At 46.0% G+C, this 125,880-nt stretch overlaps 3 protein-coding genes across 5 annotated transcripts; all 3 read right to left on the minus strand.

Annotated features, from left to right (window-relative positions):
- Window positions 1-500: 500 nt before the first annotated feature.
- On the minus strand, window positions 501-8,754 carry CDKN2D (cyclin dependent kinase inhibitor 2D). Its single transcript, XM_083185122.1, has 3 exons — window positions 8,562-8,754; window positions 4,678-4,846; window positions 501-3,698 (listed from the first exon to the last, which is right to left on the minus strand). The coding sequence occupies exons 2-3, from the start codon at window positions 4,816-4,818 to the stop codon at window positions 3,354-3,356; spliced, it is 486 nt and encodes a 161-aa protein (XP_083041248.1). The 5' UTR covers window positions 4,819-4,846; window positions 8,562-8,754; the 3' UTR covers window positions 501-3,353.
- A 3,050-nt stretch (window positions 8,755-11,804) lies between these two features.
- AP1M2 (adaptor related protein complex 1 subunit mu 2) lies at window positions 11,805-29,585 on the minus strand. Its single transcript, XM_083185124.1, has 12 exons — window positions 29,299-29,585; window positions 26,621-26,777; window positions 23,561-23,628; window positions 22,971-23,101; window positions 22,449-22,596; window positions 21,001-21,127; window positions 20,440-20,582; window positions 19,202-19,273; window positions 16,650-16,808; window positions 15,813-15,938; window positions 13,745-13,820; window positions 11,805-12,755 (listed from the first exon to the last, which is right to left on the minus strand). The coding sequence occupies exons 1-12, from the start codon at window positions 29,338-29,340 to the stop codon at window positions 12,733-12,735; spliced, it is 1,272 nt and encodes a 423-aa protein (XP_083041250.1). The 5' UTR covers window positions 29,341-29,585; the 3' UTR covers window positions 11,805-12,732.
- Window positions 29,586-53,632: 24,047 nt separating this feature from the next.
- SLC44A2 (solute carrier family 44 member 2 (CTL2 blood group)) lies at window positions 53,633-117,125 on the minus strand. 3 transcript variants are annotated; one of them, XM_083185127.1, is made up of 22 exons: window positions 116,844-117,125; window positions 83,947-83,995; window positions 80,073-80,146; window positions 77,633-77,717; window positions 77,142-77,226; window positions 76,056-76,172; window positions 68,330-68,390; window positions 67,900-68,026; window positions 67,722-67,805; window positions 67,522-67,634; window positions 67,285-67,416; window positions 66,928-67,027; window positions 66,420-66,512; window positions 65,194-65,278; window positions 62,265-62,527; window positions 61,596-61,690; window positions 61,030-61,133; window positions 60,274-60,347; window positions 58,800-58,870; window positions 57,165-57,253; window positions 55,486-55,570; window positions 53,633-54,259 (listed from the first exon to the last, which is right to left on the minus strand). In XM_083185127.1, the coding sequence occupies exons 1-22, from the start codon at window positions 116,884-116,886 to the stop codon at window positions 54,153-54,155; spliced, it is 2,136 nt and encodes a 711-aa protein (XP_083041253.1). In that variant the 5' UTR covers window positions 116,887-117,125; the 3' UTR covers window positions 53,633-54,152. The 3 variants fall into 3 exon arrangements, with proteins under 3 accessions (XP_083041253.1, XP_083041251.1, XP_083041252.1); XM_083185125.1 differs by having other exon boundaries at window positions 53,633-54,768; XM_083185126.1 differs by lacking the exon at window positions 116,844-117,125 and adding an exon at window positions 95,722-95,866 and having other exon boundaries at window positions 53,633-54,768.
- Window positions 117,126-125,880: the final 8,755 nt, after the last annotated feature.

The following is a 125,880-nucleotide window of genomic DNA, read 5'->3' on the forward strand; positions in this document are numbered from 1 at the left end:
CTTTTGATGTCTTGATAAAGGGTTTAAACACCCCAAACATTGACTTTACAACACAGTCCACTGGGTGTCATTTCACACACACACACACACACACAACCACCCCCCCCCCCCCCCCCATTACCATACCCTCCAACTGTACCTTTTTGGTCGGTACAATACCGTTTTTTTTATGGCCTGTAGCAACCAAAAAGGGCTTTGTACTGGGTTTCTGGGTCCCCAACGGTGCAGTGAAAGTGACCACGCCCCCCCATTACCCATGACCTCACCCTCTTTCTGAATTTGTATGGAATTCTGCCCTTCAGATGTTGGAGGTTATGCATTACTGGTTTAGACAGGTTAGAATATTTTTTCCACTGTAGTGTAAAATGAATTTGCTGACAGGGTGGTGACCAGCAGGACCACTGTATCAGGAGATAATTAGAAATTGCACCATGTGATGCAGCAGCACACCTGCAGTTGCCTCCCACGCCATGCCAAATCACCAAGCAAAAACAATACAGTTCTCCTGTATTAATTTAATAGTTAAAAACATAACATTACATGGATAACATTTCCTTCAAGTGTTTAATAAATAAAATTAATTTTTCTTTAATAAAAATAAAAAGCATCAAACGTAAAACAACTTTGCAGTGAGATTTATGGGTCAAATTTTTTTTATATTTTAAAAGTTAAAAACAGTTAATTCATTAAATACAGCTCGGATTGTGTGCACCCCCCTGGTGCTTGCGTAAACAGTTACGCCCTGTACAGTATCAAAATAAAAGCTGTCACAGGGAATAATGTAACAAATGAAAATAAATTACCGGTAATACATTTCATATTGTTTGTGGCAGAAGCAGTGAATAATGAAAACAGCTTTCCCAAATGAGCACAAATGTTCAGCAACCAGATTATATATAAATTCCAGGCTGGAAAATGTAATCTAACTTCTGATTGGCTCATGTATGTTACATGACATTTGCATATATTGCACCAACATGTTAAAGACCTAAGGTTTACGTAACACTTCTAAAAAAAATGGAAAGTGAAGGCTCAACTGAATTATAACATGTATGATTTGAGAATCTTATTGTAGGGTTTCCTATAGAACCCAAATCAGATTTTAGCTTTAATGCCTAGACTAGATAAAAGAGTAAGAATTGGAGAGGTTGCTATAGTCAACGCCTCCACTTTTCAAAATTTTAGGGGCGATTAATGAACATTATTTTTACTAAAATAATGTGAAATGGGGGGGGGGGATTTCCAATGCTTATAATGGCTGCCCACAAAAGTGTAAACACATGGCAGTGAGATGTGTGATAATAACGCTATCATCAGATGGCGTAATCACAGGGCTTACCGTGATGCACCTGCCCCTGCACAGCTTTCTCTGCACACTGACAGAGAAAGCAGAGATGAGGGGGGATATAGGGGGTTTATAGGAGGTTTGTGCTTGCATTCACATAGACTGTCTTGCAAGCTATGTCCCCTGCATGCGATAATATCAAGAATCGCGATTCAGATTGGAACAATGTAATCACATCAAATGGGCACTCTCAGATGCCCCTAGGTAAATTTACCTATAAGCGTGCTTTAAAAATATCAAACCAGCATGTATAACTATGTTAGAAATCAGACCGGTAGGGCTTGTACAGCCCTGGGGATGCAGATGTAGGGAACGTGTTCTGTTCATAATGCGATCAATGCACTTTCCACATTTGCATAGAGAGCACAGGCATTGAAGAAGCAATACCACCAAGACAGACTAAATAAAAATGTAGAACTGGAATATATATAGTATCTTGCATGTAATAGTACCCACCCCCTCAAAATAAAAAGTAATGGGAACATTTACATTTTGTCAAGTAATAATAAATAAATCCGCTTATGGAGCAGACCGGAAGCTAAAGAGTGCGCTGGACCTCTTTGCTTTATGCAGTATTTTTCTTAAAGTGCAATGGAATTAAAAGAACATGTAAAAGAGGGTCCCTATGACACCTGTCATTTCATATTGTTTGCTACAAGATTTTACTTAATAGAAAATGTGCTTCCTCTGACACACAAAGAGTTGTTATTTAACCTTCATGTCATCACTCCCTGAATTCTAATTGTCCAAGAACACTGTACAAGCATTCTGGACATATTCCCGCCCTCCCATGCTGGTATATATAGGGAGTTTATCTGTGTAAGCGAATCTCAGAATGGCATTCAGTAGGAGGACTGAGAGGAGAAATTCTTGGTTATCAGGCCCTCCCATCCCAGATTTAAAACCTTTGACCAATTAGAGAATATCAAAAAAAGAGAACCATGAAGTTAGGCCTGCATTAATACCCTATATATACAGTCCTTTTACATGGAGAGAAATATTTAGTGACGTATCGATAACTTCACTTTTAATGCATTTGCATAGGAGATGTAGTAATTGAAATAACGAAAATATAAATGGTTAAAATAGATATTTAGACATTACCTGAGTATTAAAATAAAAAAACACAACACCTACAGATAAATGGCCATACGAACATTATATACAAATATATACAAGGAATTGTACACTTGCACAGTGAGCTTACATTCCGACAAGAATGGATAGCTTTAGAATTGGACCTATTGGAGACTGCCATATTTTGAGATAAACCAGTGTCAACCAATCCGTTCACTACGAACGAGTGACATCACTTGATGCCTCAATGATGTCACAGGATGCCAGTACTGTGATTGGCTGAATTTTCCCCATATAATAGAACCAGCCCACACAATGGTCATGACACGTTTGGGTTCTATTTGCAACTCCCCTGTGTCGCGATCTATCACACAGTGTTACCCAATACATACAACGAATGCTGCAAAACCACTGCGGCACATGAGTGTTGTGACTTAGACATATGCATAGAATAAAAAAAAAAAAAAAAAAAGCACACCGGCCATTTGCAAATATTACACTTGCGTCCACCTTTGAATCAGCCCGAATGACTGATACATGACTATGGGCGGAATGTAATAATCTGCAGGATGTAGGTTTCACTAAGATTTTGCCAGATCTGCCCAAATATTTTAAAAGGGCAATAACTCCAGGTTCAAAGTGGAAATAATTTAAAAGGGAAAACCAGAATTGGACATATTGAAAATAAAATAAATACATTTCGGGCAAACTTGACACAATCTCACTGATGCCTGCATCTCATAGAAGATGACATTTCCTCCTACATAGAGAACAGGTGCAGTTTGTAAAGCTGCTCAGCACATCTATTAGGTTACTGCACTATACAATGAGGCAGAGCCGCTGCACATCTCTGAACATATGTGGGATATGAGGCGCTGCACCAATTGTTCATGTGGCCTTTTCTACACCCTAAAAAAAAGGTGCATATTTTTTACGTATGCAATTCCAAAATGGCTGCCAGTGAAGGGTCTAGTATGGAAGCCAACTGCGCAGGCGTTCGCCCCTCTCGGTCACGATGCTGCAGGTTGGAACGTGAGGCAAGGTAGGCAATGACAGGAATATGACCTTCACGGAGAGCCAGGTGGACAGGGAGAGAGCCAGAGGCATCGGGAACGTTGACATCTGCTCCGTATTGAACCAGGACCTTCAAGGTGTCCAGGAAACCCATGCGCGCAGCATCGTGGGTGGGAGAGATGCCATACGAGTCCTGGATGTTGGGTGAGGCCCCCTGTTTCAGAAGCTCGGATGCCACCAACGTGCTGCCGAACATCATGACCTGTGGAGATAAATGGGGGGGGGGTCTCAAATACAGAAATAATAGTACATGAATTGTGACAGTAATCAGGAGCTGTATGGTTTGTAGTCAAGGCTCTTGACAGATCTATTCATTCTTCCACCCACATCCTGGTCTTTCTGGGATCAATAAATGTGTTAGCCTACATATGGTCCATCTAAATAAACACTTTACACAACCGGTATTCATGACAATGGTCGGGGGTTCCCTTCCTCCCTCGGCTCCATAGCAGATTGAACGACTGAATGACATCTTGTTTGGCTTCATTACACTACACTGGGTTACACATGATATTGTCTGATAACCAACCAGTAGATGTCGCATACAACCGTTGAGAGAGTACCGTCAGGCGTGTAACCCATGGGAACGCACTCAGGCATACATCCGCAGTCAGTGTTTGGTGGCTCTGTCATGTCTGTACAATATAGATCTCAATGGAACACAGGGGAGATGGGACTGTCCTATGGTTAATTACAACTCTGAAAATAACAATGAGTTTTATATTTAATTGGTTACATAAAGCCGGGCCTCCCCAGTGTTTGTCACGCCACTTCTTCCACTTGGGCACGCTGATAGAAGAACTTGGGCTACCAGCTTTTATTTACCCCCCAGGCCAGAAGCTGCCAGCCCTGCCTTGGCAGGTACGCAACATGCATTTAATCTTATTCCAATGCAGACACATCCTCTGCGTGCATGGTGTGACTGCTAATTAGTCACACACCCAGAGAGCGGGGCGTGGTGCCACATCGGGGATAATCACCTGTTCCACTACAATCAACAAAACCAGTCCCCTCAGTCTCTTACACACACGGAACAGCTAGTCACTGTCCCAGTGTCTCTTTATGTGCTGGCCAGTCATACAACATAAAACAGCCACCAAATTGCAATCAGAATCAGCAAAGTGATGCTGTCTGTGCAAGGAAAGAGACAGACAGACAGACAGAGAATATCTCAGCCGCACCTGCAGGGCAGTCTTTCCAAAGCGGTTAAGACAGTCAGGGTGAACCCTCTCTTGGTGGAGCAGTCTCTTCACCTCCTCAAGGTCTCCTTGAGCCGCCGCCCGTGTCAGGAGGTCACCGGCGCTGGTCTCTTGTAGCAACATGGGGTGGTGTAGATGTGAGCAGTCTGTCCTGTGTAATCAGAAGGATATACTTACATACAAAGACATGAGATTCAAGTTCAGTCAATTTAATAATGACTGTGGGGTAGATTTATTAAGCTCGGTGAAGTGATAAAGTGTCTGGTTTTTATCACCGGCCAATCAGCTCCTACATGTGAAGTTACAGGCTTGGTTTGAAAAATGACAGGTAGGATCTGATTGGCCGCTGATAAAAACCAGACACTTTATCACCTCACCAAGCTCAGAGACAACCAGCCCTATTTTCAGACATCGCCCTACGGTTTTGAGGAAGTCACAGATTTTCCAAGAATCGGTGAGCATTGTCCAACGTAACGGATGTAACTCTCAGATACAATGTTTGTGGTAAACATCTAGATTGCTACAAAATTTAAAATGCACAGAAAGAAGCAAATGTTTCTACCACTAGTGAATAAAACTATGAAGTGTGAACAAGCCTCACTATTGTTTTCTGCTATAAATTAATTCATTGTTTGGTACTTATGTAGTATCTGGGCGCCCGATTTAGAAATCGGGTCGGATCGGGCACATCGCATCGCATGCGACCAAATCGGATGCGATGGACCCGATTTTTCCATAGGATTCAATGTTAAAATGGTCTGAGTCCATTTTAACATAGAATTCAATGGGAAAAAGGGGTCCTGTTCCTTGCCCCACTATCCAAGTGGGCATGGAGTTGGATATAAACCTGTGGCGAGCGTAGCGAGCCACCGAGCCCGAAGCATGGCGAGCCCCGCGAGGGGACACAGAATACTTTTTAAAAAATCTGTGTCCCCTTGCGGGGCTCGCTTCGCTCGCCACGCTTCGGGCTCGGTGGCTCGCTACGCTCGCCACAGGTTTATATCCAACTCCATGCCCACTTGGATAGTGGGGCAAGGAACAGGACCCCTTTTTCCCATTGAATTCTATGTTAAAATGGACTCAGACCATTTTAACATTGAATCCTATGGAAAAATCGGGTCCATCGCATCGCATGGTCGCATGCGATGCGATTATCGCGTTGATTGTATGCTTTAAGTTAAGGCATACAATCAAAAAATCGGGCGCCCAGATAGTACATAAGTACCCATTGTTTAAATGTAACCAGGATAGGACATGGTAATTTCTGAAATTAAACACGTCTGATTTCTCTGAAACTACAACAAATATTTATTCCATGCTTTTTAACAATAAAGCATACACCACACAGATTTTAATAACATTTTCAGGAAAGTTTTACTTATTACCTTGACATTATTTAAAGGAATGTATGTGTAACGGATGTAACCAGAAAATCATCACGGATGTAACTATCAAAAAACATTCATCAGGAAATTAAAAAAGGCCCCTTGCATTACTGGTACAATGTTTGCAGATACTATATCTCATCATCTTGTTTTGGCCATAACCACCCACCTCTGGCTGGATGCATCACCCGAACACAGAACTCTCCATTCTCATTTATATCAGTGACAGTCCCACAAAAAAAGTGGACATGAAAAAAAAAAAAAAATATTTGGGGCTATTCAAAATATGAATTTTTCAGTCCATCAGTCATAGGGGGGTATGCAATCGTCCGCCACTATTTCCGACAGGGGAATTAGTGGAGGGGCCCTATTCAATGCTGTCTTTAATGACAGCATTGAAGAGGGTTCATGGCAGAATGAGCCTATTAATATAATAGGCAAAACCAGTGCTGGTGGCTACCAATCATCATCTACATATGTCTAGTGTCCATTTGTGGGTCTCCAAAACACTGCCATTTGTTGGCAGCGATCCAAACGACATCTCTTTCTCTCTCACACATGCACAAACTGCCTCTCAGTAATGAGGACAGAGGCAATCACAGTGTAGCAGACTAGCGTTCAAAGCATTTGCTTCAAGCAGGCTTACAAGGTATAAAATATGTATAAATGGACCTTTTGTTCGTGCCTGGGGTGCCATGAAAACAATTCTGATTCAATAACGGTGCCCTGATTGCAAATGTTTGGAAACCAGTGCCCTGGATGATGGAACACTGGAAATAATGCCACATGGTTGTATTTAACCTACATGACGATACAACTGCAGATTCCTCGCACGCAGCCAGTCCGACACAGCATTTACCGGCTTTCTAACCATACAGCTGCGTACAGGGGAACAGGTCTCCACAGAGAATACACAAAGCCACATGTCATCTGCTGTGGTTTGCACACAGAAAGCAGAGGTCAATACCATGAGCCTCCTGCATTTATAGTATCCTGGTGGCTTACCCAGGAAACAGCAGATAAAAAGAGATTTATGTTGCAGTTTAGACAACATCTGGACATCTTGTGACTATTGTTACAACAGCAAGGTGTCACAGAATGTTCATGTCTATTCGTATTCAGCGATGGACATAGAAGCCTTTCTCTATGGATTGTACAAGGGAAAATGAAAAGAAGTTGTATTTGGATTTCCCGAAGCAGGAGGATGTGCTCGCTACACGGACTGTGCTGTTATTCCCATGCATGATAAATGCATGTGATGAATGCAGGAACAAGACAACATGTAGGATCATGTAAATTGATACTAGGGATGGTTAGCAACCACTGACTGTCGTTTGACACCTGAGATAGTTTTACCATTGATGTCTGTGCACAACTCCTGAACATCGGCTGCAGGTAATCCCCGGCCTCACTGACAGCGGCACGTCCCCGGCCTCACTGACAGACGCAACGTCCCCCGCCTCACTGACAGACGCAACGTCCCCGGCCTCACTGACAGACGCAACGTCCCCGGCCTCACTGACAGACGCAACGTCCCCGGCCTCACTGACAGACGCAACGTCCCCGGCCTCACTGACAGACGCAACGTCCCCGGCCTCACTGACAGACGCAACGTCCCCGGCCTCACTGACAGACGCAACGTCCCCGGCCTCACTGACAGACGCAACGTCCCCGGCCTCACTGACAGACGCAACGTCCCCGGCCTCACTGACAGACGCAACGTCCCCGGCCTCACTGACAGACGCAACGTCCCCGGCCTCACTGACAGACGCAACGTCCCCGGCCTCACTGACAGACGCAACGTCCCCGGCCTCACTGACAGACGCAACGTCCCCGGCCTCACTGACAGACGCAACGTCCCCGGCCTCACTGACAGACGCAACTCACCAGCCTCACTGACAGACGCAACTCACCAGCCTCACTGACAGACGCAACTCACCAGCCTCACTGACAGACGAAACTCACCAGCCTCACTGACAGACGCAACTCACCAGCCTCACTGAGGGAGAGATTTACTAAGCCTTGAAAATTGGTAAAATGGAGAGTGATAAACCTCCAACCAATCAGCTCCTACCTTTCATTTTTCAAACACAGCCTGTGACATGGCAGTTAGCAGCTGATTGGCTGGTGGTTTACCACCCTACATTTTATCACTTTTAAAGCTTAGTACACCTGGCCCTTACAGAGGCGCACCCCCCGGTCTCACACGCATAATTCAACAAAAAAATGTTTCCAGAAATGGCAATGACCGCATAACACAGAAGAGCTGCCATAAGTACCCAACATAAAGGATTGGTACACCGATGATGTCACCAAAGAACATGAACATGACTAGGTTTACCTCTTATCCCATACCTGCCATACCCCAGCAAGCCCACACCCATCCCTCAGTATAGCAGTGATGCTGTGACAGGCTGAGCGCCCAGCAGTGACAGGTGCGCTCTCCATACTGCACTGACTGCCGCACTGCGCCGCGCTCACCTCTTTTTATAGTGCGCCTTCCCGCCTCAGACACCGCTCGCTGGGGCTGACCAACGGCCGCGGCGGCTCTCAGTCCGTTCTCGCAACTCGTCTGCTACTGCGGCTGCCTGCGCGAGCTCCTTCTCCACAACAACCGGTCCAGAATCTGATTCTCCCTCTCTCCTCCTCCCACCCAGGTCTCCCTGACGTCACTGCCCCACGTGGTACGAGTGTTTTTTTTGAAAATGCAACTGTGTATCGTCGTCCAGGGGTAACCATAGGACGCTGTGTGCCCGCCCTTCCTGAGGCCACGCCCAACTATGGCGCGGCGTCGAATGGGGAAACGCCTTGCTGGAGGGCTCGTAGTTGCTACGAGGTAACCTGCGTTTTACAGTTAAAGGTGAGAGTAACTGCTGCGGCAGCGCTCAATGGTCAGCCCGCAGCCAATAGTAGGAGGGAATTGGCGTGGGCGGAGCTTGTTTTTGTTTTTTAAACCGTGGGAGGGACGGGCTCCGACTCTGGTTGCTGCCTGGCTGCTCTCTCCTGAGGTAAAGGGGTCAGGGTGGTGTCAAAGGCGCCTGGTCACCTTTACGTAACCCCAGGCCACGTATAATGCAGCATAAAAATAAAATGTCTGACAACATGCATGGGGATATATATATATATATATATATATATATATATATATATATATATATATATATTCCGGGAGTATCCTCCACACTGTGGGTGGGGGATGTCAGGCACTCGCCTTTAAAACAAAGATATTAGACTTGTTATAAAATCCAATCCGGGTTTATTATTATATCCAGTGAAATTTGGTCAGCATGAATCACAATCTTAACGTTTCCATATGTGCCCCGATGTTTCGGTCCATAGTGGCAGACATTTATCAAGGAGCTTGGTAAATACGTGGTGTCAGCAATCAACGATGTCACAAGGAGAAACCCATGGCAAAAGGAGCAGCTGAAATATCATCTGCACGCCACATGTGCACGCAAACGTCCCTCTTTCCTTCTCCACCAAGTTGTGTGGTATGAGGGTAGGAGCCCTCCTCACAGGGGCTGCTCTTAAATTTGACGCACCTACTACTTACCTTGCAGCTTTGGCTGCTGTTGCATCTGCAACTTTATGCTAATACTGCTGCAATGCTCTTCCCTGGGGGACATCCGCAAATCTAAATATGCAAGGGCTGAGACACCAGCATCCAATTACAGCATTTTAAACCTTCAACAGACCTACATACCTCCCAACTGAGTCTTATGAGAATTGGGGCTTTCCACTCCGGAAGGTGTGTCCGGCCCCAAAAGTGGACTGGGAGAAAGGTGAGGCATCACATGGAGGGGGCATGGCCTAGCCCTCCCTGATCTGTTAGTTCAGGACAGGCCAACCTGTGGCTCTCCAGATGTTGTGAAACTACAAATCCCAACATGCCTTGCCACAGCTTTAACACTCCCTTATAGCAAAACTGTGGCAAGGCATGATGGGATCTGGAGAGCCACAGGTTGGCTAGGCCTGTATTAGTTGCTGTGCACACACAGGATATTGCGACCTGCGGGTGGGATAGCGGGTCAGTGTCTAATTAGTCAGACTCTCCCGCTGACACGTGGGAGGTATGGTCCTATTCTAGGTGCAGATCATCTGTCTGAGTATGAAAAGATATCACCAGAGGGTCCCCGAGCACTAGTTTCTATTGATTCCAACAGTAATCATATACCTCTGAATTTTTCTCAGCAGATACCAAAGAAAAGGAAAAAAAGAATATTCAATGTATGAGTATGGCCTGCAATGTGTGCAATTCAGTGAAAAACATGGTTTAGTATCCATGCAGTATCTATGCAGGGGATTGTTCCAGACCTTAGATATATCATGGAAAAACGCTGAATCCCAAGGTGCTGTTTGCCCCTGTTGCCGCCTTAGCAAGGGGTGCTGGAAAATACACTGGTACCTGTCAACACCTTCACTGAGTACAGCACTTCTCAGTTTCCGGAGGCATTTTACGTCCCTTGCCTCTGCCTTTTGGCTAAGGCTGGGACAATTCTTCACACATGCCTAGGCTTCTTGTGTTTTTCCTGTAAGGCAGAGGGAAGTCCAATGACCATTACTACATTAGAAGCTTTTTGGCTTTGGGGATGGGGTCCGTCTAAGCTTCATCAAGAAGGGACCCACAGACCACTGCGGGCCCTTTTGGCTCTAAGGCAGTGGTTCCCAAACTTTTTGAATCACTGCACCCTAAAGTATCAGAATATTTTTCACGGCACCCCTAGGCCAAAAGTTGGTTACTAATTTCAGGAAAAATGTTAAAAAAGTTGTGATTTAAATGTTCTCCTTTGGTCCACTTATGTGGTGAGAAACATGATTCACTTCTGGTTACCCACATATTCTTAATTGGAATCCACAAGCACTGATTTTGCCTATTTCATTGGCCATAAATAACTTGAATTGATTCTGGACTACCAACCTGAGGCACCCCTGCAAGTGCTCCAAGGCACCCCAGGGAGCCTAGGCACACAGTTTGGGAATCACTGCTCTAAGGGGTTTGGTGAGTAACGGGACCCTTATCCTTTTGGAAATGATCCAAAGTCTTTCACCTCCAGGGTGATTTTGTTCACATTCACTTGGTGATGTAGGCAGTCCCTGATCCACATATTACTGCAGTGACTTTGTACATCTGTGGCTGCCTCCCACTGTGCAACTGGCCCGTCCTGGATCAACACTGTCGCTACACAGGCCCAGTCTGGACCTAGGGGGGGGGGGGAATGGTAGGGATTGAGTTCCACCACCTGTAATGGCAGTTGGAACACCTCCACCATGGCCCTTTACAGTAATTCCAACAGCAAAACACCACCCACATCAATAGATAATACAGCCACATCCCCCTTCCTCAGGTCCTGGGGGCTCCATGGTTCTCCTCTACCTGTGACCCACCGGGTGTGGTATAGCGGTCCGACAATTGGGATACAGACTGTTAGTATCCCGACTGCCGTTGCTCCAACACGAGGGCAGGCGCGATTAATATCCAGCATGCTGGATAAATCTAGTTTATCACAGGTCAGGACCAGTGTTCTCACCGGAGAACACTGGCCCTGACAGATCGGCCAGCACACAGCACTGACACATCGATGTGTTTAGAGCGATCTAGCATAGCTCAGAATGCTCAGCAAATCTTCCCGTGTGTGGGCCCCATTACACAAATAGTAAATTATCTCCTATGTATAAACCCACTTACTTTTATAAGAGGTCACAGTGTAATAAAGACTAATATTATTTATTCAGAAGTACGGTTTATTGTTTGTTAAAATGAAAAAAAAAAAGGGAATGAAAATATTGCATAATGAACATGGAAATATATTTAGGCCAATAGACCTATATATTTGCCTCGCGATGGGAGCTGCCATTTTGAGATTTGATCTGTTTTTGTCAAAGAAAAAAAAAATCCCTTTTAAACCAAAACCAAACAATAATTTACACACAGCCATTCCGCGAACGCTGTTTGTAACAAAATGGCTGCTTCCATGTGTGAACAACGGACATGCCCCAAGAGGAACACAAACATAACGGATGATTCTTGAAAAGCACATACTACATGTTCTATAATTTTTACCTCACATTATTATTAAAAAATAATAATTTTTTTTTCTTTTCAAAATTTTAAAAAAAGTGAGTGAAAATTATTAATTAGATTTATAATAAAATTGGTGTACAAATTTAATAAAATCCGAAGGGATCATTTTGATAAAACACTTTGTAGACTATGAGGTTTGTAATCTAATTTAGCAGCAAGCTTAATTATGCACAGGGATTTCTTTTGAGTCTGTAACCTGCAGAGGGCGCCTTTCAATTTATGAAAGTGATTGGTGTCACCAGAAGAGGAAGACCTGCCGGACTACAAACAGTGGTGGTAAGAGACCTGTGTGGGAATAATTTTAACATTGAACAGGAAGTGCAGAGTCTAACAAAATACCAGATTAAATTGACATCACTTAGAAGTACATTACTGCAGTCTTTCAAAAATCAATAAAATATATTACTTAAAAGGTACGTTTCAACAATGATGTAACAATTCAATGCATCATGTTCCATATTGTACATGCCACAAATATATATCTTTTCTGTATTATGGTACAAATTTAAGGCGACAGGGATATTCCACACACACGCTAAAGACAGATTCATAGGTCCAAGTGTTGCATCAGTTTGTGCGCAGCTGGTAATCTGAGAAACATAAAATTGTTACGCATTAATGTCATTGTCCACAACCATTCAGCTTTAAGTCAGTACACAGCAGGACACAGCCTTGGATGCACGGGTGCTGTTCAACAGGCTGAACAAATGTGTATTCCGGCTGCACGGGATAAAACCTGCCAGGTGTGCATCGCTAAACCACACCAATACCCCTTTCACATCACACTTAATTACTGGGTACAAGCCGGTAATTAGTGCCGGTAGCAACACGGCAATCCGAACCAGGTATAAAGCAGGGTTCTTACCGGTTCGTTGCCATGTTGCTGTGCAGTGTGAACAGGTTAAATCGATCAAGCGACCCGTTTCCCGTTCACACTTTGGAGGAGGCAGCACTTGAAGCAGCGCCAGCTCTAAGCGCTGCCTCCTCCCCCACCCCCCGATGACGCTCCACCACGCCCCCACATGACATCAGTGAACCGACAGTGGCAATCTGAACAGACCGCAAATGCATGGTCGCACCGGGACTGAACCGTTTCAAAGTTCCGATGCGACCCTGCATTTGCGATCTACGGTACAAGTATAGCCATATCCAAGTGCCTAGTCTATATAATCTGCACCCAATCCAATATGCCTGGCACCCTGGCTGTTTAGCAGGTAATAGCATAATCGTCCACAATTTGCACAAGGAAGGTCTTTGTGTCTGCCACTCCCGTTATCTTACTTTGTGTATGCACTGAATTTAGGAGCAATTGTGCAATTAAAATGCTTTGAAGGCATAAGGCTTGTTCTTTATTGTGTCTTGATGCAACTTGACAAGTGATTAGTTGTCCCTGACAGATAAGGTGCACCTTATGTGGCAGTAAAAGAAGAGGAGACATCGGCAATGGACGTCTTTGTAGTTGGGGATCTTACAGCAGTTGTAACTTATTTTTATTTTTTTGATAATTTTTATTCTGTTACTACTAAGTCTATAGCTTCGGCTCTTTGTAATTGTGTATCCTTCCATTTGTATCACTTACCTCCACTCTGAGTGATATATCTAACCCATGGAAGTGCCTGATAACCGCTCTTCTCAATAATTTTCATGTATCGAACCTGGAGTAGAGAAGGAGAAAAGAGAACATAAACAAAGAATGAGAAAACCTTAGGCAGGGGTGCCGAGAGAGGGGGGGAGCAGGTACAATTTACCCAGGCCCGGGCCTGTCAGGGGGGCCCTGGTCTGGACATACAGGTTTTTTTTTATTTGGTGGCAAGTACCCCCAACATGACCCATTCCATTAGGTACAAAATACTCTGTTCCTGGACTTCCCTGCCAGTGGTAGTTACAGAGGTTGGACTCCAGCAAAGTCCAAAAAGAGGGGCAGTCACATCAACTGCCAGTGAGTCCAGGACAGTGATGCTTGGGGTGGCAGTATATACTGTATGACCCCCCCTTTTTGAATATTGGACTGTGCTTCAGGCTCACATCTGTAACTGCCACTGGCAGGGAAGTCCAGGAACAGAGCATTTTGTAACTAATGGAATGGGCCATGTTGGAGGGTATGTGTAAATCCTTTTTGCAAAGAGCATGTAACCCCTGGCAGAGCATGTTAACCCCTGGCAGAGCATGTAAATCAGGGCAGACAGGTTAATCCCTGGCAGAGAATGTTAACCCCTGGCAGAGCATGTTAACCCCTTAATATGCAATGAGCATTACGGTGTGTGGCATAGCGTGTAATGAGCATTATGGCATGTGGTATAATATGTAATGGGTGTGTGACGTGTAATAGGCATTACAGTGTAAATTTTTGTACGTGTATCCACCTTGGAAGCAGTGGCATAACAACAGGTCCGCAGAGTGTGCGGGAGCTCCGTCTGTGGGGGCCCCAGGAAGTTGTTGTACCGGGGCCCAGGATTTCTCTTGGCGGCCCTGACCTTAGGTATGTATCACAAAAAAACTTCCAATCATCAAGTCACCTTGCTTTTAAGAAACCCTTAAACCTATTCTAAAAGGAATAATGCAACCCAAGACTTTATTGCACATTTTTAAATTCTTCTAAAGAGGCCAAGTGAAGACATTTCTCATAGCAACACATGCCCTAGACCTCTGTAGAAAGTTTGATACATCTCCCGCCATAATGTACCCCCTGCTAAAAACAAGTATTTTCCAGGACTAGGTAAAAATCACAAGTTGTATGTCTGAACCTTGTTTCATACAGAAAAGGATTAGTGGCAAATTATTTAGCTGAGCTGTGGAGGACCCTGCTCCTCCTACTATGTAACTGAGGGGTGGATTTACTAAGCTCGGTGAAGTGATAAAGTGTCTAGTCTTTATCACCGGCCAATCAGCTCCTACCTGACATTTTTTCAAACCAAGCTTGTAACTTCATAGTTAGGAGCTGATTGGCTAGTGATAAAATACCAGCCACATTATCACTTCACCGAGCTTAATAAATCTACCCCTCAGTTCACTACTCTGTGCAGTTAGGGTTCCTGCACTTTCTACTACATAGCTCTCAAGCTGTGGTGTCCTGCTGCCTCTATTCCCCTCCTCAGAACATTTCTCCGTGCTGTTGGGGACCCTGCTCCTTCTATTATATAACTCAGTCTGTGGCTTCCTGCTGCCTCTATTCTAGGTCACTTGTTCTCACATAATAGACATCCATACACTCACATACTCTGTACTGGGTTTAGGTGGGGATCACCGCACAGGTCTATATTTTAGGTAACACAATATTGAATAAGTTCTGGGTAATAATACGATAATTAAATTAGTAAGCGAGTCATCCTGCACCCTAAATTCACTATCCTTGAGATGCAGAGAGTAATGACAGTGGTGCTCCCCAGAGTCAATCCAAGTAAACTGTATGTGGCAAGAGGAAATAAGTGAACTCTATATGGGAGCACAATTACCAGTAAGTGTGTTTCCACATAGAGTTAACTTTCTTCTTTCCATACACAATCTAAAGACCCAAATTTAAGTTGGGTATAAAACTGCTCTGACTCTTCGATATTGTCATCATATTTCAAATGATAACAGAGGTCATCTGGAATATCCACAGTGTAAATACCCTGTGTGATGTACAGATATTAGCCACTATCACTTACTTGAATTCCTGAAACTGTGAAGTAAGGGATCTCGAACTTGACACTAATTGGAGGTTTTCCTTCCAACTCTTCTGTCTCCACACTGGGCAATCCGAAGTGAGCTCTCATTAGATACTCCTTGCCCCCCTACACAAACAAAGCCAAATGTTTATACACAGGACAGTATTCTTTCAAATCTATGAGCACCAGCTGAACCTTCCTTTCATTAGCATAAATGCATGGTTTACAAACGAAAAAAGTGACTGTGACAGGCCACCCACCGAGCTACAGACCACTTCATTATTTTAATCCTAATTAGGGGGAAGATGTATTAAGCCTGGTGAAGAGACAAAGTGGAGAAAAAGAGAACATGAAGCGGAAGGAGATAACACACCAGCCAATCAACTCCCAACTGTCATTTTTCAAACACAGTTGATTGGCTGGTGACGCCCTCCTTTCAAAAAGGTACGAGCCGCCACTGACTATAATTTATAACCAATAACAATAGTTCATATTCTCAAGATTATTCTTAATTTAAGTGACTAAATTGCAAAAAACTTGACGACAACCGTGAAGAAAGCAGTGAGTGTGGCAGATGAAAAGAAAAAGGAGAACAGCGCTTGTGTTATATTGATTCTTTCTTTTTCCCTGTTCACCTTTTTCTTTTTAATATTCGTTGGGGACTAACACACTCCATTTGAACAGCTGCTGTTTGATTGCACCATGGTCCAGTTTCTCCTTTTCTAGTATGGCAGATGAACCTGTGAGAGGATCAGTGTCCACCCCGAGTGGTTTAGCCCCCCAAAACATTAATACATGATAATAACCCGTAGCCTGATGAGGACAGTCAGCGCTCACCGGAAAGGATTTGATCGTCCAGATGACCACGTTCTTCTCCGGGACGTATTTTGCACTACCCACACTGGTTTTAAACTTAGGAGAATCGGCGTCACTTGGAACGGGAACGGAAATCTCTACATTATTTGCAACAGATTGTTTCTTAAACTGACCCTTTGCCTAGAATGAGAAACCAGTTCTAGATATGATATAACTCCAAGGAATACAGTGGTTAGTTAGCATGATATTATAGTAACTGTAATGTGTAAAAATATGTAAAAGATTAATACATAAACTGAACCGGTCCCGCTTAGATCTGTCTGTAACAGGAGAACGTAAAAAGAGAGTTACTACAGGAGGCAAGCAACAAGCATGACGTTCCTGCCCAGATAACCAACAGGGTGGTATTCAATGTTTAATAAAGAAAAGGTACAATATCACATAAATAAAAATAATAATAAATAATTAAATATGAGTATAATTCATGAATTACTGAATAAAAAATGGTTAAAAAGCACTCAGTTGAACCTGTCAAATGAGTTGTGAATCTGCTCCGGACGATAGCTGCCCAAGTCCAATTTGTATCCAAGTTGGTGGAACCGAATTTGAAAGGTGATTCCAGTGGACCTGTCACTACACTCACCTTATTCATCTGCTCAATAATTCTGGACTTCCATTTCAATCCAATCCTTCCAATTTCCAAGCACAGCGCACTTTATTGAGAGGACCCCCACGCAAAAGTAGTCCATACGGACTGGGACACCTCCAGCGGTTACAAGGAACCCTCCATCATATTGCACCAAGCAATTTGCATCCAGAGAGGATCCCCACGATTCATCTAATCCCTAAGGGACAGGGACACCTCCAGCAATCACCTTAGTTTCCAAATTCGGTTCCACCAACTTGGATACAAATTGGACTTGGACAGCTATCGTCCAGAGCAGATTCACAACTCATTTGACAGGTTCCACCGAGTGTTTTTTAACCATTTTTTATTCAGTAATTGATGAATTATACTCATATTTAATTATTTATTATTATTTTTATTTATGTGATATTGTACATTTTCTTTATTAAATAATGTTATTTTGTATAGGATTCACTCTTCATTGAAATACGAGCGCTGCACAACCAACCTTTTTTCTTTCTATAACCTTGTGGGATCTGACTAATCCCCTGTGCAGCAGCTCTTTGAAGTTAAACAGCCCTGGCAAGCGCTCTTTACAGTTTTTACTGGTTTGTTTCTTCTGGTATTCAATGTTGTCTGCAATTTCCGACAGGAGAAATAGTGCCGTCCACCTATTCAATGCTGCAGTTTCCAACAGCATTGAAATCGGATTTAGACAAAACAGATCCGACTTTAAAACAAGTCGGATCTATTTTGACGGAAATGGTCGTGGATTGTCGAATTCACTTGCATTTCTCAACAATCCACGTCTGTTTTCCACAACACGCCCACTTTTCGCCACGTGGAACATTGAATTCCATCTGTCAAGCAGAGGGAAAAACAGGACGGAATCCCAGATTGAATACCGCCCCAAGTTCATGAAGGTTCAACGGTTCTGCCCCATAGCTCCCTCCTGACTAGGGTGGCCAATGTGATTGGCGGGATTATGGGATTTGTCCCTAATCCTGGAATTTCGGAATCAGACTGCGCATACAGGGACATTTTTTTTTTTTATTGGGGAGGACAACCCTAGGAATCCCAGGATTGAAAAAAATGCCCCAGGATTGGTATCCATACTCCTGTGAGTCAATCTGTGGTGGGAGGGACATATTTTGATTCACATAGTCCCCTCCTATCTGTGACACCCTGTGGTGGGAGGGACATATTCTGTGTCACCCTGTGGTTGAAGGTTCAACTTAAATTTTCGGTACTTATGAGTTATCTGGGCGCCCGATTTTTTGATTGTATGCCTTAAGTTAAGGCATACAATCAGATGCGATGCGATATCGCATCGCATCGCATGCGACCATCGGATGCGATGACCCGATTTTTCCATAGGAATCAATGTTAAAATGGACAGAGTCCATTTTAACATGGAATTCAATGGGAAAAAGGGGTCCTCTTCATACCCCTACTATCCAAGTGGGCATGGAGTTGGATATAAACCTGTGGCGAGCGTAGCGAGCCACCGAGCCCGAAGCGTGGCGAGCGAAGCGAGCCCCGCGAGGGGACGGTATTCTATGTCCCCTCGCGGGGCTCGCTACGCTCGCCACGCTTCGGGCTCGGTGGCTCGCTACGCTCGCCACAGGTTTATATCCAACTCCATGCCCACTTGGATAGTAGGGGTATGAAAAGGACCCCTTTTTCCCATTGAATTCCATGTTAAAATGGACTCTGTCCATTTTAACATTGATTCCTATGGAAAAATCGGGTCATCGCATCGCATCCGATGGTCGCATGCGATGCGATGCGATGTGCCCGATCCGACCCGATTTAGAAATCGGGCGCCCGGATAACTCATAAGTACCAAATTTTCACCCGATGATGGCTGGGTCCACTCCATGTTACATAGATCCCATTATCCAATGGCTCTACAAGTCACATAACTTTGTAGGATGCTTGTTACCTTCACCATGATCTCCAGTCGACTATGGCTGAATTTCTCAATCACTGATTCAATCCAGATTAAAGGTTTCACCTGCATTGAGAAGAACAAAAATAAAATAGGGGGAGATTTATGAAAGGTTAAGTGATAAAGAACCAACAAATCAGCTACTCTGCCTTACCTTTTTCAAACAGCCTGCAACATCACAGTTGTAAGTGGATTGGTTATTGTGTATCTAATATATATATATATATATATATATATATATATATATATATATATATATATATATATATATATCTATCTGTCCATGATTTGATAAATCTCCCCCTTTAAATGTATTAATACAGAGAAACAGATCAGTGTCCCTGCAAAAATGTCTTTAATGTTTTGACATCTTTTAGCACACAAAGGAGTAATTTGGTCCGTTAAGTGGCCTCTAGTGGTCACTGGCAGTACTTCATCTCAGAGGTAAGGAGTACTTTGTTATATTGTGTGTGTTTGAGAAGATCTGCAGCTATTTTGATGCAAGTGATGTACCTTATAAAAGGCAAAAGCCAGTATTTTAGGTTGTAAAACATAAAACATATTAAACACAAATAAATAAATAAATAAAACATATCTGGTGGGTGTTTTTTTTTTTTTCTTTCATTCCTGGGCGCTGCTATACTTGCTAACATCAGCAGCTCTGTAGCCTAGAGAATTGCTACTGCAGTTACATTTGTGAACAAACGTGAAATAGCCCCAACGTTCTGTGCTGTGGTAAATTACCTCATCTTTCCAAGTAGGGGCATGATTCAGAATATTGTCAGAAAATGCTAAATATCACAAACACTTGGCCGACAGGAAGTTTGGGGGGTGGTAACCTTCCATTTTCTGGGAGTGTCTAAAAAAACACAGGGAGGGTCTGTGACATCAGTGATCATCACTTCCAGCCCATCTCAGTTGCAGATTATCACCTACTCACAGGTAGATGGCAAAAACTGTTCTAGGGTTTGGGAATGGTGTATGGATTTGCTAGTGGATAGCGATTTATTTGCAAGTCTCTCACATTTTAGCAAGGGGCGTTTTTTTCCTTTCTGACTGGGCGGTGGCTCTCTCCTGTCAGGCCACTGCAATGTCTCACATTAGTGGCCAAGTCTTAATTATCCCCCCGGATTATACATTTATTTATTTTCAGTTTCTTATATAGCGCAGCAGATTCCGTTGCGCTTTACAATAAATGCAGAGTCTGCTGACGCTTTGTAATTTAGGGTTACCTGCGTATTCAGCCGGTAAGACATCAGCTCAAAGTCCCCGTCCGGAGGTATGAAGGAGATGGTGCGGTCATTCTCAAAGCGGGAGAGACGGACGCACTGGTGAAATTTAACGTCTTCGAGTTCCACTGTCTTATTCTTGGTTCCTGTACGTTAAACCAGAGTATTGCCATTACATGAACGTGTACAATGCCTCGATGTATTGAAGGTGATTATATTACTATTAATGTACGGTCTAGCACCACCACTTAAATGTTCTGGGGACATGGGTTCTATTCCGACCAGGTGTGCTTGTGTGGAGTTTGTGCGTTTCCACCCCCTCTAAGGCAAAATTATGGGATAATGTTGGCATGTGTGTGTGTGTGCGCGCACTGTGGAAGCCGTACGCTTTAATGTGGCAGAGACTGATGCGAAGAACAAAATATTGTTGGTAATGAAGGCGATGGCACTATATAAATAAAAGTTTAATAACCACCACCCCCTTCGTCACAGATCACATGATCCCTTGGCTTTCACTGTCATCCATTCTGTGCACCCCACTCACTTTCCACTGACCAGACTTACGTCCTGTTAGTTCGAATAAGACTCTGTCATTAAGACCAAGGCGTAACTCCGGCATCCCGGAGAGGAAGACCTTCAGCTTCACACTTCCCACTATCTCGCTTAGCAGGACGCTGCCATTAATGTTCACCTGAAATGCACAATAGCATAAAAGGGCATTTGATACCTCACAACTACAGATCATTCAGAAATATCTATCCCCTAGAACGTCTACGACAGGGGTGGCCAAACCTGTCCTCAAGATCTACTAACAGTTTGTGTTTTTCAGGCAACGTGTGAATCTATAGTAGGAATGATGCAGCGGGTTTGAAATTGTGACAGTTAGTAATGACTACAGCTGTGCAGCAGCTAGGTGATCTGGGTCATGTGACAGTTAGTAATGACTACAACTGTGCACCAGCTAGGGGATATTCAGAACATGGACCTTTGGGCCTTATTTTGGTTCACTCTTAGAGGCAAAATCCTTCTTAGATGGGTAAAACCATGTGCACTGCAGGTGGGGCAGATATAACATGTGCAGATAGAATTAGATGGATGTGGTTCGTTTTATCGAATGACATTAGGTCGAATGTCATTTGGTCGACCCCACTAGGTCGAATGTGTAAAAAGGTCGACATGGGTTTATGTCGAACTTCCGACTATGTCGACTGCCATTAGGTCGACTGGGGTTAGGTCGAATTGCTCTTTTTGGGTTTTTTTTGGCCGAAATGTCAACAGTGTCGACATGGACACTGTTGACATAGTGAATCGGACGCTCGCTTAGCTCGCTATGCTTCGGGCACGGTGGCTCGCTTCGCTCGCCACAGCTTTAATAACCTCCTCCACGCCCTAGTGGATGGTAGGGCATGAACCACCGCCTGTCGGCACATGTCGGCACCAAAAAAACCCCAAAAAGAGCAATTCGACCTAACCCCAGTCGACCTAATGGCAGTCGACATAGTCGGAAGTTCGACATAAACCCATGTCGACCTTTTTACACATTCGACCTAGTGGGGTCGACCAAATGACATTCGACCTAATGTCATTCGATAAAACGACCGTATCCCAATTAGATTTGGGTGGGGTTTTTCTTCAAAGTGAGATCTATATTGCAGTGTAGAAATAAAGCATCCAGTATTTTCCCTGCACAGAAACAAAATACTCACCCAAATCTAATTCTCTCTGCACATGTATCATTTGCCCACCTGCAGTGCACATGGTTTTACCCATCTAAGAAGGAATTTGCCTCTAAGAGTGAACCAAAATAAGGCCCTTGGTATAGTAGATCTCGAGGACCGGTTTGGCTATCTCTGTTCTATGCTATACAGACAGGAACTAAGCAACTTTTGCAGAGAGACACAGCAGACTTCAACTGCAGTCGCGCTTTTAACTACTCACATTTGGTCTTTAAAAAATAAATTAAATTAATTTTAGCAAAAAAAAAAAAAAAAAAGAGGAGCAGTTGTACTTACCAGCAGGTTAACAGACTCTATGACATCTATGAAGACCTCATTCTTCTTGTATTTTAGCCCCTCGGAGCGCCAGGACACCGCATTTGTCACTGTGGTGGGGACACGGGACTTGGCAGTCTCCAGCTTGTTACTTTGCTGTGTGATGTACCTACGTCAGGCAAGAGGCAAGTTAGGAATAAATATGGCCGACTCCATGGACAACTCATGGAGGCAACTGATAAGTCAAGTGAAAGTTCTGACCAGGACATAGAGTTCATTGGTTGTTGGTAGGACACCAACAACTGTTTTTTTACAATTATAAGAGAAAATGGGAATTTGTTAATACAACTAATAGTATAGGCTTACAGTATTGGTGTGATTAAATGTTAACAATTGACTGCTGATTTAACTCAGCATCTTCAAGCCCTTAGAGCTGGTGACAAAAGCTGACCATAGGACGACAACAGGGCTGGCTGGTTGCCCACCCCCCCACCCCCCCACCCCACCGGCAGAGAGTACTGACTGGGACTGCCAAAAACTTACTCCTGCAAAATCTTGCTTTCAGTAGTCTGGGGGAACCCGAAATCCATAACCTCGTCCAGCAGCTCGTACACAATGACAAAGTTGTCCCGGATGCTCTCTTCTTCCAGCTCCTTGAAGTACTCAGTGAACACCTGGGTATGGGAAGAACAGACATTTACAAGGTAGACAGCCCATTCTGTCCATCTTCGCAGCAAAATAAAGGCAGCCTCCACAAGCCACATGTCACAGCAAAGGGCCGAGTAAGAGAACCCACCCAACAGCCTCCATTGTCCCCAGTGCAGTCTACAGAGCAATTATCTGACCTGTTCCGCCCTGGATTTGGCACAGTGACCATAAGGGCAATCGTGTCCATTATTAACTACTGTGTGTGGCACGGCATTTGGCAGTGCGGGGTTTCGGCGCTCGGCAGGAGCCGGAGCGTGTGAAATAGCCCTATGGCCGTTCTACTTCAAACCTTTTCAGCTTCACCGAGAAAAAATGGCCTGAAATTTATGTAAAGTTTTACCCAGGTTCAAGATAATTAAAGGACGATCCGCACATCTTTCTTTGCAGAGACCCCTTTTTGTGTCACACATGGAGCAAACACTTACCTCCACCACTTTGTACAGGAAGGAGTACACCAGTGCGGCATTGGCATTCTTATTGGTTAAGGCCACCACTGATGCAGCACAGCGTTAAGGGCAAATACCAAACATCCTGAAACAGTTCTACAACACCTAAAAACTCATTGATGTTTTCAGCAGCATCCTACCATATTCTAAGATCATAACTACTATAAAAATCAATGGAAGAGCCAAGCATCCAATGACAGAAGAGAGTCCAGGGGGGATGCTGGCAGTAATAGTTCTGACATCAGCATCCCAACTTAAGGTGGCCATACATCTACAGATCGATTGTCAAATTGGGCTGGTTGGAACAAAATCCTGGTAATGGATGAGAGTAAATGACAGTTGACCATTTGCTTTGAAATGCTGAAAAACTGCCAAAAACTGTTATTCAGATATTACCATTTGTTCCAACCAGCCAGATCGGACAATCAATCTGTAGATGTAAGGCCACCTTAACGCCAGAGAACCGGCACGCCGACATCACTGAGTATGCCGTCGTCAGTATCCTGGCTGCCAGCCTCCCGAATGTTAGGCAAATAGAAGGGAGAGGTTAGGCTGCGGAGCAGGGGGTGTTAGGTTTAGGCGGCAGGTTTAGGCGGCAGAATACAAGAGTTAGGAAATGGTGGGGAGTGAGCATTGGGGGCAGGAAAGTATACTTACTGACCCCTCTATGGATTGCCTCATTCGGGATTCCAGTGTCCGTATTCTGACTGCCAACACCCCCACTGCTGGTCATCCATTTGCAGTCTGTCTAAGGAGCTATGTACAAATTTACTGCCATTCCAAAGATACAGGCTTTCAAGAATAGTCGATGGTTGAATGGTTAGGTTCTTTCACAGTTTGATTAGCGACATATTGCGGTACTTGTTTCCTAGTACGGCGCCCATCGTGGGTAGACCGACGCAATTTTTTGGATATTTTTAGCCTTTCCCGACAATTAAAAAATTGCGCCTATCGCATGCCATTATAATGGCGACCGACGCGATTTAACATTGAATGCATTGTATTCAATGTTAAATTCCTATGTAAAATCGAGTCCATTGTATGCCATTATAATGGCATACAATGCGACCAATGCGATGGACCCGATTTTACATAGGGAACAATGTTAAATGGGCCAATGGACCCGATTTTTTATTGTATACTCACCCTGATGGGAAATTGGTATGTGAAATGGCCCCCCATTGTTAACGCCACCCCTCGATGTACGCCAACCCGAAGCGTGGCGAGCGCAGCGAGGTACGCGTCCTCCGACCGTTTCATACCCCCACTATCCACGTCGGTGTGGAGTTGATTTTATATAGTGTGGCGAGCCCCGCGAGGGGACGTGTATTACCTGTGAAGTAATGTGCGTCCCCTCGCGGGGCTCGCTGCATTCGCTACGCTTCGGGCTCCGTGGCTCGCAACACTATATAGAATCAACTCCACGCCGACGTGGATAGTGGGGGTATGAAAAGGTCGGAGGACGCGTACCGCCACCGCTCGCCACGCTTCGGGTTGGCGTTCATCGTGGGGTGTCGTTAACAATGGGGGGCCATTTGACCCATCAGGGTGGGTATACAATGAAAATTGGGGTCTGTGGGACATTTAACATTGGGCCCAATGTAAAATTGGGTCTCAGGGACCATTTTACATTGGTTCCAATGTAAAAATTGCGTCGATCGCATCGCATGCGATTTAGTTGCATGCGATGGACGCAATTTTTTAGAACCCGATGCCTACAATTAAAATCGCTGGCGCCGTGCTAGGAAACAAGTACCCATATTGCTTGGGCTGAATTAAAAGCCCCATAATGAAATAATTGATATTTAAGATCTGAACATGTTATTGTAACCAATGTAGTGCAATTTTATGCATGTTTTCTTTCTTTCTTTCAATAAAAAAATAGTTTGCAAAAAAGCCTAGGTCTATTAAATGACTACTAAGTTCCTAGTCCAGTGGTTCCCAAACTGTGTGCCTAGGCACCCTGGGGTGCCTCTGGACACTTGCAGGGGTGCCTTGGGTTGGTGGACCAAGATCAATTCATATTATTTATGGTCAATGTACCAGGCAAAACCAGTGCTTTTGGCTGCCAATCATAGTATATGTGGACAAACAGAAGCAAATCCTGTCCCTCACCAGATAACTGTGACATATAAACACAATGCACTTAATTTAATCTTTTTTTTCTGAATTTCTCGATAAGAAGCATTTGGCCTAGGGGTGCCTTGAAAATATTTTGGTGCCGTGATTCAAAAAAGTTTGGGAACCACTGGCCTAGTCTGATAAGCAGAGGGGCGTGGCTAGTGCTGTGTGGGAGTGGCCAGTGCCCTGAGGGTGTATACACCTCCTACACAGTCAGTCCCAATGTCTCACTAAATATAGAAAAATTGCTTTGTTAAGAAATTAGAAATACAATATTAATACTTGAACAAATAATTATTTATTATGGCTGGTCATTCTCACGCTGTCAGGATGACGGGACTATTTAAATATGGAGGCCTGGAGCTGTAGTCCCATCCACTGCATTGGCAATCTGGCTCTGCAGTTGTGGTTCCGTAATGTGAAGTCAATGAAAAATGCCAGGATGTCCACTACTGATAGAGGGCCAGATGCACTAAGCTTCAAAAGTGATAAAATGGAGAGTGATAAACAGCCAGCCAATCAGCTCCTACTGCCATGTCACAGACTGTGTTTGACAAATGTCAGACAGAAGCTGATTGATAAACCACCAACCAATCAGCTTCTGTCTGACATTTTTCAAACACAGTCTGTGACGTGGCAGGTAGGAGCTGATTGGCTGACTGTTTATCACTCTCCATTTTATCACCTTTGAAGCTCAGTGCATTTGGCCCAGAGTAACTAGCAATGTTTACCTATGTTACAGTAATATGTACATTGGATATGGAGCACGGTGTAGTCAGGGCTGCCGACAGGGGGGTGCCGTGGGTACAGCTCTGGGGGAAGGGGGGGGGGGGGGGGTTGGGGCAAGACTGGAAATTGGTCCCAGGCCCCAAAATTCCTAGTGGCAGCCCTGGCTGTAGTGTTGTGATGGTAGGATACAGTAGAGATTGCTGTGTTTGATCCATAAGAAATGGACTTTGCCATGAGTGAGAAGTGGCGTCAGGTTCCCCTCCTCCTCTCTCTGGACCAACAGTGGCATAAAGTGGTCGATCTCCATCATATTAAGGTCTCCTTTGTAATTCCGGGAGATGAGGGGCTGTGGAATAGAGAAGAGCCTTTTAGTCCTACATTACCAACATCGACCTGATAATAGAATGGAATTTATGCCGTAGGTTACGGTTTACAATAAATATATTTGAATAACGATTTTAAGCCGTCCGAGAACCGTGATCGCATTTTCCGTATTTAAAATAAAACAAATAAAAATTACCCAAGTACATTATGATTTAGGCAGGGGCGGAACTAGAGCTTTGTGGGCCCCATAGCGAAGTCTTGAAAGTCCCCTGCACTACGCAAAGCCGTCCGCACCCCCGCTGACAGCGCCGGGCAGGGGGGGGGGAGCCTCAGCCGCAGTCGCAATACAGACGCCTGAATTTAAATTTGAAGACTTAAGGCCCCCACACACTAGAACGGTTTTGTGGCCGATCGTCCGATATACCGGACGATCGGTCGGAAATCGGACAAAAAAATCGTTCTAGTCTGTGGGGGCCTTGAAAATTGGGAGTGGAATCAAGCCATTGCAAAGACCAAAAGGAAATCAAATATTGTGTTGGCACCGGAAAGGATTTAGTAATCCTTAAAATACTGATGTTATTTTGGTGGAACCCGGCCCCTTCTAGGATCTCTGCATAGTGGAAATTATACAAGACTTGATTTTTGTTTGATATTCCCCTATTTGAAGAAGATGCTTTCTGTCCTATGGCCGGATATACCCTGGCAACACCAATCCAGTAGCAGGTTGTTATACTGCTGTAGTGCAGAGACACATTGTCGACAGAGAGCAGCATCCAAACGCTGACGGAGCATTGCACGGTATCCTGAGGATAGGTCAAGAGTGTCTACGTCGACACCAATAGATCAACACTGGCAAGAGGTCGGCACAAGCAAAATGTTGAAACATGAAAAGTTGACATGAGTTTTTTGCTTAACAATCCACATGGACTCAGATTGGGAACAGTACAGTGCGCCGAGTGCAGCGAAGCATTGCACCAGGCCTGAAGCATGGCACGTAAAGCAAGCCGTGTGGGGGTACGCGCTACACAATTTGCGGTCCGTGTGTTGACATGGAAACAAAAAAAAGTGAAAAACTCATGTCAACCTAATGCTTGTGTTGACCTAGACACTATTGACTCTATAATTCACACTCTTAACGCACATAAAAGGGCCCATTTAATAATAAATATTTGGGGCTAATTACCCAAATGTTATCCGTAAACATTAAGTATCACCCGCATGCATCATGGAGGGACCGCAGCAGAAATCTTTGATCCCTGTCACACTTCCTCCTTCCGCGCCACCAACCGCATTCCCTATAAGTTTTTTAATGGGGGATGCGATGCTGCCCGATGTACCAATATCAGGCAGCAGCGCAGTGGGTACCTAAGAGACCGCTATTCAGAGATGGCAATAGCACATTGTAGCTTATGGGCCACAGACCGCACTGCTATTGTGGCAGTATGCACTGGGCGAAGCATACTGCAGGGTAGGGCTCCTTTCTGCAGGGACATACATTCCACCGATCAGCTTGCATATCACAATGTGATCATTGCATATGCGATCCTATATCATACCTCCCAACATTGAAGAGGAAGAAAGAGGGACAATCCGCACGGCCAAAATTTTGGGGTGTCTGGCCTATCGACAAGGTGCTTGGCCGCAACGCTCACGCAAGGCCACGCCCCTATTTCCGCAGCTGCTGGCGCCTGGCGTAAGCGTTGCGGCCAAGCACACACACACACAGCGGGACACTGCCGGCCCTGGGCGGAATGTGGGAACATCCCCAAAAAACGGGACATTCCCGCAAAAAGCGGGACAGTTGGGAGGTATGTGTGTATATATATATATATATATATATATATATATATACATACATACATATATATACACACACACACACACACACACACATATACATACACACACCTCATACAGAGAAAGGAATTCTCCGCATTCGCTGGGAAGCGACACATTGCCAGCTGCACAGTGCCTCCTAATGGACACATTTGGGCCAGATGCATTAAGCTTCAAAAGTGATAAAATGGAGAGTGATAAACAACCAGCCAATCAGCTGCCATCTGTCATTTTTCAAACCCAGCCCATAACATGGCAGGTAGGAGCTGATTGGCTGGCTGTTTGTCACTAATAATAATAATAATAATAATAATAATAGAGAACACACACTAAAATGTTTATTTGAAAACTGTTATAAATGTCTGCAAAGTGCAAATACGCCTAAATAGCAGAGGTCCCTGCTGTGCACTGTGCACACACTGTAACTACCTGCATGCTATATCAGTAGGAAGCAGTTCTCCAGCAAACTGCCCCAGATGCACACTAAAAAAATGACTACAGTATATCTCACAATACAATGTCATGCCTTCAGCCTTTTGCCACGTCTGCTCTAGAACTACATCTCACAGCATTCCCAACCTAGCACCCGCGTACAGGGGGATGATGGGAAATGTAGTTCCACAGCAGCCAGCGTAGCATAGTGTCTCCCCACCGCCCAGCCTGTAATGTTATTAGTGCGCACTGTGTGAGTATGAGTGTGCACTCACCTTTCCCTTCAAGTCCAGGAAGAAGACAGCAGAGGCAGACATGGTGCTGGCTGCGGAGTTACACAGAGGGAGATGGGGGTATTATAGGGCAGGAGTAGGTGTAATAGTTATTATGTCCACCCTGGCAGGTCATGTATGGCTGCTGCTGGGCTCTTCCTCCTTCCTGTCGGTCTGCACCTGTATGACGTCAGCAGAACAGGTACAGCCAGGTGTTAGCCTCTCTTAAAGACACACAGCCCCCTGAGGGGGTGCAGCATACCATAGGGATCTCTCTCACAGTGACTGGCCCTTTAAATGTTGGAGTCAGTTGTAGAAGAGTCACAGCAGGTACTTCTGGTTCCTCAGCTCAGTAATGCTTCCTGCAGTGCACACCAGGTACTGGAGAGAAGGTGCTAGGATAGTATCTATCACATGAAATCTATCTGATAGAGAAAAGTCATGAAGATGGTTAAATATAAAGTAACAAACTACAAGACAAACATTAAATAAGAAGCAGGCACATAAATATGAGACAGCTATTACCCTCATATACAGGAGCCAACTCAGAAGTGTGTGGAGGTGATGCAACTGTATCTCTCTCCTGCTGTTTTGACACAATTTCAACACTAGACTGGGGGGGAAGGAGAATGAAACACTTCAACACCAGAGACGGCTATACGCATGTACGCAGAATTGTTATTCATGTGCTATGTAAATGGGGTTAAACTTAAAGCTATTGTCCTCTGTTATCAGAAGTTTTAGGATCAGACAGGCTCCCTGCACTGTACTGCAGTTGATTTATGGTAAGTTTTAAGGTCACACCTGGAAGATGGTACAGTATAAAAAGGAGAATCTTAAGTGGGTGGGCTAAGAAGGATGGTGTCCGCATGGGTGTGGATCATTAGGTCACCAGCAAATAAATAAATCCCCGAATGTTGATACAGTCGACATGGTACCTGAAACGTAGCACTGCGTCCCCTCGAATGGCTCACTGCGTTCGCCATGCTTCAGGCACGGTGCCTCGCTAAGCCCGGCACACTATTTTATTTTCCCGCCACGCCCTAGTGTGTGGTAGTGCATGAAATACCGCCTGTCGGCACATGTAGGCAATTTTTTTTAACCCCATGTCGACATTTTGACTGTCGATCTAATGACCCTGTCGACCTAATGACCCTGTCGACCTAATGACCCTTTTGTAGTGAGGGAAAGGGGGAACTTGGGAAATGGACCAGTGCACAGGTAAAGGGTAAGTATAAATTCACAACAGTCTATTCAATCCACAATATCTTAGATATATGAGAGGGAAAAGAACCCACACTCTTTGAACATTAAGGGTAGTGGAGGTGCGCCCTAGAGAGTAAATAGGAGTAAAGGAAGCGAAAGAACAAGACTCTCTTTTTCTTGGGGCACTCTTAGACCTAATGACCCTGTCGACCTAATGACCCGGTTGACCTAATCCATGTCAAACTCGACTCATGTTGACCTTCCTGCATGTCAACCTAAATGCATGTCAACCTAATGGTGTCGACCTAATGACTGTTGACTAACATGCTGGTGGCCCAATGACCGTATCCTGTCCGCATTTACTCCGCAGATGGACACGTTTTACGTAAAACAAAAGGTACAGGTGTATAACGTATCTGAGAAATAACGTAGAAGTGCAGAAATTGCCAGAGTGCGTATGCACGAGCCCTGAACTGTGATCACAGGTGACCGCAGTTCCAAGGCCAGCGGGGGCATCGACTACGTGCTGGGGGCAGCGAATGACTGTTTTGTAGGAGCGGTCCGGACAATGCAGGCGTGCCTGGACCACTCAGGTGTGACGGGACACGCAGCCGATGTAACCTGAAACATGGCCGTCCGGCACCTGGCTTCACAGCTAGGTACTATGACTTATAGCATTGGCTGCGTGTGTGTCCCAGGGGCCCTATGTCCCCTGTATCACTTTAAGCGTCCATTTGGCGGCTCCCTACACCACGCAGAGCTTGTGTCCTGAAGCATGTGGCGGTCCCCCCGACCAATCACTTCCCCATTGTTTGAGTGGGTCCCCTAAAGTGTCCACGTGCAGGTCGACAGTACCATGGATCGACCACTAGTGGTCGACGGTGTCAAGTTTGACGTCTATACTTGGCCGTCCACGTTTACATAGACAGTGATGCTAGATCGATAGGAAGAAAGTCGGGAACCTGGTCGACAGTATCAAGGTCGTTGCGGGTTTTTCGGTGTAATTAGACTCCGTTGACCACTAGTGGTATTTTCCACCTAAACCCAATTGATTTGGGTACCGTGCAGGATTCTGTGATGTGCAGCGATGTCTCTGGCAACGCTTTCACCCTCCCATCACGGTACCAAAATGGTCAACTCCGGTCAGAGAGTACATCCGGTCCCCGTTTCCCTACAGCCCAGGATAGCTGTGTGTGCTCTTCTTTGAGGAACTACCCAGTACCCTAAACCAGGTTACAGGGCTTAGAGAAGTCTGCCTGTGTGGAACCTGAACCCATAAATAAAGGAATGACTAATGCTATGACTAAGGTATAACCTTAAAGCCGTGTACACACGGCTGCGATACGGACTGATATCGCTGGCAATATGGTCGCTGGCGACCATATTGCCAGTGATGGGAGTGTGCCCCGGCGATAAATTGTTGTGTGCGCGCTCCCGTTTTCAGCCTCGTTCTAATAATTTTCGGTGTGTAGGCACAATATATCATTTAAAAAAAAAACTGTAGCTGTTGGAAAAAGATCCAAATTGTATCAATTCCATCATATTGGTGGCCGAGGAAAATAAACTGCATCCCATTCAAATGTCAACAAGAGAGTGGGTAATATCCTACCTCCCTACATCTTCCAGTACCGGTGTAACCACCTAGCTCAAAGGACTGAATCTACTACTGGGATGTGTATGGGAGTAATGGGATGTGTATGGGAGTAATTTCTCATAGGCCCGGACTACTGTACATGCTTGTTGGGGTGACCATGTAGCTAGGGTGTGTATGCTAAAACCAGAAGGATGCTAGTGCCTGGAACGGGTTGTACTTTGTAGCATTGGAGAGGACGTGAATCCGTAGTTATGTTGGCTGGATTCCTACCACAGAGAACCAGTGGGTGCCAACCATCTCTCACATTGCTGAGAGTACTGCCTATGGACTTTCTGGATGAGGAGAACACAGTCTGAGCCACCTAGTGGGGGATAACTTCAGTAAACATTACTGGCCAGTAACCTTTTCCCAGTGTTTGTGTATTGAGTGGTTTGATCCAATGGGCTACATTATATCCAAAAACCCATTATTGCTCCAGTAATTGTGCTGGGCCATTATGTGCTCTCTCAGCTATACATCGGTCCCAAATTCCACACAGTGGCCTAGTTAACAAGGTAAGCACCCAGACTTGGTGAATGGATGCGGTTATACATGGTCGGGTATTGCAAACCACTTTTACTTGGTCACCCATAAAGGTTTCCTTTGTGTGCAGGTATAGTAAATCCTTGATCATTTTTATTTGTTGGAAAATATACTTGCTAAGCTTTTAGGATTCTCAGGTTGTGCGGCCCTTCTCCGCTATAACCCCGCCTCCCTCCTTAGCTCCTCAGTTTATTGTTGGTGCCAGCCGGAAGCTGGTGCACCATTTATTCTAACATTGTGAGCCTGCAGATTTTGCAGTGGCTAAGGATGGACAAAGCACAGAAATATGGCATGGTGCACTGCAGAACTTTTGATTTTTTTCATTAAGCAGAACTGTTCTGAGTTCAAGCGGAGGCCATACTTATCACAAATAATAGACTAACCGCAGGGTTAGGAAGTTTGCCAACTTCCAGTCATGTTTGTGTAGACCACGTAACAGTCTTTCATGAGAAATCAGACAGCCGTGACGTCAGACAGGAAGATGAGGTTGAACAACAGGCTGATGAGTCGGCAGATCGCGTGTATTACTGGCACAGGATGCACTATACGCATGCCACAGGCTCGCATTTATATGTGGCACCCCTGTGACATTGTTGCTATTTATTTTCTCACTAATAGATCTTAAATTTTAGCTGTGTTTGTAGATGAAGATGACGACTACAACAGCAGGTCTGACTGCATACAATTTCCTGCATGACTGTGTGGACCTGTGTGATGCTGCCCACATCAACCAATCAGATTATATTATCTTCTAGACGGTGCTAAATACATAAAAGCAGAATCTGATTGGTGGCAACAGGCAATCTCCCATCTTCAGTAGAACTCCCATCTCAGTAAATTTACCCCATGGAATGTTAATAGCAGCACAGAGAACTTCAGCAATCTCCTGCATGGCCAGGTGGCAGTACATCTAAAGTGGTAGGGACTAGGCTAGGCATGGCCAAACTATGGCACTCCATCTGTTGTGAAACAAGTCCCATCATGCCTTGCCACAGTTTTGAAATTAGGGAATGCTAAAACTATGGCAAGGTTGGGATGTGTAGTTTCACAACAGCTGGAGGGCCAGTTTGGCCATGCATGGGCTAGGCCAGGGATGAGGAACCTTCCGCCCTCCAGCTGTTGTTGAACTACCCATCCCAGCATGCCCTGCACCAGTTTTGCTATTTGGCCATGGTAAATCTGTTGCAGGGCATGCTGGGATGTGTAGTTGAACAACAGCTGGAGGGCCAAAGGTTCCTCATCCCTGGGCTAGGTCAACACGTAGGCAATCCAAATACCTGAATTGTAATTGCCACGTACAGAGGAAGAGAAAGTTAGAGCAGAAAAGGGAAAGGGGGGACATGATAGAAACTTTCAAATATATCAAGGATTCAAGAAGGAGAGAGAAGAAATGTCCTTTATGGGTGCACCAAAAAGATATTAAAACTTAACCTTTATTAAATGATTATTCTAAGAACTGCGAGATAAAAATTACAGACATATAACAACAGACAAAGGTGAGGTTCACACAATTTTAAAAACTAGGTGGTGGGCAGATGTGGCAGAAACTTTATTCAAGTATCAGTGTGTTTTAGACAGTCTGTGATCCTGGTCTGTACAGATAGAAATAATTCTTCTGTCAATTCAGGATACTTATGCGAAAGCGGGTTCCAATGAAAACCTCTTTTATAATTATGCTTTCTAAGACGCTTGGCTCATACAGTGAGTAAGTGAGGTCTGGTCAGCTTATAGAATAAGGTGTGGGCGTAATCACAGGATCAGCACACACTGTGATAATTGGATAGTGTGTGTGTGTCTGTGCACTAATAACTCCAATGAAGGAGGATCCCTAAACGCCGTAGCCCCCTTGGGGTATGCGTATTAGACCGGAGCTGCTTCTCCACAGTTGTATAGGGCCAATTGCCTAATATACAGGGGTGCACTATCAGGCGTGGAAACGCTCTTAGATTAGATAGTGTCAAACCCCACCAGTGGAGACTCCCACGGACGTGCCACAGTTGTTAGAAGTGGTTTTATCGGTAATACAGTGGAACACTATCGAGCGTGGGGACGCTCCGTGGTGAGATAGTGTATATTCCTCACTAGTGGGGAGTAGCGTGGCTACACAGCTGAAATGGTCTGTGCCGCACGTCCAATGGAGCCGCCTCCGATTGGACTGTTAGACTCAAACGTGAGCGCCTTGAAAAAGGCTCCAGCGTCAGATCACTGTCTAAATACAGAATCAAAATGCATCAGTATGAAAAATAATAAAGACTGCCTACATCTGCCCACGCACCGCTAGCCGGCACGCGCTTCGCAGATACAGCTTCCTGGCCCTAAGGAAGCTGTATCTGCGAAGCGCGTGCCGGCTAGCGGTGCGTGGGCAGATGTAGGCAGTCTTTATTATTTTTCATACTGATGCATTTTGATTCTGTATTTAGACAGTGATCTGACGCTGGAGCCTTTTTCAAGGCGCTCACGTTTGAGTCTAACAGCCCAATCGGAGGCGGCTCCATTGGACGTGCGGCACAGACCATTTCAGCTGTGTAGCCACGCTACTCCCCACTAGTGAGGAATATACACTATCTCACCACGGAGCGTCCCCACGCTCGATAGTGTTCCACTGTATTACGGATAAAACCACTTCTAACAACTGTGGCACGTCCGTGGGAGTCTCCACTGGTGGGGTTTGACACTATCTAATCTAAGAGCGTTTCCACGCCTGATAGTGCACCCCTGTATATTAGGCAATTGGCCCTATACAACTGTGGAGAAGCAGCTCCGGTCTAATACGCATACCCCAAGGGGGCTACGGCGTTTAGGGATCCTCCTTCATTGGAGTTATTAGTGCACAGACACACACACACTATCCAATTATCACAGTGTGTGCTGATCCTGTGATTACGCCCACACCTTATTCTATAAGCTGACCAGACCTCACTTACTCACTGTATGAGCCAAGCGTCTTAGAAAGCATAATTATAAAAGAGGTTTTCATTGGAACCCGCTTTCGCATAAGTATCCTGAATTGACAGAAGAATTATTTCTATCTGTACAGACCAGGATCACAGACTAAAAACACACTGATACTTGAATAAAGTTTCTGCCACATCTGCCCACCACCTAGTTTTTAAAATTGTGTGAACCCCACCTTTGTCTGTTGTTATATGTCTGTAATTTTTATCTCGCAGTTCTTAGAATAATCATTTAATAAAGGTTAAGTTTTAATATCTTTTTGGTGCACCCATAAAGGACATTTCTTCTCTCTCCTTCTTGAATTCTTAATCACCCATATGTCCGTTGGTAGCACACTCCCTATTAGGTGATACACTATATTGTGACGTACAAATCACTTTAGGGGGTCCACCATATTTTTGTCTTGTGCGACCAACAAAAACACCTCTCTTTTCTCCCAAATATATCAAGGGCTTTAACAAGGCAACAGAACATGAGGACATGCACTGAAACTAGGGAGGGGATTCAGGGGAAATAGGAGGAAAAATTACTTCACAGAAAGGGTAGTAGATGAGTGGAATAGCCTCCTATCAGAGGTGGTAGAGGCAAATACAGTAAAGCAATTTAAACATGCTTTGGTTTGAGGTAACATGTTTAAAAAAAAAGGGGCAGACTAGATGGGCCAAGTGGTTCTTATCTGCCGTCAAATTGTATGTTTCTATGTAACCCAATGTGGTCGCTAGAATTTGTGATGCTATTGATGTATAAAATAATTTACTTATTAATTATACTGTATTAACCCCTTCCCGACATTTGACGTACATTTACGTCATGGTCGGGAAGTACTTCCCGACACATGGCGTAAATGTACGTCATGGCTTGTAACTGTCACCGCGTCTATAGACGCGGTGACAGTTTCAACATGTCTGCTGTCCCTGACAGCAGACATGTCCCTGCATGCCCAGGGGGGGCTGCGATGCCGCCCCCCCGTCGGCGATCGCTGTGATTGGCTGTTCAGTGTGAACAGCCAATTACAGCGTTTTCTGTGTCACCGGCGAATAACGTTCGCCGGTGACACGCGATCGGAGGTGATTGGTGCTGTAAAGTACAGCACCAATCACCGCGGGGTGTAAGGGTCACACTGGTGTCACCCCACCTCACCCCGCCCGCCCCCAAAGGCCGTGATTGGTTCGTCGGACCGACGGACCAATCACAGCCAAGGAGGGGGATTTAAACTAACGGTGACTGCACTGCAGACGCCATTCCGGTCTGGAATTGCGTGCAGTGCGGTCACCGTGCCTAAATGCCGCAGTATACTGACCTGAACCGAGCAAAATACTTACCTGATCACTGCTTCATTACTGCTTGTAGTGTGCTGGATGCTTCCTGGATCCTGTTACTACTTGTGACTTCCTGTGTTGTGAACTTGTGCTGCTGCAGTGTAATAGCGTTAGATAGAGAGAGATAGATAGAGAGATAGAGAGAGATAGTGTCAGAGAGTGCTATATTTTGTGCTGCTGCAGTGTGATATAGTTATAGATAGAGAGATAGAGAGAGAGAGATAGAGAGATAGTGACAGATTGTGCTATATATTTTTTATATAACTGACTGCTGCCCCCCCTTTTGTGCTGATCAGTATAAATTAACTGATCAGCAACTTTTTGGGGGCGCAGGTTTTTTTTTATATATATATACCTGTCAGTGCTGCTGCTGCAGTGTTATAGAGTGATAGATAGTGAGAGATAGAGAGATAGAGAGATAGAGAGAGATAGTGACAGAGAGTGATAGAGACTGCTATATTTTGTGTCTGCTGCCCCCATTTTGTGCACCCCCAGAAACTTTTTGGGGGTGCAGGGGTTATTTTTCATATATATAACTGTCAGTGCTGCTGCTGCAGTGTCATAGAGTGATAGATAGTGAGAGATAGAGAGAGAGAGAGATAGTGACAGAGAGTGATAGAGAGTGCTAAATTTTGTGTCTGCTGCCCCCGCCTTTTGTGCTGATCACTATATCTGAGGTAATCAGCAACTTTTTGGGGGTGCAGAGGTTTTTTTTTTTTATATATACCTGCCAGTTGCTGCCAGTTGCACTGTCAGTTGCACCAAAGGTTGTGCACCTGCTGCCCCTCACTGGTAATCAGTGTCGCATCACTGATCACCTTTTTTTTTTTTGAGGCTGCTGTGGGGTCTTTTTTTAATTTTTTTTTTACACACACTGTGATTTTGTGGGTGTCCTGTGGCCACTGTGCGCTGATCAGTGACGTACATCACTGATCAGCTTTTTCGGCACAGGGTTGATCTTTTTTTTTTTTTTTATCAAATTCCTGTTGCCTTTGAGCGCTGTTCAGTGACGGACGTAACTGACCAACATCTGTGCTCAATTTTTGGCGCAGGACCTTTTTTTTTTTTTTTTTTTAACCCCTTCAATTTTTTTTTTTTAACCCCTTCAATTTTTTTTTTTTTTGTATAAAGTATTTTTTTTTTCTGCACTACATACACACTACACACTACATACCCCCCGGGTTGAAATAAAGTTTGTACCCCCCCCCTACACTATACACGTGTTGAAACATTTCACTACCAGTAACACAAAAATAAAAATGGCATCCCAAATGTCATCCCAAATGTCATCCCAGTCATCCAGAAGAATGTATTCAGCGGAGGAGGCATATGCCATGCTTGCCTCTGACTCTGACACAGCCAGTGATGCAAGCGGGGAATTTGAAGGCTTCGTCTTAAGCTCCTCTTCCTCCTCTAGTGATGAGGGACCCCCTCAAAGACGCCCCCGTAGAGCAGCTGAGACCCCCCCCAATAATTGATCTCGTATGGACACCACCACCAGACAATTTTGAGCCCCAGGTTCCTGAGTTTTTGGCCATGCCAGGAATCCAATTTGATTCCACAGGTCTCAGAGAAATTGACTTTTTCAAATTATTTTTCTCTGATGATTTTATAAATTTAATTGTGGACCAAACTAATTTATATGCCCAGCAGTTTATTGCTCAAAACCCCACGTCATCATTTGCTAGGTGGACCCCTGTAGATGCAGTAGAGATGATGACGTTTTGGGGTCTGGTGTTTCATATGGGCATAGTAAAAAAGCCAGAAATTAGGCAATATTGGAGTACAGATGTTCTGTACAGCACCCCATTTTACCGTATGGCCATGCCCCGGGCTCGATTTGAGACGATCCTTAAATTTTTGCATTACAACGATAATGCACAGTGCCCACCCAGAGATGATCCCACCTTTGACCGGCTATTCAAAGTCAGGCCGGTCATTGATCATTTCAGTGCCAAATTTGAAGAGATGTACATCCCAGATAAATTCATTTGCATAGACGAGTCCCTTATACATTTTAAAGGAAGGGTTAAATTCCGCCAGTACCTTCCCAGTAAGAGGGCAAGGTATGGCATAAAAATGTATAAGCTGTGTGAAAGCACCTCAGGGTACACCCACAGGTTTAGGGTATATGAAGGGAAGGATTCAAGAATTGAACCGCCAGAATGCCCCCCCTCCCTCGTAGGTGTTAGTGGAAAAATTGTCTGGGATTTAGTGCACCCCTTCCTGGATAAAGGTTATCACCTCTATGTGGATAACTTTTACACCAGCATCCCCCTGTTTAAGGCCCTTGGTTCAAGAGGTACAGCAGCTTGCGGTACTGTGCGCAAGAACCAAAGAGGCCTCCCAAAAACGCACATTGCCCAAGTAATGAGAAGGGGTGAAAGCAGGGGAATATGCACCGAAAATATGTTGTTGGTCAAATATAAGGACAAGAGGGATGTCCTTATACTGATAACAATTCACGGAGACAGTACCACCTCCGTCCCTGTACGAGGTACCAGTACCCACACCTCCAAACCTAATTGTATCCTGGATTACAATAGGTACATCCAGGATCTTTCGGGCGGAGTGGATCTTTCAGATCAGGTACTGAAGCCGTACAGTGCCCTGCGGAAAACAAAAATCTGGTACAAGAAGCTGGCCGTGTATATCATCCAGATGGCACTGTATAACGCTTACGTGCTATTCCGTTCTACCGGCCAGAGGGGGACATTTATGCACTTTCAAGAGGAAGTCATAAAGGGCCTAGTATTTGGGAACCAGCAGGCAGAGGGCCCCAGTACTTCTAGTACTGGCCCCCGTATTGTACCAGGGCAGCATTTTCCTGATGAAATCCCCTCCACTGGAAAAAAGGGCAGGACACAAAAAAGGTGCAAAGTTTGCTATAAAAAGGGAATAAGAAAGCAAACTATTTTCCAGTGTGACACTTGCCCCGACAAACCCGGCCTATGTATAAAGGAGTGTTTTAAAATATACCACACATCTATGGATTTTTAGGTTCATCATTTCACCGTGCTTCGGGGGTCTTGCTAATGCCACATAGCACCCACCATTCATTCCACCAGAATCTGAGCCGCAAAATCCAAAAATCACTCCTTCCCTTCTGAGTCCTGCCATGCACCCAACTGGTATTTTTTGGTCACATGTGAGCCATTGCCGTACTCGGGAGAAATTGGGGCACAGATTTTGGGGTGCTTTTTCTCCTTCATACCTTGTGAAAATGAAAAATTTTGAGCCAGAACTGCATTTTTGTGTAAAAAAATGTAATTTTTCATTTTCACTGCCCAGTTGTATCAAAATTGGTGAAACCCCTGGGGGTTTGAAATGTACACTATACCCCTAGATGAATTCCCTGAGGGGTGTAGTTTGCAAAATGGGGTCACTTGTGGGGGGGTTCCACTGTATTGGTGCTTTGGGGGTCTTGCTAATGCGACATAGCACCCACCAACATTCCACCAGAATTTGTGCTGCAAAATCCAAATATCACTCCTTCCCTTCTGAGTCCTGCCACTTTTTGGTCACACATGAGGCATTGCCGTACTCGGGAGAAATTGGGGCACAGATTTTGGGGTGCTTTTTCTCCTTCATACCTTCTGAAAATGAAAAATTTTGAGCCAGAACTGCATTTTTGTGTAAAAAAATGTAATTTTTCATTTTCACTGCCCAGTTGTATCAAAATTGGTGAAACCCCTGGGGGTTTGAAATGTACACTATACCCCTAGATGAATTCCCTGAGGGGTGTAGTTTGCAAAATGGGGTCACTTGTGGGGGGGTTCCACTGTATTGGTGCTTTGGGGGTCTTGCTAATGCGACATAGCACCCACCAACATTCCACCAGAATTTGTGCTGCAAAATCCAAATATCACTCCTTCCCTTCTGAGTCCTGCCACTTTTTGGTCACACATGAGGCATTGCCGTACTCGGGAGAAATTGGGGCACAGATTTTGGGGTGCTTTTTCTCCTTCATACCTTCTGAAAATGAAAAATTTTGAGCCAGAACTGCATTTTTGTGTAAAAAAATGTAATTTTTCATTTTCACTGCCCAGTTGTATCAAAATTGGTGAAACCCCTGGGGGTTTAAAAATGTACACTATACCCCTAGATGAATTCCCTGAGGGGTGTAGTTTGCAAAATGGGGTCACTTGTGGGGGGGTTCCACTGTATTGGTGCTTGGGGGGTCTTGCTAATGCAACATAGCACCCACCAACATTCCACCAGAATCTGAGCTGCAAAATCCAAAAATCACTCCTTCCTTTCTGAGTCCTGCCATGCACCCAAATGGTATTTTATGGTCACATGTGAGGCATTGCCGTACTCGGGAGAAATTGGGGCACAGATTTTGGGGTGCTTTGTCTCCTTCATTCCTTGTGAAAATGAAAAATTTTGAGCCAGAACTGCATTTTTGTGTAAAAAATGTAATTTTGCATTTGCACAGCCCAGTTGTATCAAAATTGGTGAAACCCCTGGGGGTTTGAAATGTACACTATACCCCTAGATGAATTCCCTGAGGGGTGTAGTTTGCAAAATGGGGTCACTTGTGGGGGGGTTCCACTGTATTGGTGCTTGGGGGGTCTTGCTAATGCGACATAGCACCCACCAAAATTCCACCAGAATCTGAGCTGCAAAATCCAAAAATCACTCCTTCCCTTCTGAGTCCTGCCATGCGCCCAAATGGTATTTTTTGGTCACATGTGAGGCATTGCCGTACTCGGGAGAAATTGGGGCACAGATTTTGGGGTGCTTTTTCTCCTTCATACCTTCTGAAAATGAAAAATTTTGAGCCAGAACTGCATTTTTGTGTAAAAAAATGTAATTTTTCATTTTCACTGCCCAGTTGTATCAAAATTGGTGAAACCCCTGGGGGTTTGAAATGTACACTATACCCCTAGATGAATTCCCTGAGGGGTGTAGTTTGCAAAATGGGGTCACTTGTGGGGGGGTTCCACTGTATTGGTGCTTTGGGGGTCTTGCTAATGCGACATAGCACCCACCAACATTCCACCACCAAAAATCACTCCTTCCCTTCTGAGTCCTGCCATGCACCCAACTGGTATTTTTTGGTCACATATGAGGCATTGCCATACTCGGGAGAAATTGGGGCACAGATTTTGGGGTGCTTTGTCTCCTTCATTCCTTGTGAAAATGAAAAATTTTGAGCCAGAACTGCATTTTTGTGTAAAAAAATGTAATTTTTCATTTTCACTGCCCAGTTGTATCAAAATTGGTGAAACCCCTGGGGGTTTGAAATGTACACTATACCCCTAGATGAATTCCCTGAGGGGTGTAGTTTGCAAAATGGGGTCACTTGTGGGGGGGTTCCTAAATTTTAGCATCTTATGGTGCCTAGAAACCTACATGGTGCCTAAAAAATAATCTCATAAAAAGGAGGCTCCAAAATCAAGTAGGTGCTCCTTCTATTATTAAGCCTGTGGTTTGGTCAACGTGCACACTAGGGCCACATATAGGATATTTATGAAAACAAAAGAATTGGGGGAATCAATTTTTAGTCACATTTCTCTAGTAAAATGTACTGTGTTCCTTAGAAAAATGTATTAAAATTGCAAATCTGCAAAAAAAATGAAATTTTGAAATTTCACCTACACTTTGTTTTAATTCCTGTGAAACACCTAAAGGGTTAACAAACTTCCAAAATGCTGTTTTGAATACTGTGAGGGGTGCAGTTTTTGAAATGGTATCATTTATGGGGGTGTCTCACATACAAGTCCCTCAAAGTCACATCAGAACTGAACTGGTCCCTAAAAAAATCAGTGTTTGAAATTTTCTTGAAAATTTGAGAATTTGCTATTCATATTGTAAGCCTCCTAGTGTCCAAAAAAATTAAAAGGAAGTTGAAATAATGATGGAAACATAAAGTAGACATATGGTCTATGTTAGTTATTAACTATTTTGAGTGGTATGATTATTTGTCTCACAAGCAGAAAATTTAACATTTTGCAAATTGCAAAATTTTCCATTTTTTCACGACATTTTGGTATTTTTCACAAAAAAACACAGACTGTATCGACCCAAATTTACCACTAATTTGAAGTACAATGTGTCACGAAAAAACAATCTCAAAATCACTGGGATAAGTAAAAGCAAAAAAAAAGTAGGTACTTATGAGTTATCCGGGCGCCCGATTTCTAAATCGGGTCGGATCGGGCACATCGCATCGCATCGCATGCGACCATCGGATGCGATGCGATGCGATGACCCGATTTTTCCATAGGAATCAATGTTAAAATGGACAGAGTCCATTTTAACATGGAATTCAATGGGAAAAAGGGGTCCTTTTCATACCCCTACTATCCAAGTGGGCATGGAGTTGGATATAAACCTGTGGCGAGCGTAGCGAGCCACCGAGCCCGAAGCGTGGCGAGCGTAGCGAGCCCCGCGAGGGGACATAGAATACCGTCCCCTCGCGGGGCTCGCTTCGCTCGCCACGCTTCGGGCTCGGTGGCTCGCTACGCTCGCCACAGGTTTATATCCAACTTCATGCCCACTTGGATAGTAGGGGTATGAAGAGGACCCCTTTTTCCCATTGAATTCCATGTTAAAATGGACTCTGTCCATTTTAACATTGATTCCTATGGAAAAATCGGGTCATCGCATCCGATGGTCGCATGCGATGCGATGCGATGCGATGCGATATCGCATCGCATCTGATTGTATGCCTTAACTTAAGGCATACAATCAAAAAATAGGGCGCCCAGATAACTCATAAGTACCAAAAAGTTATCCCGGGGGGGCGTGGCTTGGCAGCCATACGAGCACGCAGCACTTGTGGCGAGCTCCCGTGCCAAAAGAATATTATTAACCGCCTGGGACCCTGCTCTCCGGGTCTCCTCTGCTCCCCCCCGTACCTGTTGCCGGAGGTCGCGGAGTCGGGAAGCCGTTCTGACGGCTTCTGCGGATTGCGGCCTTGGGTGACTGGCTAAGCCGGGGCCTGGATTTTGGAGCCTCCCCGACCGCTGAGCTCCGTGGCGCCGGAAATCTGCGTTTTCCACCGGAGACACCCGAAGAGGACCCCCATCATTGCCCGGTCTCTGGAGCCCTGTGGTGAGTGCCCCTGAAGCATTACACACGAGGCGGGCCCGCTGGGGGAGATAGTGCGCCAGCCGCTGCTGGACATATAGTGCGGCGGCTGACGGGATCTCGGCGCTCGGCTGCCTGGACTTGAGGGATCCTGGGTTCAGGGAGTAGCCGGAGGGACATATAGCCTCCTGCGCTGCTCTGGCCGCCTGTTCCCCTCTTATTGGCGGGTGGCAGATGCCGGACATCTGCTCTCCTTTCCCCCACTGTTAAAATTAATAATAAAAAATATCACTGGCTGCAGCCCTTAGCTACACCACAGAAGTGGTAAATCCCACAGCCTCCACGAGTGTCCTCTGCAGACAGAAGGAGCAGTGCAGCTCACCACGAGGTGCTGTTGCTGGGAGAAGGTGAAAGTCCCCTGCCAGCGACACCAGACACCAGACCTGTACAACCCCCACCATAGGACAGCAAAACCTCCAAGCTCTCACACAGGGGCATATATATATGTAAAAAAGACAAAAAAAAAAAAAAACATATATAACAATAATAAAAATAAAAATAAAAAAATAATAACAATAAAAAAAAAAAAGCTCCAAAGATCCCCACATACAGTGCACCCACCTCTGGGGCGTCCCCTTCCACCAGCGCCCGCAGCGGGTTGCGGGTCGCGGAGGCAGCGGAGTCGGGGGGCCCGTTTACGGGTCTCTGCGGATTGCGGCCTTCCCGTGACCTTGCGGCCAGGACCTTGCTATCCAGCCCAAGCTAAACAGGTGACACCCCACCTCAAGGAACCGGCCCACTGAGTGATCTACTACAAAGAGGGCTCCCCCCTCCCACAACGGCTCCTACCATAAGCAATCTCTTTTTGCTTCTGCTCTACCTCTGACTATAAGAAGATACTCATAACGACCCGACCTATAAAATTCCAAGGTCTCTGTCCCAATTGCCCTATAAGGGATATGAAAACGACTCATGCTATATGCTCCCACAACACCTCCATGTGATAAAAGGGCTCCCTCTGCCACTGTGATGGCTGCCTAGCTTCCCACATGTCGGGGGAAAGTGGAAAACAGTCACCCTATTAAGCTTAACACATACAAGTCACTCGATATCCTATTTAGAGGTGAAGAAATATTACAGATCAATTCTATTAATTGAACACCCACGACGTAGTATGGGCAGAAATAAAAAGGTGAGCGGCGATAAAGAAATGGCTACACCCTCATCCACCCCGTCCAAAACAGACATGAGACACTTTCTCAAACCCACAGAAGTTCCGCTCCACAATGAGGACTCTAATTCCCAAGGCGCTCCCGTGCAAGAACCTCCTTCTTCACAAGCCTCACCTCCAACTTCCCTACATACTCAAGGCTGCGAGGGAGGAGATCTATCACAAATAATACAAATGCTACGTACTATGCCTACCCGCCAAGACTTTGACTCCCTGGACCGTAGCTTGCGGGACACCATACGTTCAGAGATGGCAGAGATCAGAGCCGACTTCGCCCAATTAGGAGACAGGATGTCTAAATGCGAAGACATACAAGACACCATGGCCCAGGCATATAATGATCTACGCGAGACAGCAGTCCAACAGACTGACATGATCAACGCCCTCTCCCAAAGATTAGAAGATCTGGACAATCGTGGGAGACGTAACAATCTAAGAATCAGAGGGGTGTCAGAAGACGTACCAACGAATAACCTAACAGACTACCTCACCAGGATTTTCAATGAGATCCTAGGGAAAGATCCTAACTCAACAATCACCTTTGATAGAGCTCACAGAGCACTCCGCCCACGCAGTTCCTCATCCGATCAACCCAGGGACATTATTTGTCGCCTTCACTACTTTACCCAAAAAGAAGAAATACTCCGCAAAACGCGTACTCAAGACCTAATTGAAATTGACGGGCAAAAACTGCAAATCTTCCAGGATCTGTCCTGGTCGACACTGCAACAAAGAAGAGCACTTAGACCTCTCACCACTGAATTACGCCGTCTAGAACTAAAATACAAATGGGGCTTCCCTTTCAGTCTCCAGGTGATACACAAGGGTAAAGTACTTACCCTCAAAGATCCTTCTGATCTCCAACCCTTCTGCAGCGCTTATGGTTTTGAACCTCCTCAACTTCCTGACTGGCCGGAACACTCGATAAGCATACCTTCACCACTCCGACTTGACAAGGACGGCTGGACAGTCGTCGAACATCAAAGAAGAAGCCCTAACCGTCGGCGCCATACAACGAACAGCAGAGTCACCTGAGCTCGGCCATAAAACCTGGTGGCTTCCCACTGCCTACACGGAACTGTAATTAAACTCGCCTGCAGTTCCCACATAAATCCTACGAACTTTCAGGGACATTATTATCATTTTTACAGTTATTGGAGTTTATGATGCCCAACTTCCATTGGATAGAACTACCTCCGCCCCTCATCTGGCCACTACTCTTCTTGAGTTGTAATCTGTGTTGTGAGTATATCTTAAACTTATGTATACCACCTCCTCGCCTACTGAACGTATATTTATATATGAGTGACCCTTTACTTACTAAGTTACTATTTAAAAAATGTGTTATTATATAAGTAAAATACTAGGCCACAAACCAACCCCTCCTCCTCAAATTTAGATATAAAAAAAAAAAAAAAAAAAAAAAAGGCAGAGGAAGGATAAATGTTTAACCATCCCATAGGTGGCCTAGTCAGTTCACTGTTCAATGTTTTGTGACTTTCTTTTTATCTACAATCGATTGGATGGCTGTGGACTACAACCCCCCCGATGCCCCCTGTGCCGCACTTGTTTGTCCTTGCAACTGGCTGCAGCTTCTGCACCAGTGAAAGCAAGGAGCGGTCTGACCTCGTACTTGTTAATTATTTTCAGATTTTGCAAATGTTACAGTTAATGCCTCTGTATTTAACCTCTACCAAATACCCCTCTGTTCCTCTTCCCTTTTTCCCCCTCCCACGCCCGGGCTCACCATTAAGTCCTGATGACTAGTACAAGACGAACAACCCTTAAGGTTGTTTCCATCAACGCAAAGGGTTTAAATATCCCTGAAAAAAGGTCCAGAGCTTTACGAGAACTTTACGCCCTCAGAGCGGATGTAGCCTTCATCCAAGAGACCCACTTTCTGGCAGATAAAGCCCCCTCACTAAAAGACCGTAACTTCCCTGTTGCTTTCTTCAGCAACAATACATGCAGTAAAACACTTGGGGTTGCGATATTATTTTCCCGCCGCCTACCCTTCAAGTCCCTAAAGCCCCACTTAATTGAAGGAGGAAGAGCTTTATTAGTAAAAGGCGTTCTACATGGCCAACAATATACCTTTGTTAGTCTCTACGCACCTAATATCAATCAGCCCTCTTTCCTTCAGAAAGTACTTGAACGTATTGAAGCCCTGACAGAAGGGATTCTTATACTGGGGGGTGACTTTAACTGGACACTTCAGCCTGACATGGATTCTTCCACACTGTCACGACACTTCACTAACAAGGTCTACCGTAGGGTTAGACACATTATACACGAACATCAGCTGTCCGATGCGTGGCGCCTTCAACATCCCTCTGAACGTGATTACACTTTCTTCTCAAACCCCCATAATTCATACTCTAGAATAGACTATTTCCTTCTCCCACACAGATTTCTCCACCTAATAGACCAAACCTCCATTGAACCAACAACCTGGTCTGACCACGCACCGATCACGCTAACACTATATACAGATGTTGCTCTATCCAGACCCTGCTCGTGGCGTCTGAACGAGAGCCTCCTTTCCAATGACTGTTGCAGACCGCAAATCATTCAGACTCTCACTGACTATTTTGAGCTCAACGACTCCCCTGAAGTATCCAAGGTAACAGTCTGGGAAGCTCATAAATGTGTGTTAAGAGGGAAATTGATGCAACTAGGTTCCCACATCAAGAAACAAAAAGAAGAACGTAAGACACAACTACTACTACTACAGATCAGGTCGTTAGAATTAACACATAAAGCATCCCTATCAGATACGGATAGACGGGCCCTGATGTCGGCACGGACGGAACTAAACTCCCTATTAAATGAGAGAGTTAAGCGAGATTTTAAGCTCTGCAGAAATCGCTACTTCCAATGAGGAAACAAACCAGGCAAATTACTTGCTCGAGCCTTAAGAGCTCAGAGAGCAGTAGCCTTTATCGACGTAATGAAAGACGACAAGGGAAAAGATTGCAAAACAACTCCAGACATAGCGTCTGCATTTCAATCATATTACTCTAAATTATACAATCTCTCTCCCTCAGATTCCCCACTGGGGGTAAGCGATTTACAGACGAAAATAGCCAAATATTTAAAAGATATAAACTTCCCTACCATAACAGAAGCCGACAGGGACTGGCTGGACAGCCCATTTACCTTAAAAGAGCTAGAAGACGCTCTGAAAACCACTCCGACAGGCAAAAGCCCGGGCCCTGATGGATATACAATTTTGTACTATAAAACGTTTAATTCCATCCTCCTGCCCAAGATGCTTGCTGCCTTCAATTCTATTTCTGACTCTATGCGGTTCTCCCCACAGTCCCTGGAAGCTCATGTCACGGTAATACACAAGGAAGGTAAAGACCCGACTCTATCTTCTAGTTACAGACCGATCTCCCTCCTAAATACAGACATCAAACTATTTGCTAAACTTATAGCAAACAGACTTAAAACACTCCTTCCGACATTAATCCATTCTGACCAGGTGGGCTTTGTCCCAGGCCGTGAGGCTAGGGACAACACCACTAAAGTGATAGACCTGATCCACCTAGCCTCAAACACCCATAACCCATCCATAATAATCACAACCGACGCAGAGAAAGCGTTCGATAGAGTTAACTGGCTATTCATGAGGGGAGTGTTAACACACATGGGGTTGGGTGCTACTTCTTTGGGTAGAATCCTAACACTGTACTCCACACCTACGGCTCGTATCAAAGTGAATGGCGCCCTCTCAGACCCAGTTAGGATCTCTAACGGAACCCGCCAAGGTTGCCCCCTATCCCCCCTCATCTTTGTCTTGTGCATGGAGGCCCTGGCCAGGGCAATCCGAACAAACCCAGATATTACAGGTCTGGCCATCGATGGCCAGGAATACAAATTAGCATTATTTGCAGATGACCTGTTGATTGCTTTGACCAATCCCTCCATCTCAATCCCCAATCTCATCTCTGAATTTCATATATTCGGGGCTCTATCGCACTTCAAAATCAATTTCTCCAAATCCACTGCCCTTAACCTCACCGCCCCCACCACTATGGTAGAAAACTGGAAAAGCACCTTCCCCTTTGCATGGCACCCCTCAAAAATTAAATATTTGGGTGTTTGGATAAATAGAGACTTATCTCAGCTATATTCAGATAACTTTTTACCACTCCTGACCAAACTTAAAAATGAACTTCGGGACTGGCGCAAAGGCACATTTTCCTGGCTGGGAAGAACAAGTATCATTAAAATGAATGTACTCCCCAGGATTCTCTATCTATTCCAAACCATCCCCATCCATATACCTAAAGTATGGTTCCTTAAAATTCAGCGACTGATTCGGGAGTTTGTATGGGGCTCTAGCAACCCCCGCTTTCGACATGACATATTATTTCGCCGCAGAAACTTAGGGGGCCTACAACTACCCCACATACCCTCATACTACGAGGCGGTCACGCTGACGAGAATCATGGAATGGACTAGACAAGCACCTGATAAACAATGGGTGATACTCGAGAGCCATGGGCTGCCATCCCGACTCGGACTGGCGGCTTGGCTTCAGACAACACCCTCAACAACTCACCCCACAGTAGGCCCTACGCTTTTGATGTGGAGATTGCTCCGGAGAAGACCATGTGTCTCTTCCCCGATCTCTCCATTGACCCCGCTACTGAACAATCCTGACTTCCCTCCGGGAATGAATCCTTTGACCTACCGTCATTGGCCTCAGGCGGGGGAACTGCGCATTGGCTGGTTGGTATCTCATTCTGAGATGACACCTTTCCCCGAAATCAGCAAGACTTGGAACCTGCCCCCATCGGAGATCTGGAGGTACATACCTATCAAACACCTACTCTCCAGACAACCATACAAGACAGCAGCACACAGACCACTCACCTCATTCGAGGCTTTCTGCCTGGCCGTTTCCCCTCCCCAGCACTTCTTATCGACAGGGTACAAACTTCTAATAGGAGACACTTTCGCCACATTGCCACGGTTTACCTCTGATTGGGAAAAGGACCTAGGTATCTGTCTAGAACCAAAGGATTGGAGTAAGATCTTCCAGGTCACGCTATCTTGCTCACCCATCACTCAGTGATAGAGACCCAATATAAAATTTTATCCAGGTGGTACAGATGCCCCACGGTACTAGCAAAAATGTTCCCGGGAGTCGCGGCGACATGTTGGAGGTGCAATGCAGCTCCAGGCTCCCTGCATTACAGTGTGTTATATAGTATGTTATGGGGATTACGGGGTTATATAGTATGTCATGGGCATTGCGTGTTATATAGTATGTCATGGGCATTACGGTGTGTTATATAGTATGTAATGGGCATTACAGTGTGTTATATAGTATGTTATGGGGATTACGGTGTTATATAGTATGTCATGGGCATTACCATGTGTTATATAGTATGTAATGGGCATTACGGTGTGTTATATAGTATGTAATGGGCATTACGGTATGTTATATAGTAAGTGATGGTCATTACGGTGTGTTTTATAGTATGTAATGGGCATTATGGTGTGTTATATAGTATGTAATGAACACCGTGGCACCTAGCTACACCAATGCCGCCGCCTTATAGGAGACAGACACTAGAGGTACTGCTATATAGTGTTTGTCAGAACAGAAGAGTGCGGCCAGTGCTACCCGCAAGTGTGGATTTGGGTAGCGCTGGCGCGCTATTTAAATGGAACCCTTCACAAGCATGCACCCTGGCTTCCCCCTGGCAAAAAAAAAAAAATATCAATCCCATGGCATGGCAACAAGAATAAAACCCCTGGCAAGAAGCATGTAACCCCTGGCAACAAGTGATATTCCTCTGACAATAAGTATGTAGGTAAGCAGCAATTAAATGGTATAATATGTAATAGGCATTATTATGTTTAATGGGCATTTTGGTATTGGCATTATGTTTAATGGGCATCACAACGTATGGCATTGTGTTTTATGGGCATTACTTTGTTGGCATTATGTGTAATGGCCATTACAGTGTGTGACATTATATTTAATTGGTATTACGGTGTGTGACATTATGTGTAATGGGCATTACTGTGTACATTTTTAGCTCGCCGACGGCGCGCAATGTCCCTATTTATACATCATTATCTATACTATGGCTTAATCCATGTGGCGTTATCTGAATTTTGGCTTAATCCATGTGGCATTATGGAAATTTTGTCTCATTCTTTTTAGCATCATGTGTAAGCGGCAAGTATAATAGGGTCCACTATTTTGTTGCATAATGTGTAAAAGTGGTATATGGTGTGGTACACTCAAGGACACACCCCCTTTGGAATGGCCACGCCCCCTTAAAAAAAAAAAAAAGGACTTAAAATGTCAGGGCCTATTTCTAATCCCATTCCTTCCCTCTCGCTCTGCTCTCCTCCTCTCTATCTCGCTTCACTCTCTGAGAATGCACACTGGCACTACTAACACCGCTCACTCCCATCCCCCTGTCATAGTGCCCCCCTGTCATTTTCTCCTGGATCCGCCCCTGGTGGGGCAGATGTATTAAGCCTTAACAAGAGATAAATCCAAGGGTGATGCAGAGAGATAAACGTCCAGCCAATCAGCTCCTTACTGACTTTTTTCAAACACAGCCTGTAACACGGCAATTAGCAGGTGATTGGCTGGACGGTTATCTCTCCTTATCACCCTTGGATTTATCTCTTGTTAAGGCTTAATACATCTGCCCGACTGACCTATAAGCGCACAATCAAATTTGATGTTTTTTTTTTTTTTAAAAGGAATGGTGGCTTATATTCAAGCAGCAGTCTCATGTAGGTACTCTTACTGCATAGAAGACAAAACATCAATAGAGAAAGTTCTCTTGTTTTGGTTAGTATTATGATGCCTTTCGTTAAAGGTGAATTTGACTATCACCATTTTAACCTGACTACCAACAGCTATTAGCATTTCTTTTGTTGTTTTTCTGTCTTTTTTAGGTTTTAAAATGTGCCGTTCATTACCTTGTTTTTTATGTAATTTCGGTTTTTATTAAAAAGGCCATTATTTTAGCGCAGTCTCTGCTATTGATGTCAATATGGTAACACCCAGAAGCTGTGGCGGTACGCGCACATGGCCGCTGACCTCACCGGGGCTGGTTCGGAAGACTCAGCCGCTGACCACAGGCTCCCAGCCACATAAGGCGCGTAACTGGGACAACAGGCATTAACCCAGAATGTACTTAGGTCACAGCTTTAGGCAGCTGCTCCCAGGAATCTGCCACAATATTAAGGATGGCTATGAGTAAGTCATCCTTTTGTACTTCATACAGGTGGAGGCTGTACAAGTTCCAAGATGCAGTCTTCACCAATGTTCCCTCTTATTTTACGGAGTCTGTGTGCGGCCAAAGATTTTGGCTGTGCAACTTTAGAAGGAAATTTTAAATTTTTGTGCGTCACATATATAACTGGAAAATGATGTTCAGCATTTGTGTTAACTTTACTTCAAAATGATATTAAACGTTTAAACATACAAAACACAAACACACAATGTAGTTAATGGGTGAAACACACATTAATTGAGTCCACAACTGCAACAAGGGACCACTGCTGCTTTGTGCGCTCTGTTGTAATGTCTGTGCGCACGCTCGTCGAGTTGTGTGTGCGCACAGCTTAGAGGGAACACTGGTCTCCACACTTTCACTTGAGAGGTTGGAAAGTGGGTATTGGTGGCAGTGGGGGGTTGGGGGAGGCATAAAGTTGAGGTTTTGCATAGGGTGCCAAGAAGCACCCATTTGTCCAGGGAACCAGATTTAACTGTAGAGTGACTGATAGGGTTGGCCATCGATGCTTGGTAACAGTAGTCCATTTGATTTAGAGTCCCCAACCACCATAGATGGAAACCCACCAATGCTAAACATTGGTGACTAATCACTAATGCAGAGTGCCAATCCTGCGAGGCCTACACAAAGACAAACCATAGATGGTAGCAAATTTGATTGTCAGACCTGGGAACGGAGCATAAATGTTACTTAAAAACCTCATCCTGTTCTGCGTAAACAACTGTAAGCAAAGTGACTTTTGTGGAGTAGAAATGACCATAGCACAGTAGGGACTATGTATGGAAATAGTCCTTCCCCCATCCGGTTATGCCAATTTTGATTTCTGTGAAACATGTTCTAGACTCCTCACCTGCACCTATGTATAAAACTCTGAAGTTTTACCATCGGCCTTGGCCAACGCAGGCTGCGGTCAATGTGCCCTGGGGGAAATCTGTGCCTCTTGGTTCCACCAGAGAATTGTCCTCGGCACCTCAGCGGTTTCGAGCTTTATGACCAAGACCTATGTAGATTTGATGGGAGCCTCAAGTGAACAACCTCTTACATAAACCAGATAGAAAAAGGTCTCATCTGAAAACATGGAATACTTTCAGATAACAGCAGTTTCAATGACGGCACAACCCAAAGACACCTATACAAAAAAACAGAACTTTATTGTTTAAATTTTGGTTTCCGCATACGGTTCCAAAGCGCAGGTGTATACAAACTGGGGACGCAATTAAATTTGGTATCTCCGTAAACATTGCATACTGTATTATGCTTATATATTACACACACATAAAAACACTCACTTTACATGCAATTATATATAAAAACCATTAAAAAAAAATCCAGTTAAACTTATGTATAAATAGAACTTTGCACTGAGCATTGACTGGGGGAAATTAGTAGAAAAGATGGCTGTAGCCTCGCTGTATTGTTTCAATGGATGTACGTGCGTACATGTGGCTGCGTCCGATCATACATATAAACCATGCACCCACACCATTGAGTATGTATTTGTGACGTACTGTATATATTGTACATATACATTTTGGTTGCTTCACCATACATGTATTGTGAAGACTGGGAACACGCACAGGCCCAGTGCACAAAGCGTCCACCTTTAGTTCAGGGACTGTAATGTGGGTGTGGCAACTGGTGGCTCGTAGAGGTCATTTGTCAGTCTGGTCTTTGTTCTTTTTGTTCAGTAATTTCTGTAGATTGGTGGACATGAAATACGGTCTTTCTGTGGATCCGTCGTTCCGTTCCAAATCTTCCACTGTGCGGAATGGAATGAGGGGAGACACATGAGTGGGAGGGGGGTCAGGGACAAATAAACAAAAAGGTGGGGCATAGGAAAATTTTAGCAGGTCATGCAATAGTTAAAACAAGGCACTGGGTGTTGGCAGATTACAGACATGAGGTGTCCTGTATGTACATGGAGAGCGAGATTAACCCTTAGTTGCCGGGAGGATTTAGCAGGCCCCTGGCTATATATAACTAGCTTGGTTAAGGCCACGATCTGTCAGACACCGATGGACCCAAGAGCATCTTGACGTGCCCTGGTCTCAATATACACTGGTCTAATTCCGGGGTACGAGGTACAGAAGAAGAGGTTTTAGTAGTTTCAGTAGAGGAAGGAAAGGTTACTGCAACCGCTGTAGTTTCAGCTTTGGCTCTCGCCGGATTTGGAGAGCTCTTGGTCTTTTTTAAGCAGAATGTGGCTGAGTTCCGGGGACATGTAATATGGCCGCTCCAAGGAGCCATCATTCCTCTCCAAATCTTCACCTTGTTTAGCATCAGGCCGCCAGCAAGACAGAGAGAATAAGGGACAGAACGGGTCGGGGCAGAGCAGAGACAGAGCGGGTCAGAGGGGCGGGACAGAGAGACAAAGCAAGTCAGAGGGCGGAGCAAAGCGACAGAATACAGGCAATGGGAGAAGGATTAGATAGAAGTGAGGAAAAATGGAAAAATAAAAACAATATTAATATAGGACAGGCCATAAAGACATTAAAAAGTTCTCCACTTTGGGATAACCCCACCTATGTAGCACTGACAGCAAACCAATTGGAAAATCTGGGGGAGGAGGGGGGGCGTCGATCTTGCAATATTTTTGGTACTGCAGCCGACGGACAGACATTTCTCCTGTTGCTTCACACACGAAGGAACAGTGAAAGGTCTTCTCAGGAGCGGAGCACCGATATCAGGAGTCATACACAGATCTCACAGATATTGGGGACCTACCCTGGTCCCCAATATCTGCAGTGTCATAAAATATATGACTGTGTATGTCCAGTATTAGTCCTCAGATCTGAAGTGGAACACTGTACCTAGGGCCCACAAGCTGCTATATGGGGGAAGCACCAACTAAAGAGATAAAAGGTCTGTCCCAAAGTGGATAGCATCTATTACAGGCAGAAATAGAAAAAGGTTAGATTGCAAGCTATTGGAACAAGGTCTTTCACTGCACCCATGTATTAGTGTACACAGGCAGGAAATACTTACAGAAACACAGGAAGAGTGTGTCCACACACATCCCGTATACACTGAAGAAGCCATGTGCAATCAGGTATGACCCAACGATCACGGTCTGTAGGGAAAGAAATGGAGCGTCACATGGACTAGGTGAGAATAATTTTTAAATCTATCCTCAGTGCTGCTGCTCATCACCCCCCTGTGATTGCCTTCACTGGCTCCATTTTTTCCTACAGAATCCAGTTCAAAGCCCCCTAACGTCTCAGACCTCATCTCAAGACACGTTCCCCCTTGCTTTTGTTGGGATTACCTCCACCCACTTCTACTTCCAAAGCTTCTCCCCACCTCTTGGACTCACTCCATTATCCCATCAGACTAAACATTATACACCAACTCCCCTGTAAGATCTCGCTGCAGGGCCCTTTACTCCACTACTTTTTCCCCTAATTTAAAAAAACTAAAAAAAAAACAAAAACAAAAAAAAACCTCCCACCCCCTCCCAACCAACCGCCGCGCACAAGTTATTACATAGTCGGTGCAGCTGGTGAGCGGGGTAAGCTATGCGGGGATGCTGCACTAAGTGGCCAGACCAGCGGCACAGGCGTTGTGGGAGTGGGCCTGCGCAGTGTGACCTCTGACATCACGCTGCGCACCGGGTTGTGAACAGCCGGGCAGCATTTGAGCAAGTGCTCAGACGCAGCCCGGCAGTCTAATCCCGAAATTGAAATCCTGAAGATTTTGGGGCCAAATCCCAGGATCCCACTCCCGGGATTGTCCACTCTAGTTCCCACCCTGCACTATCCTTGTTCTCAGTTTTCTCTCATGGTCAAGAACTGTTTATAGCAGTCATTAATCTGTCTCGGTTTCCAAACTCCGCTGATACAGTCCAATTTTCAGGATATCCATGTTTGAGCCCAGATGGACTTAAATTAGTAATCCAGTCAATTTAACCATGTGTGCTTTAAAACAAATTGTGAAACTAATGTAAGCGGTCAGCCAGCGGCAGTGTGGTGGCGATTGATACCCCAAGGCCCTTTAACACTACCTGATCATCATCAGTGGCTCCGCAGGACAGGAGAATGCCTTAACTCCATCTACGCAATACATGAGCAAACTTTTTGAGGGAGGACAACCCCATCATTAGGTCACTGTTGATTTTGCCCCTTTATTGGCCATTTGAAGCTTTTTATATTCTATTGTTGTTTTATACAATTACAATTTTCTCTGTACTGTGATGTTAATAATTGTGTAGGCGGTCCTGTCTCATCAATGTGTGAGGAGACCCAACAGCTCGGTAGTGGAGCTACAATGGGGGTGTGGGGGGAGGGGTTCAGTTGGAGGATAGCCGAGAGGGGGGCGGGGCTAGCCAGAGTGTTATCATTGTTAATAATCTGGATATAAAAAAGGTCAAGGAAGAGTTACTGGCTCTTCCAAAGAATAAACCTCACCTAATTTAAAGACATCATATAGAAAAGGTCATTGTAGTGGTCCTACCATTCCCTGACAGAAAATGCTATATATGATTCACGCTGTATATTACACAACAGGAAACAGTTCTCTGTATTCTTCATTACACTTTCACAGAAGTCACGACTCATTAGCGGCATTGGAATCCGTAACCGTAAGTAGAAGAACCAAAGTTTGCCTGCATTACTTGCAGGAATACATCTCTTATGCTCTAGCCATCCCCTCGGTTATGTGTAACTCACCAGGATGGGTACCCAGTAATAATTCAGAGTCGGGGCTGTGTCCTGCACAATCCGGATGCGGTGAGTGAAGAAGAAGAAAGCAAGGATCCCTGTGGATGAGAAATGGTTTAAGACTTATTCACTAAATTCTACAGCAAGCAATCTGGCTAGTGCAAGGGTGGCCAAACCGGTCCTCAAGACCTGTCAACGGTCCATGTTTTTCCAAATCACCTAGCTGGTGCACAGCTGTAGTCATTACTAACTGTAACATTCCCCACATCACCTAGCTGGTGCGCAGCTGTAGTCATTACTAACTGTCACATTTTAAAACCTGCTGCATCATTCCTACTATAGATCCACAGGTGGCCTGAAATACATGTACTGTTGGTAGATCTTGAGGACAGGTTTGTCCACCCCTGGTCTAGAGAGTAATGCTGGGTACACACCAGGACGATAAGGGTCCGATCCCATCAATCTAGATCCAATTCCGACCGATTGGATGTAGATTGTGTGGTGATTGGGCCCTTTTCTGTCCTGGTGTGGACCGATACCAATCCGATGCGCGGTCCCGCGGGTCGGTCGGTCGTTATTCAGATCCTACCTGCAGCAGGTAGAATCTGGAAACGACCATACTCCCGGGTGCGGGGTCGCCATCGGATCGGACAATGCCCCTGTGTCACCGTGAGCGAGTCGGAAGAAACACTGACGACTCGCTAACATCGTGCGCGGGTCGTCCTGGTGTGTACCCCACATAAGGGGACCAAAGCCATCACTCCACATATTATCCCATGGGGCCTGATTCAGCCCGGATTGCATGGCTGCAAATTCACTGCACATGTGACCGGCCTGTGGTACGCACGCGCGAGGCTGTCCTGCAACTCTTATATGCACGCCGTTTGCAAGGTGATTGACAGCAAGTAAGCATCTGGGGGTGGAAACTGGTCGTTCTGTGGGAATGCTGAGGAAAACGTAGACGTGTATTGGGAGTGGCAGGGAAACACTGGGAGGGTCTTAGTGTTTTAGGAGAGGGGGTGTGAGGTAAGCTCCAGGTCATGTATGGATTTTCCCATCGCACTGAGTAAGTCCAGGGCTATGGGGCGCCTGCAATAACATGTGTTCAGTGTAAATGATTAGATGGTGAGCCTGTTACTATGGGTCTTTGACATATTTGCATGGCTGTGAATGGATGTGTAGCCGCCAACATCAATTCTCACAGTGATTACATTCATTTGCAAGGTTGTATTTCCGTCCAGTTGGCTTAACTTCGCGTTGGCCTCTGCGAACTCTCCTCCATGCGATCAGGTGTGAATGTGGCCCATAGTGCCAAGAAAAATCAGGGAGACGCACAGATCACAGGACAATGGCGCAGCAGTAGCCAACATTACAAAGTGTCAAATCAGACAATGGAGAGAACATACAGACCCCACGGTGGCAAACCTGTGTCTATGTGGGCAGTCTCTGGGTAATGATGCCTTGTTGAATAAAGTTATGATTGTACCGTGATACAGATTATGTGAATGGTATCAACAGCAGAAGGCGTGTCATTGCCACGGCTATGATATCAAGGGGGGGGGGGGGGGGGGGGGTTTTACACATTTTTTCGTACCATGTACACAGAGCAAACCTGCACATGGTTGATCGCAATCCTATACTTACCCACGCAGCCCACCACCAGCAATTTCCCTAGGAAGAGCAAGAAGTCTGTGACTTTATCGAGGACGGCAACCCTGCAGAAAGAACAGGAGATCACTGTTACACAGGGAGGATGTAGTGAAATAATGACGGATACCACCAGGGGGCAGCGTAAGAGAAGAAACTGCAGTTTAGTATCCAGAAGTGTAAAACAGAGCCACAACCACATTATACTGCATTAGCCCTCATCATTTTCTCCTCCAGGATCCTCTACTGCAGTGATTTTCAACCTTTTTACCTTGCGGCACACTAAATAAGACTTTAAAATTGCCAAGGCACACTATGAGATCCCCACAGGGCAAAACACATTGACCCTCACAGGAAAAAAACAAACCTATTGGCCCCCACATCAAAAACAATCACACTGGTCCCCACAGGTAACAAAAATAAAATACATTGGCCCTTTACATGAAAAGAAGAGACCAGTTAATAACATTTGAACTGGTGGTGACTGTAAACTGGTTTCGGCATCTCTATATCTGGGGACACACTTGAGAACAGCTCAAGGCACACTGGTTGAAAAACACTGCTCTACTGGGCCAGGACACTTACAATATTATCCATCTCCAGCCTAAGGAGACATTACATCCATCTTCGATTTAGTCTGGTAACTATATACACACCTCAGTGCAGTGAACGGACCCAATTTCTTCTGCCAAATGGAGAATTCATGCTAGCAAATATACCTATACATATTTAAAATATTTTATACTTTATATCTTTTTTCTTTCAATTTTATTTTAGAGAATTCTCTAATTAGATTTAATTTATATGTATGATATATTTTTTATTAAATGTATGTGAATTTTTTATATTAGTACAGGTTGAGTATCCCTTATCCAAAATGCGCGGGACCAGGAGAATTTTGGATAACGGATTATTCCGTATTTCGGAATATTTTAATATTTCAATGATGTATTTTGAAGTATCTTGCATTTATGCTGTATAAAACACATAAAAAAAACACACAAATATATTTTATTACCAAATAAAATACACACAAATATATGTTATGTGTTCAAAAAACAAGGTTTCAAAACATGAAACTAAATGTGTGTACTATCTCAGCACTGAATTTGAATGCCAAGCAATCATTTTCTTGTACATATATAGTGCCAGTTACATATCATGTCCTCAGTAGCGCTGTTACAAATGCCCCCAGTCAGTTTTTAGAAAAAAAATATGAATATTTTTTTTTACTTTCTGGAATGTATGGTTTTTGGAATAAATTCGGATAACGGATATTCGGATACGGGATACTCGACCTGTAGTAGTAGTAGTAGTAGTAGTAGTAGTAGTAGTAGTGTCCATTATTCAGTTAAACCCGAGCACTGTATATTTATTTTTTATCCATGGTTATCCTTAAAACCTAACTGTTCGGGAGCCATGAGGACAGAGTTTGGGAACCTCTGCAAGGGTAGAAGGGACTTGTACTCACCGAACAATGTTTCTCATGAGCAGGAAAAAGGCGTTCCGTGCCGATGTGCAGAAGTTAGTGCCGTATATAGCAATCTGTAACAGAAAGGAGCAGTTAGTCTCTGGAGATGGTGGGTCCGCTCGGTCATCCTTTCTATAGTTCATTATGACATGCAGATCAGTGCAAATATGCAGAGGTCAGGTATACAGCTACATGGAACATAAAGGTAGCCCTTTAAATAGCTAATTTGGTACTCGTTTCCTAGCACGGCACCAACGATTTTAATTGTACGAAATCGGGTCGATCGCATCGCATGCGACTAAATCGACCCGATTTTTAATTGTACAGCCACGCTCATGGCTGATTACAATGTTAAATACCCCCACAGACCCGATTTTTAATTGTATACCCACCCCGATGGGTAATTACTATGTCAAATGCCCCCCCATTGTTAACGCCACGATCAACGCCAACCCAAAGCGTGGCGAGCGCAGCGAGCCCGCAAGGGGCGGCGGTACGCGTCCTCCGACCTTTTCATACCCCCACTATCCACGTTGGTGTGGGAGTTGATATTATATAGTGTGGCGAGCCACCGTGCCCGCTGCGTGGCGAGCCCGCAAGGGGCTTTGTTGCGCTCACCATGCTGTCTGAGTCCAGCCAGTCGGGATCCCGACGTCGGGCTAATGACTGTCGGACCCCTATACCACACCCCCTAATTGAATCTACCCATGATTTTTAAATCATTTTACACTGCGCCCCACAGGGCTCGCCTCTTACCATGATGTAAGCATTGCGGTTGAGAAACTTGATGAACTTTTCCAGACACCAGAAGCAGCACTTCAGGCAGCACAGTAGGAAGTGAGCACACTTATTATCCGCCCCTGGGGGGAAACAGATGGCACAATTATGGTCTTCTGCCTCTATATAGCCCCTTCATTGGGTCTGGGGACATTTTTATTTATTTCTTTAACAGTTTCTTATATAGCGCAGCATATTCCCTATACATATATGGTATCTGATCTATACATCAGTATAGAAAGCATGGTGTTGCCATCACAGCCAGGAGCCGCTATACATTACAAAGTAAGAAGGAATCATCTGATAGGTTGCTAGTGGTTACATCACATCTTCTTTACTTACCTCTAGGACTGTTTTTTTTATACATGCTCTCCATTAGTGTGCCATAGAAGAGTTAACATACCACATTACCTATCTATATACCTTATACAGACTGCCAGCACAGCTACGAACATGGCAATTCATGGCAGAGAGGTACAGACCCGGGCCTACAGGCCAATAGGGGGAACCTAGAACACACAAAAGGTGCCCTGTCCTGACCTTACCTTTCAGTTTGTGGTCCAAGTACTCCAACATGATCCTGATCAGCTGTACAATGGCTAGGATAAGAGACCCAAATGCCAGAGACCCTGTGTGATATCTAAAAGAAGCAACCAAATGAATGACTGTTATAAGTGACATTTAAATTGCAGTCTGTTCAGCTGCTGAATGGAGCCAATAGCAGAGACCTGGCAGACACGGCCAACCCCTGGTTCGCCAGGTGTTGTGAAAGGACAGCTGCCACAGTTAGCAATCCTTAATAGCAAATCTGTGGCAAAGCATGCTGGGACTTGTGGTGTCACAACAGCTGGAGAGCCAAGCCCGCCCCCTACGTGAAATGCATTTAACAAAATGACTCTTATGTCGTTAATGTAAGAGACAAACTTCATGGCCAAGGATTGGAAACGTTACATGCTGTGGACTATTGGGGGCAAAAAAGGAAGAGACTATGAACTGTGGCTTCACTGTATTGTGCTGCTGTCAGAATCCAGCACGTAGGAATTAGAATTGTATAGAAATGGAAAAATAGGAAATAAAACATGGAATGGATCAATAGATTTCCCGGCCGATGCTGAGCAATGTGTGTGGCCTCCCTTCCGCTAGTATACCACCAACGCCACATGCTGTTACCTCACAGGTATGACTCGTACATTGGTTTCTGGTCAGTACCTCACCTGAGAGCACGGCCCAGGGAAGAGAAGATGGGAAACGCTGGCATATCGTCTGGTTTCTTGAAGGCCCAGTAATAGGAAGCAAAAGCTCCGGCCAGAGTCACCTGGCCCAGCGCAATGACGAAGTTTGCTAGCCAGAGAAACATGAATGCATTGTAGATCTGGAAGACAATCAGGTACTTATGGTAATAGGTCTCGCCACCATAGAATGCAAATTGGCAGGTGGCGTCCGGGCACAAGCGGGTAACGTTGGTGGTGTTGAACGTCTGAGAGGAAACAAAGAACAGAAAAAAACAACAAAAACAGAATAATCAATAAAAAAACACTTATTTCAGGACTATTAAAAACATTCAAATGGATGGATTACACCAATTCAGTGGTTCCCAAAGAGCCCCAACAGTACAGGATTTAAAGATATCCATGCTTTAACACATTATTTGATTGAACATCTGTGCTCAGTCATGCATATCCTAAAAACCTGGACTTTGAGAAGAGAGCTTGGAAACCATTGCGGCGGCTCAGTGTTTCCCACCTGCTGCGTTCAAGGAACAAAAACAGGGCATGGTTTTCCAGGTCTCCTCACAAAAATCACACAGGAAATAATTTGCAACACCTGTGCTCCAGCACAGAATCTGGAAACCATGCACTGTCTGTGTGCACTGATAACTGGAGTTAGGAAACACGGCTCTGGCATTTCAGCTTCGCCATCCAACGGACCCTTCTCGAACATGGTGGAGGCAGCCATTTTGTGGGTTATACCAAAGCAAAAAAGGACTTGAACATTTCAGGCAAAAGAATTCTTCAAATGTACTTAATAAATCTGCTTTAAAGACCAGCAAAAACACAGTACCCTGCAGGAAACAGGTGGGTGGGTCCTTTATGTTGGTTTCCGCAGGCCTCCAGCCCAAAATACCCCACCGAAAGGAAATAGGTACAGAGTACATAGGTCTGTTGTTATTATGGGGAGGAAACAATAGCACTTATGAAGGAAACCGCTCCATGCCAATGTCCAGATCTACTGAACTGCATGATCAATGTAATTCCCTGCAGCAGTCTGGCATGCGCACTACCACTGTTCTAGTCCAATTCACTGGATGCAATATTTATTGGCCTGCTTTAGGCATCGGCTCAGCAGATCTGCCCTCTGGTTACCTGTACATATGTCCTAGCTTAGATCACTGCCTATGATTGAAGAGCAGCAGTCACAATATTTAGGGTACGTATTGGCTGCACAGTTCGGTCATTAACTGTAGTAGATTTCTAGTATATTCTACACCGGGCCTAGCCAACCTGTGGCTCTCCAGCTGTTGTTAAACTACACATCCCAGCATGCCTTGCCACAGTTTTGCTATAAGGAAATGCTAAAACTGTGGCATGGCGCGCTGGGATGTGTAGTTTCACAACAGCTGGAAAGCCACAGGTTGTCCAGACTCATTCTACACACTAGCTGTAGCCACGCCTTCATATGCAAAGGCAATCCAGTGTCACCTTCTCCAGGTGCGACAACTGAAGTCGTACTCAAGGGGAGGAGTCACTGGTCCCATTTTGCATATGAAAAACAAACAAACAAAAAGAAACAATCAATCAATGAGGGTTCCACCTGTGATGGGATATCAATGAGATGGTCTCATGGAGAGCCAGATGTATCAAGCTTTAAAAAGTGATAAGGTGGGGTGTGATAAAGACTTTCAGCTAATACAAAGGGTCTTCATTCGGGAACCGTAATGGGTCAGCAATACCGTATGTAAAAAGCAGAGTGGGGTAATTGAGGCTAATAGATCTACCAGTTTACCTACAGAGATGGCCGAGCTAATAAAAGGCTGAGGAACGATGGTTGTTGTACTGGAACGGAGTTAGTGGTGGTGGAGGAAGACATTTTCGTACAGTGGTTAATGATCAGCTAGACAAGTATGACTACCACCAGTAGAGGGCAGTATAGCAGATCCCAATGGAATGGAGGATTTACAAGAATGGGAGTTGCTGAATAACAATCTACAACTATGTCCCAATAGCATTACTAAACTATATTAAATGAATACATATATATATTAGTGTCAGCATACTCCACAGCGCTTTAAGCCTACAATCTATAGCAGGGGTATTCTCCATGCATCCCAGCATAGCCTGCTAAAATGTTACTACTTGGGCATACTAAAACTTTGGCGTGTATGCTGGTATATGTAGTTCCACAGCAGCCCGAGGCCTGCATGTTAAGTACTCATGATCTATAGGGATCATATGATCTGGAGACAGAGGGGGAAATTTACCAAGATGTGTATTCTACTTCACATGTGATGTTGCTATGGGCAACCAATCAGAATCTACTTCTTATTTATTTAGCACCCTCTAGAACAGGGCTGGGCAACACCGACACTCCAGAGGTTAATGAACTACACATCCCAGGATGCTTTGCATTAGTTTTGCTATGTGGCCATGCTGAAACTGATGCAAGGCATGCTGGGATGTGTAGTTCATCAACATCTGGAGGGCCGGTGTTGCCCAGCCCTGCTCTAGAAGATAGTAGACAGGATCTGATTGGTTGCCAATAGCAACATCACATGTGAAGTAGAATACACATCTTATACTTTTTGTACTAGATCATTGCATTGCAAAACCTGTGCAATATTGTATACAATAATTGTGCCGTGTATGGGCACCTTTAGTAAATTTCCCCCAGAATGTCTGATTTATGGCCTCCACTAATAGGTAGCCCACTTATCGGACACCTGCCCAGTCAGGCTAACCGCACAGTCCATTTAATTCTTTGTGAAGGACACTCTCTGACCAACACACACACACACACAGCATGTGATGAAAGGCAGAACCTGTTTCCGTAATCAGACGATTGACACTACAGTCATACAGTGACAGTACCACAATGGTAATCATGTACACTCAAACGCATCTGGAGCGGTGACACATGGGCACTTACCTCGGGGTTACAGGTTTTGCCAGCAAAATCACAGAGAGTTTCATTAAAGATCTTATAGACTGCCTCATTGGAGGTGGAGAGGAAGCTGTGCGCAGGAGTTAAAGGATAATTCCAAGTTTACTTAATGCAAAATGCTTAAGTGTCCAAGAAAGGAATCTTCTGCTGCTAGTTGCTTGGTGGCTATCCAGGCTTGCAGTTCTAGTAGCGGAGAGCAGCCCCCAGGGACATCCTAGCGCTACGTGTAAAGATTTCAGTAATAACACCAACTGCTGCAATAAGGGTTACTGGTCCTCTCCAGTGATATCACTAAGCTCCCTGGTGGTGTTCTATATCCAGCACAGAATACAGAGCTGCAGACAAGGCTACACAAAAATGGAAGCAGGCAGCAGCAGGTTACCTCGATCATAAGAGGCAAGCATAACCTGGGGGTTACCAGGATGCCCGATATTCACATGAGTGATCCCTAGCTGCATCTCAGAAGCAGAGCGGGTCACACAAGCCGGCATGGAGGTGTCCATTTATAGAGTCAGCACCTGCTGCTTTTGAATCGATCACCTGCGTTCAGCTCTGTATCAGGCGCAGAATTTGTATATCTGGAAATAACATGTAATATATACTTCCAAGTGTGTGTGTGTGTGCGCGTACGGTGGTATCACTACTTTAGTATTGTGTCTTCACACAGAAATCTGCTCGGTGAGGCGGAGTGTGTGCTGCAAGACTTAACTCTTTATGATCCATTGAATGTTTCTAGTGTATCCCAGAAATAACAACACTAGTAAGATAGATATATAAGGCCCCAGAAATATGGTTTGGTCATTCTCTTTTTAGTACATAAAGCATTGTGGGATGCAGTTAGAATCCCAGCGGTCGGAATCCTGGCGTTCAAAATCCCGACGCCCGATTCACGTCCCCTCCCTTGTCGGGATTTCGTCGGTCAGGATTTTGAACGCCGGGATTTAGTACCAATCCCAGCATTGTAGCCTGTACACCAAAGCATTGTGATTCCTTCTATTTCAATAATAGAATACTTTGAAAACATTTTCCATATTAGACATTTAAGTGGACGCTGGGATTTTAAATGGCAGCCATCATCACATAAATACATTTTTTAATAGTGTCCATTTAAATGCACAAGGTCATAAAGGGATAATGGCTTTATGTCTGTCTGATGGAGTGTATCAGGAAAGGCACTTCGTATAGAAACAATGTCAGACAATAAAGGATACACTGCAGTGATGGCCCAGTAGGCGATACAGAGACACACCAGTAAGAACGTGAAGAGAGGGAAGACCAAAGAACACATCACATACCCGACCGCCCTGGGAGAGAAAAGGCACACGTTACCAACAGCTCCTTACGGGGCACACAGGTCTCACACACGCGGACCAGCTGGGCATGGCATTTCTCATCCCCCCATTGTCTCACCAGCTGGGTGTAGCATTTCTGACACTGGACTGTCCGTACCTCACCAGCTGGGCATGGCACCCCCCCAAACTATCAGTGCCGCTGAACATGACCTTCTCATACATTACCAACCTACCCATCTTACCAGATGGTCCATTCTCACACACAAACATAAAAAGGACACCTGTACCTGCCCACCAGACCCCATTCTCTCTTACAAGAAATAACACAATCAACAAAATTATACATGTACCCAAACAATCTGTTCCTCAGCATTATCCATTGGGACAACACACACACACACACCACACAGTGTGGCCGCTTCCTCACCTGCTAGATTCTTTGATTAGCGCAATGGCAATTAGGATCCTCTTCCGGAGGAATATCAGCAGCAGGATCACAACCACTTCCATAATGCACAGAATAATCACTGCCAGGGAAACAGAACATTGAGACATTGCAGAACTAGCCTAGAGCAAGACACAATTATCATCAGTATACCCTATCCAGCTGGCCTGCATGTACACGGAGCTGGTGTCCCCTTCCCCCAAAGCTTTTTATTGCCACTCACCCCACTGTATAAGAATAAAAAAACAACAACAACAAATAATAATAATAATTACAAAATGCACAACACAGAAGGACAAAAAAAATTAATAAAATAAAATACACGAGGTGAGGACTTACTGAATGCCAGCCAGGTCTGTCGTAAGTGTAAATAGACCCGGATATCAGTCTGAAACCCAATGTCCGTCAATTTGACATCAGACCCAGCTGTCCCCTTCAGCTGAGCATATTCCATGTAGCAATGGAAGATTCCTGTAGAAGAGAGAGTAACACGGCTTAGCTTGTGGTATAGGAAAGTGAAGGCCAACTTAAAAGTCGGGGGATGCAAGCCGGTGGTATCTAAAATGTGTTACTCACCATAACCCATGACAACAATCAACAAAACGATCATCACCCAGACCATAATTCCAGCCAGGAACCTCAGTAAGACCACAAATATCAAGCTGATCACCATGGCGATGACGAGACCTCTGTGAGGAATAACAACCAACATGAGATTATGTACATAGGTAGTATGGATACCATTGCCCGAGGCAGGGAAAGCCGGATGGTCTTACAGGATTATCCAGTACCAGGAAACGGTGTAGTCCTCAAATATCTTCATAGCCACCTGCCGGGCCTCGAGTACCACATTGGCCTTTCTGTGTGGAGAAATGATCCATTCAGTGTGAGCATGGCCAGAGCAGCCAAAGGCAAATGGTCTCCATGATAGGAGAGAGGACACCATGTACTCACTTGGCTCCTTCTAACAGGTCAGACACATTCCGCTGTTTTTGATCTCTTCCATCATCAAATGTTGTTGAATTCCCAACCATGATCACCCCTTTGTTTACATTAACGGCTGGGAAACATCTTCTGGTGACTGAAAAACCAACAAATTCAAATTGTCCGATAATCTTCACTAGGGCAACACCTCCCACTGCAGGCACATGGGAGGGAGCCATGTGACATGGGGCCTGTTCTGCCCATCCTAGGGTGACACAGGCAGGAGGGGGCTATGTGACGTGGGGTCTCTTCCTGCCACCACAGGGTGACACAGACAGGAGAAGGCTATGTGACATTGTGTCACCCTATGGTGGGAGGGACAGACCCCGACAGGAGGGGGCTATATGACCTACGGTTCCTCCCTCCCACCGCAGGGTGATCATTTATACTTAATACGCACATGGCTTGCTTGGAGTAATCATGGCTGGACAGTCTCGATCTCTCAGTACCTCCACAGGACTCTAGAAGATATAAATGAAGATTGCTTGTTACTTATTGCATTCTCTGCCTGAAGTCCCACCACATATATTGCTGCCTTATGGAAGGTTATCATAACCAGTCCTAAACACCCCTTTCAGACCACCAATGCAACCCGTTATTGCCTTGTCAACTCGGGTTGATCTGCGGTGTGAAAGTACCACTGACAAAATTCCTGGGTCAAGCAACCCAGGTCACAACCAGGGTTGAATACGACTGACTGTTGCTGTGCCGTGTAAATGGGTAACCCTGGTTGATCAACCTGGGTCACAATTACACTAAGGAGGAGGTAGCGCTTGGAGACAGCGTCAGCTCCAAGTGCAGCCTCCTTCCCCACACCCAATGATGTGCCACAGCTCTGCCCCGCCCCATCTGACATCCGCAAATGGCCAGGTTGCTCCCAGGATGGATCAGCAACCATATCCTGGATGCAATCCAGCATTTGCTGTGTGAAAGGGGTATAACTTAGATCTGCTGCTCTTCAGAAAGGGAGAGTCAGTCTTATAAATGCACTTTATTCGTGCACAGTTATCCACACAAATAGGGGTACATTTACTAATATGGGAATTCTATTGAATTGCTATGGGCAATCCATTAGATTCCATCTTAATCTTCTAGAAGGTGCTAAGAAGAATCCACCTGGTTTCTACATCGTCTAGTAGTGGCGCCACATCTAGTCTACCAAACAACGCAAGATCCAGCCGTTTGGCACACAGGCTGGCATCACTGGGACCGGGTTCATGTAACTGGAGGATAACCACACAGGGGCAGGAGTGGGTGATTGTCAGACGTCTATACAAGATCCGCTCTTTAAGAATCCTATTGTGTGTGAAAAGGCATTCCACAGAGTGGGTGCAGCCTGTAGAAAGTCCTGCTGATAAGAGAAGACATGTACACTGGTGTAGTTGGTTTATGGCCTTGCTTGTGAGTAAAAGTATTTTATATTGAATACAGGTAACCAATGGACGGACCAACAGAACAGTTTTGCAGATGAACGTCTTTGGACTTCGATAGAAAATGGTCAGGTGTGCCGAGCACTGTGAGGCATCTGGCCTGAAGCAGGACAAGCGAAGCCATGCGGTACACCAGCTCAGTTGTTGACAAAAAGGCCATCAAGAGATTTTCACATGTTTTTATTGGGTGTATAACCCAATAAAAACATGTGAAAATCTCTTGATGGCCTTTTTGCGTCCCTACCTAGACATCGTCATCTGATCCATTCCTGTCTATTCCACTTCTCCGAGGGCGTTCACCAAAGTACCAGCAGCTGTCAGAAACGCAGTATGGCCTTGTGTGCATGCCATTCTTGCAACAGGAACGTTGGAACAAACCATGAACTCTCCACCTCAATCTATACAGCAAAAAGCCACCCAATGCCTAAAGGAGTGCAATTCTTGGGGATACAAACGATCATAAGACAAGACACCTGGACACCAGCACCAAGGAACATATGCTCCATCACCCCAAGGGAACCTCCATCTAGGGAATGTGCTTCCCCCTTACCATCTCATCACCCACACGGAAGAGCAGAAGATCTAGAACTGCTTCAGATTTGACCACACCGTCCATTGCTTGTAAGGGGCTGGGTAAAGGCTTCTGGGACTGCACTGGACTCTCTCTCATCATTCATATCTGCTGCACCAGGGGCTGCATCTACGTCCAAATCCAAAAGTTTGACTCATTTACGATTGCTTGGTCTCCACTCTCTCAGACAGATAATTGTTAAAGCTTGAAAATCACTCTTCTTCCTCGATTTAGGATAGGAGTGGAAAGTCCTTCATGCTCTCGTGTAAAAGTAAAAGGTTTCCGATTCTACCACCATTGCACGGACTCAGTGTTTCCTCCAGGATGTATTGGATATGGGTTTTGCCCTCATCAGCTTGAAAGTTGAGGCGTCGTGTTAGGCCTCATGAAGCAATGTGACACTTTCTGATCCAGTATTAGATCAAACGTCGGATCTCCTTGAGCTTTAAGATGTCCCTCCTTTGCCCTACATAGTTCCTATTGGCATTCACATCTTCCCCACCAGTAGCAGAACTTTAGTGTCAAGGTACTTTTCTAAACCTCCATATTGACACTGAAGTTGCCAACTTATCCCAGTTTCTAGTTTTCATATCAATCTGGAAGTAGTTACTGTATGTCCTGTACTGTATTCACAACCAACAAAGGAGAAAGCAAGGATTATACTCACGATAATACCTTTTCTTCGGAATACTTCATGGCAGCCATTACATTGGGTTCATCCCTCTCTCCTCTCCAATTAGACAGGTAGTTTTTTCCCCTAGGATCCAGCCCCTTCCTCTATATAATCTGGCACCTCCCCATAGACCGTAGTCTTTGACTGTCTCCGTCCTGATCCTAGGGAAAAAACACAAATAGGGAGGGCCCAAAAAAATTTTTGGGCTGCCATGAAGTATTCCGAAGAAAAGGTATTATCGTGAGTATAATCCTTGCTTTCTCCTTCATACTTCATGGCAGCCATTACATTGGGATGTACCAAAGCAGTAGGGTGGGTTATACTATACCTCAAGCCAAGACTTGCTTAAGAACCTCACTTCCAAAGCTTGACCCCGCGACATCCAATGCATAATGCTTAGAGAAGGTATGCAAGGAAGACCAGGTGGCTGCTTGACAAATTTCCTTAGTTGACACTTTGGCCTCTCTCGCCCAGGAAACCGCCATTGCCCTTGTCAAGTGAGCCTTAATACCCTCAGGAACTTCACGACCAACCTTCTTGTAAGTGAACGCAATTACTTCCTTTAGCCACCTTGACATTGACTGTTTTGACGGAGCCAACCCTTTCTTCGCCCCTTGGGGAATCACGAATAATGCTTCTGACTTCCTGAACCCCGTTGTCCTGTGTAGATATATCTTGATAGCTCTCAAGACATCTAAGGTATGCAATTTTTCCTCTTTCTTCGTCAGAGGATTTTGGAAAAAACAAGGCAAAACAATTTCTTGACTTAGATTAAATGAGGAAACCACCTTGGGTAGAAAGGACGGCCTAGTCCTCAGCACTACCCGATCCGGGAAAATCTTTAAATACTGTTCTTTAATGCACAGAGCATGGATCTCTCCCACTCTTTTTGCTGAAGTTATTGCAACTAAAAATAACATCTTCCATGTTAGAAACTTTAACTTCGCTCTGTCCAATGGCTCAAACGGAGCCTCCATTAGTCCATTCAAAACCAAATTAAGATCCCACTGGGGGATTATTGACCTAACTCTAGGCCGGATTTTCTTGAGAGCCTGGCAAAATCTCTTAATTAAACTATGCTCCGCTAGTTTCCTGTCTAGCAGCACACTCAGTGCCGAAATCTGGACCTTGAGTGTTGAAGCCGAAAGCCCTTTGTTAAGCCCATCACAAAGGAACTGTAACACCTGAGGAATGTTCGCTTTAGGAAAAGTGAACTTGTCCTTGGACCACTTTGCGAACACCCGCCATATTCTGTAATAGATTTCCGACGATATTTTCTTCCTCGCTTGGAGAAGTACTTCAATGACTTCTGGGGATAAATTTTTGTCTCTTAGTTGCTGCCTTTCAATTTCCAGGCCGCTAAATTTAATTTGTGAGGCTCTAGACAATTGACTGGGCCCTGCTTGAGCAGATCTTGAGTCACTGGAAGAAACACTGGACCCGCAATCGCCATGCTCTCTAACATGGGGAACCAAGCCCTCCTGGGCCAGTATGGTAGAATGGCTATGACCTGGACCCCCTCCGTTCTGACCTTCCACAATGTCCTGTGAATGAGGGAAATTGGAGGAAACACATACCCTAGGTGAAACTCCCAACTGTGTGATAGGGCGTCCACCCCGCTCGACCCCCAAGCCGGGTATCGCGAGTAGAACCGTGGCAGCTTCTTGTTGACTGCTGAAGCCATGAGGTCCACCTCCGGTTGACCGAACTGCTCTACTATTTCTTGAAATACTGAATCCTTCAGTTCCCATTCGCCCGGAACCACGCTTGTGCGGCTCAAATAATCTGCGAGCCGATTGTCCTCCCCCAGTACATGGAGTGCTGATATGGACAACAGGTTTTCCTCGGACCAACACATGATGTTTCGCACCTCTTCTAAGAGCACGTGACTCCGTGTACCTCCTTGTCTGTTGACATAGGAGACGGTAGTGGCGTTGTCTGAAAAAATGCGCAGGTGCGCCCCTTGAATATCTTCGCTGAAGAATTCTATTGCCTTCCACACGGCTCTTAGTTCTCTGTGATTGGAGGAGAACTCTGACTCGTGCCGGGACCACAGACCTTGACATGTCTTGCCCAGACCATGAGCTCCCCAACCCATGGCGCTGGCGTCTGTGGTGATCACACTGTAACGGGGACTTGCCAGTGAAGACTTTCTTGGTACTAGCTGATCGGCCTCCCACCATCTTAGGGATTCTTTGACTGCCACTGAGATCTTTATCTTCCTTTCCAGCGGCACCAGTCTTTTCGAGTAACCTAGAAGGGACCACTGGAGAGGCCTCATCCTCCATCTGGCCCATGGGATTATGTCCACCGTGGACGCCATCATCCCTAAAAGGCTCATTGCCGACCTGAGTGGTACGCGATCCTCCTCGTAGATTTTTGAGATTAGCTGCTGGATCTTCTCGCATCTCTTTGCGGACAAGGACACTTGAAACCTCACGGTATCCACCAGCACTCCCAGAAACTGGAGACTGTGTTGGCTTTAGACAGCTCTTCTCCCAATTTAATAGCCACCCGTGTTCCTGAAGAAACTGAATGGTGTAGTCTCTTGCTGTGACCACCTCTTCCTCTGAAGGTGCCACGATCAATAGATCGTCTAGGTAAGCCCATATCATAACTTTCCTTTTTCTCAGTTCTTCTATCAACACCACTAGAACCTTGGTGAAGACCCTTGGTGAAGAGGTGAGGCCGAAGGGCAGACAGGTGAACTGGAAATGATCGTGACCTATGCAGAATCTCAGATATTTTCTGTCGTCTGGGGAAATGGGAATATGGAAGTAGGCGTCTTTTAGGTCGATGGAGACCATAAAATCGTTTCTTCTCAACCCCATCAGGATCGATTTTGTAGTCTCCATGTGGAATTTTCTTTTCTTTATGCGCAAGTTTAATTTTCTTAAATCTAATATAGTTCTGTAACCTCCAGAACTCTTGCTGACTATGAAGAGACGAGAATAAAAACCGGCTCCTTTCTCTTCCTCCGGGACTCTCACCACTGCTCCTGATGCGATGAGTCCCTTTAAAACTTAAATTTAGAGCTTCCCTTTCTATCTTCGAAACTGGGATCTCTGAAACACAAAATTTTGCCATTCTTGGCCTTGACATGAACTCTAGAGGATAGCCAGTCCTGACTACCTCCAGAACCCATCTGTCTCGGACGGTTTGTTCCCAGACGCGAGCGAAGCCCAACAGCCTTCCTGCTACTTGAGCCTGCTCCACCATGGGACCACCGTCACTGTTTCTGTGTGGCTCCCGAACTTTCGCCTCTTTTCTTGACGTATTGCCGAAAAAAGGCTCTGGTCGTCCCCTGGGCGTATCTGTCCCGGACAGACCTGCCCGGCCTGTAGGACTTGGCCTGTCTATACGCTTGTCTGGAAGAATATGAGGAAAACCTCCCTCTTCTGTCCTGAGGTAATCTAACTGATTTACCACCTGACATTCTTTGAATCATCTGATCCAAACGACTGCCGAAAAGGAAAGCACCCTCATAGGGCAAAGTCGCTAGCTTGTTCTTCGAATGGGAATCTGCTGCCCATGACTTAAGCCATAAGGCCCTACGGGCCACCAACCCCGATGTCAGGGATTTTGCTGCAAAGTCAAGACCATCTAGGGAGGCCTCACACATATAGTCTACCGCCAGCTGAACCTGGGTAAGACTCTTGCAAATTTGATCCCGGGAAACCTTTTCCTGTATGTCTTCCTGTAATGCAGAACACCAAATCCTGAGTGCCCGGGAAAGGGAGGCCATGGCCACTCCTGATTTTAGCGAGACTGAGGCAGAGATATGCAATCTCTTTAGAGCACTCTCCATTTTTTTATCCATTGCGTCTTTCAGTGACGCACCATCCTCCAGAGGAATGGTAGTACGAGTCGTCACTTCTGACACTGCTGCGTCGACTTTAGGTATATTACACCACTTAATGAATTCTTCATCCTCAATGGGAAACATTTTTTGAATTCTCTTAGTCGACCCCACTCTTTTGTCGACACCTTGCCACTCCTTAGCTAGGATATCCTTCACAACTTTATGTACTGGAAAAGATCTCCCTTTTTTGGAACGATCCTCAAACAATGCGTCAAACTCAGATTTTGCAGGCTGTTTATAGTTAAGTGTCCTATAAAGATTTTTAAGCACTGCCTCTACCAACTCCACATTAAATAGACGCTCGTCCTCCAATACTTCGCCTGACTCAGCTGATGAGCCACCAGACTCCTCCTTGTCCACATCATCATGCACAGACACATCCCCGTCATCCTTATCAAGGCTAGTCTGGGACCTGGACCTCTTATTCCCTGCATACTCCTCCTTGGAAATAAAGTTTTTCTTCATCCAGTCCCTCATCTCAGCTAATTGGGCTGATATATTCATTCCAACATCCTTTTTTGTAAGACACTTTAAACATAGCACCGTCTCTCCAACAAAGGCTCTATCACATCCTGGACAGACTTTGGTATTCTTAGTTTTAGCCACTTTCTTTCTGGGCACTGAAGGCACACTACAAAGCAAGAAAGAGATACTAACTATCTGACTGACAACTGGCATGTTCTAACAGCGTGTCCTCTGTAAGAGGACTTACCTGGGCGGCGGTGTAACACCTTTCTGAGAGGCATCCTCCATGGTAACAATTCCGGTTAGAACAATCCAAAATGCTTCTGCAACCGTATCGCCTTGCGCCTGTAACACCGACCAGGCGCCTTTTAAATACCCGCTGCTTCTAGCAGCCAGCGTCCTCCTCCCGCCGGCGCCAGCCTGGCGCGCACTTCCGCATAGCTGGAACGCACGCGGCCGTGACCCGCACGCCGCGTGCATCCGCCGGAAGTGACGCGCGCGTCCCTGACGGTACCTGAGTCTGTACTGCCGGGGAAGCTCAGCGTACTCAGAGCAGCAAGCCGGAGCCTGCTCCCGGACAACGGGAGACCACGCAGGAGCCGCCGGATAGGTGACACTTACATATGTTAGGCGGGGAGAGACGCTGTGGGTTTCCATGATGTCCTTGCCACCGGCCCCCGGACACACTTTAGGCTTAAGGCACCGCCAGCCTTACCGCCCAGGTCTCCGATAGCATAACCAGCCTACCGGGTAAAAAAATAAATAAGCTAACTCTAACTGACTACCTGTCACAGACAGAAGGAGACAGGAAAAAGACTACGGTCTATGGGGAGGTGCCAGATTATATAGAGGAAGGGGCTGGATCCTAGGGGAAAAAACTACCTGTCTAATTGGAGAGGAGAGAGGGATGAACCCAATGTAATGGCTGCCATGAAGTATGAAGGAGAAATATGCTTCAATACTTTGTAGGTTCTACTGCGTCTTTCCAGTATAAAACAAATTAAGAAAACCCATCAACTGTTTTGTCCTGTAGGACTGTGCCAAGGAGACTCTTGCAGAGTGGAGTATGTTGTGCAGGCTAACAAAGACGAATGGACAGAATAGAAACATAGAATGGATCCATACCTTGGAGAAGTCGCTGAAGCCTTCTCTGCAGAACTGCTTATAATAGTTAAAGTTCTCTTGGGCTGTAGCCACAGCCAGGTAAGTGAGGAACCTGTCAGGACATTTCTCTACGCAAATCTGCAAGAGACACAGAAAGGGTTAATGAAAAAAAAAAAAAAAAAAACAACAAACCACACACACACACAGGGATGAGGGCTAGCCTTTAAATGGTTCTAGTGGTGTGCGTGTGTGTTGCAAGTGCAGATAGTCAGCGTGAATCCCCAACATTAGCCCTGATCCCTGGCCAGAGCCCCCCCCGTGCATTTCAACAATTATAAAGGGCAATGGAATTTGCTGCGCTATATATGAAATTGTAAATAAATTAAATAAATAGTCCGGGGCGAGCTTAAGCATATAATGAATTATGCAGATTCCCTGCCTGCCGCCATCAACGCTGTGGTTCCCAGGGGATCAGAAAGTGACATAGCCTGGAAATCTTATGGTGCAGCATAGACCAGAACACAGAATATCCGATTATAGGAACTTCTCAACAAAAATCGGAAACCTACATTTTCCCAGCAACTGCTTTTCCCTGCAGCAGCTCAGTGTACACAATTTCCACAGCGACTGCTAATGTCTGCATACAGCATGGCCTAGTGGGAGGAGCTAGTTAGGGGTCCCCTGCCAGTGTGAGATAAAGGGCTGGATGCAGAGGTAAATTGGATGTACAAACTCCTGCATTGCATTTATGAAATAAATGCACGATTGCCCAAATGCAAATTTTTATGCGCCCACCCCCTATATTTACATATGCTTTTCTATTTGTTGACATCATTATCAAGCTTGCAGCAACCTATAATTGAGGAACATCATTTTTGCTTAAGGGCCACAGTTCCATCCATAGTGACATCCTCACTTAGCCAATGAGAGGGGTGCGTCTGCTACGCAAAGGGCACTGCAGAAATAGAATCGGGAAATGGGCGCACGCCCACCACACAGGCCTGAAGTGATGCCCACTGCTGGCACCCCACATCCACTGCTCACATACACAAGTGGAAACATTGGACGGTCTGCGTACACAGACTCCTACTGAGTGCTCTCACTCACTTGAGTGGTTGGACACTGGAACTCCAGGAGGACGAGTGGACTTGCACACTTCATGATGTTGAAATAGAACAAGAAAGGTTTCTTTCTGCAAAGAGATTAAAAGCACTTATTATGTACATGGTGTCTGGCTGAGGAGAAGGAAGGTGTACGGTAGGGCTTGCGGAGCATAAGGGGGCCATACATCTACAGATGGATTGTCAGATTGAGCTGGTTGATACAAAAACCTGCTAGTATCTGAATGGCAGTTTGGCAGTTTTCCAGCATTTCAAAGCAAATGGTCAACTGTCATTTACTCTCATCCATTACCAGGATTTTGTTCCAACCAGCCCAATCTGACAATCGATCTGTAGATGTATGGCCGGCTTTGTTGGTGGATCTCCAGAAGATGAGGGATATATTTCCTGCGTGTTCAACAAAGCATTTATGACCGATTATCCATGCTCCCAAACCAAACGTTACCTACAGTAGTTTAGGACATCATGGCCACTCACTCATTGGGGGTGCCGACTTGTCCGCAGAACTGTCCCTTGCTGTCAGTAGGGTAAATAACCTTCCGTGGATCGCCATAGGTCCAGGCTAAAGATATGGGACGAGAGTTATCACACCTTGGAGAAATACATACTCTGAATATCAGTATTGTGCCTTTATTACCAATGCAGGGAAATGGCACGGAGGATTCCATTTTATTTACCTCAAACACTGGAGGCCTACAGGCATGTTAACAACCAATAAATTTGAGGGGGCATGGGTCATAGGGTCGACATTCAATAGGTTGACCGGCGGACATGGTCAGAAGGTTGACATAAACTAAGGTCAACCTTTTCCATGTCAGCATATTACTTTGTGTCTATAACGACATAAGTCAACATGGACACTGTATAAGTGTACCGCATTCGCTTGCCATGCTTCGGGCACGGTGCCACGCTATGCTTGGCACACTATTCTATTATCCCTCTATGTCCACGTAGTCAGTCAAGTATGAAAAACCACCTTTAAAAAAAAAAATGTCAACCTATTACAGGTGTCGACTTGATGGCCTTTTGCCTGTCAACCACATACCAAATATGTGGTAGATCATGGGTCTTCAAACTGCGGCCCTCCAGATGTTGTGAAACTACAAATCCCAGCATGCCTTGCCACCGTTTTGCTATAAGGGAGTGTTAAAACTGTGGCAAGGTATGCTGGGATTTGTAGTTTCACAACATCTGGAGGGCCACAGTTTGAAGACCCATGTGGTAGATGTATTAAGCCCAGTGAATTGATTAAGCAGTGATAATGCACCAGACAATCAGCTGCGTTCAAAAAATGCCAGTTAGGAGTTGACTGGTGCTTTTTACCTTCCACTTCACTGGGCTCAATACATTTACCTCCGTTTCATAACAGGCATTAACAGGTCTGCAGGACCCAATAACTTCCATGGTAAAGTATCAGGGATTTTCTTTAGGCAGCTGGAGGCGAATGAAATAAAACCCCTAAATGCTGACGGCTTTCCGTGTCAACTAAACAGTCCCTGGGGGATTAATTACCCTTGGTAAAGTACAGTGGGTGATTGAATAAGCCAGTGATCCCTATCAGTGGCGCACACGGGGGGGGGGGGGGGGGGGACACAGGTTCTGAGTACCCAGAAACCCCCCCCCCCCCCAGGAGTCAAAGGGCCACAGGCTGAAAGCTCTTGGGAACAAGAGATATCTGTCAAAGCAGTGGTCCCCATCCAAGCATGTTAATTGCTCTTCCCAGTCAGATATTTCAGGTTCTGTCTGACTTAGTATTTCTGAGGGTATATTCCAAAAGCTGGGACTCTCCCCCTTTGATGGACACTAGAAGCTTGTCTCTACTGTTCCCAGAACCAGAGATAGCAGCCTTCCAGCAGCTGGTTACTGCTCCAGCTCCACACATCTGGTATGTAGTTTTATATGCTCGTTGGCAGATTCCTCTGCCTCCTGAACTCTGATCCCCCTAGAATTCTCTAGTTTTTAATTTCATTAAAATCTAAGAAATCTAATTTCTGGGAACTGGAGATATCTGCAGTCAAGCAAGCTGTCCTCCCACCCGAAAATTATGAATAAGCCCACTCCACTATACACCCCTCCTCTGCGTATTAAACATCCTCTACCACCCTGGAAGTAATGTATTAGGGCCCCTTCATTCAGCCCAATGCCCCCTTCTCCCACCCCATCTCCCACCATCTGTGCAGTAAAGGGGTAATTAGTGGAAATCACTGTTCCAGGCCCTACATGCTGAGCGGTTGATATAATACCCCCTACCACCCGCGGGACATCAAAGCTGGAGGATCGGTAGGGGTCCCAATAGATTGCTATGCCCAGGGGTCTACGCTGCTGTTGATGCCCCTGTATGTGACATACATACATATATATATTTACAAGTATTATAGGTAGACCAAATGTATATAAATATATTATTTATATACATTTGGTCTATCTATAATACTTTATTTGACCCGGCATATACTGGGTCACCTAAGTGTCCATCTCCGTGCTTTGCTCCACCCCTCTGGAAACCCCCTTCTGAAATTCCTGCATTTGCCCCCGTCTATGGCTATATGCATTTTCAAATAAGGCGTCTCTGTGGCACGTCTAAAACACAATACACGATACCCCTAAATAGTATCAGTGTCCTTATTAACTAGGAGACAGCTTTGGGGCTCATTTACATTTGGATGGAAGCCATTGTTATGGCACGCCTATCAGACGTAACAGTACATGTCCACATTGTCACCACGCTTATAGGTGTTACCGTCACAATCTCCTGGAAGTGCTTATTTATAAGTGGGCAAATATGCAATAACCTCTGTTGGAAAACATTTCCTGGCCTGTGGGTAGAAGGGTTTGGCAGGAGGAGGGACGGTTCCTAGGCACTTAGCAGAGACTTGGTGCATTAGGTTATACTGGAAGTAGCGGTTTAAGTACTCACCCACAATTCCCACTGCTACGTACGCTATTATGGCCAGCACAATCAGGATACAGCATATAATATCCGTGCAGCCTCTGTAATACAGCAACGGAGCATTGTTATACATTATTAATATGCAAGAAACAGATGTGCTGTGAAGATATTACAGCAAGTCTAGTAATTGCCAATAACACTGGTAATAAAATAGGCATTAATGACACACGTTTGTAGCTAGGCCTCACCTGTCTGACATCTTCTCTATAAATAATGATTTTTAATAGAATTCAACTAGATTTTATGTGCTTAACAGGGGAGGGATACATAGGAGAACAAGAGAATATTTGAAGTAGTATTTTACATTTTTATATGTGAAAATGGGTGCCGGACGGCCAGTCGGGATTCAGACAGTCATTACTCCGACGTCGGAATCCTGACTGCTCCCTCGTGGGGGTCCACAACACCTATAGAGGGAGAATAAAATGTGGCGAGTGCAGCGAGCCCGCAAGGGGCTTCATTGCGCTCCCCCCGCTTTGCAGTGGGGATTCTGACGTCTGAGAAATGACTGTCGGAATCCCGACTGTCGGTGTGTTATAGCACACCCGTGAAAATCTATCCTTTACCGAGCAGAATTAGAATACAGAATATCACTGGAGTGTGCATACTTGATAATACAGTCAGACACTTCTCTGCAGCGGGCTGGGAGAAGACTCTCTTGACTTAGCAAACATACATAGTGTGGGCTGGGGTATGAAACACAAGAGGTCAGATTTCTCACAGTGATTCTGTTGCCTTCACGCCCAGATTTGTGAGTCACATGAGCGCTTATGAGAAATGCAGGCTTCAAATAATACGCTTCATGTTCTCATTGCCGCCCCTGCAAAAACCCGGGTTTTTCTTGCCGGATTTTTAGCGGGGCACAGAGCTTCTCAGCTCAGACCCCCTTCATACTGCACCTGAGACCTGAGAATTTTCTTGTGTCTGCCCCTTTCACACTGCTTTCCATGGTTGCCTTCCAACAAGTGTGTGGAATGTAATAGCAGCCTTGATTGGCTGTCGGGAAATTTGTACAAATTGCTGTGATTGGCTGTTTAAAAAGCAGCTTTTATTTAGCTGGCTAAAGATGATGTCATTTTAAATAAGCCTTTTTTCCCCAGTACACTGCATAGATTTCATCATAGATATTACTCCATTTAATAAAATAATAATAATAATAATAATAATAATAATAATAATAATAATAAGACATTTCTGTTTTTATGTACATATTTTAATCATATGTACAATAAAGTGCTTTTCACTATATACGTACTTGTACATCGATAAAAATTTCTACTCTCCTCTGCGTAGCATATAATGGACGTCACATGTCACCTGATTACATCCACCAATGAGCTTGTTTTTTGGCATCATGTGTGAAAAACACGGGTCTGTGCTGTTCAGACTGCCGCACACCCGTGTATTACCCAGGAAAAACCAGTGTGAAATTCCCGGGGCATAACACCAGGGAATTTCACAAAAGACCCTTTCACACAGAGACGCAACACAGGAATTTTCCGCTTGCCCCGGAAATACCCAGGTTTTTGCGGCAATGAGAACAGGGTAATAAGCCAACACAAAACCTGTGCCACGTGTCCCAGGGTCAGCAATGGTCAGGGCTATGAGCCCAATCAGAGAATTCGTAAAAATCGGGCGACTTCGCATGCGCAAGGGAAAATAGCGACTGACATGAGTATGGATCATAAATGCAATGTGGCTGGAGTTTGACTGACAGGAAGCCAGCATTTGGAGGTGGAAACCAGCAGTTTCCTGTGCGTGGAACCCAGTGTTCCCAGGGGTTTATGTGGAGAGGGTCTGACCACTACCAGCCTGTCTCTGTCGCAGATTAGTGGAAGCCACAGACCTACTCCACTTGCACAGACAACAATGGGCCTGATTCAGACTGGTTTGTGCCAAGCAGGCACCGACATGCTTGCGTTAGTAGCGGAATGCCCAGTGTTTCTATTGGGATGCTGGGCGTTCCCCTGCCCGCCCCTCCTGAAGCGAATGGCCCAGCGTGAAACTCGAAGAAGCCGTTCCCTCCTGAGATTTGGGCATGCACATACCCTGAACATCGGGGACAAGCCGAATTCGGCCTGTAATGAAAGTCTGAATCGCCCCAAAGTCTCTACAATGCTTTAGGACAGGGATGGGGAACCTTCGGCCCTCCAGCTGTTGTTGAACTGCACATCCCAGCATGCCCTGCTACAGTGTTAGTATAGCAAAACTGTAGCAGGGCATGCTGGGATGTGTAGTTCAACAGCTGGAGGGCCGAAGGTTCCCCATCCCTGCTTTAGGATTTGCGAGTGGATACCAATTTTCCTGTCTAGGTGACGGCTTTCTGCTCACAGTCCATTGTGAAGTCTCTGATTACCGATCCATGCTGAATTAGGCCCTGTGTGTGATTATCGGTATCCACCTAAATACTACACATAGCGGGTTCCCAAGTAGAGGGGTGATATACTACAACTATATAAACCCAGGGCGTTTGTACCAAACAGTTTCTGTCTCTGTATGTAGTAGAGGTTCCGAAAGTCGAGCCTCAAGGCACCACAACAGGCCAGGTTTTAAGGATATCCATGCTTGAGTCCAGATAGTTTTAATCAAAACTAAGATAATAATTAAGCTTCTTGTGTTCAAGCATGGAAATCCTGGTCTGTTTGGGTGCTTTGAGGATAGAGTTTGGGAACCACTTGTTTAGTAGCTACCAGAATTCAAAATGTAAAATTGAGGATTACAACACAAAACTACATTCTACTACTACAAATGGACATTCTAGCAAACTAAGATCTGATTACACAGTAATTATACAAGATTAACTCTGGCAAGTGGCAGTGGCCATTTTGTCAGTATGTAAACAGAACCCCTGCACAAAGTGATCACTATAGTAACTCCCACTTCCTAAGGATGCTGGGAAAAAACAAAACCCATATCCCGCACACAGAGGTGGTGTTGCATTGGCAGCATATGCACCTGATTTTTGCTTGCTATGTCCCATGCACTTACCCCCATGTTTAACCATCAATCATTGGGCGGTATTCAATGATGATTTTGGCGATGTGCAGCGAATCCCGTTTAGGATTCGCTGCACATTCGCCACGTTCCGGAGCCTCGCCGGCTCCAGTATTCAACGAGTCAGGGGCTCGCTGCAACTCACCAGCGAATTTGAACTCCTGCGGCGATGCCGCAGGGAGCCTGAGGACGGTGGCAGGCAGGGAGATGGAAGTCTCCCTGCCTGCCCCACAACGTTTGTGGGGGGGAGGTGGGCTCCCCGGGTGCCAGGCAGCACAGGCTGCCCCCCGGGGGTGCCAGCAGGGGACTGGGCATATTCACTACACCCGATCATGCATATGTAATGATCGGGTGAAGTGAATATATGAATATCTAATGAGCGGCTCGGCTCCGGCCCCCTGCTGGCTGGTCTGTGTAAAAAAAAATATATATATATTTTTTTTAAATTAAATATATATTCATGTGCTTACAGCACATGAATAAAAATAGCATGCCCCTCCTCAGAATAAAATTCCTGATTTTTTGCCACCAAATGTAAAAAACAAAACACTTTATTTTAAAAGTTCACATTTCACTTCACCATAAAAAGATAGCGATTGCTACTCTGTGAATCATGGCGATAAAAACCTTGAAATGTATTCGCCATCTGGTCATTGAATAGGGTGATTCACCGTTTTAGTCAAAAATTCGCCTTACAGCACAAAATCGCCATAAAAACCTGGCGAATCAGCCTCATTGTGTAAAGAGATATAGTGAATAGATGGACACTGTTGTCAAACACTGGTCCAGTGCCCAAAACAAGACCCCATGAGTTTTTGCATTACAAAGACCATCCTCCCCCACCTACCGGTTATGTATAGGACCCTTGAAAGACGGATCATATTTCTTTGGTTCTCCTAAAAAATAAAATAAAAAGAAGTGTTAGATGAATGTGCAATTTATATTTGCCAACTGTTAGGAATACTAATCCTACAATTCCAGGTCTGGAATAAGCAGATATTTGGGATAACCAAGGACACTGAAGCTTTCATAACACACCACGCATCATAGTGGGCAAGCCAGAACACTTTCCATTCCACTTCCATTAATGCGTTTCATCTGTTCCCGTACAGATTCTGCACCAAGACAGGCGGATGTACAATGTCTGGCTTCACCATGTTAAGGTTGACCACGCATATTCGAACCTAAAGAGAACCAACCACATCTAGGATCGATATTAGTGGAAGTTAAACGCCAGCGTGGTAGATGGTCACATGGTCGACATTAGTTTTTGTTGTGCTGAATGTCATACTTACTATCCAAATGGACATTAGGCACCCAAAAAAAAAAAAAAAAACCCACACCACTCATATCGACCACACTCCCGTCGCTCTAACACTCACATCTAACTTCCATTATCTCGACAGCCTCGATCCACTAGACCAGAACAGTTATTCAGACCTGCCCACGGTTGTGAGAATTCACAGTGACTGATTATCGAACCACTGCTCATACAGATCACGGTACGCATGCCAAACTTTCACAAGGTTCAGCAATTTATTTATTAAATCGCTAAACCTTGTGATTGACAAGAAGCCGGCGTTTGTGAGTGGTAACTGGATGTTATCTGCAAGCGTCAGGAGAAAAGCGCAAGCTGGCCTAGGCGTTTTTTTAGGTTAGGCATGTGACATCAGCACTGGCCCCAATCAGCCTATTTCTATCCCATACTTGTGGAAGGGTCAGGGTTCTGCACAGACAGTACAAAGTGGAAAAAAATAATAATAATTAGATGGTGAGCGAGTTGCAGCTGTACAACGATCTGCAATATTTTCGCAAGCCATTTGCAAAGGGCAGGCTTTCACTTTGGCGGGCCGATTGCTATCCGATAGTGAGGCTCTCCAATTTCACAGTGCAGCGGTAAGGTCATAATAATAATAGACACATTATTTAAAGTTAATGGAACATATGCAGAGATGTTTCAGGACTAGTTTGTACTAGATTGTAGTAAATCTGCACATACACACCATTGTTTTTCTTCTCTTGCCCATTACTCCCAAAGTTCACATAGTGAGGAAGTAAGTGAGTCAGGTATGCAAATTACAGGAAATACAAAGTAGTGATTAGTGCAGTGGTTCCCAAACATTTTTAAATCACGGAACCCTAGAGCATCAGAATTTTTTTCACGGCACCCTTAGGCCAAAAAAAAGTAATTTAAGTAAATTGTTTTCTATGTCATACATAGGTTTAATTATGGGTGAGGGACAGGATTAGCTTCTGTTTGTTCACATTATTTTATTATTGGCAGTCTACCAGCAATGTCTTAGCCTTTTACACTGACCCTAAATAATTTGAATTGGTTCTGGACCACCAATCCAAGGCACTGTGTCCCGAGGCACGACACAGTTTGGGAACCACTGGATTAGTCATAACTCCCAACTTTTCCACGGTGGAGAAAAGGGGGGTGGCCTTTGGGAAGGGGCATGACCTCACAGGATGACGCGTCCTCAGTCCGAGCACCCATTATCCACGGCGCTGAGCGCATAACTTCTATTCTGGTCAGGCTGTGGGGGGACTCCCAACTGCCCCCCCACAGCAGGACGGTGACAGCCCCGGACGGGACGCGGGAATGTCCCTGAAATCTGGGACGTTCGCGTTGTAAGGTATGGGATTAGTGTGTGCCTTTTGTTATTAATAGGAAGTATACAATGCGTAGCTGGATGCCATACTGGGCCTAAATGAAGTGGTGTCAGTCAGTCACAGTCCTCAAACAGATCGTTCCTCAGTCACACACTGCATGTCATGGGAACATACTCTGTAAACATGCAGTGTACTGCAATATGATTACAAAGCACAATCCCGAAGCATTGAATATATATTTAGCTACATGTTCATGTGTTGTAAGGAAGTAGGAACCTCTCTGCGGCAAATGTACACTATAATTATGCATAAACACAGGCCAGTGTCCAGTTGGCAGTAAGTGTGGGTTTTGTTACAGTGTATTGACCAACCTAGCAATGTATTACCATGTGTACAGAGGAAACACCCTGTTTTTATACTCTGCTGTCTGTCATTGCCTGGGGCATATCACCAACACAATAACAAGCAGAGACAGTGCATTTATGCCTGGATGTACAGTCATCTCCTCACTAGAAATGACAAATAGAGGGAAGGGCCAGCTGAGGGCTGGAGCCTGGAATGATGTATTGGATTGCAGCTATTGCAAGGAACGCTTTTCTTTGTGGTGACACTAATGGCAGAAAGGGACACGCGTGCTTATCTCTCTCTAGGCAGGGGCGGATTTAGGGATGAGGGCGCCCCTAGGCACAACAATAATGTTCACTAAGTAGGACAGTTTATAGGGGCAGTATCTGCATGTCCTATCCATTTACACTCTATTTAAGATGGAATATAGTACAGTACAGTGGATATTTTGCAGTTATTGGTACATTTTGGGCTGACAGTACTATCACAGGCATCCAAGTGCTGCCCCCAAACATGTGCTGCCCGTAGGCACGTGCCTCACGGGAAATTCGGCTCTGTCTCTAGGTCTAGTGTCCTTGAGTCTCCGAAACACTGCCATCTGCTGGCAGAGAGTGAAACTCCCCACACATGCACAGACACAGAAGGCAGCAGACTAGCTTTCGAAGCTTTTGCGTCGAGCAGGCTTACTAGTATTAAATCATACCGTTGCAGCAAAATAGGTTCAGTTTTATGTGGCGCTAGACACACTGTTCACCAGAAGTGTTTATGCAACAGACAGACATCACCCGATAGACAGTCAATTACTTATGCAAAAGATTTAAATACATATAGACAGGGTATCCCCCTATCTATGTAAACATCAGAGATCAAAGTTTTGTGGCTGCCTGGGTACCCATGTTTTCCTCCTCCAGCTCGGAGTAGATGTAAGCCCGGTAATATTTAGTATTATCCTCTGTATGGGGCATAGATCCAGGACAGGGTCTCCCCAAAGTCTGTGGCTGCTGCTGTCACCATGAAGGACACCTGGATCAGCGATGGCAGTTGGCAGCAGTGACAGTTGTCCTCACTGGGTCCAGCAACTGAATCAGCCGGTCTCCTGATCACTGTGTGATGGCTCCTGGGTAATGCCCCACTGCAGTCACGTGTGATTTACATACATGTGGGAGGTTGGACATTGAGGTGACCTATAGAAGGGCCCCGTAGTACAACATCTTATTTCATTCATGGGCGTACGGAGGGGCTTCTGGCTAGAACCCATAGCAGGAGATAATGTGTATATTTAAAATACAGTATTTGCCATTTAAGTTTGGGCAATTTTGTACATGTTAAACCCCAAATTAAGAATATTATTGCCCTAAGGCGGATGGCGAAGAACACAGTACGCATCACTGCCTCAGCGGGAAGGACACAGTACGCATCACTGCCTCAGCGGGAAGAAGGGAAGAACACAGTACGCATCACTGCCTCAGCGGGAAGAAGGGAAGAACACAGTACGCATCACTGCCTCAGCGGGAAGGACACAGTACGCATCACTGCCTCAGCGGGAAGAAGGGAAGAACACAGTACGCATCACTGCCTCAGCGGGAAGGACACAGTACGCATCACTGCCTCAGCGGGAAGGACACAGTACGCATCACTGCCTCAGCGGGAAGGTCACAATTTTTATTTAGCATTCAATCTAGGATTTTTTTGCACCCAAACAAGATAATACAACCATTGTTTTCTGATAGTTCAATGTACACAAACATCGTAATGCACAAGATAATGACAAATATATTGTATATATAACATTTTCAGTCAGCATGTGTCGACAGGTAGTATTTCATATCCTACCATCCACTACGGAGTGGAGGGAGAACATTGTGTGCAGAGCGCAGCGAGGCAACGAGCCTGAAGAATGGCGAGCCATGTGAGGGGTCGCAGTACACTTAGACAGTGCTCATGTCGATCTAGACACCCGCCCCCCCCCCCAAAAAAAACCTATTTTTTTTTAAACTTATGTCGACCTTTGGACCCTGTCGACCTAGATACTGTAGATCTAATATATAAACATAACAGTAACTGAAGGGCACAGGTAACAGTAAGCAGCACAATTCTTAGTACACAATACAGCGGAGATGTAGAGAAGCAGGGGAGCAGTCTGCATGTTACCAGGGGTAATTAGTCAGTGGTAGAGATGAAGGAACACAGGTGAGAAGAGATGCGGGTATAGATGGTAGGTGGGTAAGAGAGCTGTAACTGAAATGCAAAAAGAGTGCTGTGAGAACAGGAGGGAAGAGGGCCCTGCTCCAAGGAGCTTACAGTCTAGAGCAGGGATGGGGAACCTTCGAGCCCTCCAGCTGTTGAACTACACATCCCAGGATGCCCTGCTACAGTTTTGCTATCTTGCCATGCTCAAACTGTTGCAGGACATGCTTGGATAAGTAGTTCAACAGCTGGAGGGCCGAAGGTTCCCCATCCCTGGTCTAGACAGAGGAGGAGACAGACAGGCGACTTGAGGTGCAGTCAAGGAGGCCTGAGGGCAGTTAGTGAGCATGGCAGGCATGGCAGGGATGACCAGAACATGAAGTGGTAGGTAGGGGGAGTTGCCTCGGTACCAGGTTATGCCACTCATGAAAGGTACCAGGTGAGGAAGTCGTATTGGGAGCACTACGTAGGATTACCCTGGGTGGAATAGGTCATACCTAGAATGGATTACAGAAAAATGTGGTGGTTGCAGCATCCTAGAGCTTGTAGTAGGGTCCTAATAGAGTCAGGCCCATGTATTTTTCATCCCATCCAGGAACTTACCAGGTGAGGCAGCCATGGTGGGCGCACTACAAAGGTTACACTGTGGGAGATAAGCCATACAAGGAACCAAGGCATACCTCCTGAATGTCCCGGTTTTTGGGGATGTTCCCGTGGCAGGGGGCAGTTGGCAGTCGCCCCCCCAGCCTGAAGGAAACAGATGCCGAGATGGTTAACTGGTTTGCATAACAAAAAGTGTCCAGTGTCCTTTTGTGTCCACAGGATAGTGATTACAGACTAGGCTCCACTGATACAGGGAATGACTGCAGTCCAGGTTTGTCCTGCCCCAGCAAAAACCACCACAGATCGTAGGAGCCCCCCCCCCCCCCCACCTAACCTTCGCTCCGGCGTTAGTACGCCCCAGCCGCCAGTCACAGCAGTGATCTCAAGTGGCAGGCTCGGGGATGTTTGCGGCGGCTCAGGAGGACTCGGGCGCCTCAACTTTCCCAAGTCCCCCCGAGCTGCCCCGAACCTGCCGCCTACGTCACTGCTGTAAACTGCATGGTGGCTGGCAGCCGGGGTCAGGGGAGCTCTGGCGTACGATCGCCGCAGCAAAGGTAATGGGGGGGGGGGGGCTGTTTATCACTTTTGAAGCTTATTGCATCTGGCCCATAGTCTATTCATTAGTAATCTGACACATACAGAATGAGGAATGTGTATTGTCTAGGGATGGCCATCCACCATCGGTGATTAGAAATCCGCAATGGATTATGGTCAATGTCAAATAGATTTGTCATCGATGTCAAGCTTAAACGAATAGTTTAATTTTTGCTTCCCCCCCCCAAAGGTGCTGGGACACGGAGCATAGCTCCACCCCTGCATAGTCCCACCCCCATATTTTGATTGGCCCACAGATGACCATCGATATGTAAAAACATTGATGTTCATCCACTGAATAGTACTATACTATCGATCGCCAGTTGCACTTTTGCCATCGATGGCAAAGGCAACGATCGCCATCCCTAGTATTGTCATTGTGCAAATAGATCCAATAATTGTGGCTGCTCCAAAAAAGTCATTCGAATCTATTACATCAAAACTGTAACGTAAATGAAACACTATCAGATGAAGGCCACATTTATAGATACTGTTGGCGTGCCAGGAACCCAAGTGTCTGTATACACAGATTCAAGTATTCTGTGGCTCTAAACTGCCAGGCACTACTGACCTAATAATAACCAGATGATTAGTCATACAGCATGTGTGCCCTGACTCTACACCAGTGGTTCCCAACCTTTTTTCGTTCGAGTACCCCTTGATTAGGCTTTTCATTTTGGAGTACCCCCTCCTTTCATAAATCCCTCCTCTCCCATCGCTTCGCACCATAAAAGTTGGTTTTTGTTAGATAATAATGTTATTAGGTTAGCAAAATACTAACAAAGACTCTTTGATGACATTAACAGGGTTTTACTTAAAATAATGGCACTAAAAATAATGAATACACAAATGGCAGAATTGTTGCAAATCACATATAACACATTTTAATAAAACTAAATCTTTAAATAACACCACTCCAGGAGCCAATTGGCCTACCTGTATATTTTTGATATCTGGGAGGAAACCAGATTAAACTCTAAATCATGCACAAGTGCCCTAAATTGCACTTGTGCATGATTGTATGCTGCTGTCTTCAGTCCTTGGCCAGTCACTGCTAAGTATGATGATTTCTTTATCTTTTTTATGATTGACACGATGCTTCAATAAATACACTTTTTGCATCTGAAACAAGGGTGTGCTGGTCCTGTCGTTCCAGGAGACTTAGGGTCTCTCTGGTTGGCTTACTAATTATATATATATATATGGCTTACTAATTATTAGAGACAGGATTATATGCAACATAAAAAGCTTGAAATATGCATGCAAATATGCATGAAAAATACTTAAAATATGCATGAAAATTGTTAAAATATGCTACATTAAATAATAAAAAAAGTAATTTTTAACTTATTTATTTAAAAATCAGCATACAATTAGTTGCAAATAAACCTCAAAAATAGGCCCACAGCATCTGCAGATGTCTAGTGCTATACACAGGATTTGTTTTCTTCCTGGCTGCTACAGCAGACTGCAGCATCCAAAGCTCTTCTTGCATCAACTACACGGACCCTCATCTCCAGCGCCGATGCATCAAATGTCAGCATAGCGTGTGAGGGCGGCGCAGTGGAAGGTTTCCTCCCTGCGCCGCATACTCACTGTGACACGGCATTTCCTCCGTGCCACGTGATGTTGCAACCCTTCCGCCCGCCTCCTCTGCTGCAGAAGTCTGTCTCTTGGTGTAAAGTCCCAGGCCATGGGCAGGCAAAGGTTCAGGAGCTTTGTAATGGCATCCGCCCGACTGACTTTTATCAACATGGATTGGCAGCCTAGAGCAGTGTCAGACATAGCGTACATCCAAGGTTCCCCACACTGCGCACATATTGCCACAGCCTGCACACTCTACCACTACCTGCCCACCAGCAGCAGGGCAAAGCAGTGCTGTGACTCGCGGGTGGGAAGATGGCTGGGCCTAAAATATGCACCATCACTAGATTTTAGGTAAAATATGTAATAACCAGTGAGAATGGGCAAAATATGCAAATGCGTATGCAAATATGCAAATGCATATAATCCAGTCTCTACTAATTATATATATATATATATATATATATATTTTTTTTCCCATATAAAAGTAATATTATAGCCCATACACAGTAAACGAGTCATGCAGACACTGATATTGGTGGCTCCGGGGTGCATACACACTTGCCGATGGAAAGGAGTGACGGTGGGGAGGGACAGAGGGTTTGGCTTAGTTTAGGGTCAGAACAATGCTTCGCTTGCTGCCTCCCCAAACAGAGGTTGTGGGCTTACAATCTGTGTACAGTTTGTATGTTCTCTCATGCTTGCAGGTGTTTCCTCCCACAATCTAAAAACATTTGAATGTATATTTGAGTCTATGTGGTAGAGAATATTGATTATAAAAGGGGAATATGTGTGTGGTACATAAATAGAAGAAATCATAACACATTAGTGAACAGTTATTTATGTAACCTGACTGCAGAACATCAGAGATGGGACCAGTTATATATTAGCGTAATATAAGCGACTAGATATACATTAGAGGTGCATAATATTCTGCATGCTTTTCCACACCCAGCCAAGCCTAACCTATGGTGAGCGCAGCCAAACACCAGCACACACTGCCGACGCAGATCTTCAACGCCAGACTACAAGTCAACTTGAACAAATGGTCTTCAAAAGCAGGACAGGGATGCCACCATCATATAAGCACCCAGGTTTATATATGTTGTAATGGGTATGGGTCAACAGTTAGGTTGACAAAGGGTCAACATGAAAAAAGGCAGACACACATTTGTATTGTTTTTCGGGGCCCAGGAGAAATTCTGGGCCCCGGTACAACAACTTCCTTGGGCCCCCATGGACAGAGCTCCCCGCACACTCTGCGGACCTGTTGTTACACCACTGCTTCCAAGGTGGATACAGGGACAAAAATTGACACTGTATTGCTTTACACATGTCACACACCCATTACATATTATACCACATGCCATAAAGCTCATTTACACATTATGCCACACCGCAGTGGGCAGTACACATTATGACATACACCATAATACCTATTACATATTTTACCACATGCCATACTGCCCATTACACATTATTCCACACACCATAATGCTCATTGCATATTAGGGGGTTAACATGCTCATTGCCATGGGATTAACCTGCTCTGCCAGGGGTTAACATGCTCGTTGCCATGGATTAAAGGTACCCAAACACGTTACAATTATTGTATACAATATCTCATCTCATTGCATCTCAGTTTTGTGAGGAGATGAGATCTAGTACAAAAAGTATGTGCAGCACATATTTTTTGTACTAAATCTCATCGCAAAACCGAGATGCGATATTGTATACAACAATTAGAACGTGTATAGGCAGCTTTACAAGCTCTGCCATTGGTTACATGCTTTGCCAGGGGTTAACATGCTTATTGCCATGGAGTTACAGAACATGCTCTGCCAGGGGTTACATGCTGACTTCCAGAGTTGGATCTCAGCCCCAGCAGCATGCAGGGAGGCAGCAGACACAGACCAACCAGCCACCCACCTTCCACCTTGGAACACAGTGACCTGGACATGGGTGGGGAACCAGGTCTGGGACTGCTGGGCTGGAGACATGGCACTGGCACCTGCTGCTGGAATGGGATTGTGGGGTGCGGGGTGGGCTGGATTCTGCGGAGTGGGTGGTAATCCCACGTGAGGTGGCGTCTCTGACCGTTCCTCCCAACACCCAGGGACTACCTACCCTAAGTATCCTCCTGTCGCCGAGCCACGGTAAACTCCCAAGTCACGTGGCTGGCTCTCAGCAGGCCCTGGAGTCGGAGAGCGGAATGACGCTCAGATGGACCTCTGTGATGCTGCTGGCCCACATCTGCACTCCCAATGCCGCCGCTGAACAGCTGACTGCGGCGCACTCAGACCCGATGCACTCGCCACCAAATTTTAAAAAAACAAACGGTGTCCAGACCAGGGCCCCCCTGACAGGCCCGGGTAAACTGTACCTGCTCCCCCCCCCCACCCCCTCTCGGCACCCCTGTATGTCGACATGGACACAGTATAAGTATAAAGCTTCTGTACACTATTATATTCTCCCTCTTATGTCTGCATAGATAGGCAAGACTGAAAAACCACCTATTTTTTTTTTTTTTTAAGAAAACCTCATGTCGACCTATTGCGTGTGTCAACATTTTGACCGTGTTGACCTTTTGACGGTCGACTAATAGTGGTCTACCAATCAATTGCTTCCGTTGTAATGTCGGTGGCACTACAAAAACGTGCTTGTAATGTTGAACTGGAGGATGTCAGGTCAGGTCAGCTGAGACCAGTCTAGTTATTCATCATATAGGATAAGAAGGGCAGGTTTTCAGGGCAGTGGTGCAGATGTACTAAGCCCGGTGAAGAGATAAAAGTGGAGATAATGTAGAAGGTAATAGTGCACCAGCCAATCAACTCCGAATAGGGGCTACATAAAGGGCAATTTAAGGCCATTTTGTAAGTGATGTCACTAGATCGCCCCATGTGTAGGGGGTGATCACGATGCACGGACCCGCACGATGCTGGTGCATTATCACCTTCTACTTTATCTCTTCCCCAGGCTTAATACATCTGTCCCAATACTAGTTATACATCGGTGTAAATCAGGGATGGGGAACCTTCGGCCCTCCTGCTGCTGTCGTTGTTGTTGAACTATCCATCCCAGCATGCCCTGCATCAGTTTTGCGATTTAGCCATGCTAAAACTGTTGCAGGGTATGCTGGGATGTGTAGTTCCACAACACCAGAAGGGCTAAAGGTTCCCCATTTCTGGTGAACATAATATCACTGTAGGGTATCTGTACAAGTTATCAGACAGCGGATACGGTTAGCCATACCTCTCCAATTTCCCAGTTGTCGTGGGACAGTCCTGTTTTTTTGGGGACTGTCCCACCGTGGGGGGAGCAGTTGGGATTCCTACCTGCCTGCCGCTGCTCAACAGAGCAGTGGGGAATAAATGCTGTGCGCATGCCTCTATTCAGTGAAACAGAGGGGCTGGGGGCATGGCCAGAAGCTTACACAGTGCTGGCCATGCACCCATACTGACGGAAAGTGGGGGCGTTGTTTGGGCACGCACATGCGTACCGTTCACCGGGACCTAGAACTTGGGAGATATGTGTTAACATTCATGCAGATGGCAGTCAGAATACCAACACCAGCATCACAACTTGCAGCCAGAAGTCCAGCGGCACAATCCAGACATCAATGAGGATGCAGACCCCGGAATCCCAAACGCAAGTACAAGCACGGTTTAGCTAGGTCCGGGGTGGGGAATTTAATGTAAGGTTGTGGGGTAGAAGGATGAGGGTTGGGAGGATGCTGTTTTAATTCAGTCACCCCTTTCACACCAGCTACTCTGCAATTACCCAGCATTTTTTGGGTGCCGGGTCATTTTGGCAGGTGCAGTCGGACCCCAATTCACACCACCAGGTTAAAGCTTTTCAACCCGGTAATTAGCTTAAAAAAACAAAACAAAACAAACAAAAAAAACACTGTTTTTCAGTGTTGTGAAAGAGTCAACACGGATCTTAAGTCCTGGCACTCCGACCCTGCTCTTGACCAGGGCCGGAGTGCTGGGATTTAAGACCCGTGTTGGCCCTGTCACACCACTGAAAAACCCAGTTTTTTTTTAGCAAACTCCTGTGTTGATAAGCTTTAACCTGGTAATTTGCTTCTTGGTGTGAAATGGGTATTAGTACACAGGACAGGTTAACAGAGGAGCAGGACAGGAAATCAGATTGTACCCTGATGTTTAACCAGTACTTAGGAGCAGGACAGGTTATCAGTCAGTACTAGTTACACATGTGTACATAATATCACTGCATGCTATCAGGACAGGTTATCAGGCAGACTAGTTATACATCAGATTAGATAACAGTGCAGGTAATCACATAGTACTGGTTACACATCAGTACAGATAATAACAATGCAGGGAGCAGGGCAGAAAAACAGAGAATACTCGTTATACAGCATTGTAAGCTGTAACAGTGCAGTGAGCAGGACGGGTTATCATGCAGTGCTTTGTTGTGCCTGCTGGGAGGCTACCAGGCAAGATCCAGTATATTAGTTTTGGGCGACCTGACACATTACTGCACAGGACCAGCCACTGTAGTTACTATAGGGTGAACTAGGAACAACATTATCCTAGTGTAGCAGATACTGTGACCACAGCGCTGACACTTATACACCACATTTAGCACGACAAATCCCACAAGCACAGAGCATGTCACAATGTGGGGGTACACCCTACACAGCACACAAACAGCAGCACCACATTACCGTGTTTCCCATAGTAATTCTCCTGATCCCCCATGCTGCTGGGTCTCTCCACCTCCTTAAGCCCACTCCCTGCTCCCTTTCAGCAGCCTCCCCCACTCCTCTCTCTCTAAGCTCTATTTTCACTCCTCTCCCCCCACCCACATCAGCTGGTTTCAGCTACCCAATTACACCTCCCAAACTGGTCTAACTGGTGTCAGGTTTATAAGGGCGGAGGATGTGTGAAGGAGGCACACACAGATGTGTGGTGCTGTAGATGGAAGGTGTGTGGGGGCAGAAGGGGGATATTAGGACCACCAGCACCTATCCAATAATACATAGGGATTGATGGCAATGTTATTAATAGGCCAGAAACTGAAGAGAGGCAGGCTGCTGCTGCTGTGGGGTAAGTACAGACGAAGATGTCAAGGTGGGGGCAGTGTGTCAGTAAAAGTCTGTATGACAGGCACCCTCTCCCCAGGCTGTGCATTGTCTGCCTGGTGCAATGCCCACACAAATCATCGTCTCACAGGTGGCCACAACCAGGGATGGCTGCACCACACCACAGGCTGCATTACATTCTCTGTACGTATGGCACAGTGACCCTTCACTTACTTTGTTACACTTATTATTACGATTACATTCTATATCTAATGGGGCCTACACATGAGGTGATTTCAGCCCATTTTCTAAGTGATCTGACTAGATTGCATAGAAAATGACCCTACGTCGCTCCCTGCGCGGGGTTGCGGGCTGTTATTGTCGGGCGATTAAGATCCTGCATGCATCGGAGAACACTGGCCCCGACAGATCGCTCAGCACAGTTCCCCTGTGTGCAGGCCCCCATAAGGCTCCACAAGGGGTTGGCAGTGCTGTATACATACATGGATATAACTGTGGAGTTTGTGCTTGCGTGGGTTCCCTCCGGGCACTCTGGTTTCCCCCCCCCACAATCCAAAAATATACTGGTAGGTTAAATGACTCCCTTAAAAATCTGTGACCTACTTCCCAACATGACCCTCTCCAGGAGGGACACAATGCTCTGCGTTCTTCTTAATGTATGATTACCATCACCTGTGTTGAACAGGTAAATTGGCAATCATGCATCAAGAGGGAAGTGCAGGAGCAGAGCATTGTGTCCCTCCTGGAGAGGGTCATGTTGGGAGGTATGCTGTGTGCATTTGTACATGTGGTAGGGCATATAGATTGTAAGCTCCACTGAGGCAGGGACTGATGTGAATGTTCAAATATTATTTACAGTTTCTTATATAGTGCATACATATTATGCAGCGCTTTACAGAGAATATTTGACCATTCACATCAGTCCCTGCCCCAGTGGAGCTTACAATCTATATTCCCTACCACATGTACACGCACACACAGACATTCTAGTGTTAATTGTGTTGGGAGCCAATTAGTCTACCACTATATTTTTGGAATGTGGGAGGAAACTGGAGTACCCGGAGGAAACCCACGCAAGTACAGGGAGAATATACAAACTCCACACAGGGACATGGTGGGAATCGTTCCCATGACCTCAGTACTGTGAGGCAGTAATGCTAACCATTACAGCATCCGTATTCTCTGTACAGTGCTGCAGAATATGTGTGTGCTATATAAATAACTGGTAATAAATAACTATGGCATGCATAGAACAATGCAGGGTACATAGCACTTGGCATAGAGTACTAAAACCAAGCACAGGGTAACAATTACCCCTATAATTCTCAGCACACAGTATAGCAGTTATGTAAGAAAGCCCGTTCTCTGCCCGGCCGACTGTTATTCGGGAAAGCGGGATTCTATGTCCCGCCTGCCGAGCACGAAAAGCCTGCCTGTCCACGAGAAACAGGTGTGGATCGTCGCGATCTCGACAATACACGGCCGTTCTCGGCAAAACGGGCCCAACTGCTTTTAAAGTCGATTGCCGAGATGCCTCTTCAATGCTGTCAGGAAAGACAGCACTGAATAGATGCCCGCCGCTATTTCCGATGGGGGAACGAATACCCCCCCAGAATCGCAAGTGAAATAATTAGCTCCACATGTGGATCTTTTTAAAATTTGATACATGCGGATGATATGAAAATATGCATGCACATGTTATGGTTACTGCGTGCAGTGTTAATCTGCAATCTCTGTGATCGACTCTTGGTGGTAACTGGGGGGTGGTGAGCCAGAAGCAGGCGTGTCGCAGTCCTTTACTGTGTCTAAGGACAATGTTGCATTGACACCGGCAGCCGAGTTCAGATGGAGATTCTGTGCTTCCATAAGGCTGATGCAACATCCGAATGTATCAGTAGGAAGTCCATCAGCTGTGGCATAAAATGAACCCACTGTGGCTACATCTGTCTCCACCTCCTTAACACAGTGGTGGCTCCAGAGTTGGGGCTGCAACGTAGTCCAAAGCTCATAGTGGATCCACACCAAACCTCACTGCATGTGACTCTCTGGCATTTGGTGTTGCTGCAGCTAGGGATGGCCATCGATGGCAATTCTGCAACTGGCCATCGATAGTGCTAAACTATGCAATGGCTGACCATCAATATTTTTACATATTGTGTTGTGGGCCAATCAAAACATGGGGGCGGGGCTTCGCGGGTGACGGGAGCGGAGCTATGTTAAAAATAAAAACATAATTTTGCTGTTCCATCGATGGAGGGAAACCATCTGGTTCTCCCCCATCGATGGCAAAAGTATTAGACATCGGCCATGAACCATCGATGATTTTGAATCATCGATGGCCATCCCTAGCTGCAGCCCCATCTCTAGAGCCGGCGCTAACAGGCCAACTATCTAAAAGCCCTTACCCCCCCACGCTACTGCGTTATCACAGGACCTATGAGTGCAAATTTTTAACGTTCCATCCACCTCTTGATAGGGCCACCAATGCAATCATCTTTTCACTTGTCCCAGCATGATAATGGGCAAAAGATGTGTGGTAACTTGGAAAGAGGTGGGGATGGCCTCTGTGTGTGGTAACTTGGCCCTTCACCCAAATTCACTAGTGCCTAGTGTTCACGCTAGGCCCCGCCCCTTTAGTGGCAGAACAGCCTATCCTCTCCCTTGCCAGCACCGCATAAATAGATGCACCATTTTTTGGCCTGGAAAATATAGTGCCCCTGCGCGCCCCCAACTGGGTGGATGTGGGGAGATTTAGAGGTGGAATTTGGGGAAGTCATTTACTTGAACCATCTAATTACTTTAATTCTAACTTTGATTTTTATGGGGTAAATTTACAAAGATGGGAATTCTATTAAAGATGAGGTGTTGCCCATAGCAACCATTGAAATTGTACTTATTTATTTAGCACCTTCTAGAAGATAATAGATATCATCTGATTGGTTGCTATGGGCAACCTCCCATCTTCAGTAGAACTCCCATCTTAGTAAATTTACCCCTAAGTATTTTAATATATTAACTTGAGCTGAATTTGTGAGGAAATGGCGGCAGCGTTTGCCATTCTGCGGAAATTTAGGGAGCATTGGTTTAAATTGCACAATACAGACTGTAAAAGGGCATTTCTGCACTTTAATGCTCTTTCTTTGCTGAAATGAACTGATTGGAAACAAAGCAGTCACTGTGGCATGTGCTATATATATCTTTGGCACAATTCGGAGCTTCCAAATGTTTCCTAGAGCCGGCCAAGTCTTCCCATTCTCTCCATAGGAATAGTTTCCCACTCTCCCTAGGAGCTTCGGAATATTCCTAGGTCTTCTCCATACACTGCATGTTTGAGATCTCCCCACAGACTTTCAGTAATCTCCATCCCTAGGGATGATTAATGACCTTCAGTAAGCACTGGTGTAATGGTTAGTATTACTCACAGTACTGAGGTCATGGGTTCGAGTCCAGCCACACCCTAATGCTGTGTACACACGGTCCGATTTCCTTTCCGATGTTGACGATATAGTCAACATCGGATCGGAATCGGATGCAGATCGCAAGTCTTGGCTGCCTTGTCTATGTAGTGCAGATCTGCACTATATAGTCAAGATTGGATGCAAATCGGATGTGCCTTAAGATCCTATCCACGATCCTGTCTGATCGGATCGTGGATAGGATCTTAAGGCACATCTTCCGTGTGTACACATCTTACGTTTGTATATTATCCCTGTGCTTGCGTGGGTTTCCTTCGGGTACTCCGGTTTCCTTCCACAATCCAAATATATACACTGGTAAATGAATTGCCTTTAAACAAAATTTAACTCAAGCGTATGCACATGTGTTTAGGGCAGATTAAATGGGCCAATGGTCCTTATCTACCATCAAATTCTATGTTTCCCATCATGTTTGATTCTGAGGAAGTTACTGCAATACTACAACTCTGAAAAGCACAATTGTCCCTCCCTAATGCCTAACATTTATACTACATGGCCAAACTAGACCAGGCCTTGCCAACTTGGGACTCTCCAGCTGTTATGAAACTTCACATCCCAGCATTCTGTGCAAAGGTGTTAGCATCCACCCAAAGCAAACATTTGGCAGGGCATGCTGCGACTGGGGATTTTCACAACAGCTGGAGAGCCGCAGTTTGGCCAGGACTGAAGACACTAGTGTAGATACTGCACATTGGGGCAGATGTATTAAGCCTTAACAAGAGATAAATGCAAGAGTGATAAAGGGCCGGATGCACCAAGCTTCAAAAGTGATAAAATGGAGAGTGATAACCAACCAATCAGCTCCTACCTTTCAAACACAGTCTGTGACATGGCAGGTAGGAGCTGATTGGCTGACTGTTTATCACTCTCCATTTTATCACTTTTGAAGCTTAGTGCATCTGGCCCAAAGAGAGATAAACGTCCAGCCAATCAGCTCCTTACTGACTTTTTTCAAACACAGCCTGTAACATGGCAGTTAGCAGGTGATTTGCTGGGCGTTTATCTCTCTTTATCACCCTTGTATTTATATCTTGTTAAGGCTTAATACATCTGCCCCAATGTTTGCAGGCTTGGCGAGGTTTCATCAGATGAGTCAGCTGTTTGTTTTTCTTAAAATGTACCTTTTGTGGTTGCTGCATCTCATCAGTGCTTTGCTTCAAAAAGTTTCCGTCTTATCTGAGTAATGTCTGCACGCTTCAGACATTGGCTCTTGTGAAGAGGTCAAGGGAAAGGTTGCACCTGACAAATTGCTCCCGTGCAGATGGTTACTGTGTGATAGACAAATGCTCCCGTGCAGATGGTTACTGTGCGATAAATGAAGCTATGTCTATGTATCGGTGTTTGCGGGGCTATGGAGTTTAAAGCAAAATCACTTGTTGCCCAGCTGATAAAGTACAAAACCAAGGGAAAGCTGATCATGGTTTTTTTTCACTTCAAGTCTTGTACCCCTCTGAGTTTTTGGTTGCTGCTGAATATTAATGATGACTGCACCATTGTGATGCTGCCAGTGATCAAGCACCTGAATTTCAGAATGGAGTCCCCAGGACACACGCACAGGCAGGGATCAGTTGTATGGCAAAGAGTTGGGACCCCAGCTCTCTTGATGCCACCTTTTCTGTGTTATTGGTACCTATGAACGCCCCAGAGATGGTAAGATAGCTGCGGAGTGGAAGCAATTACAAATCTAGATATCCGATACTTCTGAGGGGCAGCCGACGAGTAGATCTGTGGTTCTCAAATTGTGGGTCCCGACCCCAAAGTGGGTCCCGACCTTCTCAGCATGGGGTCGCGACTCCATGTTGCTGACCATCAGGCTGATGACTTTTCTAATCTCAGTCAGTGATTCAAGGAGTCTGAAAAAATCAGTTGAATTGTCTGTTACTTCAGACTCCTCCCATCATTTTGTGCCTCCACAATGCTGCCATGCTCACTACACATGTGATGACTAGGATGGCCAATCCTGGGATCGGGATCAGCAGGATCCCGGGGTTTTGGCCCCAAAATGTCCAGGATTTCAATCCCGGGATTGGACTATCCAATACCAGGATTTCGCAATCCATTGCCGGAGAGCATCTAAGCACCCGCTCAGAAGCTGCCCGGCTGTTTCAGACCCGGCGTGCAGCCGGGAGAGGTTGGGCGGCGAGTGTGCTGTGTCCTCTGTCACTCACTGTCGGGAGGGTTCTGGCCTCCCTGGGCGGCGAGCGGGTTCCAGCCTCTGACCTGGAGGTGCAGCGTCTAAGCACCCGCTCAGAAGCTGCCCGGCTATTCCCGACCCGGCGTGCAGCCGGGAGAGGTTGGGCGGCGAGTGGGCTGTGTCCTCTGTCACTCACTGTCAGGAGGGTTCTGGCCTCCCTGGGCGGTGAGCAGGTTCCAGCGCCGGAGGTGCAGCACTGTGGCCTGCGCAGTGTGACATATGGGTCACGCCGTGCAGGCCGCAGCACTGCGCCACCGGCGCCAGATCCCGTTCGCAGCACCCGATCTCTCGCGGCCATACACAGCGATCACCTCCATCCAGCATCACAGCCACCGCCTGCCTCCATTCCGCTGCTACCTGCCCCGCTCCACCCCTGTATCCCTAAAAGAAAACAGGGGTGGTTTTCTTTTAGGGATACCAATCCCGGGAATCCCGCGATTGAGCATTTTTCAATCCCGATTTCCGGGATTGAAAAAATGTCCCCGGATTGGCATCCCTAGTGATGACCTGCAGCAACTTGCTGGGCTACCGTAATTATTTTGTCGGTATGCTTTACCTAGAACGGCGCCCACGATGTACATCGCGGCTATCGGTCCACAAATCGCAGGCATCAAATGTGTTTGTGCGGTCCGAGATGCATGCGATTACATTATTTTTTCATCGTGGCCATCTGAAATCGCGTTCATTGAGTCCGAGTGATGCATGAAATGCCTGGGTACTCTTTACTTAGCACGGCGGCCATCGCGGGCATTGAATGCACTAAAAAATCGGGTGCGAAGCGATGCCTGCGATTTCCCATAGGGAACAATGTTAAATGTCTCAATTGACCCGATTTTTCCATAGGAAACAATGTTAAATGGCCCACAGAGGCCAAATAGGCACCCTGAAGTGTGAAATGGCCCCCACAATTGTTAACGCCACCCCACGATCAACGTGAACCCGAAGCGTGGCGAGCGCAGCAGTACGCGTCCTACGACCTTTTCATACCCCCACTATCCACGTCGGCGTGGAGTTGAGAATAGAATAGTGCGGCGAGCCACCGAGCCCGAAGCGTGGCGAGGGGACGCGGATACCTGTGAAGCCCGCGAAGGGACGCGTTTACCTGTGAAGGTATCCGCGTCCCCTCACGGGGCTCGCTGCGCTCGCCACACTATTCTATTCTCAACTCCACGCCGACGTGGATAGTGGGGGTATGAAAAGGTCGTAGGACGCGTACCGCCGCCCCACGCGGGCTCGCTGCGCTCGCCACGCTTCGGGTTGACTTTGATCGTGGGGTGGCGTTAACAATTGTGGGGGCCATTTCACACTTCAGGGTGGCTATTTGGCCTCTGTGGGCCATTTAACATTGTTTCCTATGGAAAAATCGGGTCAATTGAGGCATTGAACATGAAAATCGGGTCAATTTAGACATTTAACATTGTTCCCTTTGGGAAATCGTGGGCATCGCGTCGCACCCGATTTTTAGTGCATTCAATGCCAGCGATTTTTTTTTACCTGCGATGCCCACGATCAAAATCGTGGGCGCCGTGCTAGGTAAAGAGTACCAATGCCTGCGATTATACTGGTTTTTCATCGTGTACATGGGAAATCGCGTCATTTTATGCACCAAATGCATGCGATTTGTGCGATCTGCACGTTTTCCCGCTCACAGGCACATCTGTAATAGGTGGAATGACCCTTATTCTGCATAGTAACATCTGTAATTGGTCTATTAAGTATTATTCTGCATAGTAACTCATGTTTACATGACAGTTAACATTACATTGCATAGTACATCCCCCTGTCTGAGACAGCTTCTCAGATTTTTCTTTTGTGGGTAGTTTTGTTGGAGAGTAGAGCTGTGATTTGAGAGATAGTGTTTTTTTGGTGATTGCTGTTTATTGGAGACTTACTGAGTTCCAGATTCTTCAGTGATTCCTGATATCCTCTTTCCTGAACCTGATTGTTGTGCTGATTCCTGACCTCATTCCTTATTCCTGTGCCCTGTATTCCTCGTTCCTGTGTCTCCTGAGTCCTGTGTCCCTACAAGTGATGGCATCTGCAGTTAATGTGTTCTCCTTGCCCCAGACGGAGGTGCAGGCTATTGAATTTCTGCAGCAGTATCACCTGTTGCCAAAGGAGGCAACTTGTGACAATGGACATCCAATGAAGCTGAGACACAAGAAGGGGATGTGGCGCTGCCACGTCAGTCTGCCGCCAGAAAATCAGTCTGCGGGCGGGACTGTTTATCCCTGGATGCCGGTTGCCACTATAGTGCGTCAACCCGAAGCGTGGCGAGCCCACGAGGGGCGGCGGTACGCATCCTCCGACCTTTTCATACCACCACTATCCACGTCGGCGTGGAGTTGAGAATAGAAAGTGTAGCGAGCCACCGAGCCCGAAGCGTGGCGAGCGCAGCGGATACCTTCACAGGTATCCGTGTCCCCTCGCGGGCTTCACAGGTATCCGTGTCCCCTCGCGGGCTTCACAGGTATCCGTGTCCCCTCGCGGGCTTCACAGGTATTCGCGTCCCCTCGGGGGGCTCGCCACGCTTCGGGCTCGCTGCGCTCGCCACACTTTCTATTCTATTGGGGGTATGAAAAAAGGTCGTAGGACGCGTACCGTCGCCCCTCGCGGGCTCGCCACGCTTCGGGTTGACGTTGATAGTGTGGTGGCGTTGGCAATCTTGGAGGGCCCCATTTCACACTTCTTGGTGGTTATTCAATCAAATTTGTGGAATGTGGCCTATTTTACATTGCTCCTGGTCTGTGGGCTATTTAAAAGAAAACCAAAATGGTTTCCAATGTGATCTGAAGGGAATTTAACATTGTTCCCTATGCAAAATAGTTGAAATCGCACCCATCGCATCGCGGCCGTTTTGGTTGTGCACGATGCGACCGACGGTATTTCAATGAAATATAGAAATACTACGTGAAAACGTTGGTCGCATCGTATGTGACAATAACGGCATGCGATGTACCAGCGACCACCGCGATTGGCGCCGTTCTAGGTAAAGAGTACCATTTTGTCTAAATATTTTGTATTAATATACATCGCCGCCCTTCGCCTGGCAGCCGCCGCGATGCTACCGCATATGTACTAACATATGCATCTAGCATCAGGTTGCGTTGACGGAGACCCCTGCGATACCTGTGATATGGTCTGTGGGGGTCTCCGTCACATCCCGGCGGCTGCCAGTGTCCCCCTGCGTCTCCTCCTCCCCCCTGCAGCCGGATGTCCTCCCGGCTGTGACACCTGCTGGGGGAGGAGGAGACAATGGAGGATGGGAGGGGGGCGCGGACGGCGATAGAAGCCCATAGGATACCCTGCCCAGCGGAGACGGGGCGGACGGCTAATGGTAAATAGGAAAATGCGGTAAAACCCCCGTTTTACTGCATTTTACCTTTAGTATATCCCGCCCTTAGTGAGAATAAGTTTGTCTGTAGGTTAGGAACAAAGCTTCGAGCTGCAATCCCATTCTGTCAGCATGGCAGGAACCCATGTGTGGGTGCCCTGCACTGCCAGCAGTGACCAGACACAGGAAACATTTAGGAGACCAAAAGAGGTGCACCTAGGTTTTACAATAGGAAAGATTCTTCCATACTTTAAAGTGATGAACTGTGGTGTTTGGTTGCCAGAAAATGCATTTATTACAGCTGTGAAATTAGATCTAATATTCAAAGAAATACTTATTACTGGTCATTACTATTCATGATGTCAGAGTGTTATAGTATAATGCATTATAACTCACTCAGCTATCACCGTGGAGGGACATTCCACGGTGATATCTGCCACGCTTACTGATGACATCACAGGTCATTAGACTTGCAGGAAGTTTGAAATGATGTCCTGGCTCACCACGGTTATAAGGGTAGTGAAGTTGGGGTTGGTGGGGTCACAGCATTCTACATGTTCCCCCTCTCCCCTTTTGGAGAGCGCATGGGTATTTCCTGACTTGCTCATTTTAAACTGAATCTGTGCACAGTACTTGCACCCAGTGTCTTTGATAATCCTTTTAGAATGTAAGCTCATGTCAGCCAAGTCTTCTTCACCCTTGTATAGTGGTTTTATATGATGAAAAATAAAATGTAATAGTTTGATGCTTTTTAAATGTATATTACTATACTATATGTGGGTAAAAATAGGTGCATGGCCTTAGACCGCAGAAATGCACATCTATTGCTGAATGACTGATTCATGAATCATTGTGAATGCGTTGCTGCGGGCTGAAGAGATGAGATATTACCAGCCATCTCCTGAATGAGGCGTATGAATGTTCTGTCAGACACACCCAGTAATCTATACAGCGTCTGCAGCAGAGAATATAAATGTTTCATGTGACCGTCTCGCTTGTCTAATTTAAAGGAAACCCGGCAAAATACATGTGTCGTCCCCCCCCCCTGCCACCGATACTGTGGTTTTCTTCAGGTGTCTCTTGGGAGGATAAATCGGGGCAGGTAGCGGACTTGGTAGAGTTCAGGGGAACAAGATGCCGTTACGTGGAGCAGGAAACGGGCTACTTTCTTTTTCAGAACTTTAATCTTTGAACATCTGTTTCCTACAGAAGGGCATGATTTGGCCGGGCCTAGGGTGTAATTACAGGCTCTCACTGAAGAACATATTTTTATCTTGGAAGGAAACATAACCCTCCCCCCTATTTTATAATCCAAAACACATTCAGCAGAAGCACATTTAACTCCTTGGAGATTGGAGCCGGTCACCACAGTCAGGGCCATTGTCATTGGACACTGCTTTTTAATTCTCACTACCGGCCAGATGTATCAAGCTTCAAAAAGTGATCACAGCCAGCCAATCAGCTCCTACCTGTCATGTTACAGGCTGGGTTTAAGGACAGGTACGAGCTGATTGGCTGGTTGTTTATCACTCTCCACATTATCGGTTTTTGAATCTTGATACATTTGGGCCTACCTGACTATTTCTGAAACTTTATTCATTTGGTTTTTTTGTTTGAACAGTCCAAAAGAGTTCTGTCAATCTCCAAAAAGAGTCCTATCCACCACGTTCTCTCAAATTTTAGATGTCATGGCCAATAGAAGCCTATCTTTTTTTGCATTCCTTCGGAGATTCGTCCCAGTGTCCCCTGCGTCACACTTGTCATACTACACGTAAGTCCTAAACAAAACACAGCCGTCTTTGTTGAATTTAATCACAGTGTCTAAGTGGATAGGCATTAGGTCAAAGCCATATGGTCACAATGCCCCCTGTGTCTCTAGGCTCAAGTGCTCTACAAGCTACCTAGCATAGACTGGTCCACAGTGACGGACAGGAGGGAATGAGCTGACACCAGCCAGGAGGTGTGGCAACGACATAACCTGCTATACCCAGGAGTAAGCAGTTCCAGGTGTTGCTGATAGGAGCCTGGGAGAAACGGATACATATTCTGTTGTAGGAGCCAAGAAGTGGCAGTGGGAGGAGTCAGTAACAGGCGATTATTGATGGTGATGGATCTGCCCACGCAGGTTACCCAAGTACAAATAACCATGTCTATGTTATCTGCAATACTCTGTGATCGCCTTCCACAGCAAAGTCATCCTGTCAGGGACAGAATGAATGTATGTTCCAAATTGTCACAGGTTTGGGCCTGCAACGTCCCTCTCCTGCCTCCAGCCGGGCCCACTTCGGCTCCTCAATGAATTCCATACAGAGATTCATATTTTCAGCTCTATTGAGGATTTCAGACAACAGAGGGGAAGCGGTCTACAATTGGTCAACCTGGTCATTAGGTCGACATGAAAAAGGTCGACATGTGTGTGCATATTGGTATATTCAATTGTAGTCGAAACTGACGTCTTGTCAGTAAGACGACTGTTTCCAACTTGAATATGTTGGAAGGAGTTCCGACCTATTCAAAAAGGTCTGGTTTTTTTTTTTTTTTTTTTTTTTTTTTTTGCGGCAGGACAGAATGCTCCGATCTGTCAGAAACCACATGGATTGGCGAGATAGCTGTGGATCCACGTGTTTTTGTTAGAAACGTGACCAAATCCGACAGGTATTGGCCCCGTTTCCGACAATCTCAATAGGACTTTGAAAAAAGTCAGATTGAGGCAGGGAGGATGGTGCAGAGTGAGCAGCAGCAGCTCTCCAGGCGTGGTCCTCCCATCCATCCCCTCCCCAGTCGCTCTCCCGGCACGGTCCTCCCATCCACCCCCTCCCCAGTCGCTCACCCAGCAGCTCTACTGGCGTGGTCCGGGTGAGCAGCAGCGGCCCGATCAGACAGTTGGATTCGGCCGCTGATTGAATAGGGCATGTCCGATCCATTCCGACAAATAAATGCCGGAATTGATACGATATTAATTGAATATGCCTAATAGAGTGCCGAGCTTAGAGAGGTACCGTTCCCGAAGCATGGCGAACAAAGAGGTACACTTATACGTCGTCTGTGTCGACTTACTGTAAGTAGACAGACACAGAAAAAAAACCCTCAAATCTACCTTTTTTATTTCAACCTATTGTTAGTGTTGACCTAATGCATGTGGACCTATTTCATGTGTCAACCAGTGACTGTCGACCTACAGTGGTCCACCGAACGACTGTCAACCTAATTTCTGTCAACTCTATGACCCAAACCATAACAGAGCATAAACAGGTTGTGAACTAGCGCCACCTAGCTTCCAATGGTTGTATACAGAAGTAATATTGTCCTGTGCATAGGTACAATATAATAACTTTATTTATATAGCGCTTTTCTCACGCAAGTCACTTTACAGGGGGCCCAGGACCGACAAATAGGCAGGGCTCCATTTCCCCTTCTTGAACACCTGGCTTGCCCAGGGAGACCTCCGCTGTCGGCAGCGCTTACCGCACTACCCATCATGGGTCTTCAACCTGTGGCCCTCCAGATGTTGTGAAACTACATGTTCCAACATGCATTGCCACATATTTTTCCTATAAGAGTATGCCAAAACTGTCAGGGCATGCTGGGACATGTAGTTCCAGAACATCTGGAGGGCCACAGGTTGTAAACTTTGCTTATGACAAATTATACTTTATAGGGTACTCTTTACTTAGAAGGGCGCCCACGATTTTGATCGTGGGCATCGTTAGTAAAAAATCTCGGGCATCTCGGGGATTGAATGCACTAAAAAATCGGGTGCGATCAACCGACGAGATGCCCGAGATTTCCCATAGGGAACAATGTTAAATGTCTCAATTGACCCAATTTTCCTGTTCAATGCCTCAATTGACCCGATTTTTCCATAGGAAACAATGTTAAATGGGCCACAGAGGCCAAATAGGCACCCTGAAGTGTATAATGGCCACCCGAATTGTTAACGCCACCCCACGATCAACGTCAACCCGATGCGTGGCGAGCGGCGGCGGTACGCGTCCTACGACCTTTTCATACCCCCACTATCCACGTCGGCGTGGAGTTGAGAATAGAAAGTGTGGCGAGCGCAGCGAGCCACCGAGCCCGAAGCGTGGCGAGCGCACGCGGACAGCTGTGAAGCCCGCGAGGGGACGCGGATACCTGTGAAGGTATCCGCGTCCCCTCGCGGGGCTCGCTGCGCTCGCCACGCTTCGGGCTCGGTGGCTCGCTGCGCTCGCCACACTTTCTATTCTCAACTCCACGCCGACGTGGATAGTGGGGGTATGAAAAGGTCGTAGGACGCGTACCGCCGCCCCGCGCGGGCTCGCTGCGCTCGCCACGCTTCGGGTTGACGTTGATCGTGGGGTGGCGTTAACAATTCGGGTGGCCATTATTCACTTCAGGGTGCCTATTTGGCCTCTGTGGCCCATTTAACATTGTTTCCTATGGAAAAATTGGGTCAATTGAGGCATTGAACAGGAAAATCGGGTCAATTGAGACATTTAACATTGTTCCCTATGGGAAATCTCGGGCATCTCGTCGGTTGATCGCACCCGATTTTTTAGTGCATTCAATCCCCGAGATGCCCGAGATGGGCGCCCTTCTAAGTAAAGAGTACCCTTTATAGACTCCAGGCCTGGGGCCCCCTGTCTGTCTGGGCCCTGGACTGGAATCGCCGCAGACCCCCCTGATAGCTGCCCTGTTGGGGGGAGGGGTGAATAATCCAGGAGTCACTCTGGTGGAGTGAGAGCGTACATGTTTTTTTTTTTTTCTAAAAAGTTTATTTTTAGTTTTGCAATTAAAGACAGAGAAACGTGTATGCAAATAACACATAAGAAATTGGGAAAAACAAAGAAATAACATACATATGCCTTTCTGCTGTTTCATCCTCGATGCCATCTCGCCACCACAAATTGAATATTTCTAAAACAGAATTAATTATATTTCCACCAATAAATAGTAGTCACCAACCTGATATCTCTATCGCTGTTGACAATATGACAATCACTCCTACCTCTCAAGCTCGCTGCCTAGGTGTCATTCTTGACTCTGAACTTTCCTTTGTTTCCCACATTCAATCTTTCTCGAAATCATGTTACATGCACCTAAAAAACATATTCAAAATTCGCCCTTACCTTACACAAGACACTGCAAAAACTCTAATCCATGCTCTCATCATCTCATGCATTGATTATTGCAATAGTCTCCTTATTGGCCTTCCCCAATACAGACTCTCACCACTACAGTCCATCATGAATGCAGCTGCGAGGCTAATCTTCCTAGCCAGACGTTCATCGTCTGCAAAACTACTCTGTCAGTCACTTCATTGGTTACCTGTATTCTACCGTTTTCAATATTCAAAATTCTTTTACTCACACACAAAGCGATAAACCAAACTACACCAACATACATATCTTCTCTTATCTCAAAATATCATCCAACCCGACCTCTATGCTCCTCACAAGATCTACGGCTCTCATCCACACCCATTACTCGCTCCCATTCCCGACTGCAGGACTTTCCTCAGGCTGCACCCACTCTGTGGAATGCCCTCCCAAGCACAATCAGACTCTCCTTCAGTCTCCAAACAAGTGTTCCCTGAAAACTCACCTCTTCAGGCAAGCTTATCAAATTCCAGAACCAGCCCCTTAACCTTCATATACTGTTCCTATCCTTACTGTACAGTCCCCACATATCCTCTCTCTTTCTTTTTTACATTTTCCATCCTCTGACCCCTGGCCAAACTGCTGGGTCACCGTATCATACAGCACACCAAGAATTGGTGGAACTAATGATTATTTCCCTATATATTGTAAGGTGGCAAGCAGGGCCCTCATACCTTTGACTGTCTGTAAATACCCAGTTTGTTGTATCAGTCTCCTATTGTAAAGTGCAACGGAATATGCTGCGCTAGATAAGAAACTGTTAATAAATAAATACATATAATATAGAGATCGCCATAACTGCACTCTTAGCAGATCCAAAATATTGTAATCTAAGCAAAATAAAGCTGGGTTATCACAGTAGTCAAAAAGTCGGTAAAACAAGAGTACAGTATAACAACAGTAATAACAAAACAAAATATGATACACATATAGTAAAAGTTATAGTAAAAGCATCAAATGGGGTTGTGAACCAAATGGAAGGAATATTAAAATGTGGAAACGAGATAAGAAAGAAATGGAAAGAAAGAAGAACAGCTAATAAAGGGAACATGACAAATTTAAGGAAATTTACCCTGAAGTCCTTTAAAACTGGCCTGCTAGTGGGATAGGCTATGTGGGCAGGGGGAGGAGCTTTATTTGCAGCATGTCCCGCATCTTGTTGATGGCTTGGAGAGGGAGAATAAGTGGTGTGAGGAGGCACACCGGGGTAAGTATGAAGCATTTATAAAGGAGAAGTGGCCTATGGAAATCAGCTGTTCTGTATAATTTTATATTATGCAAATTATAGATGTTAATTAATGCTGATTGGTTGCCACGGGTCACCTCTCCTTTGGCTCACTTCTCCTCCCTTATCACTGCTTAATACATCTACCCCAGAGTATCTTTCTATTACCCCAATGGCCATGTGAAGCTACATCATGGGTTGAGTCACCTTTAAATAAATAAAACAGGCCAAATTCATACATAAGCGTGGCGAGCGGACGCAGAATACATGTAAAATAATCTGCGTCTCCTCGCGGGGCTCGCCATGCTTCGGGCTCGGTGGCTCGCTGCGCTTGCCACACTATATAAGTTCAACTCCATGTGTAGTTGGATATTGGGTGTATGAAATCACCCATGGCTGACTATACAATAAAAAATTGGGTCTTTACAATAAAAAATCACATTGCATTGCATTGCATCAAATTGCATGCCTTAAGTAGTGGCATGCAATGAAAAAATCGGGCGCTCAGATAATACACAAGTACCACATTTTTTTTTTTTATTTTTTTTTTTTTCCGAAAATATAGGGGCCATAACACAACATTACATTCAGCTAGGATCAATAGACGTTGTTCCTCTCTTGCCGCCGCCCCCCCTAACCCCCCACCATACTAGGCATTACCAAAAAAAGCGCCTTTAAAAAAACCTCAATCTCACTTTTTGTAAAGTCGACTGATATGCACTTTGCCGCTCTGCTTTCAGCCACCATCGCCGCCACCACTCTAACATCCCGTTCCCGTCTCCGCAGCTCTGACCTACTGCCTCCGCTGCAGAGCTTTTCGCCCGGCCTGATGAAAGCTCCTTGGTCCTGCTGCTGCACTGCGCTGGTGCGCGGTGACGTCACCCGTACACCCGCGCAAATGCACTACTGGGAACGCAGAAGCCACAAGAAGCTTCAGAAGAAATTTGAAACTACTGGGGGCTTTACACATTAGAAGATGATCGAGATCTACCGGCGGAAGGTCCGCGATCGACGGTTTGGCCACCTCTACTGTAGATGTTTGTATTGTGGTATACTGAGCTTGGAACCCAAAGACCCTTGTACTCTGATTTAAGGAGCCTGGAACCTGTATACATTTATAATATGATACTAAGTCTAGAACCTATACACTTTTTCTATAGTGGTATTCTGTGTCTGGAACATACAGTATATAAGTAGGGCCCTCTCTCCTCATGCGTTTTGAAAAAAATACATTTTATATATAATATACACATACTGTATATCTACCACCATGATAGTTGCTTCAGCGTCCTGTCTCCTTTATTTACCATGTACTTGTTAGGCGCTGGGGAACCCTGGTGGCGCCATAAAATTAAAGGCTAATAATACACTGCGCAAGTAACCTGTATACCTTAGTACTGTGATACACTGAGCCTGTACACCTTTTATATTGTGGTACTCTGAGCCTGGAATCTGTATACCTTTATACTGTGATGCTCTCAGCCTGGAACCTGTATACCTTTATACTGTGATACTCTGAGCCTGTAAATCTGTATACTGTGATGCTCTGCGCCTGGAATCTGTATACATTTATACTGTGATGCTGAGCCTGGAACCTGTATACCTTTATACTGTGATGCTCTCAGCCTGGAATCTGTATACCTTTATACTGTGATGCTCTCAGCCTGGAATCTGTATACCTTTATACTGTGATGCTCTGAGCCTGGAACCTGTATACCTTTATACTGTGATGCTCTGAGCCTGGAACCTGTATACTGTGATGCTCTCAGCCTGGAATCTGTATACATTTACACTGTGATGCTCTTAGCCTGGAACCTGTATACCTTTATACTGTGATGCTCTGAACCTGGAACCTGTATACCTTTATACTGCGAGCCTCTGGGCGTGGTGCCCAGATTGCTCACTATGATACACAACTGGAAACCTCTATATTTTATGTAATAATATACAGAGCCTACACATTTCACATAGACATCAGTGGCTGGGTTATCTACAGTATGACCACGGTGTACACGCAAGCAGCATGCATCCTCTGGTTACCACTTTGGGCCTTATTCTAGTTCACTCTTTCTGACAAAATCCTTCTTAGTTGGACAAAACCATGTGCACTGCAGGTGGGGCAGATATAAAATGTGCAGAGAGAATTAGATTTGGGTGAGTTATTTTGTTTCTGTGCAGGGTAAATACTGGCTCCTTTAATTTTACACTGCAATATAGATCTCACTTTGAAGTAAAACCCCACCCAAATCTAATTCTCTCTGCACAAGTAACATCTGCCCCACCTGCAGTGCACATGGTTTTGTCCATCTTAGAAGGCATTTGTCAGAAAGAGTGAACCAAAATAACCCCCTTAATAACGTCAGCCACCATCCTGCCATGTGATCAGTTTCAATTCCCTATTCTCACGGTTTGTCTGCATGTTATGTGTCAGTCCTCCCACATCTGTCCAGTCCCACCAGCCTGTCTGTGCATTACCGATTATCTGTTTATATTCAATTGATGGAGAGACAGCATGATGTCACTACAATGGATATACAGATGCATACTTCCTCATCTAGCCCCCAGACGTAATGATTTGCGGCACACAGGGCACATAATAGTGTCCATCTCCCATGCAACTCAGCATGCTTCATTATTTGCCGGGCTGTGACTAGTTGCAGCCCGCCAGTCACACCTAGGAGTGAAGGGCCTGCGGTTCAATTGTGGTTTTGCGCCCGATTACCTGTCTTAAATGATGGAAGATCAGATATTGAATTTTTCTTTTGCACACATTACACCCAAACAGATGCGTTATAGCTAAACCCGACTAAACTATGGGTGCAACGCAATCACCAGAGACTGCAAGCTGAAATGCCGGCAATTGAGCAACAATTGAATTAGTCCTTGAGGAGCCCAGCACTGACAACTGGCAAAAACAATTGAATTCCCCGGAGACTCCTACTGTATGTGGCTCAGCTTCCCGGAGTCTCCATAGCCTCATCGTTCTATGATGTCATCATGTTTACAAGATTAAGCCAACCAACATACATCTACAAAGAACAAGTCAGGCCTTAAAAACTACATTGAAAGCTGCTGTCCTGTTTTAGATAACCCTTTCTCAATGATAACCCATTCTCAATGATCCTTTTAGCTGAATGTATGTATCTGCAGACGCATGGACAGGGGCTCTGAAAGGATCAGCTTCCCCGGATGATGGGAGGTCCCAGAGCTGATCGCACAGCCCCGCCGGCAGTGAAGTCTATAGCCCAAAGGCTACAATGGGCTACCGCCATCTCAGAATGGCAGTGGCCCCGGGACCTGATGCGATATTGACCAGTATTGACACTTTGGGTAGCACTGCATGCACCATAGAATCCTATGGGGATGCGGCTGCTGGCGGTGAAGGAGGGACTGCAGCAGGGATTGGAGATTCATGCTGCAGTCCCTCCTATAGGGAGAGGGTATATGGGGTAATAGGAGGAGATATAAGGGGTGATTCAGCAAGGCTCAGTAAGTAGCGTACGTTCACTGCTTCACGAGCACTTAAATACCACCCGCCGGATGAACAAATGCCCGCCCCCCTTCGCTGAGCAAATGGCAACATCTGAATTATTATTATTATTATAATTTTATTTATAAGGTGCCACAAGTGTTTCACAGCGCCGTACAAAGGAACAATACAGGGAGACAAAGCTTGGTATAACATTGAATAAATAACAAGAATACAGTACAAATAAAGAGCGCACAGTTCAATACACATTACAGCTTGGATATAAGTAGTGAGGACTCAATCAACATACAACTAGAGGCTTGAGGCCAATGATGGAGATGAGTATGCAGACGAAGATGATCACTGAGTGTTGGAGTATAGGAGAGCTGTGGGTGACATGTGAAGAGAAGAGGGCTTTGACAACAGGAGGGAAGAGGGCCCTGCTCGGAGGAGCTTACAATCTAGTAGGAAGGGGAGACAGACAGATTACAAGAGGTTAAAGCAAGTGGGTGGTGGTTAGATAGCAGGATGTAAACAGGCAAGGGGTCGGAGAACCATCTGGTTTATGCAGTGGAAGGGTACGCTTTGATGAATAGGTGAGTTTTCAGTGCCCGTTTGAAGCTTTGCAAGGTCGGGGAGAGTCTAATGGAGCGAGGGAGTGCGTTCCACTGAAGGGGTGCAGCACGGGCAAAGTCCTGTACTCTAGCATGGGAAGCAGTGATCAGGGTGGAGGAGAGACGACAGTCGTCAGCCGACCGCATCTGTATGCGAATGGATATGTTTGCTGACACATACATTCAGATGTGGCCGTCAGGGCCGGTGCAAGGCACCGGAGCGCCCCAGGCGAGTCGGGGTGGGGGCGCCCCGGTGCCGGGGGGGGGGGGGGGGTGTACCTGTCCTGCGGCTGTGTATATAAAGCTTGCGGCGGCGGCAGCGGGCGGTCCCTGCAGTCAATAACAAATAACGAGTGCTATCCGTCTGGCTACGCGGAAGCGCTTCTGTTGTGAAAACACTGGCCGCACGGCGCATGCTGATTGGCTGAATCTCAGCCAATCAGCGTGCGGCCAGTGTTTCCACAACAGAAGTGCTTCCGCGTAGCCAGGCGGATAGCGCTCGTTATTTCTTATTGACTGCAGGGACCCCTCGCTGCCGCCGCCGCAAGCTTTATATACACAGCCGCAGGACAGGTACCCCCACAGCACGAGGGGGGGCGAAATGCCGCCCTCCAGTGGCCGGCTCCCTAGGCAAATGCCTAGATTTGCCTAGTGGTGGCGCCGGCCCTGGTGGCCGTACAGGTGAAAAGTCATTCGATGGTCGCCGATTTTTCACCCACTTGCAGATAAAAGTCTGATCTGACTTTTATCTGGGCCGGAGATGGCTGATTAGGGGGCGGGCTCTGACGTCATGTGACAATATCCACCCACTCCGTGCAGGTTCAACCCACCTGCATTGTCCTGCGTCCGCCCTCTATCTGCCCACTGCCTGCCCCCCTCTGTACGAACATTTTGGCGGCCTTGATAGTCACCAAAAGCATTTGTACAGTAGCCCTGCACATGCGTATAATCAACTATACGAATGCGCAGAGACGCACCATCGGTCCCTGGCGCGAATACACTGAGGTCGATTCTACCTGAATCAGGCCCATAGGGAGATGGTATATGGAGTAATGGGTGGAGGTATAGATAGCGCTTATATAGAGGGAGTTATACTGAGTAAATTGGGGAGACAAAAACACATATAAGACATACATCGCTGTACCATATGTAGAACATACACACACACACACACACACACACACACACAGATATATATATATATATATATATATATATATATATATATATATATATATATATATATATATACACACAGTTAACGTATACAGTATGTGAATGGCAGTTTTCTCACCATAATCTCCATCTGGGGGAGTCTTCTCTGGCTCATCCTCCATAGCAGTGCGCTGTCAGTACTATTCCAGATGTCTCTTCCACAATATAGCGCAGTCCCGGCTGCTACTCCAGAGCTTCTCTCCCTCTATAAGTCCAGCTCAGCCCAGTGTGTTAGTGCATGTATGTATTGGTAAGCAGCCCCCCTGTTTTCCAGGCTATGTCCTCCTCCTCCCCCCCAGTGACGGGAACAGTCACAGTGTACTCCTCAGCCCCCTCTCCAGACACTGACTGCTGCACATCCCGACGTCACATTCACTCCTGCAACATCCTGGCCACGCCCAGGCCCTTCACAGCTACTGTACCCCCGGCGTAGACTTGACCAATAGGAAATGAAAGGGGCGTGGCCAAAGTGGGTGTCGCACTGATGGAATGCAATCCGCTATATTCATATTTCATACACAGTCCCCAGGGGCATAGACGGAGGACTCTGTATCTGTCACCTGGGGGCGCTGCTGCTGGTGCAGGGAATTCAATGGGACATTTCCTCAGTTCCCACACCCAGTCCATCCATGTTATTATTTGCCAACACGCGCTTATCTACACACCTGTGTATAAAACATTGTGTATGCAAAACAATTGTTAGTAACTGGTGGTTATATTAATTACTTGTTTAATGTGCTTCAGAGTCCAGTGTTATACAAGGGTGGCAGTATTAAGTTACAGGCACCTGTACACATCAAGATGTTACTAATGGCTTGTTCTGTATAATTCATGTTGGGTCTGTCAGGATGTTGTTAACCAGAGCCCTTTTGTATAGTGCACAGTGCCCAAGGATATGCATCTGTACCTATGTTGCAATAGTCTAGTCGTTCACCTCGGTTGGTGGAGGTCATACATACATACGGATGGCCGAAAGTTAGGATGCCAGTGGTCATAATAGCAATGCCAGCATCCTGTAGGGGGAATTCTGACAGGGGATAGGTAAGTATACCCACAGCTGGACCCTAACCCTCCCCACACCTGCAGCTGGACCCTAACCCTCCATGCTAGTTCCTAATCCCTGCCACCTACGGCCAGAACTAAGGCAGCAACAAAGAGCATCAACGTTCAACAGCACTGATGGCCATGAATTCGTCACAGTTTATTTTTATCCTGCTCCTCATCCCTGAGGGGGAGATGTACAGTATAAAGAAATGAAAGACTGGAGAAGTGAGCGAGTGGAGAAGTTGCCCATGGCAACCATTCAGATTCAAAATAACATATTATAGAATGCACTTGATAAGTGCTACCTCATAACTGATTGGTTGCCATGAGCAACTTCTCCACTCTCCACTTCTTCCAACCCAGAGGAAGTCCATGAGTTGGCCTGGTTGGACCTAGGTCCAGCCACAGGACAAGAAAATTGGGATCAGACAACATATAAAGTAAACTCTCCATCAATGTAAATAATTATATTGTAAGTAACATCCAAGTGGTTGTGATAAAACTTGTGCAGACCAAGTATTCTAGACAGAGCTGATACTTGGCATAGGCAAACTAAGCAACGGCCTAGGGTCATTCTTATACCCCCCAACTTTGTAACTTGGGAGGTCGGGAATCCTGTGCGAGCTCATGTAAAGGGACGTGGTCTCAGTCAAAGGATGCGTGGCCTCACAGGAATGATGTGACCGTGAGCCACGCCCCAGCTTTTGGCACTATGGGGGCAGCCAGTGCTGTGTGTGCCAGTTAGGGGGGAATCCCAACTGCCCTTTCTCCCACTATGGGACCCTATGGGCCCCGGGCGGGACGGGGGACATTCCGCAAAAACTAGACTGTCCTGTGAAAATTGGGACAGTTGGGCGGTATGGATTCCTATGTGCCTAGTGCCAGCAGAGGTCTTGCTTTGGGCTAGCCATCATGATCGGGGCTCTGAGCTTCGAATGGGCAACGCAGACAGGAGCTGGCAGCAGTGGGAGTTGCCAGTTAGGGGCAATCAGTGAGGTCAGTGGGAAGCATCAAAGAACACCATAGGAGGAGGGCTGGTGTTTATGACCAGCAGCTGCAGCTCCTCCTCCCATGGGCCCAGGTTATTGGTTTAGTATTCACCCTCCCGCTCCGTAACTTGAGGCAGAAGCTGTGATACTCGGGAGGCCCATCTGGTGCCCGTATCTTGATGTATGAGAAGCATACAGAAGGACACATACAGAAGGAGAGGGGTGGAATTGAGCTGAAGTCATGCAGTAGACGGTTTAGTACCATTAAAAGTAAAAGTTTAAGTTTATTGAGTTTAAGTTTACCTTCTTACATTTGGCAGGGGCATACTTGCCTACCTTTAAGGTTGCCTCTCCGGGAGAACCTCGGAGAGGACAACCAAATCTGCAAATATAACAAGGAGCATATATATTTATATTAGTAAATAAATGGCCAGCCCCAGCCATTACTTTTTATATTTCTGTAGAGGGCACCAGGGAAGTTTATAAAGGGCAGTACCAGGACATTGTGAGATATATACAGTATATATATATATATATATATATATATATATATATTCATTCATGGTTTAAAGAGGGCACCCCAGAGGGGAAGCGGTCATCTATTAGAATGAACTTAGGTCTACAGTCATTAGGTCGACCCCACTAGGTCGACTGGCAGGAAGGTCGACCTGACTTAAGGTCGACATGGGCCAAGGTCGACATGACTTAAGGTCGAATTTGCATAAAGGTCGACATGAGGAAGGTCGACTGGTCATAAGGTCGACATGGGTTTTTCACTGTTTTTTGAGCCGACATGTCCCGACAGGCGGTATTTCATGCCCTACCATCCACTAGGGCGTGGTGGGAGAATAAAATAGTGTGCCGAATGCAGCGAGGCACCGTGCCCGAAGCATTGCGAGCGAAGCGAGCGATGCAAGGGTCCGATTCTCATTGCCAACTGTGTCCATATCGACTGTGTCGACATTCGGATCAAAAAACAGTGAAAAACCCATGTCGACCTTATGACCAGTAGACCTTCCTCATGTCGACCTTTATGCAAATTCGACCTTAAGTCATGTCGACCTTGTCCCATGTCGACCTTAAGTCAGGTCGACCTTCCTGCCAGTCGACCTAGTGGGGTCGACCTAATGACTGTAGACCTAAGTTCATTCTGACAGATGTACCGCTTCCCCTCAGAGACGATCGGTTTTCTTTATTCATAAGTAGTGTGCATTCAGAGCGTGTCATGTAACGCTTTCAGGACAAATGTCCCACCCTCAGTACAATGCGCTTAGAGACCCGTCCCAGAAATTTTAGACAACATGCTCTGATTACGTGGCACCGTAGCATATTGCATTATATAAAATAAAGTGTGAAGTGTGTATGGGGGGGGGGGGGGGGGGGAGGGTTTGCTCAAAGTATATTTTTGCACTTGGGCCCACAACTCGCTTGTTCCACCTCTGCGGAGAGGAGACATTAAATGTCGGCAGGTATGTCCTGTATTATAGCAGGCTGCAATATTCAAAAGGCTGGCTTCATAGGTGTCTCCCCAAACTGTGGCCGTATCACAACATAAGTGTATAGCCTGGTATAGAGGCTGAGTATGAGACATAAAGCAAAGAAACAACATTTAAGGATCTGTGATTTGAGTAGTATCCATGCCTACTTTGTAAAAATTTGTAAAATAAGTATGGGGGAGGTTTTATCTGCTGGTGCAAGATATGAATGATAATTGTTGCTGCAGCTGACATCCACCTTCTCCCCTTCGGGTGTGGATCATATTGTCGATACCACTTAGGTCGACAGTCATTAGTTCTACACAGTTGGGTCGACAGGTGGCAAGGTCGACAGGTGCCTAGGTCGACATGAGTGAAGATCAACAGGGGACAAGGTCGACACAGCGTTAGCACGACAGGTAGACATGTTTTTTTGGTAATTTTTTACCTAGATGGGCGCCCGTCGCGGGTACATTTATGTGTGGCCGCGACGCGACCGACGCGATGCCCGCGATTTCCCATTGAAACCCATGTTAAACATGGAAATCGTGTCGGTCGCGTCGCGGCCGTCCATAAATGTACCCGCGATGCCCGCGACGCGATGCTCCCGATTTGCCATAGGAATCAATGTTAAAAGGCCCGATGGACACGATTTTACTGTTAAATGGCTCAATGGACCCGATTTGGCCATAGGAATCAATGTTAAATGGGCCACAGAGCCCAAATAAGCACAATTAACCCTTAAATGTCCCCCCAAATTTTTAACGCCACCCCACGATCCACGCCAACCCGAAGCGTGGCGAGCGCAGCGAGCCCGCGAGGGGCGGCGGTACGCGTCCTCCGACCTTTTCATGCCCTACTATCCACTAGGGCGTGGAGTGAGAATAGAATAGTGTGGCGAGCGCAGCGAGCCACCGAGCCCGAAGCGTGGCGAGGGGACGCGGATACCTTCACAGTTATACGCGTCCCCTCGCGGGCTTCACAGGTGTCCGTGGCGACGCGGAGACCTGTGAAGCCCGCGAGGGGACGCGTCTACCTGTGAAGGTATCCGCGTCCCCTCGCCACGCTTCGGGCTCGGTGGCTCGCTGCGCTCGCCACACTATTCTATTCTCACTCCACGCCCTAGTGGATAGTAGGGCATGAAAAGGTCGGAGGACGCGTACCGCCGCCCCTCGCGGGCTCGCTGCGCTCGCCACGCTTCGGGTTGGCGTGGATCGTGGGGTGGCGTTAAAAATTTGGGGGAACATTTAAGGGTTAATTGTGGCTATTTGGGCTCTGTGGCCCATTTAACATTGATTCCTATGGCCAAATCGCGGGCATTGAGGCATTTTACATCAAAATCGCGCTCAATCAGCCTTTTTAACATTGTTCCCTATGGGAAAATCGCGGTCATCGCGGGTAGCAGATTTTTATGTACCCGCGATTTACCCGCGATGGCCACGATTTTTACCCCCGACGCCCGCGATTTCAATCGCGGGCGCCCTTCTAGGTAAAGAGTACCGTTTTTTTTTTACCCGATTGTCAACACAGTTGACAAGGACACAGTTGGAAGTCCATAGTGCCCTCAGCACACTATTTTATTTTCCCACCACGCCCTAGTGGATGGTAGGGCATGAAAGACCGCCTGTCGGCACATGTCGGCTCAAAAAAACAGTAAAAAAAAACACATATCGACCTTCCGACCTGTCGACCTAATGCTGAGACCACCTAGACACATGTTGACCTTTTCCCCTGTCGACCTTTTCCCCTGTCGACCTTATACGACCGTAACCCCTCCCCCCGCATCTGCTGAGTGAGTAATCATATTAGCATAAAGTAGTAAGAATGCGTTCTGTTGCTGCCGCGCCTACAGCCACTGTACCTGCCACTCAGAATCATGCTGTGGGGGCGATTCAGACCGGCTCGGTGCAGGCCGAATCTGCTGCCCCAGCCGATGTTTGGGGGTTCACTTGTGTGAATGTGCAAACCCCCAGAGTATAGACTTACTTTTATGCACGAATGGAGGAAAAATTATTCACTGGTGAGCGACCATCGAATGATTTCCCCTGCCTTCGCAAATATAAGTCAGTGGACACTGGCTTATATTTGCGGGCAACCGGGACGAAGACAGGGCGGGCGGCTGACATCATATAATGTCAGCCGCCCGCCCCCGGCAGGCATCAGCCTGCCCACGTATCCATGGGAACACCGAGTGTCCCAGCGCCGCCACCGCCCTTTCCTTCCCTCCCCTCTGCGAACGGCCCGGCGACACTGTAAATCGCCGAGGCCATATGCAGTCGGGGTTTGCAAATGTGCAGAAATGCGAATGCACCTGCACAAACCCAGGGGCCAAATTCGGTTCACTCTGTGCAAACCAGAATCGGCCACATAATCCGAATCCATTTTAGGATGCAACAGCGGATCACAAGAGCACATCTATCTATACAGATGCCTCCACTTTTGCATACAGTATTGTAGCACAGCCGCATCCCTGAATCAGGCTCAGAGGTGGGATGAGAATGGTAAGTGTATTCTGCTCTGCAATTGGTGGGACAAAAAAAAAGGTTGGATTCTAACAGGAAAACGGGAAATGTGGAATGCAGCAACTATAACAGTTCTGCCTTGTAAAAGGAACAGACGGGATATGACCTCTAGGTTGACACTACAAAGGTCGACCACTAAAGGTGGTTTTTCACGTTTTTTTCCCAAAACAGGCTGGTATTTCATACCCTACCGTCCACTAGGACGTGGAGGGAGAATATAATAGGGTTGCCCGAAGCACGGCGAGTGCAGCGGGGAGATGCGGTACACTGCCCATATGCATGCGCAGACCCACAACATCGGCCCCTGGACCGAATTGGCTGTATAGCGAATGACCCTGAATCACCCCCATTATCTCCATCCATTTTTATCTCTCTTAATGGCAGGATTCAGATGATAGGTCAACGGTGTCTAGGTTGACAGTCAGTAGGTCAACACCATGTGGTGGACATGCACAAGGCCGACGTAGACAAAAGGTCAACACATGTAAAGTTGACATGAGATTTTCACAATTTCCCCCTAATTTTTGGACTTTTTTGTTGTTGTGGGTCCAACTTAATATGGTAAAGTGCACTGTTGTCCTTGTGCATTTCTACATAGACACTGGCGACCTCATGAGCTTACACCCCATCCTAGGCTTAGTACATCTTCCCCTTACTTATTTACAGTTTCTTATATAGCGCAGCAGATTCCGTTGCACTACAATAGCAGACAGTGATAAAACAAAATGGGTAACAACATAACTCCCAACTTCTTATTGGTGGTGCAGTGGGACCTTCACGTTCTGAAACCCCCGTATTGCTGCTGCTGCCCCACTGACAAGCGAATGGCAGCGGGAACTCCCAACTGCCCCCCCCCCCCCGCTGTGGGACACTGCTGGTCCCGGATGGGACGCGGGAACGTCCCACGTCCCCAAAAGCCAGGACATTCCAATGGTAGAAGGGACAGTTCGGAGGTATGTAACAACCAGGGCCGGCGCCACCACTAGGCAGCTCTAGGCTTTTTGAGGGCGCCTGTTTGCAGCAGGGAGCAGAGAGGTGAGTGGCACCAGCGGCCGCCGCAAACCCCCCCCCCCCAGACTAGGTGGCAGCCGCCCCCTCCCTTCCCCTGGAGTTACTTAGCGGCGGCATCACCCGCCCCCCCCCCTGCGCGAAATGACGTGGCGGCCTACTACCGCATCACACGGCACATCATCCCTACACCCCCTGCCAACCCCACCAGCCACCGGCACATCACCCACCCCCTGTACAGCGGCCGGGAGGCGGGTGAGCACCCCCCCCCCCCCCCCGCCTGGGGCTCTGGTAACAACAGAGAGACTTGGAGGTAAAAGGGCCCTGCTGCAAGCTTACAATCTATGGGACCTAAATATCTTTACATTTAAAGATGTATCTCTGCTGAAGATGTAAACGGTTTATAATTTGCTGTAATAATAAAGGGGTACTAGACACTGACAACCTAATTTCTGAATCCCTGTCATTCTATTTAAATAAGATCGATGTGTCTGGAGTTATAACATACATTGCACACTAGGTGGCACATGTGTATTCCCTGGTCATCAACAGACAATTTAAAACATATAAAAATGTATTGATGGTGCCAATTTCCCCCACAGCACTTTACACTGGGGGAAAAAAACACTGCAATTAAACAAGAGGGCATTACCAGGGTGGGAAGGGTGTCAGAGACAAAAAGAGAGGAGCAAGAGAGAAAGGTAAGGGAGCATGCAGGAGAGAGGGAGAATGTTATGGGGGGAGGACAGAAACAGTGAGAGTGTCATGAAGAGAAAGGAGCAGAGACAGGGAAGAGGAGTTGTCAGGGAATAAGAGAGAGAGAGCGAGAGGGGGTGTCAGGGAGAGACAGGGGGAGAGGAGGTGTTGGAATGAGAGATAGGGTGTCAGGGAGAGAAACATGAAAAGAGGGTGTCAGGGAGAAAAAGAGAGTGAGTGAACAGTGGCTGTCATGGAGAGAGAGAGAGACAGGGAGAGACTGTCAGAGAGAGGAAAGAGAGAGGGTGGGGAGGAAACAGATAGAGGAGAAAGAGAGAGACTATGGTCAAAGAGAGATAGAGAGAGAGGTGAGATGGAGGTGGAGTGAGGGAGTGTGCAGGGGGAGTAGGGTTGCCACCTCATCCCTTTAAAACTGGAGACATATTAATTACACAGGTTCTGTGGCTGGCTCACTTCAACACTCAATTTCAACTGTTTTTTTTTTTTAAACAGCAATTAGACTTCATTCCAACTGTATTTTTTTTAATCAGCCACAGAACCTGTGTAATTAATATGTCTCCGGTGTTAAAGGGATGAGGTGGCAACCCTAAGGGGGGGAGAGAGCAGGTGAGAGAGGGGGCAGGGGAAAGAGTGAGGGATAAACATACCTCCCAACTGTCACGATTTTAGAGGGACAGTCCCGATTTTCGGGTCCTGTCCCGCTGTCCCACCTGCGGCAGGCATTGTCCCGCTACGGGGGGTGGCAGTTGGGAGACCCCCCAATCTAGTAGAATAGACGCTGTCTATTCTCGTATGAAAATGAGGTTGCGGCTAATTAGCATAAGCCGCGCCCTCATTTGCATACGTCCCGCCCCCTTTTCGGACGCTCGCTATTTCTTCAGATCAAAAGTTGGGAGGTATGGATAAAGCAGGTGGGGAGAGAGAGATAAAGCAGGGGGAGAGAGAGCATGGGAAAGAATAGAAAAGGGGATGTGTGAGTGTGAAAAAGAGCGGGGAGAGATGAGACAGTGAGGAAATTTGAGAGAGATAGGAAGGAGGATAGAGAGAGAGAGAGGGGAGGCAAGGCAAGGCAAGTGGGTTTGAACAGTGGTGTAACTATAGAGGGTGCAGAGGATGCAAATGCTATGGGGCCCGGCGGCTTGGGGGGCCCAAGGCAATCCCCTGCACCCTCTTGAAGGTTTTCTTTATTTTTTTGTGTTGTAGCGCTGCTGGCAGTGTTGAGCCACAGCCTCATGCTCCCTTTGACACAATTGCACCTTGCACCACGGTCACGTCATTAAGTTGTGCCCTCCGTCAGCAGCTGTGGCTCTTTCCTGCTGCCAGTACATGTGACCGGCAGACCTGGCGCCGTTGCTGGAGGT

This window comes from Crinia signifera, chromosome 4 (assembly GCF_055691185.1).
Source record: "Crinia signifera chromosome 4, ASM5569118v1, whole genome shotgun sequence".
Taxonomy (NCBI): Eukaryota; Metazoa; Chordata; class Amphibia; order Anura; family Myobatrachidae; genus Crinia; species Crinia signifera.

Excerpts from the sequence above, each read along its gene's own strand:
- CDKN2D (XM_083185122.1), bottom strand. The coding sequence starts at position 4,818 with ATGTTGCTACAAGAGACCAGCGCCGGTGACCTCCTGACACGGGCGGCG. Across the intron at positions 3,699-4,677 it reads TTGGAAAGACTGCCCTGCAG|GTCATGATGTTCGGCAGCAC; the intron begins GTGCGGCTGAGA and ends TTATCTCCACAG.
- AP1M2 (XM_083185124.1), bottom strand. The coding sequence starts at position 29,340 with ATGTCTGCCTCTGCTGTCTTCTTCCTGGACTTGAAGGGAAAG. Across the intron at positions 23,629-26,620 it reads CAAACACAGCAATCTCTACT|TGGTGGCCTTAACCAATAAG; the intron begins GTATCCTACCAT and ends GTGCTGCATCAG. Across the intron at positions 15,939-16,649 it reads GGACGATCAAATCCTTTCCG|GGGGGCAAGGAGTATCTAAT; the intron begins GTGAGCGCTGAC and ends TTGTTTGTGTAG.
- SLC44A2 (XM_083185125.1), bottom strand. The coding sequence starts at position 116,886 with ATGGAGGATGAGCCAGAGAAGACTCCCCCAGATGGAGATTATG. Across the intron at positions 76,173-77,141 it reads TCCAGTGTCCAACCACTCAA|ATTTGCGTAGAGAAATGTCC; the intron begins GTGAGTGAGAGC and ends TGTCTCTTGCAG. Across the intron at positions 61,691-62,264 it reads TCCCTGGGCCGTGCTCTCAG|ATATCACACAGGGTCTCTGG; the intron begins GTGAGGTACTGA and ends TGCTTCTTTTAG.